A 144,179-nucleotide genomic window follows, 5' to 3' on the forward strand; every position below is an offset into this window, starting at 1 on the left:
TGTGATTCCTTCTGGTGCAAGTAAAGTGGACTTCGCTCGGAGCCCGTTATTACTCCCAGATTCCCACACCAGGCTCCTCTCTTGGCTCGGACACTTTGTTTTACACCGCGCAGCATCACGACAGGGTGGACTCGGCAAGAAAACAGGCTCAAGGATGCCCCCGTGTGGAGAACACGCGAACTGAGATGCTGCAACTTAAAAACCTGGATCTCTTTTCTTGTTTGCTGCTTATTCGTCTTCACGCGTACTGCTCGTTGCAAAGGTCACATCCTGCGAATATGACCGACAACTATTAATCCCTGTCGTTTGAGTGTCAGGAACACACACTGCCACGTGTTTAATCACCTGCACGGACTCTGTCTAAACAGGTCGTTTTGGCCAATGAAGATCAGATCCTTCAGTGTGTGTGTGTGTGTGTTTGTGTGCATCATTGATTTGATCTGTATTTTAATTGTCCGAGGAGACAACAACAGAGGACCGATGTGAGCAAATGTCTCGCTTCCCTGCAAAAAAAAAAGAAAAAAAGAGGGAACTGCTTGTAAATGAGTCAATTGGAGGGATCGATTGGATTATCATTTCGTTTCCACCTCATATCCACGCTTGAGCACAGCCGCGACCGGAGCCTATTGATCAGGCTGGATGTAAGAGGAGGCTGCCAAAGATGAGAGCCGATAATGAAGGGCTTATTTGTTTAGTTTAAATTCTTAATCAGTCCGAGTTGTGCAGCAGTGTATCAATAGATGAACTCCGCATGCAGCTCGTGTCATAAATCATTTAGCCTGCACACGCCAAAGCCAAATCCTCCTATCATGCAATTTTTCTTTTTTTAATTTGCAAGGATCATTTTAAGCATATTTGTGCACAAGTTAAAAAGAAAATGTAGAATCGTGAAATCAAACACTGTCAATAAACATTTTACAAAGAATAATAACAGTGTTGTGAAGCATCCAGGCAACTTTACAGAAACAGCAGAATGACATATGACGATCAAGTATTTGTATTATTAGTAATATTGTTCAAATTAATATTAGTCCTTTATTATTATAATTTTACGCACCTAAATTATTTTGAGCCAAACCTACAATTTGATGATTTTTTAAAGCCTTAAGTCTATTTAGTTTTTTACTCACTCATTTCTCTTCTCCAGCGTCATTGTGTCTGGATGTTATCTCCCTAAACTCACACACTCTAATATAAATTCATTTATTTAATTTTTTTTAGCCCACAACCAGAAAAGTGTAGGAAATGTTCAAGTTACACACTCGTCCTTTTTTATTTCCCTGAACCTGCAGGCGAGCTTCTCACTTCTCGTGCTCCAACTTCAAAAAAGCGCCCCGGGCGAGTCGTGCCGTGCCGTGCCGCGTCGTGCCGAGACGAGCTGCTCTAAAACCTCTTCCCAGCGAAGCCGACCCGGCGGCAGCCCCATTAGGTCGTAATGCTCTCTAATATAGCCCGAGTCCACCGTCTAATAGATCCAGGCAGGCCTGCCGGCGGCTCTCCCCCTTCGGTAATAACGGGCTGTAATGGAGAGACGAGATGTAAAAAAGCGTCCATGTCAGCAGCATATCGGTGGTTAATGATCTATTAAGTGATCCGTGTGCTTATGGACAGCGAAAAAAAGTGTTGATGCTTGCTTATTCGCCCCCTAATGAGAGTCCCATCCTACGGATTTTAGGAATGAATAACAGAAATAAAATCACCTTTAAAATGTTACATTTAACAGTTGACGCATGGAGGCTGCGGAGGCTGCGGAGCTTCCCCACAGCTCCCATCTCACACCTGCAACAGGCCCGCTGGTTTCACACTGGAGGCCCACGGAGGGTCCACGGGAAGAGGCGCGACTCGCCTCACAAATGGGCAATGGATTTCTACCCTGCTCCTGGACTTATCCATGCGTGCGCACCGGCTGCCCTGAGGCCGGGGTCGCTCTGCCCAGGACCCCCTCGGATCTGTGCGAGCCCCAACTCCGTCTGCAGGATGCACTGGATGTAAGGAATACTTTTTTTTTTTTCTTTCAGAGTCAGAGTCAGAGGTTTTGTCTCACTCTGGGGGGAAACTATGTGGTTTTATTTCGTGGTCTTTTGGCGTGCGTAATGATAACGCTTTATGGTCTCCCTCCTCGACCGTTCCTGGAAACGCTGCAGAGTAAAAAAGCCGAGGTGGAAGGCCCGTGAGAGGGAGTGAGGGATGGAGAAGGAGAGACGGTGCTGCTTTTTTAAAAGTCTTTCACGCTGGAGGGAGAAGAGAGACGCGCAGGTTCTCGTGCAGCCTTCATCCTCCGAAAAAGTTTTAAACGAGACCGCTTCCATTACGCAGTAAATACCAGTTTCAAAGCGTATTATAATAAACTTTTCATTTGGAGAACTAATACGTTTAAAGAGTGAAATGTGTCACTACAACATAAATCTGCCATTTGGTTTAGGATTGAACTGAATGGAACAAAAGTGACAAAGAATTATTCGTTGTTAATTGACCATTATTCACATTTGATCTTGTGTCATTAATTAGTTGATTATCGTTCAGTTATGTAACAAAATGCATTTTTTTTCACTTTAACTGATCTCTACCCTGAATGACTGTTTCCAGTATCTGACCTTCACTGACTTAGAATAATATAAATTCTACATGTTTGTCCCCCCCACCCCCTCCCCTTTTCCCTCTAACATCTTCCGTTTACAGCAGTGCAGCTACTCGGGCATCCTTGTTTACTCCAGACTGATCGATTGTCTCTTGTGAAAACATGTATTATTAAGACTCGTCGCCGGTGTAAACAGGCAGAGGCCAGTCTCCGCGCACAGCAACATCCTTATCGCGGGTAATTGACTGAGGAGTCTTTCGGGAGAACAGCGAGAGGTGAGATAAGTGCAAATTCTTACAATCTCATTAATATGAAAACGCATCGATTTAACAGTGAAAACCAAATGTTTATCTACCTCCTCCCCAAAAAAGAAAATATTCCACTCTGCATGTTGTGTTCTTCGTGCACACGCCTGCTTCAGACAGTCATAACTCTCTGCCGGTGTTATCACAGCAGTCCCACTCACCATTTACCCGCTGAGGAGGTGCAGTTGTGTGTGCAGGGGAAAATTAGGGCTTATTTCTTGTGACAGGGCGCCTCTGGTGGCGCATTTACTCACTGCTAATGGTTTGATGTGTATCATCAGTGACATGCGGTGGTTATTTATTTATTTATTCTGCCTCATGCAGACAGCTCCAACTCCGCCGCTGAAGTCATTCACTCTCTTTTTTTTAAATGACAGGGAGGCAGGCGGAAGACATTGAAATATGATAGTGAGGCCAAGGCATAATTGTAGGCCCTCTCTGAGATTAGATGTCTCTGATTGACGTGCTGTAAATATAACAACAAATAAATGTCAGAATGCACTGTACTGGCTTAATCCCAGAAGAAAGAGAGCAGTAAATCTGCCGTTTGCTGCGGTCATTTCATTAATGTAAATTGCGATGCTATGTACAATTGTTTGGCTCCCTTCCAGTTGGCTCTTTGCTGAGGCTTCTGCATAACACTGTTTTTTTTTTTCTTCTTCTACCATAAACCAGGGCTGTGTGTGTGACCACAGAGTGTAGGCGACGCCACAAGAACCAAATATCAGAGAGCAGGCATAACATAATTAAAGCCTGATATTCTCTGGTCAGAACCACAGTTTACATCTGTATTATAAATAACTGGCTACTGTAATTCTATATGCATGTAACTGAATTCTTTGTGGAATTATAATATCTGAGGCATGAGTGGCACCTCTTTCCTTTAAAAATAACTAAAGTTTTTCTGTTAAACTGATAATTATCGTCTTATTCTTTGCTTTAGCTCAGCTTCCCTCTGGCATTAACATGTCAGAGTGGAGGATCATCCTCTGCTGTCCCTGGTCTCCTCTAATCGCTCGCACATGGAGCTGTCAGTACATATCTCTGGCTTGTATTAAATTTCCACTTCATATTATATTCTGGAAAATGTACGTCATCTGCAGTATAGGGTATATACAGCGCCAGTGTGTTATTATGCTAAGAGCAAAGAAAGGCTTTTAATAATCCCCAAAAGGCTCTGTGTAATATCTGAGGAGACGTTTTATTTTCCCGTCAAGTGTGTAAAGTATAAATCTTTAAGATCCGTACTTAGTTTGTTCTCAGTGTTCACTTAGGAAGACGAGGGAAAAAAGATGTGAGCAGACCCCAGGTCAGTTTAATCCAGAGTGAGAGTGTGTGGGCATGACTGATCTGGTGGATCCACTCCCCTCCTCCTCTCTCCTCCTCTCCTCCTCTCCTCCTCTCCCTTTCTCTCCTCTCCTCCTCTCCTCCTCTCCTCCTCTCCCTTTCTCTCCTCTCCTCCTCTCCTCCTCTCTCCCCTCCTCCTCTCTCCTCTCCTCCTCTCCTCCTCTCCTCCTCTCCCCTTCTTTCCCCGCGCGTCATAATCTCTGGACTCGTCGTTCACGGAGTAAATCTGAAGATGATACTTTTATTAAACATATTTACTCCCCACTCCTCCGCATCCCCCTCTTTCCCTCCCCTCACCTCCTCCTCTGTCCATCCTCCCTTGCTGAGTGACCTCCTTGCCTCTCGGCTCTCTCACCCCTCTCCTCTAGCCCTGGCCCTGGCCCTGCCCACCCTGGGTCATTTATCATGGACCAGGAGGGGAGCCCCCGGGCCTGCAGGCCCCTGTCAGCCCCTGCAATCGCCTCTTTGTGGCTCCCAGCAAACAAGTGTCGGATCAGCAAAAGTCTATTAAAGCCTGGTGGGCCTTTCTCAGCCTATTGGGCTCGGGTCACTGAGCTGCTCTCCTTGCTGCTCCTAGAGCTCTTTGTGTCGCCGCCGCTCGCTGACACAGATCCCCACAAGATTAATGATTTTTAGCAGCCATTTGGGTCTCATTCGCAGGGTCTTTCTCTCTTTCTATCTGTTTGCCCTTTTTCTTATTTTCTCCACTCATTCTGTCCTCTTTCTCTCCTTTAACCTATTTCGTCTACCACTCTCTCTGTACCCTCTGATTTCTCGCTTTTGCTCCTCTCCTCCTCCCATTCACTGCAAATCCAATCAATGTTGGCTATTGGTGTAAGGTCATTATCCACACAAGTGGGATTGCCATTAATGGCTGTTCCATAGAACCATTTTCTCTCTTTTACAGATTTTATGATGCAAAGGACTTAAATTGCAGTTGGAAAAATGTGTTTTCAGTTGTTTGTTGTTTGAGTGACGGACTCCTGTCTGATAAATCCAACTCAGGCTTCCACTTTAGGGTTCTGGATTTCCCGCAGTCTGCCTCAAGAGGCTCAGAGCAATTTGAAATCTTCGAGCCACTTCCACGACTTCCATGTTACCATGTTCTCAGTGTTGTTTCCAGTAATTACTGCAGGTTAAGTGCACGTCCCGGAGCCCGGTGGAGGCAGCTCTATCCCTCACATGGGACATGACTCAGCACAGTTCAGGTCATCCGGCCATTTCCCTGACCACTGGACCACACCCCAACCTACTCTAAACCCACAGGACAAGCTGTATTTATGAAGGAGTCCTGTTCACTTACATCACCTAATGTAATGGCTTTGTTGTTTGTTTGTTTGTCTTTGTTTTCGCAGAGACAAAAAACAAGCTTATAATGACACACATGTACAATTGTAAAAATGCTTTTATTTTCTTTCTTTATTCTTATTCTTTAAGAACACATCCTCTATCCCTTCTCACATAAACCCTTTCCACTTATTTTGTGCTTGTAATTATTATTTCTATTATTTTACTTGCATGTTCACATTTTCAAGTTTGTCTTACAGCCTATATGTGCATTTAAAGAGTAAAAAACAATGTGATTTCTATGTCAGCCCTAATTCTGGGCAAAAATGCACTCCACGCTTAATTTTGTATTAAAGAGATAATATCTGTTTGATATCAGTTTTTAAACCTCGATTACAGGATTTAAACATACGAATGTCCATTTTATTCAAGCCCATGCCAAGCAAATTCACAAAATGCAGACTAAGCCCTTCAGCAGCAGGTAAATCTGGTGTCCGTGGTGACATTCCTGCACTCGCACTGGTCGTGGTTGATGTTTACTTCAACCAGCAAGTTTCCCAGAGCTGAAGAGGGGAGCAGTTTACGTGACGGAGACTGAGTATATGTTACAGCGACATGAAAAGTCTCTGATGCTCCAGATAAAAACAGAAACTTGTCATTAAGAGGAAGTATTACAGTGTAAAAAAGGAAAGTTCTTGATGACGAGGACACACTTTTACTGTGGGTGTGGCTTTTTTTATATTGGAGGCTGTTGAAAGAAGAGAAGAGCCTGAGGGCAGATATGAATTACCGCTCTGGTTGGCATTTGTAGGCTATATAAAGTTTGCATTATGCTACAAATAGAGTCAAAAGGTGAACACTGCAGGTTCAACGCCTAAGTTTAGTTTTCGATAAACTTTAGAGGATATTTCCCTTAAAAAGAGGTGTTTGGATTTTGTCCCCCATCACAGGCCCCATCAGATGGATGTCATCACACCTAACAGCCATAAAGGTAAGAGGAATGACTTCACCGACCAATAACACTCTCACTGGATATGTGGGCGTGTGAGTAATGAAAAGAGATGTTAGTATGATGCTGTTTAAGCTCTTCATATAATAAAAATCTACATGTTTAGAATCGGCCTGGACCATAAACCGATAATAGCCTGACATGTCATCATATTTAAAGTTGATTTGTCCGACTTGTTAAAAAAAACAAACAGCTGCTCCTTTAAATATCCCACAGTTACAGAGCAACATTAATATTCATCGTTTATTTGTATTTGGTCTGTATTATGCTCAATGTGTGTGTCACATGTGTGTGTCCACTGTAGTGTGTTCAACTGGCTGCAGCAGGATATGACGAGCTCAGAGCGGCGGGGGGGGGGGGACCGAAACAGTGAAGTTTTGGGGCTGACAGTTAAACAAACTCATAAATCAGAGGGGAGCATCGGATTCAGGTAATAACTCATCGTACGTTGGTCACCACAAGCCCATTTATTATGAAAATATCAATTATAGCTTTGAAATGCATCAACATTTAATTTGTATTAAAACCCACATTTATTTATATATATATATTTATTGTAGATATTTCCCAGGTAACTCTTTTATTAAAATCATTGTTACTCATGTACAGGGTCCGTTTCATTTTTGTAATATTCTTATAAGGGGAAACATCAGCAGCAGAGGAAACTGTATGTGTACGTGTGTGTGTGTGTGTGTGTGTGTGTGTGTGTGTGTGTGTGTGTGTGTGTGTGTGTGTGTGTGTGCGTGTGTGTAGATATGAGAATATAATATACTTCCTCTGTGTTAGTGAAGCTGTCACTGAAGCTGCTGGTGGGTCAGCGTCTGCTCTCACCTAAAACTCTCCCTGTGTGTTTACAGCATATCTGTTTCAGGACTGAATGGATGAACCCAGTCTGCCGCCGTGTCCATCCACCTGCCCTGTTCCCTGTCTGATTAATCTTCTCTGTGTGTGTCTGAGCGTGTGTGTGTGTGTGTGTGTGTGTGTGTTTGTTTGTATGTGTGGTTGTGTGTAAATGGTTATAGATGGGGCGACACCACCACACTGGCAGTCTGAATCATTACTCACACAGATAGGGAGAGACCCAGGGCCGAGGAACCCCTAACATCCTCCTCCTTCCTACACATGCACGCACGCACGCACACACACACACACACACACACACACACACACACACACACACACACACACACACACACACACACACACACACACACACATCCCCAGGTTATTCATTTCTAAACAGAGTGCCTGGCATTTCACTACAACCACCCCCCCTTTTATTAAGAGTCTGGTGGAGAGGTGGAGTCAGGGACGGGGATTCGATTGGGCCTTCTACTCTTTGTTTGCATCCTTCCTCTTCGCCTGTTCTCTCATCATTTCTCTTAATCTTTCATTTCCATCTCTCTCTCCCTCTCTTTCAGTCTCTCTCCTTTTCTCTCTTTCTCTATTGGGAAACTGTCCACCCTCTGACAGCTACTTGCTTTGCGAGACCAAAGGGAAGGATGGAACAAAATGCCTCTGCTTGCTTACAGTACATGTCTGCACCTTTGCCTTTAGTCTCTTAACATTGAGTATCAGCAGCCACTTAAGTCTCGACTTGTATAGAGGTTGACATCACTGATGTACAGTTTGTACAGCTACTGATGGAGATGGCATTCCGCAGGCACATCTTACTGCCACATCAAAATCTAGGCTGCCATTCTCACTTTGTTCAATAAGATAAGTTTAGAGAGGGAAAACCATTCAGAGAAAGTAGCTGATATTATGAATGTACAATTTGGTAATAGATTGGAAGTTGGCGGCACAGTTTTCTTGGCACATTTATAATAATCATTTGGTGTTCAGAGAAAATCGTAGCCGCTTGAACCCTTATTTGGTCCCTTATTTTGTTTCCTTCCAGGCCGATGACGAGTCCTTGTTTTGTGGAATATATGAGAGCAATTACAGCCTCATCATGAAGACACCGCGGACCTGGTGGTAAAATGGCAATATTGTTTAATATCCTCATTGGAAAATCACAGAGTGCACCGCAGCACAGAGATAAAAAATGTCTCTGTATATTTGTACATAGGTGTGTCGTGTGTGTTCATACATTTGATTTCATATTAGGTGTGTTTGTGGTCCTCGGTGCTCGAGCACGTCTGCTGTTAATAGCACATATGCACGAGTATATGTGTCTGTAGCGATGTGTATGCATGTGTTAGAGGCGGGTGCATGTACAGGAAGAGAGCCTGTAAATAAATCTGTTTGGGGATTGGGGGTGTGGGGATGAAATATGGTCCCAGGGATGTAGAGCAATGTGAAAAACTCGGCAACGCCAGGGAATAACAAATCTCCTGATGTCGCCTCGCCGCAAAATAAATACACTCCCCTGTACAAGTCATCCATCTGGACTATGAGTCGCGAGAAAGACGCCCCCAATACATCCCCAAGCACACACACACACACACACACACGCACGCACGCACACACACACACACACACACACACACACACACACACACACACACACACACACACACACGTGCACCCAACACCCATCCCACACAGCAGCCATATTTATTTACACATTTATTTATTTCTTTGTTTGTTTGTTGAATTAAATGGAAACTGCTGGTGGGGGGTTGGAATTTATTGTTTTTTGTATTTTGTGAATGAAACACAATCCACTCCCCCCCCCCCCCCCCCCTTTTCTTTAAAATGCTGTCTGTGTCTTAATGGGTGGTGTGGGCTGCTGGTGATGGAGGGTGGGGTGCAGGGTTTGTGGAACGGGCATTTTAACTAATGATCGATCACGGGGGATTAAATAATTAAATTTCAGCCGTGACAATTTAAAAGTCTCCACACACAAAGTCGACTGGATGTGGGAAAGGGGGGAAAGATGAAAGATTCCGCCTGCAGCAAGACGGATTCGGCTTTTAATACATTACAGGGAGAAAGAGAGTGTGTGTGTGTGTGTGTGTTAGCGTAGAGATGTAGTGGTTTTAGCTTATGTATCGTCACACACACACACTGGCACATAGGCTACAGTAAGCACAAACCATGTAGGTCCACTAGATTCATCTTCCCTCTCCTTATCGAGGCCACTTCTTTGAGACGCCACATTACTACAACCACTGCAGCACTAAAGGCTCACATGTGGGGCATTGTGCATCTGTGTTTACAAAAAAAAACAATGAATAACAACACGGCCACGACATTAAGGCATTCACCTCTACAATAAGGGATGAGCTGTTTGTCATTTTGTTGTGTTCTTTAGAATTCAGTTTCCTTTTTCCAATTAAGGTCTATTCTCTTGGCTTAATTAGGTCATGGCGAGGTGTGTGTGTGTGTGTGTGTGTGTGTGTGTGTGTGTGTGTGTGTGTGTGTTGGGGTCACTCTGTGCCTTCTAGGCATAAATATTAGCCCTGGTTGTTTGCAAATAGGTGATGTATGGCGGCCATATCTCTCGGTGATGAATGTTTTTTTTTAGAAATTTCCTCTCCTTTATCAATTGACTAACAAACCCATGTATCACTGCCACTCCCCTCCACTCCCCACATAAATTAAATAAGCAGCTCTTTTCTACTTCTCACTTTCTCTCTCTCTCTCTAATCTGTACCTCCGTGTTCCCCAATTCCCTTTTCATTACTCCTTTAAGCTGTATTCAATTCCTTATACTTTGTTCGCTTTACATCCGTTGCCTCGTTTCACACACACACATCAAACCTACAGCAGTCAGCAAAGATTTTGTGCGAGTAACAATAACACAGTTGCTGCATACATCTCAATCACAGTTTCCCCTGTAATGCGATAGAGACAATAAAGGTACTTCTCACTGATTACCACTTTGCCTCCAGCATATTATTGGATGTACTCATCGTTGGGCGGCACTTGCAGAGAGATCATGATAAGAAAAACTATGTTGACTTGTTCCTGTTTATCACTGCGATGCTCTCTGAAATCTGCTGTCTCCCGAATGGACGGCGGGCAAAGAGCTACAGGCTGGAGCTGGGCGGGTTCCTCCCTCGTCACAAGATGATGACGGGAGGCTCGATTATGCCAGAGTGCCATATTGTAAACTACTCATCATTAGCTGGCCCATCCTGGCTAACGACCGCGCCGGAGATAAACGGGCGATGTGGAGAGCTATCTTAATCAGGGGGGCTGTTTAACAGTGGGGCTTCGACATTAGGCACAGCTGCATCGCACCAGGATATGGGAGACGTTGAGCTGTAAAGCTGCAGTGTGGAGCCGGCTCGGATCCCAGCCTCGAGCTTCGCGGGGGTTTCAGCCTCGTTCCCATCGCCCCGTTAAAGCACCGCATTATCAAGAATAGAAAGATAAGTGTCTAAAACATGCAGCCAAATGAAGTTATTACCCACCACTGAAGGTCTGAGTCACAGCCTCCCAGGGACGCTCCCAAACTTGATGATGGGGGTTGAGACGAGTTGACTCTGTAGTTGATGTGACTGCCACTCCCTCACTCCTTCTGTCTCCTCCGCTCTGTTTATACACAACACTCCCCTCTCTCCTCGTCTCCCTCTCCGCAATCGTCAGGGGCTTCAGAGAGAAAACAAATCGAAAGTCCAGGCATGAGAATGATACTCCTCTGTAACACACCGACACAAGAACTAACAACTTAAAGGAGGATTTGCTTTTCTTTCCAGGTTAATGAGCTTTCTTTTTTAGGGAGGGGGTGGACGAGAAAAGAATATGGAGTGAAACTGAGTTCAATGAATATGATTTATTAAATGAAAATAAGTTTGCTGATGTTATTGTTCTGACCTTCATTCCACTAAAATTCAACTTGGATCCTCTTTTATTAGTTCATTGTTAATCAGTGTTTTCCCTGAACACATTTCCAGCGATCACACTACTCTGCAGAGCTCTTTTAATTTGAAATGACGGATACAGGAAATAGATTCATGCAGCGACACAGGGCTGAGGCTAGAGGGATAGAGAGAGAATGGAAGAAGAGAAAAAGAAAGAGTAGAGTGAGGAAAAGGTAGATTAAACTATTGCTTACATTAAATACGATTTTTATTTCAGACCACTGACATTAGGCTCTGGCCTCTAGGCACCTGGTCCGCCGCCACATTGGTGGGGCCGTGGACCATCAAATTATCCATGAAATTTTTAGTCTCTGTCAGTCTCTTTCCTGGCCCTCTCTGTGCCTGTTACTTGGGGGTGGGGTGGGCATTAGAGCGTGTTGCGGGCAGGACTGGCCTCACTCCGACAACCCAAGCACCCACCAATGTCCACACACACCCAAATTAGGGGAGGGGGTCATGAACGTTTTTTTCTTGGCTTCTTAAGGAGAGCGTTCCAAACAAGTGTGAGAACTACTGGTTTCGTGTGTGTTGAGATAAGTCTTCATGTTGAAAGAATCCGTTCAATCATCATAAAAATACTGCAGTCTCATCAACTTTAAGTTACGTTTATAACCAATTTTGAAAATGTAAATACACATTGTTACGTATCCCAAATGAGTTTTAATTTTAAATTTTTAGCTCCAAGTTTGCTCTCCTTAGTTCTTTCTTTCCCTAAAGTCAGAGACAAAACTGACAATTACGGCAAATTCTCATATTTAGAAGCTGCATGACCCAGCCACCATTATTCAAATGTTTATAATGGACAAATGACCAAGGGATGATCCATTATGAAGTATAAAACAATAGCTTTCCCATGTCCCTGCAATTCATGACATCCACTGATGTTTTCAAATTGCTTGTTTTGTCCCATCGATGATATTTAGTGGTAAAAAGCAGTAAATGCTGCCATTTTAAAAACTGTAACAATGTGAATGTGTGTTTTGTTTGATAAATGACAAGCAAAAACTGCTGATTAATTTTCTTTCAATTAACCAATCAACTGTTTTTCTTAATCTATATAGCCCCTCTTTCCCATTTTCACTTTCACAAACTCAGATTTCCCCCCTCTTCCTGTTTAGTCCTTTATCTCAATCCTTCTTCTCCTGTGTTATTGTCATTCAGTGTATCCGATGTCTCTCTCATCATGGCTCCCAATAACCCGCTCTCATGTCCCTCAGACGGACAGGCCTGAGTTGTCTGGACAGGCCGTAGCTCTCCCCACAAATGCTTGAACAATTGGAGGTAAATACGCTGGAGACAGCCCATTTGTTTTGGGCCGGCGGTGATGCATGCTTTTGCAGCGAGCAGCACATTTTTACCACGCAGCCCAAAGCAGCTGTGAGTAATGGACTGCTCCGGCCTGTCCACTCATACTGCTATTTTTATTATTGTATCCCTTATAGTTTTCATTTTTCATATCAGGGAGAGAGGGGGAGAAAGAGAGAGAGAGAGAGAGAGAGAGAGAGAGAGTGTACAGCATTCCCTTCAAGTATGTTCTTTCCCTAAAAGAGGCGGGAAGCAAGGGCCCCACATCCCCTCCTTCCCCTCACTTCATCATCTTCCATCAGCCGTCCCTCGCCTTTTTTTTTAGTCCGACTGAGAGATTTTGTTGGATGTCAGGAAGAGAAAAATAAGGGATTATCAACAGACAGAACAATAATTCAAAGGCCGGACAGCTTCATAATAATTTTTCATCCATCCATCACCGCGTTTCTGTCCCGTGTTGTCTGTGTCAGTCTCTGGAGATGCTGGGGATCTTGGGGGGGGGGGGGAGACCTGGGGGTCTGATGTAAGAAGGGAAGTTCAACTCAAAAAGCACAAATAAAGGTGCAGAGCGGAGCGCGCTACAACAATGTGTCCTTACCGCTGAGGCTGTAACCACAGAGCGGAAAAGGCTCAGCTCCGGCTTTGAAGATGATTCACTAAGTAGCTAAAATTATCTGCCGCTGCCGGCCCCAGGGAGAAGACTGGTATTTTGCATTGAGGCACTTGTATGGGCACCTATAATGGGTGGCTCTTAATTCCACTGACAGCTTTACAGGACCTGAGTTATGGAGCCACAGCCATGCTGCTCGTTAGGCCCTCGCCAGGATTCACAGTGGGTTACACTAATACACCTCCTCCCCCCCATCCCTGCCCTTTCCCCCTGCACACACGGGCATAAAATCTGCCATACACACACTCACATTTATGAGACGGGCACACAAACACTCACACACTCACACACAAACAGAAGATAGTGGCCCACACAATTCCTTCACACACCTTTCTTGTATAATGGAGGTTATTTGTTCAAGTTGTTCAGGAGATGCTGATGTCCGATTTATTTTGCCTCTTCTGCCCTTCATCCTGTGCTCCTCTCTTCCTCTTAGGTTTTCTTCTCCCCTCATCCTCTCTCTCTCTCTCTCTCTCTCTCTCTCTCTCTCTCTCTCTCTCTCTCATGGTGCCCACCAGGCCCACACCTTCTCCCTCTCCTCCCCTCTCCCCGCCTGACAGTAGCCGGGTCCTGCCGGGTGATCCATCTTTGTCAGCCCGCTAAAATGATAATGCCAATTAAAGCCGAGGAGTAATTGCCCTCCGCTGCCTCTGATCCCCTGCAGACCCTCAACAGGAGCCCTGGCCCCAAATACGAATGAGACCCGGGCCCCCAGAGGCCCCTCGCCTGGGTGAGTGTAAGGACAGGTGGGGAGGAGAGAGGAGGGGAGGGAGGAGGTGGATTGGAGGGCAGAGTGGGGGAGGAGGGGTGATTTGTAACTTTTAACCTCCACTGATCACCGATGGCCTTGACAAGGAAGGAGTGGAGGGGAGAGGAAGAGATTTCACCCACACACAGACACACACACACACACACACACACACACACACACACACACACACACACACACACACACACACACACACACACACACACACACACACACACACACACACACACACACACACACACACACACACACACACACACACACACACACACACACACACAGAGGCAGAGATGCTTGTTGTGGTTGCACATGAATAAACACACACACACACATATGTTCAAGGTCGCTGTCAAAGGACTTATGGCCCTTGCCACTGCACAGACTCTCAGCTTGAGGACCCTAATAGGAAGTGAAAGGACTACCTGGCAGTGGACTGTAACACCACTGATCAGAGGTGACATGGCTGCGCGCTCAGGTCAGCCAGGCGGCCATTATTACCACATTCTCTATCACAAATTCACTTTAAGGGTTATTGTCTATCTTCTGATAAAGTGCACGTTTGGTATCATCTGAAGAACGATGACTGCGACTCTGTGTGTGTCCTCTGTTCTTCAGAGAAAAAGAGGAGAGTATAGTTTTTCTATAAAAATGTTTCTACCACACTTGCACGTTGGTTTTCCTAATCTTACTTTTGTTCATCAATTTTTGGGGTTGATCATCATCTCTACTGCATATTTATTAAGGTGTAATAACCTTGTTGGGCTACAGCAAAGAATTATATTATTGTTGTGAATTTTTCAAACATTTTCATTCATGAAAAGACAAATCAAATAAAATCATAGTTGTCCAGACCTTAAGAATAGTCTCACAGCTTCTGTCTTTAAAAACATAGTTGAAAGATGTTTTGCTTGCTGGAATCATTCCTCCTGCTCATACTGGCGATAAAGTAAATCAGTTATTAATGTGCTTTCAATGTAAGTGATGAGGGAGAAAGTCTAAAGTCCTCAGTGTAGATTCCCTCTTATATTTCACTCTGTGTTTCTCTGAGCTGCAGATTTTGTTTCGGTAACGATAAAGGAATTTTATTTTACAAAAAACTACAACATACACACTTTGTCCGTCTAGTTATCAAAGCCTTTTATCAGCTCTATAAGATAATTACATGGAGGGAGTCTGTGGATTTTGTCCGCTATCCATTACATTGGAAACACATTAAGTTAATAAGTAAAGAAAAACCTGTTTCAACATTATTATTAGCAACTGGTTATTTCAAGACAGGAAATGATGATCATATCCTTCAGTTATGTGAACAATAGTAAAAACATTTTTACATTGGAGAAGCTGTAACCAGTGAATATTTACATTTTATATCATTGATTATGAAAATATTCATTTTTTTTATCAATGAACCGACTAATCTTCTCAGCCCTGCTCTGCAACGATCAAAAGTAAAGACCCGTCAAAAGTGACGCCCCGTCATCATGACTTAACAAGCACAGGCCTTCTGCCTCAACTTTACCACCAACCAGGCAGCCATGACAGCCCATGCATCACAGCGTACTTATGGCAGCTCTTGTGTTGAGCGTGTGTGTTTGAGTATATCATTACTGCTTAGTTCCAGGAGTGTGTGGGTGCGAGGCGAGATGCCGGGCGAACTGTGTAGGCGGCTGTTAACACAGGCTCCGACAGCCGTCACGACTGGGTGGTGACCTGTGGCACAGACCAGCAGTGGAACGTGACACGAGGCCCGGGAATGAAAACGCCTTCCCCGGATATTTTCCAGGCGCTTTGTAGTTTAAAAAAGATGAACACGATGCAATAAGCGAATGGAGCCGCAACTGTGTTTAAGCTCAGGTTCATCTGTTCAGTCTGTGGATCATGGGACACATGAGAGATACAAGCGTGTTGCCCTGATGGGGGACAGGAGGGAGCCACTGCCGCCTGAACATCAGGAGAGCAGCTGACGAGCTCCACTACAGAGACCCGACGAGCTCCATCACAAGAGTAATGATCACCAGAGCCTCAATGTGACAATAATCTCCTCTAACTTCATCAACACAATTTACGCCAGCAGGCAACCAAATGCTTTCAATATGCTCTGCATTATGATTGTCCTCTCAGCTAAAATCATAGTTACTGTAACAATAATAAAACATGGAGGCTCCCATTGATTCTGCAGGGTGGCTCCGCGCTCTGTGTCGTAACGCCTTAGCGCCACGTCGCCGGGCTCGATGCTAACATTGACTTATTACAAGGGAGCGTGCCGCCAAATCCATAATTAGACTCCTTTTGTTGCCCCCGTTGTTGTTGAAAATGTAATTATGAAAGATGAAACACAGCCGTCAATGAGATGGCTGTAAAATAGCATAATTAATATGGGCTTTTGCGAGAACAATCCTCGCTTTACAGGAGCCCCGTGTTGGCCGTGAAATTAATTAAGTGTGCCAGGATTTATGGCCTGTGCTCGGAAATGAAGAGAATTAATCGCAGGCCGAAGATGGATGGTTGCAGGAAAATGATGATGCCCGGGACCATGTGGGGGGAGGCGTCTAACTGCTTTAGGGGGGCGCTCCTGGAGGCGAATGGAAGGTTTTGACACAATTACACACCCCTAGACAACAGCTGGGCCAGCAGTGGGATGGAGTACTTTTTGGGCCAGCTTGGAGTTATGAGATTTTTTTTTTTTTAACATCTTCAACCCACCTGCACCTCCCCCCCCCCCCCACCCCGCACACTCACACACGCACGGCCCCAAGGTGGAATTAAGCTTTGGCAAAGTGTTGATTTCTTGGAGAGTGGAGCAGAGTTGTGCGTTTGCGTTGTTTCTGGCGTTTTTTGTCGCAGGCAACTTATGACTCGTTCTTGGCGTCCTCCTCTATCTGCTCTGCTTTCAGAAACACACAATAACCATGAGGACACAGTCATGACAATTACAGCATAAACACAATCATTGTCACAACCAATCCAGAGCTAACAGTACATGTGACATGCAGTAATTTGAAAATGTGCACAGTTGATTTCCTGACGTGATGAAAAAGACATGCGTTATCCATTTTGGAATGATTTTCTCCTGAATTTGATATGAAAACCAGATTTGAGGAAAGAGAGTTCCACACAGTATGAGATAGTCAGTTTGTGATGACACAAACCATGCGTCTCATAGTAAATGCAATGCAGTTGTTGCAATTGGGAGAAGAAACAGAAGAAACTGGAATTAAGTGAGTGTACAGTGATATATATTGTCCAGTTATAAGATTAAACTTGAAAACAAAAGCTGTAAAAACGAAGTATGCATGTGAGTTCTCAAAAGTAGTCAGTGTGACAGTTTTCAGGAGATAAAAAAATAATCTGAATAATTTCACTCTTTCCACTGACCCAGCTGTTGTCTGTTAAACAAAAATGGAAATATAATGACATGTTGTGTTAAATAACAACTAACATTTCTAATATTAAAATCCTAATACCTGCTTACTGACCTGCTGCAGTGTCCTTAGACCCCAAACAACTACTGACACAACCGCCCGGCCCTCTGACTGCCCCTCCACTGACCGCTAGATGTGTGTGTGTGTGTGTGTGTGTGTGTGTGTGTGTGTGCCAGTGTGTGTGTGTGTGTGTGTGCCAGTGTGTGTTGTAATAATGGAAGGCTAATTACCCACCTCCCATGTCCCTGGACAGCGCCACAATGTCTGGGTTAGGTCTGTGTGTGGGATGGTTCATGGTGGTAATTAGCTTGATACACACACACACACACACTCACACACATGCACACACACTCACAGACAAGATAAATGAAGGCCGGGTGGGTGTCTGTTGTTGGACAGTTGATTGGGCAGGTACTAGGGGAGTGTCTGGGGTCTCCAGAGCATGTCCGCTCTGATAATTATGTGTGTCGGCGTGTGTGTGTGTGTGTGTGTGTGTGTGTGTGTGTGTGTGTGTGTGTGTGTGTGTGTGTGTGTGTGTGTGTGTGTGTGTGTGAGTGTGTGTGTGTGTGCACTCCTCCACTGAGAAGAAGCTCTCAGCCCAAATTGCTGTCTCTTGTCTCATTGTCAGAGTGATTATGAAATATTGTTTAATTTACTGGGTGGTAGAGTCCTGTGTGATTTTGATGAATCGGACCTTTTATTTCTTCATTCCCTTTATTGTCTAGTGGTTAGTGCGCTCGAGTGGGTTGAGCGCCCTCTTGGTACCCATGTGAGAAGAAGTACAACGTATAACAGTGTTGCAAACTGATAGAAGTGTGGGTGTGTGTGTGTGTGTGTTTGTGTGTAAATATTAGTGCACTGTAAATGATGCCTTGCTCAAGGGAGCAGGGCTGAAGACAAATATAGTACACTGTAAAATGTATATAGGAATTTTGTGAAATCCATAAATTCTTGTCATTAACTATAAACATTTTTGTTAATTTGAAGTTAAAATTCCTGGATTGTATTTCCAGACCTTTGGACTTGAAGGAATGTGGAGTTGAATCAATGAACCCCCACATGTTGAGTTGCTGCTGTGTGTGTGTGTGTGGAGTGGGTAGGAAGTCATAGGACAGAACGGAAATAGATAGTATGGAGTTTTTATAAACCCAGCTCGTGTAAGTGAGTGTCAGAGACAGAGAGGGAGAGAGAGAGGGAGGTCTAGTCGGCCCACTCTAACTGATTATACTGCTATCGACAGGGACCCAGAAAAACAGGCACTCACTTTCCTCTTGATTGAATTAAACACCTTTTATGGGGCAAATCGATGGGAGGGGTGGCAGATGACGGGGATAAAGGGAGAGGAGAGCCGAGTGTTATGATATGTGGAGGCGAGATCTGTCTTTACTCTCTCCCCTCGCACACATTCACACTCACCGAACGCACACACTCACACACACAGCGACCCACAGACAGGTGAGAGGTCTGATGCCACGTTGTAATTCAGGCAAATCAATGCTTTTAAAGCATTTAGCCGTGCCTGGTGATGAAGTACAGTCAGAATAGACCCTCCAAAGCAATATATGTCCCAAACCCAAATCAATCATCGCATGCGGAGGCCGGGACGGTGCACTGAGTGGACAGAGGGGTGACAGGACTCCACTCCTCCATTCATTCATTTTATAGTTTGATCAAAGATGAATAGTAAAAAGAGGATTGCATATTAGACGCTCACTGAGGAGAAATACAGATGGTCGTAGGCCTTTCTCCACCGCAGACATTTTAACTTGTCATAGTTGGAGTTCAATTGTAATTGATTCCATCATTTACAGTTTTGCTTTTCCTCCAGGGACGTGTCAAAGTGTCAGATAAGAAGTTGATAATCTACACGAGCCTTGTTCTATATGTGCGGCTCTGTTTAATGTGGTTTCACGACTTTATAACGTTTTGAGGAAAATATTTCTTTCACATACGTGTTTACCGGATCTTTGCCATGATGGATATACAGATCTTCAACAGCCACAGAAACTAGCATGACTTCACCAATTAAATACATTTAATTAAATTAAAAACAATAAAAAAAAAAGATTCATGCCGGTGAGTGATCTGCAAAACCTGGTTTAACAGTAACCGGAATGCCGTGAGAAGTAAAACAAACTCACCCACAATGAGACAATTTTATTGGTCAATTTCAAACCTGGCATTCTATTGGTTGGGGGAACGTTGACAGGGCTACTTCACAAAAACTGAAAGAGTAAGAGTATGAAATCTGAGAGAAGTGAGAAGAACACAGGAGATTTGTGCAGAAACTGTAAATCTGGGCGCAGACAAACAGCTTTGAGTAAATTTGCATGTGAGCAGTTGTTATCTGGGAGAGAGAGAACTGGGTTTGGAGGGAGAGGACTAAAAATCTGAATATGAAATGAAGAAATAATGTCGTCAAAATAAAAGACCATTGAAAAAAGATAGGAAATCAAAATCAACACATCTGTTTACTTTTAGTTTGAGTCAGAAACAAATATTAAAGTTGATTTCTATTAAATTACGTCTTGAAGGGTTCATGCTGGAGAATATACGTTTCCTGGCCAGAATAACAAGTGCTAGACTGTTCCTTTAAAAGTGCTCCACCAGTTTAGCATTGCAACTCTTCTAACCTACATTACCCACAGTATAACTCAACCAGGTTTGGTCAGAGATTCATGTATGTTGTGCTAATTAAGGCTCATTGGTCTCGAGCTGCTACCCTCAAGGGGCAGGCAACAGAGTCTCTTCTGTCTCACTCCACACCCACAGTTTTTTTTGGTTTTGTTTTAAAACTCCAGCTCCAACCAACACTGACTCACTTGGTGCAACTTATCAGAGTTCGTTCAGTTCAGTCTGGAGCCACAAATGGTTTCATACAACTTTGTCCTTTCTCAAACACCCATAAACATAGGTTTCTCTTTACTATTGCAGATTGCACTGATGTCAGAAAGCACCAACACCACACTCCTCCGATCACTGATATCAGCCATGACAACAGAGACAGGCAGAGTGACATCATCGCCACAAAACTGGCATAATCAATACGAACCAGGAGGCGGATCATTTAGAAACTCCTCTAATTAGTACAAACTCAACCATGGCTCCGGGCCTTGATTTTCACAGACCCCACTAGTTAGGAACAGGAGACAATGACCTCATGGTGCCACAGGGAGACCCCCCCCCCCCTGCCTGCTGCCCCGTCCTAATCAGCTCCTCACCCTGCACGCACTGTCCACTACGACCACATTAGTAACCAACAGCACCCTAACACTGACCCCCACAAACCACCACGCTAACTCCACGCTCTGGCTCGGCCAATCAACACTGCTGTCAACACTGGGCAAACCAATTAAAGTGTCTAATGAGCGTCTTGTATAACACTGACACGGCCATTAAAGAGCATTTAAAGAGAGTACAGGGGTATCAGGTGGAGGGCTGCGGGTGATGGTGTCATGGCTTATTAGTATTCAAGCAGCGTTTGGTTTCCATTAAGGCGGCGCTCACGCGCGCCTCAGGTGTCTCGATGGAACCGACGGCGGCGGCGGGATGATTCACGCACCCAGGACTTTATAAACAGCTTTTACACCGATGAGAACAATCTCTCCTCATAAAGAGCACTTTTGATTTCATTTGCTCATACAGATATATGCAAGAGAGAATAAATAAATAAAGTGTACGTGGAATGTGTTGGAGAAAACAGTGACTTGACAGTATTACACAGGCACTCAGTTTAATACCCAGCCATAATATTGCTGAGGGAACAGGCCCAAGGCGCTACTCTCTTTTATTAGTCATTCACTGGGATTACGGACACATTGCTTCCATTACCTAAGAGAGAGGAGCACAAGCCCTGTTCCCCTGGGGATGGCCAAATAATTCTTTCACACAAACACACACACATACACACACACATTAACATACACTCTATGGCCTAAATAGATTTCAGTGTCAGTGCGCAGACGTACACAGACGCACACAAACACACTCAATCATTAAGATGAACACAGGCTTCTATGAACCCCTTTTACCAGCAGGATAATAGAATCAATACTGCATGTAAATAAATGGCAACTAAATAGATCCATAATAAAGTTGCTGAAAGACATTAGATCACAATGACTTAGTGAATAACATTTCTCCCTGTGCTGCTGTTTTGTCTGTTTGTTTCACTGTCTGTGGTTGTTTGTGTTCAGGTGTTGCTCTATGTGTGTTTCCATCGTGCCCTTTACATGCAGTCTCTGAGTATGCAGAGACGAGTGGAGGTTACATAGGATCAGGTCAAATTTGCACACATTAAATCCACGTGTGCACTTGCACGAACGTGCAGACACACAAACACACACACTTCGGTCTTTCTGTATGAGGAAACACAATCCTTAGCCCCTTACTCTAACCTTCACCATCAAAACTAAATGCCGAACCCACCATTTATCCCAACCTGAACCTAGTTCTAAACCCTTAACCTTCAAAAAGCACTTTGAAGTTGTGAGTTTCGGCCAAAACATCCTCACACTTGTCCTCACAACCACTGAGAGACACGCACACACGCACACGTACGTTCGGTTTTGTCAGCGGCGATGCAATGAGCCTGATGGATGGCAACAGAGAGAGAAAGGATGGACAGATGAATTTGATTTGTCTTAATGCAGACAAACCGCGAGGTGGCGGGGCCCTACATCACCGCATTACGAGCACAGCCGTGAATGCATGTATCAAGGTAAATCAATTACCAATCGATACCATTCTTCAATTTGCATAAATCAGAGTGTTTTGAGCAGCATAAAGCTCCCCCTCCTCCCCCTCCTCCCCCTGGTTGCTCCTGTTTCAAACGGAGTGAGGATGCTCTTCACCTTCACTCTTTCAGTCCATCATCCCTCCATCTCACCACGCACGCTGCCCGACTTTGATGTGACATTGCTTACAAAATAATATAATGTTCTCATGGGGACGGAGAGCAGCATCAGCCTATTACGCTGTTCTATTTTCAGTTCGGATGAACACGCCTCTTGACCTTAAGAAAATACTCTTTTCCAGACGGATTTACAGTCGGAACAAAAGTTTGATAGCTTGAATTTCACTGTAAAAAGAAAATTGTTGTTGAACCAACTTGAAATGACTGCAATTGGTCAATTAATTAAGTTTTTTCCAAATTAAAGTTAGCAATATAACTTGTTAACTTTAAGTTAAGTCAACTAAATTTATTTTTGTGTCTCCAATTTTTAAGTTGGTAAACTATTCTCTTTTTATCTGTGTACTATACTTAATTAACAAATAGTTCATTGTCAATATTCCCATGACTGTAAAGCAGTTGATGCTAAACTGGGGGTATGGCTCCACACGCTATCAGGTGATTCTGAGTGAGACAATGTTCATTGGTTATAAGAAAGAAGATGAGGCAAAACAAAACAATGTATTTCCCCCTTGTTTTTTCTCTATTTTTCTTTGTGACATTGAAATATTGAATATGTCTAAAATGGTAAGAAGAAGGGAACAGCACTCTGGTTAAACTGCTCACTACACGTACACTCTGTGACGAGGGATCGCGAGTTGACGTCACAACTCAAATGAGAAACTCTGATTGATTATGAGGGAGAGAAGTGCAGAAAGGAAAGAAGAGGAGAACAGACTGTACATAAAACTCAGCACAGAGAGTGAGATGAGAGCAGCAGCTTTTAAGACGTGCACCTGTACGGTTTGAAAATAGCCACAAACCATCTACGCTGGTTCTATGTTCGTCTATTGTGACGAGGAATTGTGTGCAGCTGCATGAGCTGGATCAAGATATCCATCTGCAGTTTACATTTTCAAACCCTCAGTTCCTCACATTTGTTTCCTACACAGAAAACAAACCACCAAAACACAGAATGTTCATCATGAGCTGAAATTCATGTTCAAACATGTGTCATTGAATCGAGTCAGGATGAATGAGCAGGAAAACACGAGCGGGGAAAAGGAGCTGCCTGTTGACATCAGTTCGCAGAATTAATGTGTCCCAACAAATCTTGTTTTTTTATATCCGCCAGTGCCATTATGCGCTTTACTCATTAGGGCTGATACTTAATGATTGACACCCAGTTAAAGTGCACACTACAGTGCATCGCTTATCATGACCTGCTCTCGGGCACCACATGCACACATGCCTGCATGCACACACACACATATTAATATTTACTCTCCTAAACACACAAACATACACACACAACACACTCTCCAAACCCCCAACGTGGGCATAAATTTTTCCAGCTGTGACTTAAAAGACAAATAGCCAATAAAAGTGCCAGGGGTGTTCACACATGCATTTCTGGCACAATCAAATCAATTTCCTCTAAGTAGCCATAAACATGTTCTCTTTTAAAAGGTGTGAGAGGGGTCCCATTATCCCTCGGCCCCCTGGCCTGCTCCTCCACCCCTGAGGTCTCTCCGCAGGGGTCGGCATCAAGGCCTAATCTGTCTCAGTCCGCTAGGCCCATGAGCAGCTCTCTCAGACAGAGAGCGCAGGAACTCGGCCACATCTGAGCCTTCTGATCACAAGACTACGTCCATTAATCAGTAGCAGGCAGCACAGTGACAAAGAGATTGCCTGGCAGGGGGTTAGAGTCCAGGGAGTTGCCGGAGTCCTGCTGGAGGGTCCAGGCTGTTCCTCAGGCCTGCGGAGGTCTTCATGAGGGACCAGACAAGGGGCTCTGTTGTGGTCAGTGTAATTAATCAACAACTGGGACTGAGCTGTGATTTTACAGATTTATCAGACTTCTAAAATCTCTAAGATCTATGATCATGCCACTTTTTTGTCTGTCCCTCTTGCACCAGTGGTTGCCCCCATTGTAATGCAGTTACTGTAGCAGCTTGCAGGGGGGGGGGGGCACTGAGACTACAATTACCCTGGTTGTCCTTCCCGTGGTGAATTATTGTAATTGTAATTGACTATAACCACTTTTTGCATATAAAGCCCATGTAAAACACTCCACCCCCACTTTGGAACGGCTCCCCGTGCCCCCTCTTGCCTCCATCTTCACTGTCTGCTAAACCTTGGGCCTCCAGCTTACACTCATGGGAGTTGACACTCAGTTCCTACAAATCCAGTTAATATTCAATGGCTCATTAAAGATTGATTGTGAGCTGTAAAGGGGGAAATCACACACATATGAGAGCACAAAATCCTTCCTTTAGCTTGTAATTATACTTTATGGAAGAGGTCGTGCCGATCCCCTGGTCCTTGTTAGTGAAGGTTAGGGATGTGTAAACCTGCATGGTGGGGACCATGGCCTGGACCAGGTCGACCCGGACCTACCCAGGCTATAAACGTCAGGCCGGGGCAATCAGGCACAGGATTGCCCCCCTGAGAGAGCAGTTCATTTCTACTGCTGAAATATTTAGGAGTCTGAGCTTGCCCTAAGAGACTAGAAGTAGCAAATCTAACACACAGCGCTGCGTATGTGCTTGAAGGAGTAATCCCTGCACATCCTGGCCCAGGTGAGCTTTGTTAATGCTAAAGTAAATTACTGCCAAATGTATGTTTGCCAAGCATCGTCACATACTGGCTGTATTTCAATAATAAGCATTTTCATTATTATTCCATCCAGTTTACTAATTTCAAGGTTATTTATGTTCAATTTAAGTGTTCAAATGAGTCTGTCGTTTATTCTGTCTCGGTTTCTTTCCTTTCCTCTCGCCCGCTCTCTCTCCATCCGCACTCTTTCCGTCTTTCCCCCAGACCCCCGTGACCCCGCCAGTTTCCCAGGAGTCCCTGGCCTAGGCAAACGCCACAAACACAATTTCCGTAATGTCATTTGCAGCATGGATGAAGGAGAGAAAGTCCTGGCTGTCAAAACCACCTCAGCGTTGCGGCGAAGAAAACACGACCCGACACATGACAGATTCTTAGCTTTGTACAAATGGACAGCTCCCCGACTCCCCTCCCTCTCACCTCCTCGCTCCTCCACCCAGCAGCACCTTATTCCTCTCTGCCCCTGCAACCCACTCCCCCACACACCCACCTCGCCCTCACCCTTTCCCCTTAGAGTGTCACTCCCTCACTCTCGCCATGTCAAATGGGAAGAAATTACTGCATTATTAAGTGTGTGTGGAGACTCGAGTCATCTCATCAAATCTAATTAAATCAGGCTGTCACATGACTCCACTCCCATGGACATAATTGACAAATATGGAGAATTAGGTAAACCTTTCCAGTCTACTAGTTTTATATAATCATCTGACTTATACATATAATAAATTGATTGTGAATGTGTGTTATATTTGTAAGAAAATCCACATTGCTTAGTTTTTTGTCTTCTCTATTTGCCATTTTCGTTTATGGTCCATCTCCAGGAAACTCCAGCCTTTACCTCGTCCTGCTGGCATCATAAAGAAAAGGTGGGAGCCTCTCAATCATCGGCGCAATCAATGAAGATGATTGGACCAGTGAACAGGAACACATTGGGTTAACACCTCCAACCTGCTTCTGCACCTGATGTGACCCACAGCCACCCAGAGCGTGCTCACATCCCATTTGTCACTGCAGTTTTCCCTGGGACAGGGGGATAAGATTGAATGGGCCGCCATGGAAATATGATTTTCCGTACGCATTGTTAACTCACCGGGGAGAGGCTTTTGCCAAATTCTATCAAAGTGTGCAACTGTGTATTAAATGACTATCAAAAGGCCAGCCATCATTTTTCATGCCGTAACCATGGTGTGGCCGAGGAATAACCCCTCTATGATCACAAAGAGGACTATTGCTATTGATGCGCTGTTAAAATGTGTTGACAGCCAATATGACAGCGCCTCAGACAAATAGAGGCGAAACAGTGCCGTCATGGTGAGTATATCAGGCCTGTGTGGCACGTGCAGAGGGCTGGGTTAATATAGCCACTTGCTCTGCACGCAGATGGAGGGGAGACCTCAGAGTTATTTTCTTCCCACGCTACAGCCAAATGTTTGGGGCTCCGCTGTTGTGATCCATATGGAAGCAGGTGGGCGCGGGGCCATGAGTGGGCGAGAGGGGGTCCCCAGTGGGCGGCGGGTCATGGATCTCGGGGTTGATGAAACATCAGAATCTCCCCCAGCAGAGAATGGAGGCTGAATGTGGTCTTCAGTGTGTAGGAAGAGGGCTGGTTAAAGTTTAACCAGCCCCATCCTGTTCCCCACAACTCTCCGTCAGCCAGCCAGAGCCAGGCCCCAGCCCCACAGCCTCCACCCCCCTGACCCCCACCCTGTTAGGGACAGAAGTGATGGATAGCCCCTGTCATTGTGCCCTGTGAGGGGAGCACTGCAAAGAGGGACCCGCACTCCTTGTTAATCTGACCCTCTGAGCCAGAGTGGACAACGCAACACATTATGACAACCCCCCATCCAAAATGCAAAAAGAGAACACATGGCATGAAACTCCACTCACACGCCTACATATGAGCCGCGGCACTCTCCCCTTTTCCTTTTTACTCAGCCTGTTTTCACCCCCGGCTCCATAAACCACGACAGGAATGCCTTTAGAATCTGGGTGCGTTTGGCGAGGGAGTATAAAAAGAACCGAGAAAGTTGGGCAGGGAGAGAAAAATGAGCGGTGGAGGAGAGGGATGGCGAGCAGCTGTGTGGAGTGACAGGACGCAGTGAGGATGACTAATGGTGCTGGATGAACTCCTGATATTGACGAGTGATCAGTCATCTGCTGATGCCATCTCTGCCCCGAACCCAGTGTTCCAAAGCTGCAGGGTGATGTAATGTTGCCGCTGGTTTTTCCGTCTCATTTAAATAAAATACTTAAGCTTAAACTTCGCTTACAAAGAACTAAATAAAACATTTCAACTTAACACGGCAAAGTTCTGTGGGTTATATACACGTATGCAGTCAATTACACCACTCATGATCTAATGTTTGGATTTTTAAAGTATGTTTTCAGGGTCTGATGAGGCCCCCAATGCAGAAGAGATTTTTTCATTTGTAAGTATTTTTGGTTTTAATTCATTTTCATCTTTTACAAATGAGAAAAACATCAATTAAAATGGCGAGAATTCTCCATCTAAACTCAGATATTCTCTCAAACTGATGGAAACACGGTTTTAGTTTTTAAGCAAAATTGAAAAACCAGACACTGGCTCTAATATCCAATTAAAGTCTGCTCAGATGATGACAAAAGAAATAAAACCACGCTAATTTGTAATGGCCCTCCCCTTGATTATTACACGTTTCCCTTGGGGTGAGCTGGCAAAGTTAATTTTACCGGTTTGTTAGGGGAACAGGATGTCAAGCTCTCACAAGGAAATATAATGATGCGAAGGACATGGGTCAAGTTGAACATTTGCAGGGGGGGAAAAAAATCTTGAATCTGTTTCCCTTCGTTTTGTGACAGTGGGGTCAGAGCCCCACCCATCTGGGTCTAAACTGGAGACTTGGGGTGTTGGAGGGGACGGAGAGGGGCTCCACACTGCCCGAGTTGGGGGACCTGATCACGGATGGACATGTGTGTGTACGCATGTGTGTGGGTGGAGGGGTCGACACACACACACACACACACACGCTCCACCTCTCTCAGCTGACTCTGAGAATATGTTTGCGTGGGACAAGTCCACCAAGACCCATCCATCAACCGGGTCCAAATACGCCCTGCGCCACTGTTGACACGGGGTTAACAACTTGACACTGACAGAGGTGGGCGAGGCCCGCGGCAGAATGGAGAGTGAGACAGAGAGAGAGATGGATTGGACTGTGATCGACATTCAATTTGAATTATTGCAAACATTTCCATTTAGCAGGAAACGGAGTAGATTGTGATGTACACAAGCTGCTGGACACGTGAGAGTGATTTTCATAGAAACTGTTTGATCAAAACTGTTTGCACACAAAATTGCATCAATTTCCAGCGACTGTGCCCGATGCTGCAGAAGTGAAAACAAGTGGTGATGTATCTCCCGGTGACCTTGTCTTTACTTCAGAGTTTTGCTTCTGGACTGAATGGAACAGCTTGTCAACCTGGCCGCCAGAGATGAGTTATGTTGGAATTGTTCATGAAGACATTAAACTTCCTTCCTCTCAGTAATCACCATGCATTATTACACATTAAACATGCACTAATGTACAAGTGATCAATTTTGTGGTAAGACAACAACCAGAAAGTGATTAAAAACTTTTAGGGGGCATTGATTTAAAAACTACTTTGCGGGCTCTGTGGAAAAAAAAAAACACACGAGCCGTACATAAAGTAAATCAGGGCCGATGAACTGGTCAGGATGCCGGGAAAGTTCCCGTCCAGTGCAGGCGAGAATGTAAAGTAAATCTCTGAGTAGCTGTGGCAGGGATGCAGGTGGAGGAAAACGCAAGGGAAATGTAGCGTAATCTCAGCCTCAGCCACGTTATCGGCTGGGCTTTTTAACACAGGGGCCAATTTAATTGCACTTAAAGCAGAATGGCAGAACATCAATCTTGATGAGTGGATCTGCATCACAGTTCTCCCAGGCCAATCTATCACTATCTATGCCTCTGGGTAGCCTCCCCCCCCCAACACTAACACACTCATACATGCTCACACTCCCTTGCCGTCCCATCTGCACGTTCCCATCATCATCTCCCTCTCTCTCTTTTCGTTTAGATTTTTCCATAAAGCCATAGGTCTTTATATCTATTGTTTGAATGATGGAGCACATTTTTAAAGAAAAGTTCATCATCAGGGCAAGACGGCTAAAATCTATACTTTTCTCATTATAAACAAATCCCATGAAAAGGCTCCTGTTAGTCCGTCCCTCAATACTTTCTGACCTGCCACTCAGTGTCAAATCAATTTATTTACTGAAGACATTAATATTTACAAACACATCACACATATTTACTTTCAATAAAAGAAACGAGATGATTCCCTGAATTAACTGTAGTTTTTCGCCAATGTTGCTCAAACAGGAGTAATTAGTGAATTTGTTAGGGATTATTTTTTAGTGGATTTAGTGAGCAAATATTTACAGCAGCAATAGGACAGTGTTTGTTGGAACAACTAAAAAAACAACAGAGCTCTCTGGCACAGGGGAATAAGCTGTATCAGGCTTTGGAAACACACTAAATACTTTTATTGGATCGGTTTATTGTTGGTTTTGGCATTTTCATGGGATTGACACTAAGAACTAGAATGGCACTCTGTAGAGCGCATACCTCTGCCAAGGCCCGAAGGTTCCCTCCAATTCAGTCAAGCTGCACCAAATTTCACACACTCATAGATATCATCTTAATGTGTCTGTTGTAAGATATGTGAACTGTTCTGTGGGAAATTGGTGACAATGTAAGATAAATGTTGAAGAAAGTGAAAAAAACAATCCTGGATATGTCCCTTTGTCCAGATCCGCACCAACATGTAACGGGGTCTCTCTTGGCCGATGTTTGTTTGACCAAGTTTCGTGGAAATCTGCTCAGTAGTTTTTGCGTAATCCCGCTGACAAACAAACAAACAAACAAACACATTGTAAAACCTGTCAATTGAATGTACATTCTGACCCGTACAGCTCTGAACAATATGAGTTACAAAGCCGCACATCTCCACATCTACCAGTGAAGAAAACTTAAAGGAAATAGACACAGGCATTAGGGCTTGAGCCAGGAGTTCTGTGGTCAGACAACTGTAACTACCTCCTGTGCCATAAGCATCTTGAACTCTTAGTGGCTATGGAACACTTAAATACATCAAGGCCATAAAGCATAAAGAGGACTTGAAAGCGAGGGACAGAGCCTGTAGACGAGTAATGATCCCTTAATGTGGTGGCCTCTCTCTCTCAACCTCTCACTCTCGTTCTGTCCCCCCACCCCCCCCTCCTCCTCCTGCCACTCCCAACTGCTACATTAGCAGGGATAATAAATGAGACTCCGGCATCACAAGCATAAACTTTTTATGACCCACCCACCCAGCCTTATCAAATGTGGATGTGATTCCTTCGCCAGGTGACAGATGGAGAGATGGATGGACAGTCTCTGGAGAAAGTGATGGACTGCAAAGAGGGGGAGGGGGGGAAATAAAGATGCTTTTCAGGTGGAAATAAATAATTATTTAATAACATGTGCGTGAAGGAGTGATGAGTGGAAAAGTAGGTGGAGGACGTGTTAAATGAAAGGGTGAGGAATAAAAAATGAGAGGAGGATGAGGCAGATGAGGAGTGGGAGGATGGTGTCCTGAGTGTTGCTGTGTGGAGCTGCTCTGAATGGGCTGGTAAGATGGAGTGGACAGGCTCTATGGGCCCAGTGAAAGGCGCCTTTCTCTTCTACATGATAACTTTGATCCCTCCTGTTTCCACACACCAGTCAGCAATATTGTTAGGCAGCAGTGGGGTAATACTTTAACCAAGTCCTGGTATGTAGAGACGAGGGGAGGGGGAACACCCAGCCCCCCCGTCCCCCCTCTGCTCTTTTGACATGAGAAGATCCTAATCTGTTGTCATTATCTCTGTCAACGCTTTTTTACAGTTACAAAGAGAAGAGATATAAAGAACCGAATACATCCATTACAAAATAAAAAAGTAAATACATGTACAAGTACCAGAAATCTCCTCATGTACAGTATAATAGGAAATTTGTAATATGAATAATTAACATTTTACATTTTATTTGGCTTCCATTACCATTCAAAAGACTGAAAGATTGTGACAGGTCAAGTCAACGTTTATTTATAAAAGCACATTTAAAACAACTACAGGTTATCCAAGTGTTAAACAGGCTTACAATACAAAAATAAAATAATACAAATATATATATATATATAGAGAGAGAGAAAGAAAGAGAGAGAAACAGAGAGAATAAAGAAAGAAGGGGAATAAAGAAAGAAAGTGCAAAAAGCAATGTAATACAACATAAATATTTGAGAATCAAAGTATTGCATGATATGAAATCCAGGTCTCAATTTCCTTCTTTAAACTCTTAACTCTTTTAATTCAACTCTTCTTCTTTTACTTTTGCAATTTGTATACATAATAATAATTATAATAATAAAAACAAGAACAACAACAATGATAATAATAAGAGAATATTTGTACTTTTAATCTAATAACAGAATCTTAAGACACATTTCTGCAAATCTCACAGTTTTGGATTCATAGAACAAAGATATGTGTGTTGTGCACTGATGGATTCATGTGCATTTAAATCCATTGTTTTTCTAATTACTCATCAAGTCACAGTATTTTTAAAGTTTTCTGCTAAGATGCAGAACTCACATGTAAGTTGCTGTAACCATTGTGCCATGTTTAGCTGTATGACTGATGGCGTGGATCCCTGCTGAACATGTGTGACATGTGGTTTTTGTTCTGCCTCATTAACGAACGGCCCGAGTATGAAGAGATCAGATTAAAGGTAATTAAAATGACAAAAACACACCATCATTCCTAATGCAGCTGTAATGAGGGCCTTAGTGTAGCTGAATTCTAGCCCTCTCCACTTCTTCTTCTCCTCCTGGTTCCTCCCTCTGCTCATCCCTCTCTCCCCAGCTCAGCTCTGGCTACAGAATCATTAACCTGGCTCTGTGAGTAGGATGTGCTGACAGAACACTCTGCCATTGTGCTTCCTGTCATCTTCAGGAAATCAGGGCTTCCCCCTGCTGTCGAGGTAAAGCACCACCGGGTGATGAGTGATGCCAATCTCTCATATTGTTCTTCTGTTTCTGTGTCGAGCTCATTCTCTTTAATTCTCTTTACTCCTTCCTCGAAAACTGATGATACAAAATACTGTGTTTAAGTAAAGTATCGTGTCCAGAAGAATCCAAGATTCTGTGCGGCAACTGAACCACATATTTAACACTTGATTTTAATTTAATTTTAACTCACCAATTTTCAAAAATATATTCCACAGAGAGTCCTTAATATATTATACAGTCCAGCATGAGCAATTAACAAAAGATCTAATATTCTCAACTAAAACTGATAATTAGAAACAATTAGTGTTTATAGCAGGACTTCTGAATTGCATGGTAATGTCAGGTGTTCCTATTATTTTGTCCACCCCCCTCTGTGTGTGCATGTGTGCGTCTGTGTGAACGCCCCGCTGTAAGTGATGGAGTGGGTATGCTCTGTCACGGGCAGCGCAGAGTTGACGCTTCCTTTACATGGCAGCTGCAAGGCTCCAGTGATGTATCAGAGTCAGCAGAAGCATTGATCAGAACTAAGGTTAATCATTGCTCCGGGAATCCAGAGGAGACAGAGGCTGCCTGGGGAGAAGTAAGCCAAGAGAGTGGGCGGCTGCACCACAGGGGGCCTGTGGCGCTACAGTAAAGGAATGCTGGCACGGAGACATAAACACTTGTCTGTTTATCTCACTGTCCGATTATCAGCTGATCATAATAAAAAAAAAAAGGTCCTGAGCTGGTTTGAAGACCTGGGTCTCTGTGTGTGAGTGTGCATGAGGCAGGGGCTGCAGGGGCCAGCAACTCTACCCCTTTAAATGGACGGACTTCCGAAAAGCGGGCAACGTGATGCCGGATCTGTGCTGCGTCTACTCAGCAGTACCCATTCACTCCCCTGAGCTGGGGAGTTAATAATTCAAAAGAGAGAGGGGGAGAGAGACCATAGGCCTGAGTGACAACAGGGAGAGAGAGAGAGAGAGACAGAGACCAGTGAAAGTGTGGAAAAAGAGACCACAGTGGGAAGGAGGGATGCAGCGGAGGGAAATAAAGAAATATTCCAAGTATATAACTTAGGAGAAAGCTGAAAACATTCAAACTGACCCACAGACTATACTGGCATAGGCCTTTCCCTCTCTCCAGCCCCCCCCCCCCCCCCCCCCCCCCCCTCTCCATCCTCTTCTCCTCTCACTACCCGTCCCTCTGGGACGACTCTTCCCTGTGACCTGCACCGTCACCACCATCACCGTTGCCAACATCAAAGTCCAGGATGCTCTCCCCAAGAAACGCACACGAGGATACGAAGGAAGCACGCGCCAAACCCACAAATAAGCAGCAGCGCAAACACACTCGCACATTGCACAGATACTTGAAGGAATGCCAGCAATGCCAGTAGGAAGGATGAGGGGCAGTGGGAATACAAAGAGGTCCAGCTCCTCTGAGGCGAGGGAAAAACAGGGCAATAAAACCGTCACGCCGAGCCAAGAATCTGCTGATGGCACACATACATATACGCAAGTTCAGAGAGACAAAGGGGAATCTGTCAAGCAGATAAAGCCATCACTTCTCCTTTTTCATCCCTGGTTTTGTCCAGAGGCGTCCCCCTTTCACCTCCCCTCTTCCCCGCCAACACTTGTCAGGCAAGAGAGTCATTAATGTTTAGCTGGGCAGTGATGGCAGCGCTGACAGCACTCATCTGTCTAAGAAGACAAGATGAGCGCGGGACAGCCCATCACTTAGAGGGAGAAATGAGGGGGAAGAAGGGGAATTTGAGGCCGTGGCTGGACAGATGGGAAAGGTACACATCCTATTTTGGGGTTGAAAATTTTAAGGTTACGTCACCAAGGTGCAGGGTATAAAATTATGCCATTGTCATCTTTACCCCCCCCCCACCCCACCACCCTTCCTTTTCTGTCTTTCCATCCATCCACCTACACAGCCCCCGCCTCCCCACCCACCCACTCCCCCTCCACATGCTTGTCAGCAGTTTGATTCAGTACCTGCAGGTTAGTTACTCATTGAGCTGAGAAGGGACCAGAGCCAGTGGAGGTGTATGGACGGCTGTCTACGGGCAATCACTGCTGGTTGGGGGAGCGGCTGGCGTTTTGACTGACAGATCTGCCTGTGTCATCCATTCCCATCCTATAAAGACACAGGGCACAAAGCACAGGAAGTGGAGGGAGGTAAATGGCCGTGAATATGAATGGTACACTACAGGGGCGGTTAATAATTGGGAAGTGTTGGACTATTAATCCGGGAGACAAGGCAACGTTGGGTTTGGAGTTTTTTTTGCGCCGTCATGGCTCTGACACTACAGACTCTACTCCTGGATACAAAGTTGATCTTAGGATGACGCCATTCAAAGTCCTATTCCTTGGTCCAGATTCCACTCCAAAGTTAAATAGGTTCTTTCTTGGGTTATGCTCCGACCCTCATGGAAATCAGTTCACTGGTGTTTGCGTAACTTTTCACCAAGCGGCACTTTAAACACAACCTCCTTTGGGGAGGTAATAACAACTTACAGTACTTAAATAATGCCCATTATACTATTATACTTTATATGCTGTTATACTTACTGGTATACTTTCTAAAGCTCTGATCAAACACCACACATCAGAACAAACTTTCTCAGATTACTAATCAGTTCCGTTTTAACATTTTTGTGCTGCATTTTTTCATGTGAATCAACAATTCATCAGGATTTAATTCTTCAGTTTTTATGGCCAACTAATGACTTACAGGTATGATCACTATTTTGTGCAAGAACTAAAGATCTTCAGCAATACAAGTTTTTATATTAGTGCCTGAGTGAAATGCAGCACGTGAGTGTTTCCCTCCATCTTTGCAGATACGTCAGAGGTTAATAGAGAAGGTGCTTTGACTGCCGTGACAAGTTAAGTAGAGGGAGCGGGACCATTGTCTTCCAAATCAGCTGTCAGTGTGTTTCTGCTGTCAGCAGTTTGACTCAGTACCTGTCTGGTTAATCATCAACCTGCTCTGAGCCGCGAGCTGCTGGAGGTGTACGGCCCACCACCACGCCCCCCCACCCCCCACCCCTTATCATTGCCACAACAGGACAACATGTGATTGACAGATTAGCAAGCACTGGCGCTTTTTCAAAGAAAGACGGCGTGGAGAGTCGTGATTGGAATTGAAGGAGGCTGGAAAGGGAAGCGTGAGGTAGAGGAGGCGTGTGTTTGCGTGGGTAGGCCGGGGGGAGGAGTGAAGGTCAACAGGTCTTATCTAATGCTGAGGAATATAAAGATGTGAGGGTATTTGTGTGAAGTGAAAGTTTGTAGCAGTGGAAGTGGAACAGACAGAGCGAGAACATTCACAGGACTGTGCTGGTGCGAGTGTACGGTTCATGTACCTGATGAACACATAATTATCTCAAACTAATCAAAGCTGAAAATGTATGACTCTGTCCTCAACTATTTTCATAACTGTGCAGCCTTCAAACCAAAAATTCCAATAGTGTCTTAACAGCGTGTTTCCTCTCAGGGCCTTCTGGACGAGGATGACGACTCAGGGATTTGCAGAAACAGAGGCTTCCTTTGAAAGTGAAATTGCCTCCCCTATTGGACAATAACGCTAATACAACCAACATTTTAAATCCCCCCCCCACCATGATAGGTTAAGCCCACTGTGGTCCTCTCCCCCCCCCTCCTCTGATTCCCTCATGCACCCCCACCGAGGTTTGATTTCAAATGGAAAAATTAATGGGAGAATAATAGCCTTGGGCCTCGCTCTCTTCCACACACACATCTTAGTTGGTCTACAGGGGGACACACACACAGAGAGAGAGAGAGAGAGGGTGGGGGATAATATTTAGATCCATTCGCCTCACTTGGCCCAGCTATTCCACTGTGACACAAGCGCACACACCAGTGCATGAGCGCACACACACGCACACACATCCACATACACCAGGGACTTTTCGCTTACACCTTAGAGGGCTTAACTTTCAAATATTAGTACAGTGCAGATTTCAAATAGATAAATAAATAAATGAGGATGCAATGATTAGCAATTCTCCTGATAGTTATCAATGTGTTTCATATTCATTTTCACTTCCAGGAGAACATTTCTGCAGAAACAGGGATTTTGAGAACTTTCCAAGCTTTCAGAAAGGCCACGAAAAAACTGGTGCAAAGAGTTTCACCTCCACGTTATTTGCAGCCACTAAAGTAAAGCTTCTGGATCATTTGGTTGAATTTCAACAAAACAGATCTAATAATGATTCTTCTCCCCCAACATATTGCAATTTATTAATAGTAAAGTACACAGAGTATAGTGTTAAAGACAAGTGTAAATATAAACTTATCCCTGCAGTTCTGAGTACCTCTGGCATAATACTGTGGTATTTGAGAGGGCAGACACACACACAATGTGCAAGTTTCACTTCAGCTGATACAGGGCCATGTTGGTTGCAGGCATTATAAAATCAAAGTTAAGACTCGTCGCTCTTAGGCTATAGCAACACAAGAAGTGTGTGTGTGTGTGTGTGTGTGTGTGTGTGTGTGTGTGTGTGGCTGGGGTGGGCGGGGGGGGGTTGGTTGTTAAGAGTTTAAAAGCGGAAGAAGAGTTGGTGTAGAACCAGGATTGATGTCAGGGAAGCCCACTGGCGCTTTCTGTTCAAACATTAGAGAGGACTGGCCTGCCGAGCTGCAGCGGCGCCGGGGCGGCAGGATTCCCGCTCTTCCTGTTTCTCCTTACTTTGAGGAATTTTGTACCGTGAGCAAACTCCCAGTGCTCTTCCCACACGCCCCACACCTCATCACAGATACCTGCCTCAGCAAAAACTAGAGGGATCGACCGAAAAGAGAGAGAGAGAACTTTCCAGGCATTTCAGGAGTTCCCGTCCTTTGTCACCCTTTCCATGTTTCACACAAGACTACATTTCACTCTTTTTCTGTTAGATATCCTTGCACTGAAAGCACCAGGTGATGGATATTCCAAAAGGTTATTCTTGGGTGACTCATTGCAGAATGTACTCTGTGATACGTGTGATACCAGGAGGAAGAACATCTCTCTGGACCTGGTTCAAACGGAAAGGTCCGAGGACTGCTGGCAAAAACAAGCAGACAGACAGAGAGGAGTCTGAGTGTGCACGGGGCCGCCGGGGCCTCCAGAATTGTGCAATTTCAACAATATAAGAAAAATATTGACGGAGCTTATGATAGTTTCATGTGTTCAAATGTCTTGCCAATAATCAGTTGAGACAGCTGGAGGCCCCGAACTCACAAGTTCAGGGATGCATGGATTTCACTCACAGCGCCTTGAATCGGGTGGAAGGAGGAGGTTTAAACACATAAGAAAACAAAAGGCTGGGTGAAGGGGTGTCTAAGGTGGAGTGATGCTGCGACACACTTCTAAAACCAGCCACCGTCCCCACGCCTCTCGCACTGCGCCTTTGGGTACATGTAGCATTAATTGCTGCCTCCACAGAGCCTGCAGACTGCGCACACCATCTATTGCTCGCATCAAAGAAACCACATGCTGAACTTTATGAAATTTTTATTCAATGTGTTCACTTGTCTTCCCCTTTTCCCTCTTTCTTCCTATTCCTATTCCCCACCTTGGCCCCCCCTCTCCCCTGCTTTTTTTTTTTTTTTTTTCTTTCTTTTTTAGCTCCGCCACCAAACAGACAAGAAAGACTTCTCTCTCTCTGCCATATTTTTCAGCTCGACTTCCTTCCTGCCCAGAAGCACTCAAGTATCTCGTTAGTTCTCTCACAGCTAACATCTCTCCTCTCTCTGCCAGGAGCAAAAACCTGATTGGGGAGGGGGGGGGGGGGGGGGGGGGGATAAAGAGAAGAATGGGTGGGGGACTACATCAAGAAGTTTGGTGGGTGAGATTCTCCGTAGAGCTAAAGGTGAGAGACTGTAATATCATTTAACTACAGTAATTACAGAAACAAGAGGCGCACAAAGGAAACGAATGGAGATGAGAGGGTTTTCTCTCCCTGTGGACAATGTACACCGAAGGGCCTGAGTTTCATCATTAACTTAGCACAGATTCCAGTACGTGCAAAAAACACATTGCAAAGATCATCGTAGGTGTGACAAGAGCGTCGTCCTGATTTCTAATGCATCGACAAAAGTTTGTGTATTGCTTGTGTCATTTAATAGATTCCACAATTTGTTCTTTTCACTAGCACACACCTTTTTCCCTTTTCCCCCGTTTATGACAGTGGAGCAAATCAAGAGATTCAACTGATGACATTACATTCCCTTTAACCGCCCTCTCTCTTTCACACACACACACACATTGGTCATCCATCAAAGCAGCGAGTGTTGTTTCTTCCCCCCACAAGTCTCATACACACAGGTATAAATCACTGTGCCTGATTTCTGGGGCCAGGGTTTAAATAATTAAAGAGGTTTAATTTATCAGGATTTAGCACCCCCTGACAGTAGGGCTGACAAGAGAATGAGAGATATATTAAGAAAGAAAGAAAAAAAAAAAAGGTCATCATACATGAGAAACACATACAGAAATTATTACACATTTTACTGGAGAGAATAACGGACATTGAGGCCTAAGTGGCACCAAAGACTAAAGTGAGAAGGCATTAAGTTTCTGCTCTACAGCTACTTGATCTGGGTGAATGCAGTTTTTATTTACCTGTTGGTCGAAGACAAATGCAATGCATCCGTGTGTGAAGACTTGTGCTACTGTATATGGGCAATTACAAGTTATTGGAAAACAACACTGATGTAAAACAAGAGACATTTTTTCTCATTTTAAAAATTAAAATACACACATCTAGCTCAAATAAAAAGCAAAGTCAGACAAATTTCTCGTTACATCACATGCCGCCAGTATTTGGAAGGACACAAATAATAAAACTGTCAATTCTTTTTTTTCTTCACAGCCGTTGGCAGTGATGTTCAGAAGGATGATTTTGTATTTCTTTTGTTTTTTTTGGAAAGAAGGATCCGAGACAATCGAAATGAAAATAAAAAACACACAACAGTAGGTACAGTAAAAGTCATATCACGTCATCAACTGTTTAAAAAGGTGAAGTAATGGTTATTCTGCTAAAACTATAACATGTAACTCCACCAAATCCTCAGTTTCAAAAGACCAGTGACAGTTTTGTATAATGCATTTGAAAAAAAACCCAAAAAGTAGAACAACTCATTTGAGCCGAGGACATTGTTTTTAGAATGAAATCTGTGTTGAGTTATGTCTTGCAACCGAGCCGGGAGGCGCTGTCATCCACCGACCTGCCAGAGAACGGTGGAACTCTACTGCCCTCCTATGGCCACAAGCATGCAGAGAAACTCTCACCAAATAAAACGGAGAGAATCACAGGCGCTGACCTTACGAGACACTGAAGGTTCTACTTGTATCGGTTGGTTCACTGGATGAAGTATTAGCCCTATGCGTTTTGGAAGTCAGAAACAAGATCTACCAGCAGGCACAAAGACATGTGGGAGAAACATTACAATAAAGCAAACAGCCATCTCAGGCTTTGTTCGACCCTTGTATTATTTATTCTTTCCAGTAGATCTCTGAAAACAGAGAGAACACATACTCTCTCACACACACGTCACCCAGACACAACATAAAAAAAACACAGAGCTTCCATCTGCTAATAAACCAAAAATAAAAAAACCCTCTTCTCTTTTGAGAGTAAACATGCATCGTCACTCTTGAGTATTTTATTATATATTACCGTTAACATCACTTGACCGATGACTTCACTGAGTGAAGCTCGTTGTTTGCTGGCAATAGTTAGCCACGTAGTGGTCAAACCCTTTCATAACATCAAGTATTGATTTTAATCACAACTTTGGAAGTTTTTGGCTATATGACACCAACATGTCATCGATGAACAGCTTCAATAAACATAGTTTAATAGATATTCAACAAACTATCAAATCTACAGACTCAACTCATGGGGGAAGATAAAAGATTATCACACCAGAAACACTGTATCCTAAATCAAACAGTACAATATGCTTCTTTAACCATATTGCTTGATTTATTATCTGAATAATAAACCTAATAGATTCATAGTTACAATACCAATTCCCTGTGAAACTGATTACCCATAGTAATACAGTACCAACAACCTTATGATCGACGAATGATGATTTAAGTGTGTTGCTTGGTCTTCTCAAGACTTCACAATCTACCCTTCACGTCACTGGATCCCTGCTCTGATGGGTTGGTCCTCACGCTCTAGTTGTCCAAGAGGGAGCGCTGTAGAGCCTCCTGGATCATTGTGTGCTCATCTGTAGAGTAGTCCTGCAAATACAAGATAATAAAAAAAAAAGTTAACTGATGAATGACATAAAAACAGAAACTCAATATAGTGTTTAGGGGCTTAACCTACGACAAAGGTATCATAGGAGAAGGTGTGTCTGATCTTCAGGTGCTGGAAAAAGTCAGCACTCCTGTAGTTCGGGTCCCCCCAGGGCATTGAGGCACAGATGGGGCAAACCTGAACAGACACAAAGTGAGAGTGACATCAACATAAACATTTCCGGTTGTAAACTGAGAACAACTGGTTGAATCACAATGCAATGTTGATTTCTTACTACTTGGCGTGTATCTCGAGAATGCTGGGAAGTGCAGTGTTCGACCAGGCCGTCCTGATCGAGGTTCTGGCAGTTGCAGTACGGGCATGTGAAGGTGTAGCGATTTGGCACTGGACTAGAAAGACATTTAGATGGAAAGAGAAAGTATTAATGATACAAAATGCTACAGATTCTGCATCTGAATTTTTTTTTAGAATGTGGCACTTTGGTTGTAATGAAATGAATCATAATACTGGTTAACACAAATGTAAGATTTATGTCATTATATAAGAGGCTAAAGTAGGGGTGGGCGATATTGCAAAAATATCATATCACATATTTTTCAGGCAGGATCAAAATACAGCCCCACAAGGTAACAAATAACAGGCCGGTAAGGCCAAACAGATTTTAGTAAAGTAGTTTTCAATTACAAGACTTTTGTAAATCAGCTTATTTAAGACAGATCCTCAGAAGAACCAGTCTCTTCACATTCTGTGTTTTTGAGGTAGCAGTATAGAGAGTTTAAACCTAATATATTCTGTAGGTTTGCATTGATGGTCTGACAGAGGCCTGATTATATGCGATATGGGAATGGACTTCCATCTTTATTTAATTAGGTTTTTTTTCTCTCTCTGATATTATGAATGGGGAAGTGACGTCCCTCAGGGAGCGCGCATGCACGTGATGGGCCATTGGTCGGGGCGGATCCTGATGAAAGCACAACAAAGGATTACTTCCAGAACTGGAACTATTACCTATAACTTGTACCTTGGAGAACTTTTGGGAATTACTTTGAGACCAGGACTAATCTTCTTGGCGGCTGGTGGTGGGGAGATTACATAGAATATTCTTGTGTTTCTGTCTGCCACGTTTCACCACGCACACCTGCATAAAACCTCTGTTTTGATACTTTTACATTATGGGACTAAGTTATTAGACTATATAAGTTATTGAACTGGGGACATTATAAGAACTTTGGGATTTGGGGGAATAATTGTTTTTATTTGTATTGTTTGGTCTTACATTTGAAACAGGTAAACTGGCAGCATTTGTACACAGCGTGTCAGATACGCTCGTTCCCTTAAAAATAGCATGTGTGGTTTTTATGTAAGGTGAAAGAATTACAGTCTCTTGGGCATATATTTGCATATATGTATAGACCAGAAACCTCACGATGCAGCTCCACTGCAGGCGTGCAGGCCCGGACGCAAGTGTAATTTGTTACCATATTATCACCAGTAAAGGTGGGGTGGAATGTTCATGCGGGTGTGTGTCTCTAAATCGGACAAAATAATTCCTTTGGGTGTGTGATGGGTGGATGAGTCAAGCATACGTGTGGTTTAAGATGAGGTCAGAGCCGATCTAACGATCTCCCTGTAACAGCAGATCGTAGAGACATTTTAATCGTTTACAATCTAATGTCATTTCGCACATCCATTGGCTAAATTCTATTTTACAGCAAAGCGAGGTTATTTTCTGAATGAATCCAACTAACTGGGTGAAACAACTATAAAAGGTCACAAGGGTGGTGAGAAAAACATTATACAGATTCTAAACTATGCCAGTAAGACTTATTTAGTATCATATTAGGGATTTTGTGAAATTAATAAAACGTAGAAATGGGTCACCTGGGTGACTACACAGTTTTCTGAGTGTTTAAATCCTGTGTAAAATCTACAGTATTCCCTATACACAGTATATAGTGGCCTCAGAACCACCTCTACTTTGTGCCTCCCAAAAACATCCCACAATGCATTGCTTTATCTTCGAAACATATGTTCACAGGGAGGCTGACATCACTTGTGTTGAAGTAGAAGTGTTGTTTCAGAGATCAGTGAGACATGAAACACAAGAGATGAAACAGGAGTCCAGTCTGAGCAAGAGATCTAAGAGTTCAAAAGGCTCACCAGATGCTAAAAAAATGATGTATAATATATTTTCGTGTATCAGCGGTTGCTCACACATTCAGCAAAAAGTAAAAATACCCTCTGATTTGTAAAGCACTAGTTATAAATACTTTAGTCTGTCTGTGCAGTTACAAAGTGAATGTGTCTGCTCCAAGCAGCGGCAGAGTCAAATCAGAGCAGTCATTTCTCAAGAGGAGAGCGGAGGTGACCAACAAAGTGGAGGATTTGTTAGAGAGCGAGCGAATTAAATGTGTGTGCAGTGTTTCCTGTTAATTACAGAGACGCTGATGGCCCACCGTAGTCTAATTTGTTCCGAAAAGCTGTTATACTTCTCATAATAATATAAAAGATCTGTAACCTAGACTTTCGTACGATTGCCTCACTGTAGAGCGGCGTGCGGCGCTGCTAGAGGGATTCATGCCGACATCTCTACAGATACTGAGTCAGCACATCAAGTGTAGATCAGTAACGTTGTTGTCATGATAGCGTAGTGTGTAGTGTGTAGTGTCAAGCAACTGAGAGTCGTGTTTTCTCTATCACCTGATGATGGCAGGCTGGCTCTGGGCAGTGGTCCTCACCCCCTCCTCAATGTAATCCTGGTATTTTGAACAGGCAGCTGTGTGGCTTCTCATCTGAGAAAGGCCAATCTGAAGAGTGAGAGAACACATATCAGTAACTACCACTGTATGACCAACATCATGCCACATGTCTCACGTAGGTGATTTGAACTGAATATAAAGACGGCAGTCCAGGATCAGTGTCATGTTATGATGTCAATGGTTGCCGTGTGAGCGGCGCGTGTGCAATGCGGAACGTCTTGCTTTTTCATTTCGGCATCCATTAGGGCGTCTGTGGCTGAGGGTGTAGAGCGGTCGTCCTCTAACCAGAAGGCGGCTCGATCCCAGTCGTCCCCATCTGCATGCCGAAGTGTCCTTAGGCCAGATACTGAACCCCAAATTGCCCCTCATAGAAAAAAAGTGCTGCCCATAGATGCACTGTATGAATGTGTGTGTGAGTGGCAAAAAAAAAAAAACTGTACTCTAAAGCGCTTTGAGGTCATTAAGACTAGAAAATCTCTATATAAATACAGACCATTTACCATTTATCAGGTTAGAGCGTCCGTGAGAGCCGTGCTGCTCTTCTAGAGTCGGGGTCTCGCCTATTTTCTCTGTGTACCGCGCACGGTTCACATCAAAACAGACAGTGAAAATGATCTTTCACCACAGCGTCAATGTTTATCTGTTGAATGTCAAAAACATAAATATTTGCAACACTTCCTGCGCCTGTTTCAAAGTAAAAGCACTCTCCCGTTTCTGTTCACTGTATCCATTCATTTCTCTGAACAAGGTTTGAATTGTTCTTGCAGGACCGGAAGATGCACGGCTTCATACCTTGTGACAGCTTTTGCAAAGGTCATACCTGAGCTCCGCATCCCTTGCAAGCTGCCACAGACGATTGGATGAGGGCCTCTAGGTCAGCAGCTTTAGTCCATTGGCCCAGCGTGGCCCTACATACAGCACAAACGGGCTTCTGTGGTCGCAAACACTCCTGCAGACAACTCTGGCAAAACCTGATAGAAGATGAGAGAAATGGTGCGATGATCAATAAAGCGACTGTGTTTGCATCATGTGCCCTAGTGTCGGAGCTTTACACTGGTTTCGTTCTCAGGATACGACGTTAACATGGAACGTGAGAAAGCAGGTTATCCAGGTTTCTGATCATCTGTGTGCGGTTGTGTCTTGTTTTATCACAATCCCACAAACAATAATGTTCAGAAACCAGGATCGGATGTTTGAAAGGCTAAGCTAGTCTGGTTTGTGGGAAGGGGCCTATCCCAAGTTTCTTAACATTAAAAGCAATGTTACTATGAGCAACACGGACGTGAGACACTCATCATGGGAACCTGGACACTTGATCATGTGTGATCGGCTTTAACTTGATCTGTTGTGACTGTTTCTGTGCTGCCATGAACAAAACACTGTCTGACATGGGGAACTGGATACTGACATTAGCTCTGGATGATCCCTGCACAGCTCAAGACCAGAGCTTCCTGTAAATCAGATGGGAAGTCCCCACCTCAAGAGGGCGCAGGGACTTGTAGTCCTCTCGAACGACTCAACGAGTTCCAGCAGCGGAGGTCTGAACTACAACTCCCAGGTGAGGCCTCCTCGTCGGTGTAAACAAAACTGAAACTGATTGAGCGAACTGCCAATGGTTTTATCCAACATTAAAACGAGTAGGAGAGAATCGGAGGGTTGTGATAGAGGCAGACAGACGCGGGGAGGGTGTGATGTGAGTGTGGCTGCACGACATGTTGGTAAACAAGCTTTGTGTCGCTTTATTCTCTGCTCGTACGACTGCATCGCTGCTGGTGGACGTCGGTTCAGGGGAGGGGGGGGGGGGTGCCAATCGGAGATAAAGGCAGAGATACTCACGTATGTCCGCATTGTGTTTTGACGGGACTGTCGAAGATCTCCAGGCAGACCGGACACACGAACTCTGACACGTCGCCGCCGCCGTCCGACACGTTCTTCTTGTGCTGAGCTGCGCTGAAGCCTCCGAGCATCGCCATTTCTTTTCTTCACTGGATCAGTCGCCCACCGCTCGTCCCCGTGACGTCACCGGCGGCTGGCTCTGTTGTTTTAAAGCGCGAGGGCGGGGTACGGAGAGCGCAACGGTTCAAACGCACGTGCATTATTTTTTTCCACGCGCAAACTCACAACACATTGACCGCCCTTCGTCAGAATCCGCTTTGTTTGCCATGTGTGTGTACACATACTAGGAATTTGACTCTGGTGTAGTTGCGCTCAGTGTACTTACACAAATAGACTTACAATTAACTACCAGAAACTATCAAAATAAACGTGATCACCATGGGCAACAGAAATAAACTGTACAAGACAGCAGAGCAACGGTAAACAAAATGTGCAAGAGTGGACAAGAAACATTTAACTCCTAATTATAACCAGAAGACAATAGTGCAGAGTGCAAATATCAAAATAATATGGGTCGATAACATACAGGTTATTTATATGGGGCAGTTGTTTACACGTTGTTTACGTGTCGATTTTTCAATGCCTCAACAACACATTGATCGCATGTCATCACCCTGTTTTCTCAACGTGTCCACAACGTGTTAATGACATGTGATCTCAGACTTCACTTTCATGTGTATTTGAGCCTTTGAGCCATTTTCTGAGAAGAAAATGTAAGGCACATGTAACAGAGAGGAATAATCTTCCCCCAGAGTTTTTGGTCTCTTTTTTTGGCCAAGCCGTGAGTCTCGAACAGTTGATCAACTCACTGGTTATCTCTTGTTTTTTATACCTGAGAAATATTATCTAAAAACCAGGAGTGGGTTTCAGAGCTGGGTAAAGTGGTGGCTTTTAACTAAATCTCATATAGCCTGATAAACGATGTAGAATGATACAGTGATAAGTGGGTTATGTTTCTGCAGTTTCACTCAATGCTTTCACTCATTGTGTTTTGCATGTGGTAACAAGGCTTTGAGGTAGGCAGAGATAACAGATTAGGGTCAGGTTGGGGCCAGGTTATGCATCATAGGACAAAACCTGTTCAGGGTAGCGATAAGGTTAGATTGAGGTAAAGATAAAGGCCAACACATACCAACAAGGAAACAGGCTCCACTACCTGCACAATTCCTGACCTAGGAGTTAAATGCTTTTACCTTTTATTATTATTATTATTACTACTAGTAGTAGTAGTTATAGTAGTAGTATTATTATCTATTATTATCAGTTAATTGTTAACTTAAGATATTGTATTGAGTTGAACCATAACAGTGAAGTGAAGAAAATAATAGTTCTCTTAAAAGTACTCCCTTCATGGACATTGTTATTGTTGGAGTGCTGTGCAGCTATTCTAAATATTTGAGATGTATAGATTCTTACCCATCATGCAGTACTATTGGGGAGGCATCTGGTCCGTGCCATATTCATTCTGCAGTATGACAACACTGTCATGCAGAACTATCTTCATGCATAAGAACAAGGAGTCTTGTGACCTGAAAAGAATCCTGATCTCAGCATCACAGAGTCGGTCTGGGATTTCAGGAAGACACATAAGACACTGAGACAGCATGAACCCACATAAGAACTGGGGTTAGATCTCCAAGATAATTTGTGCTGATAAAAGAAACATCATCGACTGCACAATGATGCAGCCAATGGCTCTGGATCAAGATGCTAGGGACGTGCACCCAAGTCTGATCAACCTGTGGTGGGCCTGCCTTAGAAGAGGGTGTCTTGTGATTAAAAGGCCGAAACACCTGATGACGCTTAGGTACACAAGTGAAGGGGTATATTCTCCATCCTGTCCTATGTTCTAAAATGGGAATGTGTTCAGTTTAAAAAGGCATCGAGGTAATGATGTCTGATCTACTGATCGGGCCACATGGCTTTCATAGTACTACCATACAAACCAGTAGCGAGTCAGATTTACCTTTTGCCTCAGCGTACCCTCAAGTTCAGCCTGTATCGTTGATTACAAGGCCAAAGGACGTGATGACAACTGAAGCTATGTCCCTAACATCCACTGGTGGCCGCTAACAAGATCTACTGGTAGTTGGTGGTTTAATTTGTGCAGAAGACCTTCAAACGTACAAGGGATATTCAACATATTGTCCTATATTCAAAAATAAAACAACCTACCAGGCATGTTAAAAACAAGTAGAAATAGTGCTGTTTCAAAGGCAAAGCTTGTTCACATCAAATATAGATTTTAGGTTTTTCTTTTATGTACTTTGTATGACGTTAATTGGTAAATAAAACCTATTCATTTTGCTTCAAAAACGTTTGCACAGCAGTAAAGTTAAATATTTTCTATGTGCACTTTTTTTTTTACAGTAGAATCTATTAAATCATCAACAGTAAAACCTCGCACTTGAACATTGTGCTGGTGATACTGCAGCTCGTGGGCTCCGCATCCTCTCCTCCTCAGCACGTGGGCCCCTGATGCCGCTGAACTGTCACAACTCTGCGCATGCGCGGTATCGACGAGGGGGCATTTCCAACAGTGGAGGAGGCGTAGTTAGCCGCGGCTAGCAGGTGCTAAAGGTAAGATGTGCGGGGGTTGTGGCTGTTTCAGCGGACAAAACGGCGGCATCTCTCAGTCGAGGCAGCGTTAGACCTGGGGCCGCAGTCACGGCGAATGTCCGGACGGTTGCCTGTGAGAACCGTCGCATATTCCCATCTAGCTACACACCGCCCATGCTAGCTACAGCAATTGTTAGCTAGACAGCTGCGCAGAAATGGGCGTTCACTGCTCAGCTTGTGCTCAGCTGGGGGCCCACGCCAGCCACAGCATCAGCTTTGGGTCGGGGTTGAGAGTCACTGAGGAGAAACACTCTCTCTCTCTCTCCTATTGTTGGCGTGGGTCGCGGTGTAGTGGCTCCGTGTAATGCGCAGTAGTAAGACATGCTGTTGTTAGCTCAGACAGGCTAACTCGCTAAACGGACGCTCGCTAGGGTTGGTAACCGGAATAGCCGGTCAGCTCGCTGGGGAACGGGAAGCACGACCCCCCCCCCTGCTGTGGTTCAAGGCTTCTATCAGAGTTTAGGCTCACACACACACACATACGTCTCCTATTGCGATGTAAATTTAAGCTAACCGATGCTAATTGCAGGGTGCCATGGGTTACACGCCTGCAACGTAGCTCACACATTCACTGGCGCAAACAGGAGCGTGAGACCAGTCCGTAAGTCTCCATCCTGGTTATGAGCCCTGTAATTCAGATGGTGTGTCGAGGTTGCGTGTATCATGATAATAATCTCAGTTCAACCCAGTGGCTGTTAAATAAACCACACGATGCACCCTCACATAATCCCCCCCCCACACACACACACACACAGCACATGCACTGCTTCTCAAAATAGTGGTGCCCTTACACACCCCCTCTTATCTGAACCATTAGATTTTTATATTCCCCTTTAAACAATGATTGTTACGACTGTATTTCTTGTGGATTGGATTAGCACTGTCTGAATCAGAATGAAATGCTGCCCAATTTCCCTCCTGCCCTATTTTCTTACTGCTCTCCTTGTTTCATTGCAGCTTGAAGACGCCTCGAAAAAAAGAAAATCACTCCACCATGTACGTGTCTTCATGATGAGCGACCTTCGACTCTGCACGCGCTCAAACCAAGGAACGGAATAAGTTCAACTGCAGACACAGACAATCGGCCTGTTTGACTGGAAAGGAGTCAGACTATGAGCCGGTACCAGAGATGCCCGTAAGAAGGCATCCCTACAGGCTGCAGCCTAGCTACGCCACCTGAACCCTGTTTAGAGGATGTGCTGCTGATCGGACGTGTCGTTCCTCTTCCACCTCTTCAAAACGTTAATAACGTTGAGTGTGAGCCTGTGTGTGGGGGGTGAATAATGGTGGCAAAAAATGGTGCCTGAGCATCGCGTCCTGGTGCAGTGTGTGCCAAAAGGGGTGAGGTTATCTCAGAAAAGTACAACAGCTGACTGATAGTCTGCTGCCGATAATGGATGCCAAGTTAAAAGAGGACCTGTTTCGGAGGTATGTGACGGCACTGGAGAGGCGCCTGGAGGAGGGAGGGGAATACAGAGGGATTGGAGCTGCACCAGAGGGGGACAAAAGCAGACACAAGGACAGTGAGGCCCTGCTCTCCACAGCCACAGCTCTGCTAGGGGCCTACCAGCCAGATCCGCCACAACGTTTCCGCATGGTGCGTTTCTATGAGGTGGTGGAGAACTCTCTCCGCTGCCAGAGAGGGGGGAACCTCAGGAGCCTGGAGAGAGCCTTCCACACCCTGGAAACCATCTGCACCAACCTCTTACTCTTCCCCTGGAAGAAGGAGTTCAGATGTATAAAGGTGAGTTTAGTAGACTCACATCATTTTGTGTTATCATTTATTCTTATTTACAATTGTGTTTAAAGCTGATTTCAACCAATATTTGACCATTAAAACACCATTAGCTTTCAATATTATTTTCCTCAGGAGTGTGTATTAATCATAATTTGATAAATTACCCAACCTCTGTTTGTATAATTCAAAATTATGAAATGCAGACCTGAAAAATTAAACCACTGACTTATAAAAAAATAATACATTAGCTTATGTCTAAAAATTGAGTATCCAATAAGTCCTATAAAGCATCATGACTTGAGGCTTCCCAAGATAAGCACCTGACGTATTAACAACATTTTCATCCTAGAATATAATTAACATCTGCATATCCTCCAATAACTCTTGTTCAGTTTTGGGAGTATTTATTTTCTAAGAACACCATACAGTGTGTTAAATGTAAAACCCAACAACAGGCAACATCTATATCCGAGTAAATATTTTGTAATGCTGTTTATACTTTTACATCTCTAATGTTTTTAAAGTCAAAGAAATCAAACCTGTTACTTTATATTATATGTTATCAGAGGAATAACATGTGAGGTCTATCTTTAGGCTCAGTGTTAGTTTTATCATGTCAAGCTGTTTTAAATGACTGACACTAATGCTGATGAACTCATTTTTCTTTTAGACCTTCACTGGCCCGTACGTGTACCATCTGCAGTCAGCCATTTCGGAAGCTGAACTGCGATCTGTAATGCGCACCATTGGCTACGCGTGTGACCATGATTCGCAGTTCCATTTGCAGGAGCACCCAGGAGGAGCAAATCATCTGCGCCAGTTGGCGTTTGAGCTTTTCCTGGCCCAGGCAGAGTGTCGTCTTCTGGGAGAGGTAGTGGCCCTGGCCCGCGGTTCAGCCTCAGAGCTGGAGGCCCTGGAACTCCGCAGGGGTTGCAGAGATGACGCAGCTGGCTGTGCCGAGGCGCTCCGCAGACGTGACAGCCTTGGGGCAGATATGGCTCGTCTGTCTGTGCGGCCGCTGGATATAGAGAGGCCTCATGCCCACCACCTGAGGCGAGGGAGCCGACCATCTAAGTCTGTGGATGTTACGGATGGGGCTGGTCACTGGCATCCAGCACTTAGCAAGCCTGTCTTAAAGGCCTCATTGAGTCTGAGGAAGGAGCCCCTGTTTGTGGATGCAGAGGAAGATATGAAGGATGAGATCATCAGGCCCAACACCTCAACATCCCTCTTCTCTGTGGTAGCCCCACCTTCCTATAGCCCTGTTGCAGATTTCTTCCCAATTCAGTCGCCTCCCCCGGCTGACGTTTACACATCCTACCACCTGTCCTCTTTGGATGAGATTGACTTGTACACTGAGAGAGGCGGTGCTGGGACAGGAGGAAGGCAGACTCCCTCTCGACCTCCGTCCAGAGAGCCTCGGGATGCAAGGGACGGGTGGCTGCTCAAAGCTCATGGTAGTGTGAAGTGTCAGGGTTGTGGGCTGGGCTGCTCAACTATGGCTTCCTGCCAGAGGTGTGACATGATCCTCTGTCCTGCCTGTCATGATGTTGACCCCTCCCCTTGCTGTGGCCTCCAGGACTACCACCCCAAATCCCCACGACCCCTTGATGGATACATCCCTGTCAAGGAAAAGCTCTCTGTCTACTCGAATACCCACTCCCACGCCCACCTCCACCCGCACCCCCTCACACTGACTCACTCGCACTCCCACCCCCACCCTCACCCCCAGATGGTGGAAAAAACCCTCATGTCCACGAAGCTGTTTGCAAGCAAGTCTGTTGCCTTGACAACACCAAAGGGAGGCAGCAGTGAGCGAATAAGCTTGGGGGGATCGCGCTGCGGGTTCTGCAACAAGCCAGGTGCATCGCACACCTGTGTGAACTGCTCTAAGGTGTCATGTGACTCATGCATGGGCTTGTATGCAAAGGATATTTGCACACGAAAGAATCCGCAGCACAGCTTTGTTCCCAACCATCAGCTCAACTTCAAATCTGGCACTATATCTCACCTGGTGTACCGATGAATCAGGCGGACTGAATATGTTCTCTCCCCTCTCGTACCTCCCTTACCCCTCGGTGTAATCTTGCACTACTGCTTTAGCTCTGTTACCACTTAAACAACTCACTCTCTTGCCCTTTATCTGATGATCTTTTTCCGCTCTCTCTAACATTCTCTTGAACTTTGTACATTTTTCTCTTGCTATCAGTCGGACCCTGGAATGCACACGCCACAGAGAGCCAGATCGTGTGCCCTTCTCTCTGCCTTGTACAAGTTCAGGCCTTTTTAATCTATTACTTCTTCTTCCTTTTCCTTGCTACCTGCTCTTGAGTAGTCATGTGATGTTGTAGCGCTTCCCAAATTCCTCAAATTTTGTCCTCCTCTAAAGGGAAACTAGAGAAAAGAAAGTTCAATTCCTTCTCATCTTGAATGAATTCCGTCCAAATGAACATATTTACTTTGCCTAACTTCTCAGCTAAGAATTCCTCTAATATATAAATATATATATATATAAATATATACTGTATATGTGTGTGTGTGGGTGTGCGTGTGTGTGTGTGCGTGTGTGTGTGTGTGTGTGTGTGTGTGTGTGTGTGTGTAGAAAAGACCTCTGAGCTTGCATTGTGACAAAGGAGATCTTTTTAAACTTGAAAATAAGTAAGGAAAACAGAAAAAATACACTGGACGTCAATAAGTCAATAGTATATATTTTTAATCTATTCTGTAGAACAATGTGAGACTGTTATATGGGCATGAGGTGTGGCGTTGGGAGTTCGGGGTATAAACGTGTGTCTCTGGGGCGTGGGGTGGGAGATATCTCAAAGGGACATATTGAGATGATGGTCAGATGCCATATATTCTATTTAAAAGATTATGCCTTGTAAATGAACCCTCAATTGTTAATGGTTATATGACTGAGGTTGAAATGCTGCTGTTGACTTGAGACATTGAAGATGTTTGGTGTTGACTTCTTACTGGTAAATGGCCTGTTGAGTTGTGTCATTTCCAAGCCCCCGATCCCCCTCCCTTTCATTACACCTCCATGGACCATGATGTTGTAGTTCCCTCTGACCAGATCAGTGGTTCCCTGTCAGTCTCATGTGGGGTCAAAGATAACTCGCGCTGGACCACAAATCAAGCGATTGCAGTTGTTTTGATAGTGTTTGAGCCGATTGGTCTTAGACAGTATGTGAGTGTAATCTCTGACGCGGTTTCTGTCTACCTCAAATGGCTACAGCGAACACACCCAGTTTGACATTGTGGTTTCAAACTAACGCAAAAAGGTGAAGAAATACTGAGTCTATTACATTATTCTACTCTGATTTGCACTTTGTTTTTTGATTGACTAGAAAATATCTCTTGCAATCAACAGATATACCCACTTTTAAAGGTTCAGTGTGTATAATTTAGTGACATCTAGTGGTGAAGTTGCATGTTGCAGCTGAATACCCCTCACCCTACCCTTCCAAACATGAAAGAGAACCTGTGGTAGCCTTCAGTTGTTTATTTTGTCCAGTTTGGACTACTGTAAAAAACATGGCGGCCTCCGTGGAGAGGATCCGCTCCAGATGTAAATATAAAGTATTTAAATATAAAGGTTCCATTCTCGGGTAAAGAAATGAACCATTTGTACAATTTAGATGAAAAACAATAGTGAAACCATAACTAGGATTATTTTATATTCAATTTCTGCCAATAGATCTCTTATACCTAAATCCTACACACTGGACCTTTAAATGTTAACAGGTTATTTATTCTGTGACATAATCAGTTTCTGTATATACAGGGGGTTGACACAAAAACATGAACTGAAATTATAATTACGTGCCTTAGTTCAATAGCGCACCAACAAACACTTCAATCGTGAAGGGACTTTCTCAAAAGCGCTGAAGATTTATCCTGATTTCTGAGTTTATATGTTGTGTTTCTGCAAAGTTGATTACACAGCACTGTAATTTGTAAATCTCATGCAGTGTAATACAAGAGACTATTCACTCACAACATTAACACCTTGTTTAAAAAATTAAATCTTTTTAGCCTCCTGGAGAAAATTCTTAAATTGAATTAAATGGCTATTGCACTATATTTTACAGGGATTCATGTTGTTGCGCCTTCCCACCTTTACAACATAGTGATTTCAAGTGTGCAGTCATTTAAGCTTTGTGGTTTACAACGTGTTATTTTGCATATTTAATTTTGTATTTACCCAGAAAGCCCCATACTAAGGCCTTTAATCTGCTGCATCTTTGGTTAGCATGAGTTGTCCTCATCCAATCAAGGCCATTTGCTGCAGAAACATAATTTAACTAATTTATTAGTATAAGTCAAAGGCTTGGGGCTCACAGCTAAAACAACAATTATCATTTAAAACTGTCACCAATTAAAAGGGAAGATTTTGTGATCAGATTAGGTGATTAATGCATTCGTTAGCCAACAAGGGTTAATTTTAAATCATTATATTTCATAAAAAAAAACAAAAAAACTCAGGGTTGTTTTGACGGACTGTTTAGGCGTCGGTGGACTTTACGTTCCGTCAGGGAAACCCTCTTAATGCCTTAAGCTCATTCAGCTGTCGTGTCCTGAAGTAGTTTAGGTTTTTGGAGTTGTCATTTACATCACTCCAGTTTACCAGCCTGTAAACAATAACATGGTTTTGCCAAGCTACATGAATTAAAGCCTGTTTTATAACAAGAAGCACAGGAAAGAATTAAACAATACATAAGCTAATAAAACATCTGTGTTAGTATAGATTAAACACCAAGCAGGGTTTCTAAAACCGAGCATGTTGAACCATGAATATTGTCACAATTATGTATAAAATCCCACTTTAGAGACCAGTTTTCATAGGATAGTCTTACAGGGGTGAAAATCTGTAATAGTAATCATGTTTTGCTGATTCAAATTTGATAAATATTTTCTTTTTCTTACAAATATGATCAAACACCTTTGGTTTGAGGGACTAATGTCTGATCTCATACTTCTGTCCATTCCATCCCCTTAAAATCATGCTGTCTTCATTCTTATAAAACGACATAAAGAAGGGATGTTGCGATACCATTTGGATTTAGCTTAAAAATCCTTTGAAAGATGTTCTCGGGTCAACATTAGCTAACGTGTGCACCACAAAGATCTCGAGCGACCTCGGGAGGTTTGTTTTCATCTAATGAAGCCTCTGAATTGTTTCAATATTTATCACAGATGTATTTCAGTTGCTCGACTCTGTTCACCGCAAATCATACCAGCAACAAAGACAACTTTTCATGTATTGAGCCATGTTGCAAGAGTGATCATATTGCCAAATGAAGAACAAATCTCTTATCGGAGTAGGAAACAGAATGGTGTGGCTTTGCCGGATGTACAGTTGATATAAGAGAAATCTGTGATTTTGCTAAAGTTTGGCCTCGTGTCTGTAGATGTTGGCCTAAAAGGAGAATAATCAACACAGATGCCTACCTGCACATCCTGGGACGTGGCTTTGACTTGGATTAGCGGAATGATAATTTGTAGAGGTCTCTACAAAGGGCTACACAGTCTTCAGGGCTGCTGCTAAGTTTAAATCTTGAGGTGAACAACTGACTTGTCGTAGGTAAATAACTGATGTGGAGCTTACTTTTTGTTTGTCTGTGGAGATGAAGAACTGATGTTGGAAGAGCATCAAGAGCTATTTTATTTTGTGTCTTGGAATACATTGAGCCATTTGAACACGATTGGTTTAACCCACACTCAAGTCATCGTGGAAGTCAATGCTCCCTTTACCTCTTTGTGTGGTTCTTACTGATATTGATAGTGGTGGTGTAGTTAGGCAGCCCCCCTTTACCATTCCCTGTTTCCCCCCAAAACCTTTTTCTCAGCATGCTCTGTAAAAGGCCCAACCCCCCCCACCCACCTCCTCTCCCTCACCCCTACATGTACCCTCACCCACCTCTCCTCCCCCTTCCACCTTGGCACTGAGGACCATTGCACAATGTCTATGTGAAGGGGTACGGACCTTGATATCAATTTGTGGGCATACATGGGGGTGGAAAGGGAAAATAGCCAAAATTGTTAATTGGTGAATATATATAAATATATATATAGAGAAATGTAAATGAGATTTTTTTAAATAATTTAAAGAATAAAATTCTAGAAAAAAAAAAACACTGCTTTCTGTCTTGGAGGTGTGGATGTTTGAATTTATGTATGTTTGTAGACTTAATTTTTGAATGAGTACAACTATATTTTAGCTTTTTTAAATGACTGCAGAATTTTTATTTAGAAAAGTTGCCTGTTAGAATGACAAACTTAAATATGTAACATGACAATCTAGCACGGTTCTTCCTCTAACATCACTGAAGCCTCACAACTTTCCTGCCACTGACAATAACATCATTTGTTCCCCTTCTGTCAATTCAGTATTTAAATGATTACAAACCTACTTCCCAAACTTTGTTTCTACTTCCTAACTCACAAACTCAGGACACGTAGGAGCTTTGGAGTTTGCTGGCTGCCCTGATCTGCATGGTTTGGCTTTTCCCTATATGACCAATAGATGGCGATAAATACCCATATATACATTGACTGAAGCTGCTTAAAATACACCAGTCCTGAAAAAAAACGTGTTAACCTAATATATCTGTCTCAAAGTGAGATTTTATTGCATTTGCTCCTTGGGTTGGTCCACATTAGTAATTCAAATCAATATCAATTACTATGGTGAGCAGATATATGGGTAAGGTGGTAAACAGTTGGAATACTGAATGTATGGCTATGTTTTTGCCTGATTAGAGAAAGTCAACCACAGAGAAGAGGCAGCCCCATTTTCTCTGCATATTTTGCTCCACTGTTTTTCTGAAAACGTCTGTAGCTTCGATGAGGCAAGAGGAGACAGAGTTGAGTATAGAAAAGATCAAATGCTAAAATGTACTGGCACATAATTGACAATGAGGATTCGCCAAAAAACATGTTTTCCTTTACTTTGTTAAAGATAAGGAGAAGATGTTGATATCACATATACCAAGTTCATGAACAAATGGAATGACGTTTGCCTGCACCAAAGCCCAACCGTTTCCTTATCAAACCAAATTTAAATTCACTAGATCCTCATTTATATTTGTTCCCTAAACGTGCCTAGTTTTCTTCACTGAGATCCATGAGTTACTCTCTGAGGAAAAAAAAACAAAAGTGCAAATGCTCCTAAAGTTAAATAAAGTGAAAACAATTCCTGGATGCACCCCGTGATCCGGATCCACATGGAAATATAATGATTTCTTTCCCGGCCCATACCACGTCCTTGAGTGAGCTTGAGTGACAGGAAACAATGTCTGAGAGAAATGTCTGAAGAGGTGAGTGCAGAGCAATGAACGAGATTTCACATAAGCAGGATTTATTTACCACCCCACAAACAGTCCGTGGGAAACGTCCTATAGATGATACAAAGCGAGAGTTAGGATTATGTTCAAGCCTTTTCTTTAATTTGTGACTTGCAGGCAGCACAGTTCCCACATATAAGACGGGATCCCTAATTTGAACCAACAGAAGCTCAGGGTGGAATTTCCTTTTTATATTAACAAACTTCATTTAGCCAGAACCTCAGATCCACGTGGTTTGTTTCACCACCTGAAGATCATTTAGGAATTCCTGCTTGGGGTAAACTTGCAGACGTGTATTTTGGCTCACAGTCCTTTTAACAAACGAAAACTGGAGCTTGCCGGCCATCGCTTGTCCAAATAATCTTCCATATTGCTTATAATAATTGGATCAGCGCCTTCTTCCAACGAAGCCATGTTAGATGAGGGACAGCAGTAGCTGAGATTACCCAGCACAGAGAGGAGACAGCCAGAGATGGACATCAGCAGAACCTCCGCAGTGACTGAAATGCAGAGTGAGTGCCCGTCCTTGCACCCGGCATCATCCTCTCCTCCGGGACATGTCAGCTCTGTGCTGACTTACAGCCTTTACCAGCCCTGAGGGAACCGAAGACATAATGAGTAATGAACATCGCCGTTCAGCAGGAGAGAAAGATAATGACTGATGGAAAACTGCTTAGCCTTTGAATAAATCCACCACCAGCAGCAGTAATAGGTCGTCTTAGTTAATGGTTAATTTAGATAACACCGTACAAAATTCATTAAGAGATGCATACGTATGTCTATACTGTATTCTTTAAAGCTTATCACCAGGACAACTTCTACTTCCCTGTATTTCCCTCCATGTATTCAACCATCTCCATAGTGACATTTAAGGGTTGAAGAAAATGGGCCAATTCCAAGAAATGATCATTGTGAGATTCCAGCGGCAGAGATCTCAGCAGTTGGCGGCTCACAGCAGCTGATTATTAGCTGGGGAAGGTGAGCACAGTTTCCAATGGACTACATTTAGAATCTGAAATCGTGTCACTACTAATCAGGGCAATAACTGACACACTGCACTGCACTGTGTGTTGTGTATTTTTGTGTTTTCCGCTCGCACATACAATGTTACTCTTACCTAACGCTGCATCTATTCCAGGGACAATTCATGCACCAATGCACAGACACCTGTACATTCACACATGCACATGCACTTGTGACAGGAATGAAATGAGCTGTGTAGGAGCAAGAATTGAGGGTGTTAGAAATGAGATTTAAACCTCTGTAAGTCTTTCCTCGCTGGTTAATTACATGTCAGAGGAGGATTGTGTCCTTCTTGTCTCCTTATGTCACTTCACAGGCTCTCTCTCTCTCTCTCTCTCTCTCTCTCTCTCTCTCTCTCTTCTCGATATTTAGTTGTATTTTCTATATTTGATCGCGGTGCCTGTATTTGCAACACATTTCAGTAGTTGATGCTAATTCCTGTATTTTCTGTACCTTTCAATAATTAGTTGTGTTTTACAGCATTTTTTCAGATTGGTGAAGATATTCTCCTCTTTTGATTTGATATGTCTCCGTCTTTTCTTTAGTTGCAGTGCATCAAGCTCTCAGACCCACAGATGATGATGCATGTTGCGATATGGTTAATGATGAATTAATTCTTCAAACGTTTTTATTTTTTTCATATTCTGTCAATGCATTGCAAGGTTATACATTTCTGGCAAATCGTTCCCTCTGGATTATTTCTCATCCAAATTTTTTTTCATCATCCTCGTAATCATCATGTTGACTTTAAACAATGACTTTCTTTGTTAATCTCCTGCATGTGAAGAATTGTTGTCGGTACAGTTATTGAGTCCTGTAATATACAGTAGATACTCAAGCTGCACCTCACATCCGAAATGATTCGGTTCAGTTTCCCTCTGTATTTTTATTGAATTATCTCATACTAACCGTGTTATTGGGCCAATCAAGTTTCTTTGAATAATGTAAAACACTTTGCCTTTGGTTAATTACTTGTGGTGAGGAGTCTGCGTGCATATGAATATTTTCTCCTCTGTCAGCACTCGCCTTTTTCTTTCCATTACATTGGCCTTCACTGAAGTCCTAAGAAAATCGCAGTGATGTTTCTACTGTGGCAGCCACTCACCCGTGGCACTCCAGCTTCTCGTCTCTGTCATAGCCGAAATGATAAAACAGCCTTGGGTCATTGTTACTGCAGAACAAGGTGTAGCACATCATTTTTTCCATAGTGCTGAAGCAATTTTCCAGCAGAAACATGGTCTTGCTGTGACGTGGTCAGTGGCAATGAGTTGTGAAGAGTGGGATGTATAGTGCTGTGCCCATAAATTGCATGAATACACTTTTCACTGCTGCTTTTCACCCATACCCAACACAAATATACATTTTAATATAAATCACAATCATTTACTAGAGTGGCACTCACATACAGTACTTCCTCCAAGGTCAAGTGATGTAACACGTCTTTACAGCTCTTATTATAGAAACATCGTCTGATAATCTGCATCAAAAGCAGCATGCGATATACAATATTAATATATTTTGTGGTAGCAAATTAAAAACAAATTTAACTTACAATTGGGTGTACTACACACATTTATATATGTATATTTCAATCAATCAAATCAATCAAATTGTATTTGTATAGCCTCACAAATCACAATTTGTCTCATAGGGCTTTAACAAGGTGTGACGTCCTCTGCCTTTAACCCTCAACAAGAGTAAGGAAAAACATGGATATTACATGATTTACAGGATTAAAACCAAAATCAGTAATTAAGACGCATTTAAAATGAATGTTCAGTACTCATGCACTTGATAATACTGTTAATAACACAAGACAACATCGTAAAATATGACTTTGCTAATGTTCAATACTTGTAATACTTCTAATGACAATGGACACAGTGCTCAGTGTACCCTTTGTTACCGATGTGTTCCACTTGCAGGCATGTACTCTGGATCTTTATTTAATAATTTGTATGTGGAGTGATGGATTTACAGGAAATGTATAGAACCACACAGGAGGCAGTGCCCCTGCTGTGTTTGCCTTCATCTCACATCTAGTTCTCAAGCTGCTAAATGACAGACTCAATAGGTGCGTGATTTTGTGTGTCTCTGTGTGCGTGCTTGCGTGCGTGCGTGTGTGTGTGTCTTTTCATATATCGAGTGGTCCATTGTTTCTTAGAATGAAAGAGGAAAGAGAGCTTATCTGTGACTATGAGAAGAAATTGGTCATCAGGGTATTTTTGGCTTCCAAACTCAGAAAGTAATGATTCAAATGGTAAAGCTTTTACAAAAGAAATATAAAATGAATCTACTGTTCTTGAATTTCTGCACACTGTACACTTCTTATTGTGTGTAGTTCAATAGAACTTGAAATGTTTGAACTTGAGATGAATCACTCAACACCCACATCACATCCTCACATTTATCCTTCAGGTTTGCACCTATTAACGTTGCTCGTATATAATGCTTATCAGGAATTAACCTTCAAGTTCACTTTAACACAGCATCTGTTTCCTGGCTGTGGTCCCAAACCCTTATTTCACATTCTGTGACTACATGCTTTATGACTTAATGTACTAGTACACCTCAGTTTTTTTTCCATGTCATAATTGCCGTCCTGGGATATAAGAAAAGTAGAATAGTTAAAAAAGTGTCCACGAGGGGATTGTTAAGTGAACCGAAGTGGATACAGCAGCCCACAGAATTGAACTTGATATACTCTTCCCACTTGATTCCAGTCGGGTTCAGTACAAGTCAAAAAAGTATAGTTGTATGAAGGCTAAAGTCAAACTTGTGTCCGTGCACTCCCTAAAAAACACAGCATGTCAATGTTATACCGCTATTTAACACGAGAGAGTTTAATACACTGTCAGACTCCAACATACTGACCCATGAACTTGAGAAGCAGACTGAGAAAATAATCCTCCTGGGACGTCAAACCTGGTCGGCCTAATTTCTGATTTACCTTGACACTGCTTACCCCACCAGCCTAGCAATAAAAAGTGGATTTGTGAATTTCCTGGAGAAATATTTTTGAAATTATTCAGAGAGACGAGATAATTTACTCTATGCTGGTGTAGAATATCTATGAAACATTTCACCTAACAGCAACCGCTACCACACCCAAAGCTACTTATGATAAGATACAGTGGTAGATTGAAATCTGCGGGAGCAAGGTCTTTACACGCTGCGGTTTTCTGAGCGTCAGTGAAACAAAGCAGCGACTGTTGAAATGACCTGAAACATTTTGACTAATGCGTGATGTTTTACACTTGACTCTGGTGTCCTTGTTTTTAAAATAAACCTCTCCGATGTTTTTCCGTTATTTTGGTTAAATCTAATTATTTGCATATTATTCACATCATTCACGGTCCACTTTGTGTTTCCCACAGACGTGGACTGTGTGTGAAACAACTATGGGAAGGAACATGTTCATTTATCATAGAAACTACCCAGTCCTGGTCTGTGCGATTCAGGTACTGATAACTCCATAACCTACCAAAGTGAACATGTCCGTTGTTAGACATGTGACATAAATCATATGTGCTGGACTACTGTAAAAAACATGGCAGTAACAATTCAAACAATATAGATGGTTACACCCTAGTGAAAAAATCATTATTTAATATTGAGTCTCTGCCACTAGATCCATTTCACCTAAATCTTACACACTGAAGCTTTAAGCCAAACACACACACACACACACACACACACACACACACACACACACACAGCTACCACAACCTTATTCCTAACCTTAATTAGGACCTCAGAGAAGATGTTTTCCCCATGGGGTATACTGTGTTTATGTTTATGTTGGAAAAGAGCAACAAAAAACTAGTACACACACACACACACACACACAAGAGCGTGATGTGTAATTGTGTTTCTTTATTTCCCGTATATGGGTTTTCAGTCTTTTCTTGCAGTGCAGATTTGCTTTGCTCCCGCTCAGAACTGCTTGTTGTACTGTTGCGGTACAAACCTGAACCAAAGCACTGAACTGCAGAAAGAGAGACAACAATAAGCCCTGCATTAAAGTACAGCCGCTGATTTTTAGATGGTGTTGCAATGATTAAACCTTTTTCTTTGGCAAAGTGTCCCCTCGTGTGAGAGAGTCAGAATTTTTTTATCTCTACAAATCATTGTCCTTTCAACCTTGTCCTTTACCTAGTTAAGAGAATTTGCATTTATGTGTCATACATGGTGAAGAAGTCGAGGAGAATACATAGCAGGCTGAGCCATGTGGGCTTTCGTTTAGTTATAACTGGGCACAAACACACATATACCCATTCAACTGCGCTTCCTCTTAATTTTGCTCATTAGCATATGGCAATTATAATGATGGATACAAAAAGTAAAAAAAAAAAAAAAAAAAGTGTTTTGTAATTGGTTGTATAAGATGTGCATTATGTAAGTGCTGGGACGGAGCATGCAGGCTATATGGTAGTCCTCCCCTCAGAGGAGACGCCAGAATGGAAAGCCTCAAAGAGTTTAAGGATCACTGTGCGTGGACACGAGAGTGAGAGTGTGTTGTGTGTTGTGTTTCTGTTTGGTTGATGGGTGACGAGCCAGTGGGAGACACATGCTGATAAAAATGAAGTGATGAGAAATGATGTGACGGCTAAAGTGTGGTGATGCAACAGAGTGGAAAAGGAATTCGAGGAATATGCTGGAAAATGAAAAGGAACTGAGGGACGGGGGAACAGGGTAAGAGATGAAGATCAATGGGAGCAGTCAGCAGGAGAGCTGCTGAGCGATCCACAGAAATGGAGTGAGCCCGGGACAGATGTGTCGACGGAGAGAGCGACATGAGGACTGACAGCAGAGGAGGCCGAGACAGTGAGAGGAGCAGATTGGGGACTGAGTGAGAGAAAGAAGGAAAGCAGGAAGTGAGGGAGGGTGGACGAGAGGCCGACCTGCTGGCAGAGACTCCGCTCAGGTTTGCAGCCAAGTCCTGGAGCGTGAAAACAGATAAGCTGTGGTCTGGATCTTTCCACACTCCAATTAATTTCACCCCATGACACTGGGAGGGATTGTCCTCATAGGTTGTCAGTGGATGGAGCTTAACATTGTTAGGTCACAGTAATAACAGGAGCAGAGCAGGATGTTAGGTGTCATTGAATATAGAGAAACTTAGTTTGTGTTTACGGTGAAAGGAGGACATTTCTTTTTTTTAAAGGCAAACCATAATATTTGTTGTTAGGGTCGTTGTAGCTACAGCCGGTATTCTCATGTGCTTTGTTAAATGCAGTTAAAGAACGGTGTCCTTGGCATTCAAGTGGTAAAGTGACAACACCGCTGCTCAGCAACATATTGTATAAAGGCGGAGAGAAACGAAGAGGCAGTTGGGAATGTCAACATTTTTTAAATGAAGTAACAATGACAAAACTATTATATATTAACTCATGACCCAACAAAAATTTCCTCTATTGGCCTCTGCCACTTCTGAAAACGTCAGCATACATATCACACTTCTTTGAGCTTTCAGAAAATTCCGAAGTTCGTAGCTGTGAACACCACAAGAGGGCGCCATTCAAGTTGACTCTTCTTGTGAACATGGTCAACACTACACCATTTGAACAGCAGTGTTGTTCGCATCCGAGGACGGGGACAAACGACTGTGATGACCCCTGTATGTTAGCTCACCCGTCTGTAGACCTTTCTGAAACTGAAACTTAACAACTTTCAAACAACAAAAGATAATGAACTTCTTGTGATAGAGTGGATGATCATTTACACTTTGATAAAACCTTCATCAAAACAGCTCTGCAATTTGTTCTTGTTTGCAGGCGTCTTGATGAACTTAACTAAGACAGAAAACAGATGGTCCTCAAACTGAAGGACTCAAATCTTGCTTTGTTTGTTTTTCATCATTCTACTGCTCCCTTATTGGTTGAGGCAGTTTTATATCCAACTGGTTCTGTGTTTTATTGAACAATGCTTTATTAAACAACAATCTTGTGCAAAGTTAAAACTGAATTTAGAAGCGTACATCCAGAAACATAGTGTTTCATTGCTATTCAAAATGCGTGCAGAAGCAGATCATAATGAATAAATCAGCCCTGGCGGTTCTGGTTTTTGTCCAGGAAATAAAAACTATAATACAGTCTGGACACAACTTCAGTCAAGAGCAGCACTACAGCCATGGACTCTGGCTCTGACAGGTCTAAAGCCACAGGGACACAGTGAAATGTGTTTTCAAGTCATTTATTATTATTACAGTTTTACTACTCTATATGAAAAGGTCTGTTAAAAGTATGCAGCTTTGGTTCCAGTCACATTTATTCCAGGTGATTCAGGTCCTCTGCAAAAACTGCCAAACAACTGTCCTTCCTAGGAACAGACAGGGTAAACAACATCTACTCTTGTACATCTTCAAATTTAGATTTCATTTAATAAAAGATTATTTTAATCTTTTAATCAGCCCTGATTTCTGTGCACAGGATTTAGTGGAGTAAAGGGATAGAGTTAAGTGAAACAGTCCCAGTGGAGCTGCTCTCATTGACTTCAGTGGCTTGATGCCTTGTGGCTGTGAGTGAGCAGCTGTGGTTCAGTGGAAAGTTAGAGAGCCTCACCTCAGCATCATTACTGGTCCTTCGATATAGAAGCAGCACAACTTCTGTTCATGCTCAGCAACACCACTGCAGGTGAATCTGGTCTAATGAGGAGCACAGTTTACTACGAAGCAGCAAAAGCTTAGGCCACCCAGTACGGAAATGTAATATATAACGTGAGCCCCTTTATCAAGAGTAATGTTGTCACCTTATAAGTTACCAACAGGGTGATATATAATATATATCCTCTAGATATATGAAGATATACGTTTTTAACATATATGAAATGCGCATAGTAGTGTACATATATTTTTTTATATAGTATTTGTACATGTTATGACCATACATGTTAATGATATATATTAAATGTACATGCAAGTTTACAATAACAAAATATATACAAAATATATATGTATGTTTTTCTTCCAAATCTAAACATAAATATCTATCTTTTATATTTAAACATGTAAAATTAAGAAATATTATAAATTGATTGGTATTTGGGAGGGATATAGATGTAACTATGCCTAAAATATAAGCATATATTATATATGTACATATACATAAAAACATACACAAACATTAAATAAAAATTGTCACACTGTAATTTGTTTTACATGTTTACAGTAGTATTTCCTACAAAACTGTAAAGTTACAGATAAGATCCGTGATTTTTTTATTACTGTATTTATACAGTATTTTTCTGATCTGAAAAAATTATTACTGACTCATATAATTCCACTTAAAGATTACACCTTAAACATAATTTTGTTTTAAATATACACCTCTGATTTTCCCACCTTGACATGTCAAAATGTCTTCCATGGATAAAGTCTATTACAGGTCTCAATACAACATGAATGTCTTTAGCTGTCATCATGTCATGTACTGTATAAACAGTACAATAACATGATACAGTCTCATTTAATAAACTGTCTTTTCAAATACCAAAGTGCTGAAATAAGACTGTTCTTATGTTAAAGGTTACGTTTACATTCGATGTTACTCACCCAAAGGCATTGTACAGTATACATATCTAAAATGATGTAATGTTTGTTTGGTTGCAGTACTATGTTTTTGTTGGCACGTTGCCACTCCTCTTTGCGTATTCCCACCTCTTGCTCCATGGCACCACAAATGGTCAAACACCACTTTGGCCATGATTGATTTTGTGTAAGCTGCTTAATATGACCCATACACTTGTTTCTTTGTTAAGCTACATTGGGCAGTCATGTGAGACATCATCAGTCAGGATGCTGAGGCTGTGGCTTAGGGAAGGTCTAGTAAGCGGAAGATTGGTGGTTTGATGCCTGGGTCCTTTTGAAGTGGGCCAGACACTGGGGCTGTCTTCAGAGAACTTGGGAATCGAACCTGTGCCGTCATTGGGCTCAGTTAGTTTTCTCTCAGGCTTGGACGGGCTTGGACAGAAAATCATTAAGAAGTCGTTAAGAATAGAAAAGCGCGACATAAATGCAGTCAGCAAATGCTCCACAATGACATTTAAGTGGCACAGCCTTTCTTGTGATTGCGTTGATAGCAAAGCAGGAAGTCTGTAGACGTTATATTGCAACAAAGTCCACTCAGTGACGAGGTTGGGATGGATGAAAGGTTCAACAAAACATTGTTGACTTTGACATGGGAGGCAGCTGTTTGTTTAACCTTTCAAACCAATGGTCAAGGTTATTTCTTTCAACCGATGACGATCATTGTATTACTTTAACCAAGTGTTCTTTTATTGTAAGCATAATGATCAAGGTCCTCCAACCTCAAGGGACGACCTTGGGGTTGGAGGACAAGAACACAGCTTGAGAAACAACATACAGCTGTCAGATGCATAATGTAATCAACGTGCACATTTTCTAGTCACAAAGATGAAAAGATTATTAGCTATTGAATGTTAATTGTTAATGTTAATTATTCCATTATAACCCTTGCTCCTGAAGTTTCTCTTCACCATGCCCTTTCTTTTCCATTCCCCGTGCGGCGGAGGAGCTCAGATGAACGCGAGGAGCTTCGGAGGGAGGCGTCCCGTGAAAAATAAGGAAATGTCAAAATAAACCTTGGGTGGATGAGAGAAACGAGAGATTAGGACCAGCAATTGCCCCCCCATGAGGCTGACTATTTGGCAATCTGGGGTAGAAATCCCTAAAGGGGAGATAAGCTGTAGTCTGTAAAACAGCTGGAAGCCTTATCAGTTCGCTCTTGCATTATAATGAGGGGATAGTTCCTTCAGGACTGTGAAAAGCAAGGCAGATGGTGAGCTTTGTGTTTTGGAGACACATCTGTCTTTCTGTCTTATCTTGAAGACCAGTGTTTTTTCTTCACACCAATTTACCTGATTTGGCAATGGACTGTTTGATGTACAGTCCCTCGGCACATCGGGATGAGGATAAAAAAAGGAAGTGGTGGTGAATGGAGATCAGGATATCACAAAACATAAAGACTTGAATAGCTATTATAGAGATAGATATGTATAGGTAGATATGCGCGTTCTTCCAGATTACTTTGCTGCTTCATTTGAGTTCTCATTTATATATGCTGAATAGACAAGGTGTTGGTACATAAAGACTAACATATAGTGCTCATTGGTGCAATTTCACTGAATAGCACAATGTCATCAACGTTTTGCAAAATGTCCATAGAATATTTCTCTCTTTGTGTCACCTTAGTGAATAGCATTCAAAAAAATATAAGGCTCCTGCTTTCAGTGAATGTATGCGATGAGATTTCCCCGAGGAAAGCATCTTGTTATGATGAGATTTTTGGAACATGTGTGTTTGGACATATAAACGTCTAATTCAAATTTCGAATCCTTTATTTGTTTATCTTTTAATCCCAAATGAAGAACCCCATAAAATTGAAGCTGGTGGCGTGTATATCTTGTCAGCTTGAAAACTCAGTTGCTTTTTTCATTAACTTCTTTTTCAATGAAAATAGAATATCCACAATGAAAACTCAATGCTTTAGTGCACGCCTCTAATGAAAAACCCATATATGCTAACCGCATAACTTTTAGAGCAAAAGCAGACATTATTTTTCAAAAACATTCAAAGCGCAAAAGGTGTGTTGCTTGGAATGCTCAACTAAGCCCATGATGCTCTTGGGGATTCAGGTTTGTTTTTTGCTGCGGTGACACCTGCCACTGGTGCAAAACCATCACACTGAGAGTTTGTCACAACATTTGAAAACTGTTTGTTCTTCCTGGCTTCAGCTACTGGTGAAACCTAGCCTGCATTGATGTAATGCTACTTTACAGATTGCCTCTTTCCTGTTTCACACGTTCACACACGGCAGTGATGGCAGCCAGCCACCAGGCAAGGTGTTGGTCTAACCGTCAGGAGCAACCAGGCTTCAGTGAAGGATCAAATGTGCAGTGTTCATCCATCGATCATGTTGAAATCATTTACACAAATAACCAGTTATGTTCCATTAAGGTGTAGACATCATATCCCAGATATGATCACAAACAGGATGTGAATAAGAAGAGGGATGCATGCGAACATCCGCAGTGAAAGCAGGTTATTTAGAAACTCAGTTGTACAAAGGATTATGAGTCATTATGGACGAAGTTAATGTGGGGTGGAATCAAATGGGGAGTAAAAGAGAGGGAGAGAGGAAGAGACATATGGTGCTGTCACGGTAACAGACGGGATGTGGAAGTGCTGTAACATGGGGAATCAAGGGAAGATGCGTGGTCAGCACACACAAACACACACACACACACACACACACACACACACAAACACACACACACACACACACACACACACACACACACACACACACACACACACACACACACACACACACACACACACACACAATTATGTAAAGTTGATACATTCACAGAGTATAAAATATGCTCCCCCTGACTGGGATTATCTCACTTATAGGCAGGATGCTTGTTGTCTTGTTGGATGTAATGCCCATTCAAGCATTTAGACGACGTGCTGCATTAATGTCAAAGCTTCTTATAGATGATGTACATGTGGCGATGATAAATGTCGACAGGGAGATTAAATTAATTACATGCAACAAAGATTTTATACCAATATTCATGAGCATATGTTGAGCTCATCTAATCATTAGGGCTGCTGCACACTAGAGGGTTTTCAACTCTTGACCGATTTAAAAAACGTGTGAGACCACAGACATAATGACATATTTAACCAGTTTTTAATCTTTACCATCTGTAAGGAACGATTTGACAGTGGCCAGCGACTTAAAATCTCACCGAAATTTACGAGATTCGTCTTCTTCTTCAGTTTTTATATGGCAGTTGGCAAAAAACGTTTAGGCACATTACTGCCACCTTCCAGACTTTGGAGTGCGATTGGACGTGACTTCAGTTGGAAAACAAACATGGGGGAAGACCAACGTCATGTGTTCTGATTTGCAGCGGAAAAAAAGAAGAAAAATAACTATGGATCAAATCATTGCTGAGAAGGCGCATACATTTTGCAACGCGAGCTGGAGGTGGGTGGGAAAGTTATTGTTGTTTTTAGTCTTTAAGATTCCAGGTCAGCTCGATCTCTTGCTCTCTCTCGCTATTGTGGGTTTCTGTCTGAGCCATGTTTGATATTCGAGATCAGGGGGCTCCAAATTAATCAGTAGCATTAAGATTATTTTGTTAACCCCTCACAATTCAAATCTGGTCTAAAATTGGCCCAATTATCCTCTAGTGTGCAGCAGCCTTTAGAAAGTTACAAAAAACACCAAGAAAATAGAAAGACGCAGCAATATGTGCATGTCTGAGTGGACACTTTTATTTTGAACTTGATGGTTTAATTATTTAGTTTAAAAAAGCCCTGGTCTACTTAGGAACTTCTACTTGAGGCCTTTTTGTTTTCTTTGGACTCTTTAACCCTGTCAGAGTTGAGAATGCGGGGCTGTGCTTTGCAAAGTACAGTGAGATAAGAGGGGAAGAGAGGCCAGTATAATATACGCTGAAAATGACAGATGGAATAAACAAAAGTTTGAGCAGATTGAGGCATATTTTGTGCGGGATGAGGATCCAACAGGGATATAAAACAACAAACTCAAAGTATAACATCAATAATCTCAGTAAGTTGTTGAAGTATTCCGTCGAGTTAGATGTGGCCCCTGTAAATGGACTAATTGGAGTGTATTTATAAAGAACTTATCGACCACTCAAGTTCTTTATTAAAGTGCAAATCACAGTCACTCATTCACACAACATGCCATTAGGGGACCTTCTGGACCTTCTGGTTAGTGAACGACCCTCCTTCCCTTTTGAGCAACAGCCCCCCTCTAAATGGTTCAATCATAGCAAATTACATCATCATACATTCATACCCCCACCCCTCCATTAAAAACTCCAAGTACATTATTATAATTACCTGCCATTTACTATGTGTAATCATACGCATAATTAAATCACTGTTACTTGAAAAAAATAGTCGAGGGATGGAGAGAATACTAGACTATTTTTCAGTTGAATCAAAGAAATATTTGTCATTGTTGTCTTTACATCCATTGGTACAATGCAAAAAGAAAATATTAATACCTAATCCATCTGTCTTATAATGTGACCTTTTACTGAAATGTAACAAATTTAGGCTAAAACATAATGATAATAAAATTGGGGCCCACATTTAACTCACTATCCCCATAGCATTATTAACATTATACTTCCCGTTTAGAAATGTCATCGTCCTTTTTCCAAATGGAGCCGAAGGAGGTTGTTGTTGTTTCGACTTTCTGGAGCACATTTGACCCAAACTGACCCAAGAGAAGCCTCATGACCTGTCACACCGGATAACATTCAAGTGCTGTTCTTGCAAAAAATGAGGATGAAAACAGGTTGAAGATGCACAGAAGAGAGATTTGATTTTATTGTCTCAAGGTGTCTTTGTATTTTTTTCAACTGTGTGTCAGAAGTACCCCAAGGATGTCAAAATCTCCACTTCAATGTTAACGCAGTCTTATTTCATTTTGACAAGCTGCAGAGATGCTGGAGCATCTGCACTGGATATGTAGCCTCAGCTAATGTCTGTGCACTAATGTCTCTACCGGGTAGTAAGTCATGCCAAATTATGTCAAAAAGACGAGCTGTCCCTTTAAATTTAGGGGATTTCTAATACACTCATGCTACAGGTACATCATGAGTTTGCCCTTTTCTCAAAAAAGCAGTAGCATGATCTGGAACGTGTACACAGAGAAATCTTTGTCCAAACAGTTTGGTTGACAAAGACAAACAAAGAAGTCCCCTCACTAATGACAAGCTTGAAGATCAACAACCAGGCATAAGGTCAGGTCAGCCAGGAAGAAGTAAGTGAGTTGTTGGATCAGCTGACACTGCTCGTGAGAAGCCTAATGTGCAAGAGTGTCACAAAACAGCAGGAGGCATCACAGCCAGCCCTTTCGCTTCAGGCATGACATGTCCGACAGTTTCCAGGCACCTCTTTCATTTTATAATACAACTGTTGCACAAGATTGCACACTCTGGAGACAGGATACATTTTACCTATGAAATCCTTCCCATAGAGATCTGAAACACTGTCAAACCTTCGCCTGAAATATTCCAATCTGAGCACCTCTTTCCCAGATGCAATGGGGATCTGCATGCTGCGGTGCACACGACAGAAAAGAGTCTGAGTCAATTTCCTTCCTGTGACTAACAAGATTTTTTTTTTGGGGGGGGGGGGGAGTCCTAACTGGCTGCAAGCCCAGGTGAAGTTCTGAGCACGAGCTGCTGGAAATCAAATATCCTCTTTTAAGAAGCTGCCATGTGTACCTGGAAGACATCTTCTGTAGCAATCTGTTTAATGTGAAGATGATGTCCCTGGTGGCTGGGATATCGCAAATTGATTTTCTGAAGGAAAAAAAAGAGTTTGAGCCTCTTGGACAAACCATCACAAAGCTGTATCTTGTGCTGTATCCTACGCACAAAATCGGAGCTAAATTCCAACAGCACTTACACAACAAAAGCAGTGACTGACAGCTGATGGCTATCTGAAAACCTTGAAACATACAGTAAGTGGAGAAATTCTTCGCTGTAACCACAAGTCTGAATTTTCCTCTTATGCTCATAAACCAAAGCTGTTTTCAGACATGCACTGAACTTTGGGTAATCTCCTGAATTTAACTTTAACTGTATGATGAACAGTAGGTGCTATGTAGTGTTATTCAGTGCAGACAACATCAAGAGTGGGGATCTCCCAGCTTCCAGGCCATAGAGAACCTTTGATCTTGCCTGCGAGACGATTCATAAATAATAAAAACCTCCTATGACAGCAAATAATAAGCCTGTCTGGGTCACGGCCTGGGTGAATGAAACACAAGTATCTGTTACGTGTCATCACTGACAAGCCTCTCGATATGGAATGTCATGCTTTCCAAGAGAGATCTACAATTGATTATCGTTTGTGCCGCCAAGCCAGTATGCCTAGTTTGCAGGGACATGGTTGCAGTGATGGGAAAAGGCCAGCTCTCACAACACTGCATTCTAACAGAAACTGTTTTGCAAACACATTTGATGGTGAGTGAGCTGAGAGCTAAGAAGATGAAATCTCCTTGAGAAGGAACATTTCTCTCGGAGCCCTGTTGCCGCTGCCAAGCTGCTCGTCACGGACAGTGCAAAGTTGTTCCAAAGCAAAATTGCCAGTTTGTATTAAACAACTGTAGCAGAACAGATCACTGAATGGTACTTGTGTCTGTCTGTGGTGATTGTACTGGAATGAATGTGAGGACAAATTTCCCTAAGGGCACAATAAAGTCTAAAAGACCAAATGTAACACACACATATCTGTCCTCTATTTCCATCTATTTCCATTTAGGCCCATTGGCTTTTTCCTGGTAAAATGGTGACAATGTTGAAAAAAAATCCCACAATATGAAAGGCAGAGAAAAGAAAATCCTGGATCTGCCCCCTGATTCAAATCCACAGATTTTATGGTTTCTTTCCTGACCCGTACCGCATCTTTCAATCAAGGTTTGTGGAAATCTGTTTATCTATCTTTGTGTAACCTTCCTTACAAATAAATAAACTCACATACAAACCAACAAACAAACAGCTGGGTGAAAACATAACCTGTGTGCCATCACTGTCTTCATCATCATCATCATCACTACCATCTGACATCAGACACCTCGCCAAAGAGAAGCAGTTCCAACCATCACAGCAGAGAGTTTAGTTTAATATATAACAAATGATTTAAAACAGCCCTCTTAAGATATTATACGTAAATGAATGTATCACCATTTGTGATCTGAATTGAGCAAAACGATTGGACAACAACCGTCCAGAAGAATGTTCCCTATTAGCTTTGTTATGACGCAAACAAACACTTCCTCTTCAGACCTCTCGCTAACCCTTTTTTCTGTCCACATGTTTTCCTCTAACAACCCATTTTACCCCTTTCTAATGTAATTCACTTCCGTGAACCAAATGATAACTTTCTTTTTACTCACAGATAATGAAAAGTACACAGTCTTTTCATGGCCCAGGTTTGACTTAATGATGCATGCAAACGAGAACAAAGGAGAGTCTTTTACTGGTCATGTGGTCAGACTCACCACAATGTTTTTCCCTGAAGCAAGGAAATCACATGGCGTCATCATCCTCCAGTTCTCTCTATGATGCAAAGAATATATCTCCTCTTCATCGGCAGTCTCATTTAGACAAAGTCAGACTGCTGTCACTGTGTCTTATTTAAGTTTTCACTGTTTATCATGATCTGTTGGGAGTTTTCCTTTCTTTTTCTAGCCCATCCAAGTTTGCACAAGCATTCACACAGATCATGACACCTCACCTGAAGTTAAACAATTCCAATACAACACGGTTAGATCAGAAAATAATCCGTATTACACACTAAAATATAACAAAATAGGAATGTGGGGTGGCGTCTGGGCGGAGCATGCAGGAGGCAGGAGATGGTGTATGAATGCAAATGCAGAAATCTCATTTTCTTTCATAGTTGACATCGTTTTTGGCAATCAAGCCTGGAAACCAAAACTATCTGTGAGCTCATGTTTATTTGCTCTTGCAGATGGGTCAGCCCCTCTTCTTGGCCAATTTCCTGCTATCCTGAAACTGGTCAAGTTAATCTCAACCTTTTTGTCTAAAATTAGCTACAGAGCCCAATGGAGGATGGAAATGGCTACTGCTGTTGAGGAGAATCTGCTATAGAGAAAGCATTAACTCTCAGACAGTAAATCAGCCTTAGATACTGTTCATTGTACAATTTTTACTTCACTGCCCTAAGCACTGGGTTGTTATCATAGCTGTAGCTCTGGATTGCTCTACTTATCTGCAGGACACTATCGCATTCTGCAATTTGAAGGACCGTGCTGGTGGGTTCGAAAATTTTCGCCCATTTGGTGCTTCATAAACTGCACATATTTTACATTACTCCTGTCATCCTGTAGTTTTGGAATTATTTGAAAACTTGATAGATACCAGTAATTATTTATTATTAGTCGTCATCATATACTTATATTTGGTTCTGTCTTGGATAGAGCAAGTGAAGGAAGTGGTTTCAGGAGTTAATCCCCAATTTTATTATTCAGTATTAGTTGCCTTTATTTTTATTTCAAAGGCTAATGTGTAATGTACTTAGTCTATTTTTACCACGTTTTGTTAGCACATAACAAAAAGTAAATGCATTTTCATTAGAGCTTCAACAGTCACAGACTTTCACTTGTGTTTGAACATTGTGACCATTGTTTTGTGTTGAGATAAAGTGTCTAATCTAATTCAATACTCTGCCAGACAGAGAATTGAATTAGTCTAATATCCTGTGTTATTGGATGGCACATTCGTGTAGGGGAGATTGGATTTTAATGTTCAAAAATAAAATTACTGTATTTATTCTGGCAATGTTGTGCAATTTGGTTCAGTGTTCCACACAGACTGTGGGAACGAAGACGGGGACACTCGCTGTAAATGAATTGTTTGTTTTCAGGGAATCTGCCCATGGGCATCGAATGCCTGGCTTCGGGCCAGACAGAAATATTTTCACATAACATGAAGTGGAATTAGAAGCAGAAAAGTGATGCAGGGGACATAAGAAACAAGTAAGATGAAATATTTAACTGAGTGAAGGAAGAAAATGAAGAAAAATCCAGGACACTGGAAAAAAATCATTGATTAATTCATGAAAATCCAACACATACATGTAACTGTTCACTCTAATACATTTTTACAGGATTTTATCCGACTGTGTACACCAGAGAATCTGTTTATCACATGTACATATGCACAGCTGTGTTTACACAACAAGGTCAGGACACTTTCACTGTGAACACAAAAAATACTAATCAAACATGCTGACAGTGTCGGCACTGAACCATAGGATTGTCCCTCTTGCAGATCTGGCATTGATGTGCTGTGCTTATTAAAACCATCTGCTTACAGAACAAATTCTACCTTTGAGTTGTTATTCATAATGCCAGTGAGTGGGGACAGGAAATTAGGATATAATACAATTTATTTTCAAGTGTCCCAAAACACGTTATACAAATGACAAAGCCCTCCTGATGGAAGTATAGTGTGATGTTATAGAGCAGTAGGGAGGAAGTTCGGGAGGATGGGTCGACAACGTCGTTCCTTCTTACTGACATTCAACTTTGGTTTAATTTATCCGTGACCAACATTGGTTAGTGGTTATTATGTTAAAGTCCCACTCCAGTAGCTTAGTACACCCCCTAAAAAGCTTATTTTTTCATGAAAATTACATATTCAAAAGGTTTGTCATGAAAAAAAAATGACTCATGGCCATACAACGTCTTTAATGTCCTTCATCTACTGCTTATTTGGCATAAAATATGTCTTTTATCATATAAAAGTCACAAGGGGACATGTTAACATGTTTAAAATCTTAATTTTCACCAAAGGGAAATTTTAACTATCAAGAAGATCTCTTCTCACCAAAGCTTTGAATATTCTGTAGGTTACTTAAACACGACCTAAACTTAAATAGTAACACCTGTTTCTATGACAACTTTTTAGAGCGATGACGCTCTAGACAATGAGGTATTAAATGTTAAGGTATTAACATTAATTTATTCTTGTTCAATATTCTTCTTCACTCATGATATTAGGAGTAGAGAGAAGTTAAAGTTAATGGTCTTGTTTTTGATAAGATAGAAGGAGATGAGTAACATATCCATCCATCTATTACCTATACCTCTAAACTTTGAAGGTCGTGGGGGTGCTGGAGCCAATCCCAGCTGACATTGATTCGAGAGGTTACCAGCGTATCTCAGGGCCAACATGTAGAGACAAACAACCAATCACACTCACCTTCACTCCTACGAGTCTCCAATCAACATAAGCTGCATGTCCTCTGCATTTCTTCTGCAGGAACTCAGCTGTCAGGTTTGAACTCAGAACCTTCTGGATACAATATCTTACCTGTCATTTTCTTCTTGAGTTGTCACAATAACTTTAAACATACTTTAAATGTTTCAACTAATAAACCACATTCTGGGTTTCGAAATGCAAGTTTTCACAGCTGTTGCAGTTTATTTTCCTGTTGACCGACATTACTCTCTGTTGAGATCCCTCGTGCAACATCCATCAGCTGAAACAGCAGCAGAGCTTACATGTCAACCATTAGAACTCACGATTGACTTGAACTTAAATGCTTTGCCGCTGAAGTCCAGTTCACATTCACACTTTCCTCCCCGTCCTGAAATCCTGCTCTAATGCGGACCTGGCAGACTGGGCTGTCCTGACAGATGGTGGCTCAGCAGGGGCATCTTGTCAAAGTGCAGCAGCCAGATCATGTCCATCTGTTTGCGTACAACACAAATGCTCTGCACTACGCCTCAATCTGTGGAGGTGAATGCAACAGCCAGGTGTGCAAGGACAAAGCGAGAGGACAAAGGTGCAGAGCAGGAACCGAAGCTGCCGCAGCAGCAGAAGATACTTATTGTCAATATCAACGAATGAAGTGGAGGTTTCTCTCCTAACTTTGTTCAAGGTCAGAGATGTTGCTGAAATGGTGATTGAAGATTAAGATTAAAACCGTGCACATCTTTTAAGGTCACATTGAACTAAAGCCTGTTATGTAATACAAATGTTTAAGCTTCTCACGAGAGATTATTGATTCCACGACTCAGTCAGAATATTAATAAAATTGGGGGAAGTTTCTTTCATTCGTTCACATGTTTCTAATTTGTTAACTTGTTTCCACTCAACATGCTCACACATACATGAACATGAGGTGAAGTATGGTCAGTCGGACTCAGAGAAAACAACTCAATCAGAAGTCTTTGATTTGGAGACGCAGAACGCTGTGATGAAACCAATTAGAGCTCAAAATCCATGTCGGGCCGCTGAGAGATCCAACAAATATTCCACACACACTATATGTGAGTCAGTGTGTGTGTGTGTGTGTGTGTGTTTTTACACAGTCCGTGCATTATGTGGAAAGATACACAGAGTGGAAGTTGGTTTGGTGACACAGGAAAAAACAGAACACAACAGCTGACTATGATATCAGCTCATCTCTCCTCGGGGCGTAACATCTCCTCAGTGGGGAAAATACCCCAAAATCACTACAGGACACAATGAGCATTTGTGAAAATTGAACACTGTGACACAAACATGCTGGGAAAAAAAATATTTAGACTTTGTTGACAACTTGACCTTCTCATGTACCGAGTGTAGATAACTGTAGCTCAGAGAAGAGCTTTACAATCCCTGGTGGTGTTTCTGTATTTTGATCAACACTGTGGTTTCCACATTCTTCAGTCTTGTTGATTATGGACAGCAGAGTCTCTTGCTGTCTGACATTATTTATTGTTGTTTCTTTTAGCGTGAACGTACAAGTGCAGAGCCTGTTCTAAACCTGCCTGTAATGTTTGTTCGGCCCGTGGTGATGCTGGTCGCAGCTTTCCCCCTGAAACTGTGAAAGTGAAGCTGCTCCACCGCTGCTGCACAAAGAGCTGTTCTCCTCTTTATTCAAAAGTCAGTTCAGGGTGACTCAGTACGCAGAACCCTGACCTGGAGAATCAGCTGTTGATGCCGTTGTCGTGAGCAGGATGTTGTCGTTATTCAACGTTATTCAACGTCACAAGCGTGAGTCCTGTTTATTCAAAGTTTATTCATGTTAAAGGCATCACATGTCAATATATGTGTGCCACGTACAGACAGATATTTATAGGATTATTAGATCAGTCAGTCGAGTGGTGGACCACTTGTCACCACTAGGGATGCACCGATATGGAAATTCTTGGCCGATACCGATACTTAAAACAACAATCTAGCCGATAGCCGATACCGATACCGATATTTGTTTATTATAGCCAGTGCATCTTGCCGCTTCTTATCAGCTTTCAGGAAATCATTGTATTCATCAATGTGTCTGCTTTTCAAATGAGCCTTCAGATTTGTGGTGTTGAAATCCTTGGTGGTATTACCCCCTCTTGAAATGTCGGCTGAACATGTCTTGCAAATTGCTAAACGGCGATCTTTCTCTGAGACAGTGAAGAAATCCCACACAGCCGACGCTGCCGACATTGTCTCTGCTGTTTGTATGTAGTACCTGTTGCGCATGTGCATACCGGACCCGCATTTCTCCGCGCCGGTCAGCCCGTGATTCTCCGCTTGTTGTTGTATGTAACCCGTTCAATGTCGGGTGTCGGGGGTAAATGACGTATTCTCCAAGCAAGCCTTTAGCGAGGCGAATATCGGCCGCTACCGATATACGGCCGATACATCGGTGCACCACTAGTCACCACCTCTCAACATTTATATGGATTAAAATGACATTTTGAACATTATGGCTCCAAGAAGAGGACAAAGCTGGAATTGATGATCATCTAACTTTTCCTCTTCTGCTTCCATGAGGTCGACTTGCTGCTGGATTCATAGTTGTGTGTGTTTCACAATAACTCATGTGTGCCTCCTCAATGGGGGATACGGCTCCAGATGGAGATAACAAATGAGTGACTGCAATAGTCTGTGTGTGTTATCTCCTAATGTAGATTGTTCAGGGAGAAGACAACACAAAGACTCACAAGTCATCTTCTTTTCTGCAACACAACTCTACTGCTCTGATCTCTGCTCTCGATCAGAGTGAATGAAAGAATATTAAAGACACAACTACAGAAGTTACCTGATTGTAACTCTGGTTCTATGTTATAGTTGACAAGCGAATGAAGATTGTAAAGACACTGTTCATCCAGGTTGTGTTGTGAAGCCGCTAACTTGTGAAATCCAACCCTAACCGTCTGCTATAAATTAAGTTATAAATTAGTTATAAATTAAAACCTAAGCCGCACAGGTACAGCTGTTACCTGTGAACTTCTTATATTGACTATAATCCATTTTAACCTTGGTGACACTCGATCAAAATTCAGTTTAGTATATCAATGTTTATCTAATAGTTTTTTTATGTTTTACAACCTCACAGAGCAACGAGCATGAGACTCCAGCTGAACCAGTTCATGTTACATCTTCATGCTCTACCGACTGAAGAAAGGGAGCATGCATAAAGGTAGTGATCTCGTCATTCATGGAATCCTGAATTATATTTATTCAAAATTAAATTTACCCCCCAAAACAAATGATATGCCCTTGAATAGATGTATTTAACACTTTTCATACAATCCTCAATATTTTTCAAAACCAAAGAAAAACTGTAAACATTTTTTCACAGTGCATCAGAAACTTCACTGACAAGGATAATAATTTTAATAATGAAAATGTAAATATATTTTCAAACCTATATATATATATATAGATAGACAGACTTTTTTTCCCCCCCAATATGCAAACATACAAAGATTTACAACACAATACATTCAGCCTTATCTGTGTCTTAGAAACTCCGGGGGGACGGGCTGCAAAACTTCTGACGTGTGTGTACTTGTAATCCACATATGCCAGCGTCTAAATTTGCATCTCCTGAGGACGGAGTGTTTGTTTCTCCAAAGACAAAAGGAAAAATCGGGATTCACATAAAGACTTTTATTTTCCCGGCGGCAGTCAGAAGATTCAGATTCTAGTTGCATCCTCCTGATCGCATTTAGCTTTATTTACAGTGGATTAGCACAGACGTATAGAGAGCAGTGCGTATGTAGGATTTATCACATCCTTCAGACCCAGTGTAGGCTTATAGAGTTCAGTGAGTGCATTATAAACCATTATAAATGCTGCATAAAGAAGTTCTGCTGATTCAGAGTCTCGCATCTCGAACGGGATTAACAGGGTTTTTGTCATGTTTCCCAGGATGCATCTCGACAGGTGAGATTCACAAAGAAAAAGGAGCGTCCCGATTAGCACGTCTGACTCAAGTGTTGACACGAGGCCTTACATTGTGCCGGCGACAACACAGGATCGTTTGATGCGAGGGCAAACGATAATTGCATCCAGCTCGAGACGCTTCATGTGCACTTCTGACACATCAGCGCTTTGATTTTCTCTTAATAATCGAGATGGCTCGCTCATCCAAGCAGCTGTAATCACATCAAACGGCGCTCCTTGGATTCCTTAATATCAAATGCTGTGTATCTCCAATTCAAATTACGCAAAAACAAGAGCCACAAATACATTCCATGATCAACTGGGAGGTAGAAACGGTCACCTTCATAGAAGCTGCATATACAATAACCTCATAATAGATTAAATTTCCCACTTGGATTGTTGTGTCTCCGCGAAACCCAACAAGACCATGGAGGGAAATAAAGTTTCAGTAATAATGGTCAAAAGTAATGGCCATCATTTTGCGGCTGTGTAATATTACTGATCTTGGCATGAGGAGACAAGTCCAGGTAAGTCTGTACGTCTCCGACACAGCTATTAAAGGGCTGAAAGAAAATAGATTCCAGCTGCAGCGAGCGAAGCCACAAACCTGGAAGCTGTTTTGCACTAAATAAGAAAAACATGGAAACACTTTTCTACGCCACCAGTCAGAAGCTGAAATAACAAAAATATAATCCATCTCCCCATTTCAAGACACTGCGAGGGGTTTTCTCCATCCCCTACTCATACACTTAGGCTGATATCCATGGTAATATATGAATTAAATTAGGCATCTGCACATACACACAATATCTATATACATGCAATGTTTACATAAAATCCCTGACATCTGATATATATGTACATTGTTTGAATGAGTAAAGCCAGTAGAGAAGACCCGAGGTGGGAATGGCTAGAGATAGAGAATATACAACTTGGTTACTTGCAGTATTTGTTCCTTGAGTAGAACCGAATAGAAAACAAAAAGAGTCATCGGAATCTGGTTTTCACAGTTGTGTTTCCTGGTTTGTGTGTCCATCCTTGCCCAGGAACAAAGGCTGTCCAGCACAGGACTGGAAGCCGTGGTATATTGATATGTAAGTTCTCTTCATGGTATTGGTAGAAAAATACAAGTGTCCAAAACAACATTTTGGCTTTGACAGTGAGCGTAAAGGTGACTGCAACCTTTGGTTCCAGCATGATGAGCAAAAAATAAAAAAAATCCTCTTGCATTTCACCGATCCTTCGGCTCTTTCACCTCTTTTCTTTTTACAGCCAACGTGATAACCAGCTTTTTCTTGACATACCAGAGTTGTAAATACAATTGTTCAACTTTTCTATTTTCCAGAAATACACATTTACCATATGCAGTTAGTCGGCTACTTATCACACTTCAGTTCTCCCTGGACGATAGAGAGCAATACAGAAGTGAGCTGCTACCCTGTGCACCCATGTAGTTGTATATAATCACTGTCAGATACTTAGATAAAAGAAATATATTAATCTGAAGGAATCATTGACTCAGTTGAAAGTTCGCTTGTCTTTGCCAAACAGCGTTAAGTTTTACAGCTGCTCACATGTAGATGGATCCTCAACATTACCTCACAACATAGCTCTGAACATCACATCCCTGTCTGTTGTTAGTTTTATCACAACACACCAAGCATATGACTTGTTAGGACAAGTGCATTTTTTATCCTCCGTCTCAACATTTGGAGGTAAACAGGAGAAATGACTCATTCACGTTCCCAGCAACATGCACCTACACATGCAGTGGGGTCTGCAGACCACGTGAATGGGAAAGTGGTCTCTAACGATGGTTTTTTTTTTTGCAGGACCCGTCTGCGTCACTGTAGTGGCGACACTGAAGTTAATTTAGGGGCAATTTTTTTTTTTCATGCTGTGCTAATATTAGTCTGAACACAGCTTAAGCCCACAGCTAACAGATCAGTAAGCATTGAACTAACAAGGGTCTAACTCCAAGGCAGAGGTTCCGTGAAAAGCCGACTCAGATTGTTGGTTCAGGTGGAAATGGTGGTTTGGTATCAATTTCATCAAGAGGGGGTCGCTACCAAAGTCAGAGCAGTCATTGGAGGAGTGTAGCCGAGCAGCAGCTAACGCGACATGTGCTGAGAAGGTTGTTTTGCATGACTTAAAGCGAATTATTTCTATGACTTGGAATGGGAACCGCTTTTATAGTTTGATACTGTGGAAACTGCAAAGAGCTGCAACCCGTCCTCTCACCTTTGTAAAGAAAGGAATCATGACATGCCATGAAAGTCATGTCAGTCAAACACAACATGCGCCCGCGCAGATCTAATTAACTTGTCCATGGCAGGTCTTTGTGCACTTGATGACCTATGCAGCAACGGGAAAAGTACAAAAGTGCTAGTCGGACAAATATTGTGGTTAAGCTCAACTATGCTCACTGTGCATTTTTTTTACAGGGATAATTTGGGCAGCCCACTGTCTCTCGTGTTACAAATCTTTTTATTGAAAAACAGGCCCACTCTTTTCAAAGAGGCAAGAGGAGCTCTAAACGCAAGTGGCTCATAACCATGCATAGACATGAAGCTCAGCTTAAGTTTGATCAGGAAGATTTTCAATCACAATTCTCTCACCTTCTCTCTGCTTATTAATCAGCTGATTGTGGGCATTTTATTAATGTGGCCAATTAGATTCTGCCACAATCTCTTCCAGCCGGTAATGCCGGTTGCTTTAAACAAACTTTAATAGATAACTTTGATTTACATCTGATAAACACTGTTTGCATTATTAATACAAAAATAAATAATTATGCTTACATTCAAATATGTGTTTCAATACTTCAAATGTTTTGTACGTTTAAAAATTTGGAGCTTATTTCACAGTGGATTTCAGAAAGTGTATATTTTGGGTTAATTCCTTTCCTGTTGCTGTCTTGATGATTTTTATCATAAGGTCTCCAAATAAATCTGAGTGAACAGATTCTTCTGCTTCTTAATTTCAGTCACGTATTTTGTGCTGGACACAACTAATTAGGAAAGATTGGCATCAGCAGCTCCTCTCTGCAGAGGAATCAATGCAACCACCCTGGGGTAAAATGTCCATGTCCATTTTTACACATGTAACTAAGGGCTCACTAAGCCAAAAAACATTAAAAGGCCTATTTATGAAGATGAATGCAGAAGCCGACACACTGTAGCTAAAGTAATGGCTCTTAATTCAAATCTCGTACCGTTAATCTTCAGCAATCAGGGTGCATGACTAATTCTCTATTCGATAACATCAGCAGCCCTGTGGTTCTTCATGCATGAATAAATACTTCTAACAACAAATACAGTACTTTTAATAAACACATAAAAGCTAGTTGAGCAAGCACAAAGTTTCAGTATCGGCTCCTCCCTCTAAATCCAGCTTGAATTGATTTGCATTGTGACTCTGGATTCTCTTAGTGCTGATCAGTAAAGGTGATCAGGCTAATTTGACCTGATGAAATATTGATGCACACATCTGTTGTTGCATGCTGGCTGTTTGACTCACTTATCCTTCTGTGTTGGCTTCTAACTCTGTAACCATGTTTATTTTGGCAGTATCACATATTTGAGGCATGAAGAAAGTTCCCCTTCCCTTCTTTTCAGTCAATCTTTATCGTTTCATCTTTAATTATATTTTCATTGTTTCCCCTCACTTGCAGTTAGTGTCTTCAACCTTCATATTTGCTGTCTTTTCCTGATTTTTCACCTTCTCACTGTGTGGGTGCGTTTGTTCCTCTAGAGGAAGTCGCTCTGCATCTCGTTGGAGAGCTGACTGATAGCCACCTCGTTGTGCAGCGATCCTTTAAGTATCCTTGCAGTCTTCTGTGGGCTGTTGTCTGTAAGGTTTTCTCTGTCACCAAGGACTGTTTCAGGGCAAGGACAGTGTCTGCAGGTCCTGTGGTTCTCTGGTAGCCCGTTGGACAACCTTGTTGAGTTGCACTCTTCTTTGTGATGAGGCTGTCCGCAAGTTCCCTTTTGTGCAGAGCTGTGCTGACACGGACTTCCACAGAGTGTCCTCCTGCACTGGGCCACATCGCGGCACAGGGACTTGCGGAAGTTGGGCTTGAAGACCAGGTAGACAATAGGGTTGTAGAGGGTGGAGGACTTGGCAAAGATGGCTGCCAGGGCAAAAGCCATGGGTGGTACAGATGCTGGGTCACCAAACCCTGCCCACATGGACACAACAGCATATGGACTCCATGCTGTCAAGAAACCAATACAAACTGCGACAGAAAGCTGAAAAGAGACAACAACACACACCAAATGTATATTTATCATGTAAAGAACATGTGTACTTGTGAATAAATTGGATAGTGAAACTATACAGCGTGCAGTTACCTTAATGATAAGTGCATGTGCATTGGTGATCTTGTTCTGTGGGGACATGTGCTGCTGCACAGCCTGACGGGAGCCCCGCACGGTCAGCAGGATGAATGTGTAGGACAGGAAGATGACGGTGCACGGAACGATGTAGCAGAAGAAGAAGAGGCAGATGATGTAGGTCATAGCTGCAGTGCTTACGCTGGGTGCATGCCAGCTGATGCAGCATGCCGTCCCATAAGGCTCGGGCCCGTACTCTCCCCAGCCAGACAGGGGCCCCACAGCAAAGACGCCAGCATAGCACCAGACCCCAGCAACCAGGAGGCCGGCGTGGCAATACGAAAACTTGTTACCTGAGAAATGTAACCGGGCAGAGGCAGAGGAGGGTGAGTTGAGTGGAGCCATTGCTGACAAATAAAGACATAGGGGAAGGATAAGAAACAAGAGTATAGCAACAATATACCACTAAAGCACATTGGGTCTGGTTACGATGTGTGAGGAGGAGAGGGAGGAAGACAGAAGGAGGAAGAATCTGACAGATATTGTGCAATGAGTGATGAAGAACGTTTCCCTAAGAAGGGCATGTAGACGTGACAAAGAAAAGAGAATGATAATTCTCTTTTGTCCTGACCAGTGCTTATTTTTGAACTCTGACTCATTTGGAGAAGAGGTCACATGGCCCACAGGAATGTACATGTGAAGTGAGTAATCTTCATAATGCCACGGACCCATACGTCAACATTATTCTGTGTGCAAGGAGAGAGAGGGAGCTGCATGGCATGTTTACTTAGAGGTTACAAGTATGTGAGAAAAACCCTTTGAAAATCTATACTAACTATTTTTCCTGTTCTCGCCACAATCTCAACCCTCTGCACACAGGACCTCGTATAAGGAAACACAGTCACTACTACTTTTGCTCTAAGCAATCATGGATCTGGATCTATATTCAAATAATGGAATCTACCATAGTTGCATTCAGTTTCTTCCGTTATATTTTTTAAAACTTTCGCTGAAAACATAATATTTTTCCAGCTCATGTTATATATTTCCACCAGGATTGAACTTGAGGTGTGCGAGCCCCTGTGCCGCAGCATCGTAATTGTGATTCCCCAAACTAGCCGTTATTGCCATATATGGTGTGGGAGATCGCACAATGCCTTTTAACTGGAGTGCCTCACGAGCTCATTTGCTTTACTCCAGAACTAAAAAGACGATGGACTTTAAACAAATAGAAAAAAGTTTAATCACCAGAACGTTGGCAGTTAAAGTTCCTTATTCCTGTTATCGTTCTCCATTCACCACCATGATGACATAATACACTAAACATAAAGGACTAGTTTTCTTTGTATTATGGATATTGCTGCAATAACACATTTTTGTAGTTGCATAGCTTAATTCTTGTATTTTATTCATGTCCAGAGCTATTAAACGTACATAATGTAACTTCGAGCACCAGGAGTCTCCCAAATAATTAAACTCGTATCTTTTTTTTTAATTGTGGAATTCTCGAGGTGTGAACATTATTGTAAACATTTTGGATAATGTTAAAATATACAACAAGTGGAGCTGACATTTTAATGAAGATCACTCCATATCGAATGTGCATGGATTGCAATCGTTTGTTGTGTGTTTCTGTTGGTTGTTTTTATACTTGTGAATGAGTTAATCCTTGGGGGGGGGGGGGGGAGTAAAAAGCCAATAAGGGTTTAGTGTGATTGATTTAGACAACAAGGGCTTCTTCAGGAAGGAGAACACAGGGAGCTTTATCTAAGGTACCACACAGCCTCTTGAGCTGGATGTCAACCCCTCTCACAGTTCATGCTGATGGTGGGTGGTGGTGTTGATAAAGCCCTGTGGTGCTTGGGAAGGGGGCTGTTAGATATTCCAGGCGGCTTTGAGCTGTTGTGACGCATCCCTTCACCGATCACACTCTCCAGCCCTCTGATTGGCACGTGAAGGATTCAACCTGAGCTCTTTTTATTCAGGGGGCCCGAACTCAATTTCCAACAAAAGCCCTTCAAACATGCTCTGACATTTTAAACTGGGATGCAGCAAACAATTTTTTCCTCTGATTCAGATACCTCAGCTCTGCCAATATCGACTTCCAATCGTATTCCAGCTCTCTGAATGCCATGAATAATTGTCTCTTCAATAAAGTATTGTTTTTCGGGCATTTTGCCTTTATTTGGACAGTCAGTGCAGAGAGCAACAGGAAATTGTGGAGGCTGTGCTTATGCGTTATGCTCCTAGTTATCTATACTGGTAATCCTCGTGGGGGAAGCTGGAGTCAGTCTCAGCTCAGAGGCGGGGTTCACCCTGGACAGGTCGCCGGTGTATCCATGTATCAAACATCTTTTCACACTCACATTCACACCTTTGGTCAATTTAGATTCTCCAATTGACCTAACCCCTAACCTCGTACTGTGGGAGGAAGTCAGAGTACCCGGAGAAAACCCATGCAAACATGGCGAGAACACGCAAACTCCGACTGACCAAAACGGGATTCGAACCGGGAACCTTCCTAAGATTGCACAGTAGAGCTGCAAGGGGACACACATACCCCGTCCTCTCCCAATCGGCCACATTATCGGGCTATTGCTCTGTAAACCTGCGCTTTTTAACGCTTTCACTTTGTATTTGTTTGACAGTAGGAGTACCAGTTTACTTTCATCACGTTTCCTGTTTTTGGTTAACTCTGAGGTTTAGTATTGTAATTTGATACATGAATGTTCGGATAGATTATTGCAACATTTGAATTCAAGATAGTCATGTTTGTTCGTTGTTTTGGTGTAAAAAAATCAAATAGATATCCCATCCAACCCGATCCCAAAACCAAATATCAAACATTTTGTCCGAACAAGAAGAGGATACCAAACAGCAGAAACTATCAGCGACTAGCTGGTGGACATAGTAGCGTAATTAGCAGTTAAAGGGTCAGATATTTCCTTTAGGAGTTAATTTTGGATTTGAGTATCCAGCAATAAATCTGGTTCCTGTGTCGCACAGAGTCAAGAGTCAGTCCATAGATTTGCACTAAGTGGAAATCCTGATACCAGCTTTTGCCATTTGTCTAACGTGTTCACAATAATACACTATTAGGCTTCGAGTGTAATTGAGATCTGCACAACCTCAATTGTACCTAAAAGGGCTCAATTGACACTGCCAATAGCACTAATCGGGAGGGCAAATTGATTCTGTTGTCAGTTAAAAGTGAATCAATCCTCTTTAACTGTAAGGCAATCCCCCAGCCACCCGCTTCATTCTCTGTTATTCCTGCCCCACCTAACGCTTGTCAGATCCTTTAATTTATTGAACCGCACCGGGGCAGGATGAGCGCTTCGATCCAGCAGTAACAGGCTCATCAGCACTCATGCCGATCGTGGAGGATCCTGATAGTGGTGGCAGCTGATCGTTGACTATGATTACAACAAGACTGCTTGACATACAATATGCCTTCTCACATATTCTACCATTACTTACAATAACTCCTCAATTCATCTGTCATTGCTGCTCCCTTTATCTTTATCATATATTTATCTTTATATATTTTCTGATGAATAAATAATTCAAACATTGACACACTTTTCCGTTATGTCACAAACTATTTTTTCTAATCAATGATGTAAATACTGTTATTTTGGTTGATGCGTTCAGTTTCACGCAATTCTGTCCATGCTGGGAGAGGATCCCTCACGTGTGGCTCTCGCTGAGGTTCTTATGTTTTTCTTGTTGAGGGTTAAGGACAGACAATTTTGCACCTTGTTAAAATTGTAAAAATAAAATTTGATTGATGGATTGATTGACTCATGGACGGCTACAAATGAACCCTTACAGGATGCACTAGACCCATGTGCTGTTTTTAAATCAACAAGTGCAGGGAAATTTGTCAGCAGGGGTCTATTAAGAACAGCAATATCCACGTGAGGTGGAAAACGAAGAACTAATGAAAGAGAGACAGGAAGAGGCACTGTCTAATAAGCTCACCCATCTCCTTAATGCTGCCACTCTTCTGCTACCTTAGGTCTCATCAGCTGCTCCTGTTTATCAGCCAGGAAATCGTTCTGGCGGATTTAAAGTCTCTGCGGCTCTTATTTTTCTCCTCTGTAGTATTGATATTCACACTCAATTGCACAGACCAATCCTGGGAGGAATGTTTAATCGATGCAGAAATATTTTGCTGACCAGTTCTATGAAGAAATTTGTCAAGACCGTATGCTCCAGATAATAATCCCAGTCGGAAATATCTTTTTACGGAGTTCCACACATTTTCCTCTTTTCACAGCGGTGTAGAAGCTGTTTCATATTTATAAAGTGACTGTAGTTTCTTCTTGTGGGGCAACTGTTTGGTAATCGCCTGGCTTCTTATTTACATTAAAATGAGATTCATTTACCAAAAAAAATCAAGCCGTAGCAGCAGTAGCAATTTGGCATTTGGCTGTGAGTCATTTTGATGTTCGCCTCTACAAGCAGAGAAACTAACAACTTCAGTTTTAACATGTTTGGTGCCTGCAGACAGTGAATCTTTGCTTTTTTGCTTTATTTTTTGTTTAAGTTTTACATTTTAACACATAACATTCAGCTTGTGGCTAAAAAATTAAATTACATATATATATATATATGTAATTTTGTGTCTGTTTCATAGTTTGAGGCCTCTTCAGAGAAGTGGTCTAAATTGTCTAAAGAAATGGTCTGGAGTAAACTACGTAAATGATAAATGAGCTGCATAATGAGAAAGAGTTCAGTAAAGCTACTTTAAACTGCCAATGGTGTTTAAGAGACGAAGATGCCGACGCACTGAAGTGATGCTCCCATTACGACGACTGTAAACAACGTTAAAAGGATGTGACCTCAGCAGGTTCTTTTCAGTTTGCGCCCAAAAGGGATGAAGAGTCCAAACAACAACTTTCATTTGAGACTGTTTGCGCCTTTTTACCTACACACCTATGTTGTGCACACATTTCCTGAAAGTGTTTAGTTTGGCCTTTTTGTCCCACATCCCCTTATCAGTTTTCCCAAACTAGTGCCAGATAACAAAGGAGTCATTTTGAGTTTTGACGCTAGTTTTTTTAATTTTTGTATTGTTGATGTCTGACAGCATGACTTTAATCTCTTCAGTGTAAAAATGTATTCTTGTCTGAAAACAAAAACAACTTCAAGGGCGCTGATGGTGCTAATGATCAAATCTCACAAACACGCACATCTGCATGAACAGGTGGTGCACAATAAGAGAGAACTTCAGTCTGACAACTCAGCTTTGAAATAGTTTTTACAGCAGCAGAACATAATTAGACTTTGATGTCTATTGGCTCCAACTTCATCACTTCTACAGATATGATTACATGGCTATAACAGAGAGATAAAACGGGAAGTGATGAGCAAATGTCTTTTACCCCTACAGGAGCCTACAGGTGGATGCTGAGGTGGTGGAAAGGCTCAATCGACCGGTGGCAATACTGACGGAGGCCAGCAGGGGTATTGACAAGCCAAGGGAGAGATGGGAAATCTTTGCAGTTTAAACAGAACTCCAGATGGGAGGGTGTGTGTGATGGTCTTTCATGCCTCGTCGTTGCTTTGTTCTCAGCCTTCCAACATCCCCCCCTCACAACATATGCTTCACTCATGCATACTCACTCCCTCACTACTGATTCCACTGATGAACACACCTCATTACATGCTTAGTTTGAGTTATGTTCGTTGTCAGACAGTTTTATTTAAATAGATTACTCATCCTTTGGCTTTCAACCTGCGTCTCCCTCTCTCTTTGTTACGGCTTCTAGAGCCGGGGCGTGACAGTTACTCAGGTGTTATGAGTTATGTTGTGCAGCCTGTGCAGACCAATGGGTTTATCACCTCCACCAAGGAGGTTATGCTTTCGTCTGCGGATGTTTGTCTTGTTCTGTTTGTTTTATAGTTAACAGGATTACGCAAAACAGGACTTATCAGGGTGTAGATCCGGGAATTATTTTTTTTCCACTTTCTTTAATAGTGCAAGATAGAATTAGTTTTTTGTTTAGGGGACAGATATTTGTGAGACTGTGAAATTTGGTGCAGATCCAAGTAAAAATATGGATCTGGTGAATTTAAATGCAGTTTCAGAAGGGGACTGGGGCCGGAATAGAAATACAAAGGGTCTGTGCGTGAGGTGGATAACTGAAGCTCGTGGATGAAACTCTTTCCTGTAGACGAGCCGTAATATCGTGCTGATGTGAAACTGCTGCTGTGGCAGGGCTGCAATTATTTTCTGGGATTTTAGGTCATTTTCTGTTTTTATCCGTGTTTCACCATGGGAACCTACTGTTATCGTACACAAACTGCTTAAGAAAAAAAGAGTACAGTGTGTCTGTAAGTGGCACACATTCATACAAGGTTTCTTACAGAGAAATCTCATGAAAGCATCATTATTTGTGCTCATTACCATTTCAAACACTTATTTGTGAGGCTTGTGGCCTCTGGGGTTTTAAACTGTGCGTTACAGACTATTCCTCCAGAAACCAGACAAGACAAGCCTTTTTATAAACACAGCCCTGATATTAAATATCGTGTGCCTGGCAGGAGCAATCGCTGATCTTATAGACAGGGATAGATTTTCTATTTTATTCAGAAGTTCCGACAAGTCAGATGCTTCCATCTTATCGCTCCCTGCAGTTTTACCTCCCAGCTGGGGCCTGCAGGGGAGGAGAGGGCTGTGCAGGACAGCAGTGGTTTTAACAGGTAGAGGGGGAAATTCTTGCATCTCAAAAAGAACCCACTAATTTTTCAAAGCCCTGCGAAGTTTGGATATAAACCAACTTCATGAAGATGGATATGAACTCTGACTCATCCAGGCTGCACCACATGTTCTATTCCTTCTGCTTCATGCTGCTGTGTTATGCTAATTTATTCCTTCACCAAATCTGCTTTATTCTCTTTTCGTCTTCTACACTTTGTTGGATATTTTTCTACTTGTGTACTTTGCCTTGTGTCAAATCGGCTCTGCTCTGCGTACCGCTGTGGTGCTGTTTATATGGGTGAGAGTGCAAAGAACCTGTTTTGCAGAGTACAACCGACTGTGCATCCATTCATAGAATATGGAGGTGAGGGGAGCTGATTGCGAGAGGTTTTCAGAGTGAATATTATTATTATTATAGTTATATGCAGTGTCTGTCAAGTGCTACCACTTCACGCATTTGCATATTAGCTGTTCAGATTAATTATGATGATTATGAATTATGGCTAATTGGTGCAATAATAATAATTGTTATTCACAGAGAAAGACCCCAACAAATTTAATGAGAGTTTAATGAGCAAATTAAGAGAGAGTGACGATCCTTGAAAAAATACTGAAAATGAATTAATCAAGTGCAAATATAATACACTTATTTGCGACTTCTAAACGAAATCCAGAGTTAAATATATTCATTCTAACAAACAAACAGGACAATATGGATCCCACTTCAACTGTCTGAGCTGCTCAGAGAGATTTGGATTAAACCCGGTCGTGTGAATTAATCCTCAGTGGCTTAATTGGCAAAAACATTAATGATGCTCATTAGCAATTTGCTGGTTGAGCAGTTTGCAATCAAACCAACGTGCAGAAAAAGGAGAGTTAATGTTAAGTGAAGCTGCTTGAAAACTGAGGAGTCACAGACTTCCACTACAGCTAGAATGTGGTCACACGCATGAGTTTGTGCCCTTGAGCAAAACACAAATCCTCTGCCTGTCTAATCAATATGAAGGCACGCATAAATGGTAACGACGTGCACCGCACAAACAACATATTTTATTATCGTTGAATTCATTCGTTGGATTGATTTATATTATGTATTTTTATGAATCTATTGGATTTATTCATTTTTATTAAAACATTTTATTCACCTCTTTATCTATTTACTCTTTTGAGAAATGTGTCTAACATTTCTCTGCAATTTAAAGCTGCATTTTGGAGCTACGCAGCATTTGCAGGACTTCACTCCTTCTAAATGTCTCCGATCCGAGAATTGACACATCACATAAAGGAGAGAGAGAGAGAGAGCGAGAGAGAGAGGGAGAGAGGGAGAGAGAGAGAGAGTATCTCCATACGAAAGAGGGCATTACATAAGTATTTAATCTGAGACAGAAAGCAATCCTAACTCAATAATTATCTGACAGCAATTATGCCCTGGAACAACATCAGAACTCATTTGCATGATAACGTTGAAATCTTTAATGGATGTGACAGTTTATCATCACAAAGTCGACAAAAAAACATGAATATCTACAGGGTAGGTGGATGTTTTTGGACAAGATAATGTAATTCATGACGGCTTGTATCACTTTGTGACCTCTTTCCCTCTTTCTTTGGACTTAAAATCCCCCAAAACATTATTTATGATTTTGTTTCAACTATTCCCCTCGATAATTTTACATCACAAATTTGCTTGCTGGGCACATTTGATTGGCTGTGTCAGTTTTCTTGTCTTGCATCATCACAGTGTTTATTTCAAGATCACCACATGCTGTAAATAATCAACATTCCACCAATAACCTCTGAAGAAAGGGGATTTGATAATTTGATAAATTCAATTTTTTGTATTTGACCTCTCAGGATGTTTTTTATCAAAGTCAGCTAACTTGCAGATCTTTGGATTGTGGGAGAACTTCAGAGCAACAGAAGGACAAGGAAACGTGACGCAGACTTGGGTTCAAACTCAGGTCTTTTCTGCTGCAAGGCAACAACACTGACTACTGACTAACCTTGCGGCATATACGAGTGCAGACTTACGTAACACACCATTCGGTACGTTTATTCTAAGCATTAAAAGTCATTGTTGAATCTTGGAGAAAGAAAGTTTGGTAAAACAATGTCAACTCAATGTCCACTTATTAGCTTTTCCCCAGGTCTCCAAGCTGCATTACATGGTTTTCATCAGTCGATTGAGTTTGCTTAGTTGTCATGAAAATGTATCTGTTGACAGGCTCAGAATCTGCAATGATTCGTCCATACAGTGTCACTTATTTGACTTAAGCTGCTCTCAGACATGCACAGAACTCCAAGGATCCTCCACAGTTTCTCTGGAGAAGGTGTATGTGTGAATGCAAATGTCTGAGTGAGAGCCTCCCGAGTTTCTGCGGACTTTTTCCGCCTGGTATAAAGTTTGCGGAAAGTCCGGAGAATCTGATGTGAGAACACAGCAGGGGATCCTCCGGGTGGACTCACCATGAGTGAGTGGAGGGTGGTTGATGAAGCTTGTAACCCGGCGACAGATGCAGAAATGAAAAAAATGAAAAGAAAACAAATATCTGAGGATGTCACACACGTAGAAGACACAGACAAAGATGTCAAGAGTTTGCGGTGATAAGAGCTGACGCCAGTGTCTACGTGCTGTCAACAAGAACGCAGCTAAATCAATACTTTACGTCCTGCTTCTGCCTGCTGCTCCACCCCTCACCTGTATCCTGCACAGAATTTGTGACCGTTGTGAACCCGTCTGAGTAAAGAAACCCCCGCCGGGTTGTGCATGTGTGAAAGGAAAACGGCTGAGAAAGTCTTTCTTTGAAGATGCACTGAAATGGCTTTGTTCCGAATCAAGCGTGATCACTTTGGCCTGAAATGCCCCCACCCCTGTCCAACATACTGCATTTGTTTAGAGTTCAGTTTCATTGCCATCTTCACAGACACACACACATTAAGTCTTTCTGTTAAGGTACAAACATGGTGCGCGTAAAATCGATCCTTTTCGGGGCTATAGTGTCTAATTATATTATTAAAATCCTAACAAACTGCAGATAAATTAGCTGTCATTCTCCCTACATTACTACAGCGACAGTAACAGCGCCCAATGATTTCAGCTCAGTCGTACAAAAGGCACATTGAGCTGTCGCAGCATTTATCTGAGCCCTTATCAGATCCAGTCTCCGATGATCTGTGCGGTGGAGAAGGTTGTGTGAATGAGAGAAGGGAAAAAAACAATTTGTCAGTTTAGCTGTTAATTTGATAGGTGTAGTGAGGTGGATGTTACTAAACTGCTTGAGTACATAAGTCATTCTTCTTCTGGTGTTTGTTTTTGAGTCACAGCTTCAGCTGCTTTACCAACACCGTCTGGACTTGAGTGGGTCGGACCCTGATTTGCATGTAGCCCAAGAAAACCAAGACAATAGTGCAGTTACACTTGTGATCCGACCAACAAAGAGGTTTATATGTAAGTGTCAGTGTGTAAATCTAATCTGGGTTTTCTCTTATTTGTGCTGTGTTGAATCTGATCCTTCAGCCAGTTCACACAATCTTCTATTTTTCACCCTCGCCTTAACCATCACAACCAAATGCTTTATCCACACTCAAACCCAAACCTACAGCTAAGTTTAACCGTAAACCCCAAACCTCAAGTCTTAACCCTCTAACAGCCCTGTGAAAAAGTGAGGACCGGACAAAATGTGCTCACTTTCCAAAAATGTCCTCACACAGATATAAATACAAGTACACTGTAGCACACTGTGCGCAGAGGTTCCTTTGTGAGTTATTGTATGTATTTCTACAGGCATTTCATTTCTTGCGTGTGCTGCCTGTGTCATGCAACATGGAAGTTATTCCATCATCTGTGCCGACCACTTGTCCTGCTTCCTTGGGCCCTATTTTAACAAATTGGAACATGGTGGTGGTCCCTCTCCTCGTGGTGTTGAGTATTAATTGAAACTTTTTGACCGTTTTAGTACATCCTCCAGGTACTTATACTTCATTTACACATTGTCATACATTTACACGTTGTCATACTCGTCAGTGTGAATGCGCGTATGCACTTAAAATAGCAAGCGTGAATATGGAAGCACACAACATTAAAATGACAAGTGTAAATGGGTTCAGAGACATCCTTGACATGTGGTATATTTATCTCGCGGTGTTTTCTTCTCCTGAGCTCTGAGGTTGGATTTGTTAACTAAACACAGTTTACCTTAACATCCACTGGATGAGAATGACAACATCTCTCTCTCACCTTGACATCACTCTAAACAGCTGCCACACGACGAAAGCTGTTAACCATGTAATTATCTCTGCTTGTGGGGAATTTGTTTTGATTGAACATAATACAAACTATTTTATGTTGAAAGCATCATAATGGCTGCTTCGTGTCTGTCAGCACTGAATGGGAGTGCAAATACTTAAAGCCACATTCACTTAAACAACAATGCCATGGACGGGTTGTAAGTAACACGCACCAGTTTAAGATATCTGCATAACAAATAATTTAAACCAAAAAAATTACCTAAATGTTATTAACTAATCAACCACACTGTAAGTCCCCCTATACTCAGCATTCATTAGCAGTATTTAAATATTGAATAAAGGGGTTAATGACCCACTATAAATTTGTTGTGTGAAGATATATTTTTTACTTATTTGTCAGATACTATAATTCCTCCTGAGGTCACTCAAACAGCGAAATACAGTTGTAATAAAATAAAACATCTTGATTTGAGAGTTTATAATTGTTGATGAATACTGTACATTGATAAACACTTGAAATACCTTTAAAACCACATCGTGCTGTAAGGCAGTAGTTGTCAAATGGCGGCACGCAGGCCATCATTTTGATAACTTGATTTTTCTATTTTTAATTCGCGGTGGCAGCGGCATTCAATCACTTTCCCTCAAGCAATTTGTTTACGAAGTAAAAGCACATTGTCATTATTTTGCAGCAATACTTTGTTTCAAGTTGAATTACTGAGCTTTTAATCTGAAAGGTTACAGACTTTGGTTTGTAGAGTGTGTTGCTTGCTCAACAGACCCCTGAAAAACTGACTTGCAATGAGTGGTGCGGAAAAATAAGACCAGTTATATATATCATTCAAATTATATACACACATGAGCAGTAACAAAGCAAATTCAGTTTCATTTTATAAAAAAGCTTTGAGTCAGAGGGTATGTTTGAATACTACTTATATATGCATTATATTTGCTCTGAAAGTAAATGTTACCAAGCTATGATTAGTAGAGAAACACAGACTCACTAAAAAACTGATTGTTTTATGTGTTCGATTTTCTTTCAGTCTGGTTTTTAGTAAAATAAACACAAGTTTAAATGAATCAGTAATTACTTACAGTGGATTTAGAACATTCACAGTCATTCGTTCAAGTCCAATTATTGGATGGTTTGTGACCTTTTCAAATTAAGCAGATGCAGGGAAAGACATTACAAACGTCGAGAGAACAGCAAAAGGCCCTTGAAAACATTTCCTTTTTGCATATCATGTAGTTAAAAGGGGTTCAAATGTTGCCTTGAACATCAACATGACTGCAGCATGGGCAGTTTGTCTTTGAAACAAGCTCTTGAATCTCTGGCCTTGCTGCTTTATTATTCATCTCTTCAGATTCAAGGTTTTTGGCTCAGAGGGCAAGAATGAAAAAGCGTGGTGATCAATATGTGTAAAGAAGCCTTCCAGCTAATCAGTATCAATAATGAATCACACTGTGTGAGCTCTTTAAGTGAACTCTTCCGCTTGAAATAATGAGTTGTAATACTGTGATGATGGTTGTTTTATATGCAATGCTGGAGGAAAGCATTAAAATGTAAAATGTCCTCGTCTTACCGTAGTTTGGGCAGCAGACCTTGAGCCAGCAGACGCAGGAGAGCACTGTGAGGTTGGTCAGACTGCACAGGCCGAACAAAACGCCACAGAAGGCGTAGATCATACAGACCGTTTCATTAAACAGCCACCTGATCGGAGAGAGAAACACAAGGGGACATTTGTTATTGACCGTTTTCTTGATATTCTCCAAGATTTCTCTGCAATTTCCCTCTAGTGAATCACACAATTCATACCCAGCAGATCATGGGTGGGGAACACATTTCCTTTTGGGGTCATCTCTAGTTTGTTTTTTGACCTCTTGCATGAGTTTGCTTCTCTTTGGCAAAGCGTCCGATGTCAAATGGTTGTGCTGATCGCAGATGGTTTTGGCCCAACTGTTGTGTTCACATGAATCACATGAATAGTGCCATGTATTTATTGAATTCAGCTGTAATCCCATGTTTGAAAATTTCAAATTCTCCCCCTGAACGAGCTTCTTAGCCATTAGCTAACTCACAAGAAAACCTGCCTGCGTAAAAATTGGCTCTTGTCAGACATGGTATTAACATCTGCTCTGATTGATACATGTGCCTGTTCACACCTGGATCTAAAAGGCTTCCTCAATATGTCTCTTGTGGCCACTATATATAACATGTACATGATTTATATTTGCAGAGACGACAAGATGTTTTAATCCAGTTTTAGTTTATAGATGTGTCCATTGCCAGTGGGTTTATGTTTGTTTTGGGGTCAGGAGGGGCTGAATGAATCAATGATTAGCTGTCGAGGATTTTACCAGTTTAAAGAAAGTATCAATCCTTATGTGGTGGTCAGTGTTGATATTCATATTGTTGATGTACAAACCAATGTATGGACTCTAAAAAAAGCAATCAAATCTTTGGTTCATTACAAAACTGTAGTGGGTCAGGGGACGTCGGCTGAGGAAGTGTGGCCCAGGACGGATTTGCATTTACACAGCGAAAAGAATGTGTTCGGGTGTCACGACGCATCGAGGATTCATTATTTAGGTGCATTCACACTTATACTTCGAGTTGATCACCGAACGGGATCAAAGTCTCTGTCAAACTTGTGAAAGCTGTAAACTTCATCAAAGAATATTCATTGTATTCTACTACATTTGTCCTTACAACTCGTCCATTTAGTTTCATGCTACTATCAGTAAGGCCACTTGAGATTGGCATTTTAAATCTCTGTGACTGTGTCTCTGCAAACTAGGTTCACTGGCTTGTCTTTATGTTTTGGAAAGTGTGACATTCTGCATGGACCGTTCCTTCTCAACAGTCGCCGTGATGCTTGTCAGCGATGACACGTAACAGCTATGTGTGTGACAGTCACACAGCCAGAAGGGACCACCCTGAAGGTCAAGTTCGTCGACTATGTTTGATACTATCTTAAAACACGTAAAAGATAATTGCCATAATAAGTCACTATAATGAGATTTTTTTTTCCGAATCATTTTTTTTCCGTCTTGGTCAATTGTCTCGCGGGTTGGATTAAATTGTCTTGTAGGCAGTGTACAGTCCAGAGGCCGGCGGTTCCCAACCCCTGCAGTAGATGAAACAGGCAATACATTTTCTTGGCTTCTCTTGGGTCATTGCTCACTGCAGTGAGCAGTGATGCATTTTGATGCAATCATGGCACATATGACAGCTATTGGCCGCACATGCTCTGGGGATCAGAGGAGCAAGCAAATGGAGCCGGGGAACGCAGCAGGAGACATGTGAGAGAGTGCCATGAATTCCAACCTTCCATTAATCTTTTTTTAATTGTTTTTTTTTCCTGCATTTTACCATGAAAGGTTTGTAACATTTTCAGATTAAAAGAAAAAAATCATTCATTCATCAAGGGTGTTGTAATAAGATTCATGTCATGTTAGCAAATTACAAATTAGGATTGTTTATTGTGCTTGTAATAATAATGGTAGTATAATAAAAAATTAAAAACTATAGCAGCATTACAGTCCTGAGGAGAGATTTTACCACAGACTTTGACTGAGGTTCAGTCACTAGTGTCTCTTGGGTTCATATTAACTGTAACATTATTGCTGTAACAGAGGATGTGGAGACATCTTCTTCAGGCTTGAGAGGACGGCTGCAGTTGGCCTCATTAAACTTTATCTACAAGGTAGGACAGGCTTCATGAAGCGACTATTTGAAGGCCAAAAAAAAAACACCCTCGGTAGAAAGTTCACAAATCACTGGCTGCTGCTTGTGAAGCTTAAATCAGCTAAAACTGACATCTCCCTGAAAACAATGTATCTGTAGCTTCAGCTTTAAAAAGATTTGACTGTTTAATGGTTCATTCTCACCACTCTCGGCCATAGCAGGCAACCATTCAGGATGTATTAACTGAGAGGAGCAAGTCGTCCTATTATCCCCTGCAGAAAGTACATTGTTCCTTCTTTCCTTGTGAATTTATTGATTGGGAAGATGACATAGTGACATAGTAGATAGATAAATAGAGAGAGAGAGAGAGAGAGAGAGAGAGAGAGAGAGAGAGAGAGAGAGAGGCGGAGCACTAAATGGTCACTCACATGTGAGCATAGGCCGAGGGGATCGCCAGCGGAAACAGGCTCACGGTCATGCCCAAGTCGCTGATGGCCAAGTTAACCACAAAGAACTCAGCAGGCTTCAGGGTGGATTTTTTTCTATAGGCCACAAACAGCAGGATCCCATTTCCTATTACCGACAGCACACCTGGGGACACAGTGACAGGGTATATTAGGGTGTGAGCACATTCATACAGTTGCAAACCGAGGGAAGAAAAACAACTCACTCACCAAAGATGATGTAGATCGTCCCCATGAGGAAGTCATTGTCTTTTGATATCTTGGACACGAGCAGAAATGTTTCTGAGGCATTTCCCATCTAGAGACGAAATGGATAAAAACAGAGAAAAAGACAAGGTGTAAGAGAAGGTGAGACAAATCTTTAAACTTGTGTTTTCACCTTCAGGCAATTTATTAAAAAAAACAAAACAAGGGGAAAAACAACTTCCTTATACATTCACGTCCTCATACCTTACACCTTAGCACAAAATGACTTGTGGGTCAGCTGCTGTTAAAATGCCCTGAAACCAGACTCCAATAATAAAAAGTTTAGCTCCACTTCCCCACTTTAATATTGTTTTGAAGACGAGGCCAAACAGGATTCATTCAGTCTCGTAAAGCTTTTAATGGCTCATATTATTTGTACCGCATCTATGATTTCACACAAATCTCTCACTGCCGCTTCAAAATAAAAAAAGACACATAAAACAGAGACAAGTTTTTTTTTCTCCCTATTTGTCGGCTCTTTTCCCAAATTTTCTGTAAGTGGTGCTGTAACAAACCATGAAGGACATTTACTACATCTCTTCTTCCTCCTCCTCCTCCTCCTCCTCCTCCTCCTCCTCCTCCTCCTCCTCCTCCTCCTCCTCTGTGTACAAATCCAATACCGACCTTCAAAATAAAATCAATCTCCACTTGGAAGCCTTGCAGTTTAGCAGCATATCATGCATTCACGCTGCGTATTGTTCACATGCTGTGTGTTTGTGTACAGTATTAAAACGTAAACATGGCAAATTATTCAAACCGGTAAGTGGTCTATCGGTGTATAACACCACTGTGGCCAGGGCATGTTTCTGTCGCAAAGATTAGCATGGAAATTTATTCATAGCCTTTCTATTTACTCAACGACTTCAACTGTACTGACAAATTTAAGGGTATCAAGTACAAAAAAAGGAAGGAGTCGAGTTACATCACCTGGGGTTAAGAGTGGAGCTGCTCATACTTAAATCCCTGGAAATCCCCATTCACTCAGGAGACTATCTTCAAACACAACCAGAGGTAAGGAAATGATTTAAAGGTTATTCTATGAGGCCTTTCTATTACAATTTGAATGTGGCCCTGCAGCACATGATGTATGCAAATTCAAGTTTGCACAATTTAATTGCCTGTATTTGCATTTACTGTATGTATATATAAGCAGTGGGTTTATGGCTTGGGAGTGGGTTCATGCAGTATATGTGCATACAATACACAGCAGAATCATTGACAGGCATCTCAATTCTTTTATCATCATTGTTTTGTTATTATATTAATCACCTACTAATTTCAATCCAATTTTATCAAACAGCTATTCACTGTTCATTTGACATATAACTGAATTGTTTTTCAGTTGATTAACCCAGTGAGTTATCTCTACAATTTACTGAGTCATAACTTGTGCTTGGTGCAAGTCTCCATTTGTCTTCCGGTGTCCCGGAACATGTCTCGTCTTGGGATGTCACAGACCGTTTCCCCCCATTCCCCTTTCACAAATGTTCCAATACATTTTCATAGTGGTTGAGGTCTGGTGACTGTGGAAAGAACGGATGGGATGTAACGATGCTTTATTGAGCCCTGAGGGGAGGTTTCGGATGTCACACCAGCAGACGAGAACACAATTAAGTTCCACAGACGGATGAAAGATACGGTTGTTTCTATGCAAAGAACACAAAGTGCACACAAGTATAAGTAGTAATGAAAGTGTCAATATTATGAGGAAAGCAGACATAACACCATTAAATCAACTGGTCAACAAGTGAATGGTTTTATGAGTTATTTAGATAAAATGCATAAAGTATGGAGGCAGTAAATAGAGATATGTATGAGCACAATAACCCCATTTTATATAACATGCATGTGTGTGTGTATGCGTGTGTGTGTGTGTGTGTGTGCGTGTGTGTGCGTATGTGTGGGCTCAAACTGGGAAAGTGACTTGAGCAGATTCTAGGAAAAGCATCAGAGATCTCTGTTCAGAAGAGCACAGTCATATAGGAACAGATCGAATACTGTGCAGAACCATCAGGCTCCCAGGCCTCTGATAGAGACATGTTCCCCATTGACATTTTTTTTTAAAGTGACAGATGTTTCGATTCCTCGCCAAACACAAGGGATTTGAGAGGAGGATTTGGATCTGGATTCAGATTGGATAAAATGCTATTGAACCCTATCCCTGATCCACAGTTAATCTTCGCAGGATGAAAGCCTCCTGTCTTTGCCTCTTATTGCCCTTGTGACCACAGACCAGCAGGGTAATGAAAACAAAGACCATCTGCACCCGCCTCGTAAATATAAACAGACTTTAAAACTAAAACTGTAAACTCCCTTCAAATTTCTGAACAATCATTTGGGAGATCCAGGCTTTTCAAGTGACCGTGACATCACTGTATTCTAGTGATCTTACGTAAACTTAGGGGAACATCTGTCAGAAACAAATTGACCTGCCTGTCTGATTACATTACCGCCCACTCCCCTATCTACTGTCTGCTCTCCTCTCAGCAGTGTCAGGAGAACAAGGGGCAAGAGTGGAATATCTCTCTGAGAGGATGAAGTCAAGAGAGAGAGACTCAAAAATGAGAGAGGCAGAGGAGGGAGTGGGAGGCAGGGTGAGAGGGAAGAATCCCTGCTCACCCCCATCGCTTTGAGAGGGGGAGAAAGTGCGACAAAGAGTGAGCGAAAGTCATAAGGTGACTGACAGGCTGTAGCTGAATGGTGGAATCAGGGCTAATGATTGTAGACGATGCCTGTGACAACTTAAGCCTTAGTGTCATACAAGCACTGAAATTGGTCCACAGACAAACATACTGTACAAACAGAGAGAGAGAGAAAGGTGGAGGAGGCAGTCGTAATAGAACGTGCAGGATGAGAGAAATCCCATAACTGGAACTGTCAGAAGTTCAGGACTGAAAGCTGAATAGGGGAGATTAGCTGTAACACAAATGGGACCGTGGACCAATATTAGAATTCAGTGATACTGCAAACACCACTGTGCACACACATCCTTTAAAACCCTTGTTATATGTAAAGCTGGTTCCAAATGATGTAAAAAATAATGTCTTTCAAGCCTTTAGTTCCTTTCATTGATGCTTTTATGTTTTTTTTCCCGAGGCTACATCCAAACTTATATGTTTTCGTTAAAATCTCCATCCACACAAGCCTTTTCACTCCACATCAGTAATAATCTCCATCCATAATAACACACCTGAATATGCACATCACGGGACCATTCACAAACACTGAGCAGACGAGGCAGATGTTGGTAAATGGTCTGTACTTAAATAACACTTTTATAGTCTTAATGGCCATTAAAAGTTCTTTACAGCACAGTTCTGCCATCCACCCATACGCATCCACACCGAGCATCTGTGTGCAGCACTTTCTCTATCACAGAATGCGGAATGGGGAACAACCCGCTCTACCTCCTGAGCCGCAGCCTCCCCAGTTAGCTGCTTACTAACAGAAAATACTGAGAACTAAAAAGTAAGACAAGAGATTTCCTGTCTTGGACCAACGAGGAGGTGGAGCTGTGGCTGAAAGTAAATGTTGCATTTACCGCTGGTTGTCTAGTCGTAGTTCAAGCAGGAAGTGAATGTGGGATACTGCTTCGTCATTTCCGTCTCTACCTTCCAGACTTTAACTCAGCCACAGAAACTAAATGGTACTAGAATGGATGTGGAGAGGAATAAACTGTACAAACTGTGGCAGCGTTTCCCAGAGTCTTTACTTGCTCACAGGTGAATAAAATCCCTCTGTTTTAACTTAACTCCTTATTTAACTGGAGTTCCTGCAGTAGGTTGCGTGGGGAATAGAGGCTTATCTGTGGGCACTAAGAAAACGTAAATGAAAGAACCTGAATGAAAACAAATGCTGTACAAACGTTCTCTCATTTCATTCATGCTACAGCTGCCCCTCAGGCTACAGCCTGCGTTCACACTCAGGATGATAAACCACTGCATTGATGCTGAAGATCGATGTAGTCCTACTTGTTCCTCCACGCAGTGCAGTGCAGTTCAATTCAGTTCAGTCGGCTGATAGAGTTTGTAGATATGTTTCAAATATAACTTTGCTCTTTGTGTCTATGACAACCATCTACTGCCACAACCAGTCACCAGGTAACCAGGTATACAGTTATTTGCTGCTACGTTTGTCGTTTTCACCCTATATTTCTATATATTTTTACACCACATAGTTATATCTTTGAGATAGAAGCCTCTACAATTTCATTGTACCTGAGTATGATGACCTCTTGAATCTTGAGTTCAGGACACAGCCTGGTTCAAAACCACAGAGATCAGAGAGCTGGAGTTTCATTATACTGACATGAGTCTGATAAAGAATCTCATTTAGAGATTTTCTCCCTCATCCACCGCTATTCTTCGGTGTTGTATGCCAAGACAGTGCAAGTAATTAAATGTTGTAATGTCCCTTGATCATCGAATTCATTTCCAAAGGGCATCACTTATTAGCCTGACACATACAGGCATTCATCATTCTAATAATGGCATATGTCTCGCTCCTTTCATACACCAGGGATATCATTAACTAAGTCGGACCTGTCAGTTATATACACATCGACAGGAGAGAAAAGAATTGAGGTAATTTCTTTTTTCAGTGAGCTGGAAAGATAAATAAGCAAAAAAGAGCAAAGGCACATCATTGTGGGAGCATCTTAATGAGCTGTGCAGAGATACAGTGGGAGCTGATCATAATAAATAAGCAGTGTTACCTTGTTGCCAAAAACCACAGCAAATATCAATTCATGTGGAAATCAATAATCATTTTCATTTGGTATCCTCAGTTCAGAAACATGAGTCATGGCTGAGAAACTATCCATCTGATGCCAAGTACAACTGCCAGAGTCTTTTTGAATTACTGAGCGAGAGCTAACCCGGGAGCATGATTCTTACGTGGCTAATGGGCAGATTGTAAATCTTTTTTCTCAGAGACTCCAGAGCCAAGCAAAAATCCAGATGGGGAGGAGGTGAAAGGTCCCAGTGAGAGAGAAGAAGGGCTGGTGGGGTGGGTGGGCTGGAGTAAAGTTAGCTTCAGCATAAAAAAGAAAAACATTGAAGATCTGGATTCTTCCTCCATTCAGTTGAAGGAAAAGGCTCCATGATTCCTTACTCAGATGTTCCCCTCCGGGCATTTAACAACTCTAGATCTACTTTCTGATGTAGAAAGTTCACTTCTCTTGAAACAACAATAAACTACACATGGTTTGTGTGTCTTTATTTTGGCATTTAGTTTCCTGTGTTGCTTCGTAATCACATCAAAATCAAAATTTATATTTTCACATAACTGCAACTGCAGCAGCATATAATACAAAACATGTAAAATAGCTTTCTATGGTGAAGAAAAAACAAAAGTCCCTTAGGTTCCTCCGTTGTGGAGGTTATGTTTTTGTCTATGTTTGTTTATCTTCTGGTGATTTGGCGGAAGGATGCGGTCATGGAATGTTTTGGTGCAGATCTAAATCAGGGGGATGATGCAGGAATTCTTTGTTTACTTTCTTTAACACTAAGAAAAAGGGTGTTTTCAAGCATTTCTTTTGATTTGTCTAAGAATCATTCATGGATTTTGATGAGACAAATCACATGTTCAGGGAACTGATATCCATGAGTGTTTCAATTCAATTTTTCATGAGAGCTCTCTGAGGGCCATTCTGGTTTTAAACAATGGCAGAATGAAGCAGCATTTTACAGGGTCGGTGTAATACAAATTTGGATTTTCTACATTAAAGAGGATTGTCCATCCATGTGGAAACGTATCAACACTTTGATGAAATCACTGAAAAACTCGGTTGAGTCCTGGAAGATGAGCTGACAATCACTGCTTCCCTCGGACATTTAACAATCCCTATGATTGACACACGCTCTGTAAGAGAAATGGGGAGGCAATGCTCAACGCGTTGAACAGACAAGACAAATGGGTAAATTATTGAAGACATGAGCAGGGTGTCACAGCGGCTCCCTCTCAGTCGACATAAAGAGAGATGATAGGGATTTTACAACGGTTTGAAAGGTTGACATTAAAATGCTAATTTGAAAATAAAACATTTCCATCTCTTTTATTTGGTGGCATGAGCAGAAGCCTCTCCTGCCATGTAAAGTGACGATTCCTGCCCAAAGGTGCATGTTGTGCACGGCATGCCAACAAGCATACATTTTGCACCAGAGTAATGCTCGACACTGTTTCTGACTGCATGTGACTTCCTGCCAACCAGATGGAAGGTCATGTTCTCTCTTCCCCTCTAGCTTTCTTTTATTCATCCCTCCTTCATACACTTTTCATCCATCCATTTATCCATCATCTCTTCTTTCAATCCAAGCCCTGACTCAAGTGCATGCAAATTGCATGTGTTGCAGTCGTCTCTTGTATTCCCCACACGCCCTGTCCCTCCATCATTCATACATCCATTTGTCCACTTCTTTGCCTCTGACAAATTCCTCCCAGACAGCACACCCATCAAACATTTATATTCTCTCTCGGTGCACTTAGTTTTTGTTCAATATCACAAGCAACTCAAATCACTCATCTCTCCCTCTTCTATCTGTTCACCTCAAGTCCAGCAGCCAATCGCTACTCAAGCTGCAAATGCTTCCATATCTCAGAAGGGGATTTGTCTTTGTGATGAACAGACACATGACATGTAGATATATGTGTTTGAAAACAATCAGGTTATACTTCAGCCTCATTCCTCAAAAGAATAAGAAAAAAGTCTGACTTTCACTTTGAGAAGTTTAAAGAAAATCTGAAGCATCATTCATTTTGTTGTGTTTAGGACGACAAACATTCTGCCTATTCATTGCTATTGTGTCTGCTTTATTCTCCTCAATTCCTATTCAACTCATACTTTAATGGTAGGAGCATTTATATCGTACATAGATTTTTGCATTTAACTAGAATTTCACTAGAAAACCAGTGCAGTCTCAATGTACAAACATTTTTCTTTCCAGACTCATACTCACGACTTCTCACAAGACGAGTTGACTGTTGCCGCTGTTTACCCCTGAAACACCAAAAGGGTTGAGTTGACTCAAACACTCTTCCCTCCCCTCCATAAGCATAGTGGTGAGTAGATAATGAGTGATTTTTCATTTTTGGGTGAACTATCCCTTTAATGTTTGAGTTCAAGTGATGGTCAAACTGTGGCCTAAACGCAGACTGAAGAGTTCAAGAGGCAACAAAAATGTTATGAGAAGCCTCCTTGACTTTTGACCACCCAAACCCAATCAATTATTCCATGAGTCTAAGTGAACATTTGTGCCAACTTTGAAACAAGTCTCTAGAAGCATTTTTACGCAAGAAATGGTTTTGTGAGATAACAATGACCTTGTGCCAAAATCTAATCAGTTCATCTTCATGTCCAAGTGAACATATTCACCAAATGTTTTAAAACGTCAAGGCGTTCCTGAGATGTTGAGTTCACAAGACGAAAAAACAAGGTTTCAGGTCACAGTGACCTTTGACCGCCAACATCTAATCAGTTCATCTTTGAGTCACATCGAACATTTGTACCAAATTTTAAGAAATTGCCTGAAGCCGTTTTTTAAGATATTGTGTTCACAAGTATCCTATGGGACGGATGGACAACCTGAGAACATAATGCCTCAGGCCAATGGATATCACCGGCGCAGAGGTATACAAATGTTATTTTGAACAAGGTAATTTATTGGCATGCTGAGGAGGGAAACTATTTCCTTTTGATGGGCAATTCTCCAGGCAACCACCTAAGCAGCATGTGTCAAAAACATCAAGCAGGTGTTTGACAGATAGCAAACCTCAAACCTCAATCTTATTACATGCTGAATAAACTCACACAGAGATGCACAGATGATAAACAGATCAATCCGTCACAGAGCAAGATACGAATCTCACAATAAAAGAAATTTGTGTGTTTATGTTTACGAACTATGTCGAGTTTACAAATCATATTCTACAGTTTATCACAGACATCGTCATGATCATCACCATGGATGAATTCAGACAACTCTCTGTTCTAAATACAAATCTGAAACAATCATTTGTAAGAAGCTCATTATCTTCACTTACTCCAGTCTGGGAATAAGGGACTTCCCTCATTGTACCAGACATCATTTAAAAAGCCGTGATTTAGAGTAATAGCTCTCCTCTCAAAGCAATGTGTCAGTTATTTTTTGTACCCAATTACAGTGCGTTAGTTGTCATGGTTGTTGCTGCTCCTCAAAGCTGAGCCTGAGCCTCTGGGCTTGTTGCTTTCAACTCTGGAATGTTGTAAACCTTAATGAGTGTCTGTGGTTTATCTAATTAAGTGCTGGAGATAAACATTGAAGTCAGTATCACGCAGATTGTTAAAATCCCCTCAACAACAGTAAACACGGTGCCAAATAGGCTGCTGGAAGATGGAGTGTTGCGAGAACCTTTACGAGTGATTGAGGAGCAATGTCTTGCTCTCGTCTCTCGTTAGACATATTCTTCAACTCTGCTCACGCATTTGTTGTTTACAGCCTGCTGTGTTGTCATAGAGTCCTGGAGCCCACCTGATAATCACCACAGGGTGACGGGTAGGTAAACCAAAGGATTCCCTCATGTACTCACTGTTATAACGCACGTTATGTTTTATCCAAAACTGCTTTCAGATTCATAACTTCCTCCAATAAGGCTAATTTATGTCTACAACCTTTGGAGATGTGTTTAGCTTAATGCAGCTTTTCACATAGCGATGAGTTGACAAGTCTATTTGACAAATTACATTGCATTACAGCATTGATACACTGTAAAAACATTATTGCTATGGTCTCAATCACTAGTTTCAAACCTTCTTCAATACAGCAAGATTTTCACTTTGTCAACGATGGGCCTATCTGGAGTAAAATGCATTGTTTGCATTGGGGCATGGTTACTGTTTGATTGATAGCTAGGACCATCCAGTGGGTCCAGCTGACAGGTGTAGGTGGCCTCGAAATATGGTGACTTCCTGTTTCAAAAAACCAAAATGGAACTGTCCAAAATGCCGAAGTCAAGGCTTTAAAACAGCAGTTCCCAAATGAACCACAGTTGGTTGTTACTACTTTGCTTTAACTGTGCGAGAGCCTGAAGTTGGCCAACCAACATGTCAGGAAATCATACAATCATCTGACGGCCGGTCTGGAGCATCTGATCGCTCCTCCCTACTCCCTGCTGCACAAAACACTATACTCAGTTTGAGATATTACTGCAACATCATATACATATGCGCATAGTCTCTAGTGGGAATGTCTCTGTGTCAGTGGCAAATTACAACCATTTATCAAACTCAGTAGCAATGTGATGAAAATGGCTGTAGTAGAACATTTCCCCCGTTTAGACATTTCACAAAAGGTGACTAATGGTAAGTGCTGACCCCACGCAGGTCCATCTGACTCCTCCATGCCCCGTCTGAGAGCGCCCACGCTATCAGAGAGCTCAGGGTGGACAACAGTGAGATCCACTCGTTAACCCAGACCTCTGCAGTCTCCACAGGACCTGCCGGCTGCAGACTGCAGGATACCTGGCAGAGACAGATGGAGGCACTGATACGTGTTGACACCAAAGCAGCCCAAAGATACTGTGTGTGTATGTGCTCTATCACTATAGGTTGTTATGACAGCACTGCATAATTTACTCCTCATTGTTGATGTGCAGTACAATTGTCATCCAGTCTAACATGAATGTTATAGTCTGCCTCCACTCACAAACTATGCATTTTGCCTGCTGTTCTTTGTTTGACCTTAGTTTTGCAGAACTGAAAGAACTGATTGTTTTCACATTTGTTCAATGGACGGGAAAATCTGAGAATGATTTGTGCCATTGCCACTTGTTTGGAAACCACTTGTTTTCCAATACTGAAGCCGGCAGGGCACAAGTGGACTTCTCTCGAAATAGGAGGCGTCTTGTGTCCAAATGCTCCAACTAAAAACAAACAATATTTACATGCTCATACGTTCAGTTTTTTCTTCAAATGAGGGGGAAGAAGTAAATGTCCTTTTCTGAATTTGAATTTGTTGGAAAAACAATATCAAACTCACAGTATTTTTTCAAAGCAGATCATCCTTAGATAAGTTAAACCTATATGACAGGAAGGTCTGTTAAATCATTTATGGAATGAACAAGGAGAATGTCTCGAAATAAAACTGCTGTTTCGTTTCCCTCAAGTAAAGACTAAGTTTTACATATTGCTTTAAAATACAGAGACAGTTTTTTTCTCAGAGGCCTTTCCACCCCATGATGTCCTCTGACTATACACCCTTGATCAAGAGAGGAGAGATCTCTCTTCCCAGATGGACAGCAGTAATAGTATAGATCAATAATTAAAATTTGCTGCTCTGTCCCAGTGATTCCACCTTCAAATCCTTCTCGTCTCCCTGCCTCGTCTCACGGCCACGTGTCCCCCTGCCAGAAGGGCGATCATGTATCAGAATGTACTTCAAAGCTTTTTATATCACACAAATTCCCTCGGTGTTCATCCTCTTGACAAATACCATGTTTTTTATAGAAACTGCAGTTGAGGCAAAAGGAGCAGAGCAGCAAAGTGGAGCCTCAGCCGTTTCATTGAAACTGTCCGTTCTCCCTTCCTGATGTAGTTTCTGGCATCAGATGAGTTTTACCTTTCTTACAGCTGAAACACAGTCACACGATCTCAGGTGGACTTTTTAGGGTGCATCACTGGAGCGGCCGTCGAGCCAGACACCAGCTGCTGTGGCACAAAGCCCAACCTGAGTGTTTGTTTGGGCTTCATCCTCACTAATCTCTCACTTATCACCGTCGCATTACATTAGCAAACGGCCAAAACATACATGTCCATGTGTCTGCAGGAGCCAGCAAGGAGCAGCAGTGCAAGCAGTGATACTAACCCTAACCCTAACCAATAATAAGCTGTTGTAGAGAATGAGGCACGTCTGCAGCTCACGTGAAAACTACGACTGAGGTTAGTATTGGTGATTTTATCAGTCCCATATTAGTCCTGCTCAGAACTGACTTTAACACTGTTCTCCAGTGATCAGATCACAAGTGGACAGCTCTGAGGACGCCACTTCACACCTGGCATTAGGATGCATCTCCACATGTGTCTCAACTTGGGAACGGATCTCACTTCCCTGCTCTATATGTGTGTGTGTGTGTGTGTGTGTGTGTGTGTGTGTGTGTGTGTGTGACAATGGGAGAGAGACAGAGTGAGGGGGACCAGGGCGAGGAGAGGCTGAGCGAATCAATGAGCTTAAAATTAAATAAGGTTTTAGTCATTTTAAATAGTAAAAAAGAAAGAAAATCAATCTGTGGTCAGAGTCAATGTTGATTTTTCAGCCACATATAAATCAGTGTATGGGATAAGGTGACTGTAAAAAACAGTTTGGGAGAGTGGTAGGTCAGAGAACGTCCGCTGATCCTTTTATTGTGGCCCAGGATGCTTTTGTGTTCACGCAGTCAAAACATTTTTGGCACATGTGTCCTACAGATCCTGTTCAGACCTGTTATTAACATCCACCCTGATCCTAACCGCAATACATGTGTTCACATCTGGCATCAAAATGCATCCTGAATGTGTCTCCTGTGACCACTTGTGATCAGATGTCACGTCCCTGCTCTATATGCAAACACTCAAGTACGTCATTTGCCTTCATGACGACCAGGTTATGTTTACCCAGTCTGAGTTTACAGACGATGTGTGTTTGTTTGCATGAGAGAGAGAGAGAGAGAGAGAGAGAGAGAGAGAGAGAGAGAGAGAGAGAGAGAGAGAGAGAGAGAGAGGCGGAATGAATGGAGGTGCATCTCACCGCCCTACTATGAAGGTTTTACCTTTTTGAAGAAAAGAAAAAAATAGAAATCATCAGTGTTGTTACGGTGACCACAAACAAATCAAGAAATGGACACTATGAAGCGTAACAGAATGTGGTCTTAGTGATCAGACATGTCTTGGGTGTTCACACCTGAATTTAGAGCTGTCCACTTGTGATCGGATTACACGAGACGGTTGTTAATGTCGGGTGTGAACAGAGCCATCGAGATGATAAGAGGGACAGAGGGAGACAGCAAGAAAGACAAGAAGGTTAAGACAGCTTGTCTGCTCCTGTTTGCGGCATGTGGCCAATGGTTGCTCCATCTAGGACTTTTATTAGTTTAGCTGAGATCTGAGAAGTGGAAACTGACCTTTGTGGCAGTGGCTCCCATCCTGACTGTAGGTAAACAACAGTCACGCAGCAGGATGAGCTTGGTGAGTTCAGTACTTGGAGTGTGAGCCAAGAAAGGGTGCAGGGTCACATAGGGACTCACACACACATGCATGCTGTGGAATGGGAGAGGCCCATTTAAAATATTGTAAAAAAATTGAGTCGCCTCTCTTCCACTCCTTAGTTTTTTTTTTTCATCCTCTCTTTGGAATTTAAGGTTCATAAAAAGAACGACTTGTTATTATCAAAAGCATGTGTCATAATAATCTGCTATGTGAAGATAAGTTCTCATCACTTGATGATTTAACTCGCTGGGGGATCTGAGTGGATTTTGTTCATCATGTTTTCTTGTCATGTGCTTTTTACTGCTCGGTGTGGAATTAAAAATGGCTTCTCCTTGAATTCTCAAAAATGTCGTCAGGCTCTTTTGACCCCACCATATGTTGGAGGTAAATTAGCTGCACACTACACTAACATGATTAGATTTCATGCCATACATTAACATGGATGGATGACTACTGTAATAGATATTGAACGTTTTTATTAAATGTCTCATAAATCTTCTTAAAGTTAAGACCCGGATCCTCGTGGGACCAGGAGAGAGTGACATCCTCATCAGAGTGGGATTAATAGCTTGTCTCAAATAATCCAGCTCCATCGCTCACATAATAGGGCAACTGTGACGCTTGCAGGTATAGTCCAAACTAATGAATTGCAGCAAGGTGTCTCTTGCTCTTTATTAAATATTAATACAAAGACCAGCGGGAGGATATTGATCAATTTAATACAGAGTAAGAGCATAAATGTCACTGACACTGCTGCGAACCAATGTTGTGTCCTACACCTCCATTCCCACACATGCACATGCAGTATTCAAGCCTGGGGATCTTATATCATAGCACAGACTGCAGGCAACTTGGATTTGTTTCTTAAATTAGATCTTTTGGATCAGACTCTCTGTTCTGTTATTTGCCAGTGATCAGATGTAAGTGTACAGACATCACCTGCATATCTGCACGGGTTGCTATAGTTACATGGTAGGCGTCCGTAACTATGTAGCTACAGTTACTCTGGATTTGGTGTTGCTGTTGTGAATGACTCCGAATGCATCATTACTCAAGACATTTGAGCAGAAAGAGCGCCTGGACTGATCTGTAGAGATCAGACAGGAATCACATTTCAAACCACCTCCCTATGTGGTTTGGATCCAATTTACAAAAATTTGATTTCATGTGTGTGTGTATGTGTACATGTGGATACAATCTGAATATGTCAAAAAAATTGTCCAATATATTTTCAGTGCTTAGCATCACTTTGAGGTAGATGCCAAAAAATAGAACAAGCGTCTCGAGTGTGATGTAACGTGGCTCCTTGGTGAGTGTCAGTCGAAACGAATGATGTGGTGATAATTCATCATTTTGTTCCGCAGTCTAGTCAGGGGGGAGATTTTTCTAGACTAATCGATTTATTCTTTGGTCCATGTTCATTTTGGGAAGTGGCCATGATATTACTGGAGCACTAAAACACACAAACACAGGCACACAGGTACACACACCCACACACAGAGATACAGACGCATTGATTAACCAGGCAGTGAACCTGTGTTGCGCCTAATGAGAGCGAGGATGAAATAGGAGGAATACATCAGGGTGGAACAAGAGACATAACTGTCATGCCATTCAAAACAAGTGCCTCATTTGTGAGAGCTGTTTATCTTGACAATCCCTCTAGAGACCTGACTGATCTTCACAACTGTAAAAAACACTGGTCAGTCACTCTGCTGACATGGTAACAGAAGGGTATGAAACACTCTGATGTGCAAAACATGCTAAGACCGATCCACTGCTCTGAATTTCTCCATTACTTTGTGTCTCTCATACACATACATTAACATTTAAATACATACAAACTACTACATAACATTAGATTTATCCTTTTGTTTAATTCTAACATCAAGGCAGAAATCAAGTGATAGGAATCATAAAGGGAAGGGCACATGACATTTTTTCTAAGTAAGAAAAAATATTGAGAAATCGTCCCAGCTTGTTTTTTTCGTGGGTGGAAATTTATTCAATTAGTTGTACTAATTTATTTTGATGCTCAATTTGGAGAACAAGCTTTGAAACTGTTTAAAATCTAATTAACAAAAAAAAAAGAAGTGAAGCAGGAGAGATACATCCGATAACACTAAACTCAGACGTCGACTTTAATTTGATTGTGTAACTCATAACAGACCGTTTTTCAACAACAGGGTTTTGTGCCTCCGGCCATTCTTTCTCATACTACGCCCACTGTTAGCACTATGTTCACTTTACATCCATTCCCACATTATGCTCCTCACCCCACGTGCACAATCTTTTACACCCTATTAAGCACTGTCATACAAAGTAAAAGGGTTTTTGCTGAGGAATACCCACTGAATTAATTGAACTGAGCTCAATGATAATTTAAACAACTCATCCAAGAAATACAAAATGTGGTTCAATATTTCCATGTAAGCAAAATAGATCATAGAAAGATTTATAGTAATAATAAAGGACAGATTTACTTTTAACATTTTCTGTCATGCTTGTGACTTGGTTCCAGACATGACACCTGCATCTGTGTTTCTAGACGTAGAAATGTCCGTCCATTGGTCAGTCCTCAGCAATGACTTGATGGTTTGTCATGATATTTGAGACTGAGTCATGGCAGCATTGTAGCAATATAATAAAATATGCATTGTGCATCATCTCAGCACACACATTCATTAAAATATGACTCACAATACACAAGTGTAAAAGCTGCCCTGAGCTGCAGAGGTGTGTGTTAATACATCTCTTACCTCATAATTAAAACTATATATATGATTATACCACTGGCAGTGCATATGTGTTGGTTTCTCTTTCTCTGTTATGTTATTTCGTGTGTGCCTGTTGATGTTCTTAGCCTTTCTCTTGTTATTTGTGGTTTTTTACTGATGAAGTGAATTGATTTATTTACTGATGCATTCCTTGTGTTGTGGGCGTCAGGGCGTCCTTGCAACATAGAGCTTGCCCTCAATGGCCTTTCCCTGGATTAATGAAATAAAAAACCCTTTTTCATATTACTTTGAGTTATGTGATTATTCATCTACATTGCCCAATGCAGGTTAAAGACAATATCTCCAGCAATGCAGTGAGTGCCCCCTGCCACCCTCCCGCTCCACAGCTCACAGTTTGCTGGGTCACTGAGATGCTGCAGCGCCACAGGGGAGCCCCTCAGCCTCAGCACTTCATCAAGCCTGTCAGCTTTAATTTATGAAGGGTAACTTACGTTACCGCACATAAATGTGTCAGTTTATACTGATTCTTTTAAATTCATGACTCTGCTTGCACACAAAGATGCTTGATCATGTGCACTGCATGTGTGCATCTGTGTGTTGTACAGTTCATGCCTGCCAGTGACAAGGGGGAGATATTTGGTTATTTCTGAAATGTTCTGTAAACAGGTAAAGATCTGTCTTATGTTGTATATTTCATTGTATAACATTTAATTTCCGTACCTCCTCTTACGTTTTTTGTTCCCCTTTGAGTGCCACAAAGGGCACAAACAGAACAAAGAAAAACATGTCTCTGTATCTTGATTCTCCTGCTTTGATAATGCTGGCACGTTGATGTTTTTAGCACACAATCAAAAAGATGGACGATGCGTCTCCACTTTCTCCCAGTAACCAGAAATTGGGCTAAAATATTTGATCAGATGATGGAGCCACTCAACGAGGTCCCACTGGTACACATGCTCCACCAATTGAAACTCAGTCTCAGCTGTCAATCATGACTTTTGAACCCAAAAAACGAATCAAAGTCAAACCCTTTTTTAAATCAGAACTATCTAAAATGGCAGAAACGTGTCTGTCTGTCAGCCTGCCAGTCATCTAGACAGTGTTAAGATTTATTTATGTCTTTGAACATGCGTTCGCATTTGTCTGCGTTTCTGCTTCCCAGATTTTTTTTGTTGTCGGTGTTTGGGGATTTAGGCTTTCAGATTCCTGCCATGAAGCTGTTGCATAAAAGGAAAACAAGTGGTGGCATTTCGAGACTGAGAGAGGAGCGAGTCTGAGGTGATGTTTTATTCAGAGCCGTGGAACCCAGCATGAGGAGGGGAAAACAGCTCTGCACAAAAATGGGGTTTGACAGAGGAGTTCAAGTGTGATTCTAACCATAAGTGATGGTTTTTCTGGGCTGAGTGATGTTTCTGTGTCTGTCACCTGCTGCCACCACACAGAATAGACCAAAGCCGTTTTCTTCGGAGGAATTAGGTCTGGACTTTCTCCCGAGGTTTCCTTTCTCACATGGACAACGCAGCGGGAGATTCTCCGCTCAGGTGCGTTCGCAACAGGAAGAAATTCTCCCCAGGATTCAGGTGAGGGGTGGAGCAGCAGACAGGAGGTAACAGATTCATTCTGCTGCGGAGATCACATGTTTTCATTTACAGCACATCGCCGGTGTTTCAGCTCTTATCACCAAAAACTCTTCGCCATCTTCGCCTTTTCATCCTGAGATATTTGTTTTCCTTTTGTAGTTTTTTTCAGTTTTTGTGTCTGTTGTGTGTTAGATACCTCAACAGACACTCTGGAGTTCAGAGCACGTCTAAAAGCAGCCTATGTCGGCTTCTCCCTGGTTCCCTTCACATCCTAAATCGATTGTGGATGATTCCAAGGAATGTTCAGCAAAATACCTACAAAATACCTACATTTGTGAGAATCATAGAGTGGATTGAAGATTTTTCATTTTAACCAACTCCTGCTGGTTATACAACATAACAGGTTCCTGAACCAGCTCAACTGTAGGTTAAAGTATTCCATTCTGGCTAAGGTGAAAAGTTTGGCTGTTTTCTGGTTAATGTTCCGTTTGCTGCTGGTGTCTCCAAATTCAGCCAAAGAATGTTTATGAGTGAAAAGACATATGACACTGTAACACCAGTGCATGACCAGTGGACTGTGTCTTTTTATAGTTTAGCAGGGACCAAAACAATAGCTTTTGTCTTTAAGAATTGGAAGGTCTGTCATATAGTCATTATTATCTATTATTATATTATTCAATAAGGGATTCAAAAAGGATGCAGTTCCTGAAAAGAGCAGAATAAAAAGATGTCACTCAGTAGAGCACATTCCTCTATCAAGGTCCAACAGGCCATTTAGGAAACCACATTTAAATTCACTAGATCCAGAAAAAAAAAGAAAAAAAAAAAGCTCATAGTTACCTAAAATGCCAGATTTTTTTTCATCAATTGAGAAGATGATTTATTATTTGAGACATCAACATAAATGTTGAAAAAAAATCTCACAATCTTAAAGGAAGTGAACATTTCTGGATCCACCCGCTGATCTAGATCCACACCAAAGTTTAATGGGTTCTACTCTGACTCACACTCACATCCTTCCAGCAAGTTTCGTAGAAATACGATCAGTTGTCGTTTTTTTGTCTTTTGTAAATACAAACACACGTGTGAAAACAAAACCTTCTTGGCGGTGGTAATTAAAAACTGCATAGGTGTAGCACCTATGCAGTTTTTTGGATCAAAAAGTTTAGATTCAGGCTGCAGCCGCTGAGGAGCATGTGAGAAGAAAATGTATCAAGCATATCTGACTTTCATCTGCGTTTCTATACTACCTATCTCATAGAAACATCTTTCTACGGAAAGATAAAAACACTTCAATCACCAAATAAGTACACCCCAGATAAGGAAAATAAAGAGCATGTCAACCACATCCTTTTCAATCATGTAAAATGAGTCTATACAAACTAACCCTTATAATACAATCAGCTGTCAATCACTCTGTTTCACCCTCTGGCAATAAAGAGGATATGATTCCCAGGAGACTATTATTAACTGTTTGCTCATTCTTCTCTTACGATCACACTAAGCTGGTTATTGTCTTCATATGTCACCATAAGTCAAGCACCTAGACCCAGTGGTGGGGAATGTCCAGCCTGCCGACTGAATTCAACTTGATCGGCGGACAAGTCAAAGGAGCAAGAAATAATGATAAAATCATCACAGCAATTAATTTATCTGTGACGAAGCAAATAACCTAGAACATAGAGTAACATTTCACGTGCCATGAAGCCTGAGGAGAAAGACAGGAATCATCTTCTTATTATCTTTATCTATTATCTTAAACTGTATAATATCAGGGCTCAATTACATTTCTCTTTTATGAGGGTTTGAGAACAAGATATCAAGAATCGTTGACAACTTATATCTTGATACTGATTTATGGGCAAATATATTAATATCGGAAACTCCTTAATATTGGTATCGACATCGGGCCCCAAATATCAATCCAGTTGTTTGGGGATTCTTAATTGAAAAGATAATATTTTAAAATGCAAAAAAGAGTCTCTCTCACAAACGTACAAACTCTCCCTTGCTCTCTAACTTTCTGACACACAGACAAAACCCTATTTAACATCTGGTAGATGTGGAATAGTCACAGACAAGTGGTTTCCCAATATAGAAACCATGTCACCTTCACTCTGAGGATCACTTTTCAATTTGACTTGTGAAACAACAGAAATAAAACCAGCCACACTAGTGCGGGTTGCACTCAAAGCCTTTCTCGGTGAACAGTTACAAGGCAAGACAGAATCAAACTGTCCAGTATGGAGCTCAAAAGGCATTATAAACCAAATGTACTCTGCAGAAATCCCCTTGTTATGCCCCGGTGTGTAGATAGTATAGTATCCAGCTGGATCACTTTTACAGATACATCCATCCAGCTCTGCCACTGCCACCACTAAACCGGCATATAGGAACAATAATGCCCCATGCACTTGGTGGTGAGGGGAAAAAAGGTGCAACATGCCCGCCTCGAGCAAGCAGTGCAAATAAATCAAATTTAGGATAGTATACACCACTGTTAGGTCATATTACATTAAAATGGGTTTTCTCACTGTGGCTGACTCTATTGATCTATATTTTAAATGAATACAAAGAATAAGGAGAAGCCAACATAAAACATGTATCTGTCAAAGAACACAAACACTGTTGCTGTTACGTCAGGGGAGAGGGGCCGGGGCTCACGCTGTCTGGTTAGATGGTAGAAATCGAACAATTAGGATCAATTGATTCTTCTAACCCCATGGACTGCACAAGGAATGAAGCATTCGGTCTTCCGCTCTGCACAAGGACGTCCTTGAGAGTGAATAAACACAACGCACACAGTGGAGCCTCTGTTTCTCTTTCAACTGTGAACACATAAGAACTGTTACAAAGGACACACGGCGTTGTGTTAGACGTGTTACCATAAAGAATAAAGTACTTCACACACACAGTCACACCATTAATAGAATAGGATTTTGGAGTAGTAAAACGGGCACTAAATCCTGTGTTAATAAATCTTTAAACAGTAACATTTGAAACTTCAGACTACAGTATGAGTCATTGAGGAAAAGAGGTGAAGACAGGCCTTATAATGATATTAGGCACAATGCCAACGTCCGACTGAAAAATAGCACTGAACTAATTTACTCTTCATTAATAAACTGTATGAATCACAGTGGAAGATTCAACAAATCTCCTTATACTGACTTTCATTTATTGTACGATTAACTACATCTTCTTCACAATATCCAGAAATGAAGCTAAAATATACCAAATACGAACACAGCCATCAGGCACATTTGGAGCCTGAGTCTGCACAGGAGCCCCAGCAGAGCGAGGTCCCATTGATACACGCTCTCAACCAATCGTGATTGAGTCTCACTCAAATTTAATAGCATCAACTAAGCAATTAAAACCAAACTTAACAGAAAAAATTTAATAAATAATGACCTAAAATGTCAGAAATGATCTCTGAGGAAGAAAAAAAATTTGATGGGTACTTTTACTTTTTAGCTTTGCATCTATCCCATCCACTAACATGGATGAGGTGGGATTTATAACCAATAATGTTGTTTTACCAAATTTCATAAATCTAGGTGAAATGCACCATGAGAGCTACTTGTTTAAGATTGTAGGGGCCACAAGCAAGACATTTTGTCTGTCCCAAATTTCTGAACAACCCCATCACATTACACATTTGAGGCCTTCTGAGATGTGGGTAAAAGCTCAAAAACAGCTTCCTGTTACATGTTTAATGTGCTGCCATGGCAACAACGTTTCTTAACAAAATCGAAAGCTTCACCCGGGAGAATCATCAAGGTCTTGGGACTGCGCTGCCCAGCTGAACAACACATCTGTTGAACCGGATACGAGAATATGTCATACTGAGGAATTGACATGTCAGCCTGGATTGGCTCCAGCCCCACAATGCAGCCCTCTGGGGATTAAGATGTTGGATAGTGGCTGTTTAAATGATTTAATTAGGTTAGAGGTTTACAGTAAAGTAAGTTTATTCCCTGTAATAATTTTGTCATAAAAATGTAATGGGAGCACTCAGTTGTAATTAGAAAGCAACGTTTTTCATTTTTAGTTTTCAAGACAGCGCTCTTCAGATTTCTGTCCTTGATGCAGGCCATCACTGTGAAAGCCCTGACTTTATACGGGAAATGGGTAATTGAACTGCTTGAGCTTCCCTTGGTTCTCATTCATTTAAGACACACTCTTTGCTTTGAGTGAGCTAATGAGCTCTATAGTGCTCATTTTCTGGATCAGAATAACAAGCTAATTCTCATTCATCTCAAACAGAAACAGAGCAGAATAGTGTTTATGTGGGCTGACTGTTTGAATGGATGTCACATGTGGTGAAGGACTGTGTTGTTACTGAACTATTAATTACTCGGAGCAGACCCCAGTGGCTTCTCATAGCGTAGCTAATTTCAGGTCTGTAGTAATGAGCCGGTCAAACTGTATCATGTCACATGGTGTGAACTTTAAACTTTCCCGAAATCATTAATTCTGCAACGTCAGTGTCTCAAATGGTTTAGTGGAAGAAAGCAAGGGTCCATATAGTGGATTTGGCTAAATATTAAAGAGTGAACAGCCATGCTCGCATGTTAAGTACAACATAAAGTACATTTTCTGCTAGAACCATAGATTGGATGCCGGAAGCCCGATATTGGTCTCATTCATAGACTGTATATAAAGATGTATCCATCCTAACGACGTACTGTATGCACTAATTTAATTCTTCAGATCAATATCAGGCCTGATGCTGATTCTTACTGAAGAGACTAAATCTTATATGAGTCAATCATGTTTATGTTGAGTGGGATCAGAGACAAAGGATTACACTGTGCGCCTGATTGTTTTTTTTTTATTCATTTCCCCAAGGGGCTACACCTTATTCCTTTACAATGCCTGTTGGATGAGCTACAGAGACGGATTGAGAGCATCAGGTTTGATGTGGATCTTTTTAAATGGACTGTGAACAGCTTGTTAGGACCAACCCTCATTTATATACAGTCTCTTTGTCAACAGCGTCACTGTTAAATTCAGTCTTTAAACTTGAAATGTATTACCCGGATGTCACCTTCCCAAAGAATCCCATAGTTTGAATCACCAATGGGATCCTGTTCCCTTACATCTGATTTGTTTGCTTAAATTAACTGCACCTGATCCACAAGGCAGCTGCTAAAGTATATGGATACGGGCTGGATAGATGATCTGAAAAACACTGGTCGTGAACATTAAAAGACTCTAGTCCCTAAACGTAATCTCTGTGTTTGCAGAATCATCACAATCGACGCTGTGATGGTTGAGTGACCCATTTCACAGCGTTTCAGATCCTTCTTTTGCCGGCGTAATTCCAGTGAGGGTGAGTGTGGAGTAAAATGAAATGGGACAGCCACATCCTTCTTATGCTGCAAAGTAGAACAATTGTTTGCGATGTTATTCAGTAACCAAATGTTCTCTGGGGAAAGCGTCCTCTGAGGAGACTAAATCTAATGTTGGTTAATCAGATGTTTATGGTGAGAGGGATAAAGGACAATGGATTACATTGTACGCTTGATTGTTTATTTTGTTTTTTTCATTTCCTCAAGGGGCTACACCTCATTTGTTTGCAATGCCGATGGGCTACAGTGATGATTGTGAGCAGAAAAACGTGTGCATGCTAAAAGCCTCCAGGAGAGATTCCACAAAGCAATGGCAAGACGTCGACTCTCTAATGATGCTGGCCCACTAATTGAATTTACATCCAATTATAATGAAGGTCAAACAACTCTGACAACAATGCTCCATCGATTTTTTTCACTCCTAATCTCCAGCCATTGATTGTCTTCTGTTTCTCAGCACGTGTTAGGTGTGTGTAGCTGCAGGCTGGTCCAGATGACATGTGAAGGCTTTTACTCAACTGTGTTGCTCGGCAATTCAGGCTGCACTCAGGATGTCAGCTTGAGAGTCAAATGGACACTTAGCCCAGCTTTCTCACAACCTGACCGTGCAGTGTTGGTCCAGCCTTGAGGAATAAGCACACTCGGACCCAGTTATCCCGTTCAGCGAACAACTGCCTCACGCAGGCAGCCCACGTATCAGCCTGCAGATACTGGATCTCAGCAGATAGATAAGACGCCCCTGCAACATCAGTGTTGGACAGAAATCACATTAAGTTGATTTGTTCCCCCTGTTGGGAGTTTGTGTGCGTGCTGTCAGGGTGCTGCATTAAATGAAGTTATTTCTGATCGAGGAAGAGTTTCAAAGTGCTTCCATGTACGAGGAGCGTGGGAAGGGATTTTCCTGTCTACTATCGCCAAACACCTTCAACCAAGCGCTGCCCTGACACTCCAGTATCTACGCTTTGATAGTTCAGTGACTGGAGTGCACCCCCACCCCGGGCTGCCATTGCTAGTGTGCAATCGTGACTCTCTGACAACTGTTTGACGGTCTGCCAGCGGTAGTTGTAACAGGAGGGGTCTTTAGGGTGTCAACAGAATGTCCAAGAAACCGTCATCTCACCAGTCCTCTATCCATCAAAAGGTGGAAAGGATTATTTCTTTCATACCACACATCCATACCATCCTTCAGGTTTAGTGCAGCGTGAAACCGAAGCTGGTTTTACTAAAAGTATATTCAACAATATGCATTCATGAATTCAAAAAATATATACTTGACTCAGCTCTGGCCATTCCAAATGTTTGCTTTCTAGACTAAGTCCACAGTTCATCATTTTACTGGGAAAATGCAAGAGTACTATAATATAATACCTTCCCATATAGAATGACATATCAGCAGAGAGCAGACCTGCTGCTGAAATGCTGTGGCAGGGCTCAGTGCTTCGGTATACTAATCAGTCAGACTCAGGAAAGTTTCCTTCGCCAAACAAAAATGACTGATGATGTCTTCCCTGCTGTTGATTTCCATTGGGAAACTTTCTCATCACTCCCTCCATATTGTTAGATAAACACTAACTATATGTGCAATATTCCTTTTTTCCATTCATCATGTCACTGGTCAATGATTGTTACCGTGACAGCACAGGATTTAGTTTCCAAGTTAGTCCGGGCATATCTGCTCAGTATTTTAGAATTGTCTGCTGCATTCTAGTTTACCTGCAGTTCCTTCACTGTTTTTAATGTCTGTCCATTACTGAAAACGTCTCAGGGGAAGAGTCTATTCTTCAGCTGGCACTTTTTTAATTTACTGTAATTCTGAGTTGTTTAACTATTATTTATGTGTTTTACAGCAAACTCAATACACATTTTCGGGGGGTGGTTTAAATGCCTTGTAGCCGTACTTGAGTATGACAACCCTTTGTGCCTCCAATTTTCTCTCATCACTCATTTCAAATCTTAATGTCACTGTCTAATAGTTATAATAAAATGTATATTTTTGCCGTGCACCACCGTGGTTATTACTCCTGACCCTAGTAGCCAATAAATGAGACATGATCATATTTCCCACTAAACCTGACATCTACCAATATAAATGCAAATATTTGTGATATCTGAATGAGAACAACTGTAATGAGAAATTGGTTGCATTGAAATACAGTGGGATCACACGGAACAATATTGTTTTCTTCCTTCTGTCCTGTGTTATTATTCTCTCTGTCTAATAACAAAAAAGACAATTTTTTTCTTAAGACAAAGTACCTAATAAGATGGAATTGAGCAATGACAATATTAAGAAATAGTTGACCTGAGTGCATCACATCATTTTTGCAGTTTTTGATTAAAGGTTCACTGTGTAGAATTTAGTGACATCTAGTGGTGAAATTGCATGTTGCAGCTGAATACCCCTGAAAGAGAACCAGCCGTCAGTTGTCAAAAAACTCAAAAAGGTGTTTGGCTTGTCCAGTTTGGGCTACCGTAAAAAACATTACTGTAGAGAGGATTCACTCCAGATGTAAATATAAAGTATTTCAATATAAAGGGCCAATTCTTAGGTAAAGAGAACAACAATTCGTACAATTTAGATGAAAAACACCAGTGAAAACATCACTAAGATTCTTTTATATTCAATTCCTGCCAATAGATCCCTTTCACCTGAATCCTACACTACTTAACCTTTAATGTTGCAATTTTCCTGTTCAGCCACTTCCTTAAAGTGTTCTATTAGATTCAGACCTGGCCACTGAAGTTCAATTAACTCATGAAACCAGTTTGAAATGACCTTTGCTTTGTGACATGGTGCATTATCATGCTGGAGGTAGCCCCTGAAAGACAGTCAATTGAAACAGGATGTATATAGTCAGCAACAATACTCATATAGGGTGTTGAATTGAAACCATGATTTATTGGTATCAAGGGGCCTAAAGGGGTCGAATGGAAACATTCACTACACCATTACACCACCAGTACAAGCCGGGACTGGCAGCTTAGGTCTTTGCAGGCTAAATTCTAACACTACACTTTACACGTCTCAGCAGAAATCCAGATACATCAAACCAGGCTATGTTTTTTTCCCAGTCTGAGCCTGTGCCCACTGCAGCCTCAGATTTCTGCCTGAGTTTTGCTCTCTGAGATGCTTTCTGCTCATCACAGCTGTAAAAATGAATTATCGTAGCCTTTCTGTCAGCTCAAACCAGTCCAGCCATTCTCCTCTGACCTCTCTCAGGCGTTTCCATCCACAGAACTGCTAGATGCTTTTTTTTTTGGTCTTTGGCAGCATTCTGAGTACAAAAACTCTAGAGACTGACGAATGTGAAATTCCCAGGAGATTAACAGTAACAGAAATACTGAAACCAGCTGTTTGGTACCAACCATCACACAGTGGTCAAAGTCACTGAGACTTTATAATTCCCTGTTCTGATGATTGATGTGAACATTAACTGAAGCTCCTGACCTGTATCTGCATGATTTGTATGCATTGCACTTCTGCCACATGACTGGATGATTGGATAAATGCAATGATACGGGAGCTGGTCTGGCAAAAATAAACCAAGCGTGTAAACACAGCGGAGTAAGAAAGCGGCCGTGGACAGTATGAGACACACGACTCCTGGACGCTGTGGACATGCACACGGCAGAACACAAACCGAACATGTAGACACATGGACATTTCACTGCCCCCTGGAGTTACACGTTTTCCACAAGATACACGTGTGTGAGACACAACTTTAAATTGATTTCCCCTCCTCCAATTATTAATGAGCAACATTCCCATTCAGAGAAAGAAATCCAATTAATCCATTTCCTATATGAACACCCACTTCCTACTCCACATAATCACACGACACCGCTTTAAGTACAACTCGTACTTCGATCTGTTGGTTTTGCAATTATGTTTAGTAAATGAAACTGTTTGCAATTTTCATCTGTGCCGTTTCAATCGGCCGTCAGTCACCCAGTGAAGATGTGACACTTCACTCATCAGGCAATTTGCTGAAGGGCACTATATCCCCTTGTCTCTGTATGGCTCATTGTCCTTTTAAGCCTCTCTTCAGTTCTTCATCCATTCATCCGCATCCAATCAAAAATGATGCCCTCAGTGTTTACTCTGGCTAATAATAATAATTTAGAATTCTATTGTGATATTTGTTTTAACTTTGAGGTGGGCAAAAAAAAATGACTTTTATCGCTTTGTAAAAATTGTTGTCGTTGTTCATTTATTTATACAACTAGAATGGCATTAAAAGAGCGTGTTCCACAGCCAGGGCCCAACTGTTTCCTTATGAAACCACATTTAAATCCACTAGATTTTAATTTAGATCTGCACGGAATAACACACATTCACAAATATTAGTCCCCTACACATGACTGATTATTTTCCATCAAAGTCCATGAATTATTCCCTGAGAAATCGATGAAAATGGAAAAAAAATAATGACCTGGCATGGCAAAAATTCCCTATCCCATGATCTTATTTTTTCAACTTCTCCTCCATGCTAGATTTAACTGTCGTCCACTGTCCCATTTTCCATGTGATTGTGGTGTTAAAGAGCGGAAATGAAAGAGGCCCAGACTGCTCGATAGTCGGTTTTTCATAAACAAACAGCTAATTCAGAGCAGCAGACTAGTACTCAGATAATCATCCATCCACAGAGATCTTCATTAATAATCAGAGCCGAGTCAAAGGTGAAGAGGCTGCCTAAACAACCTCTTTGCCCCCAATACTATTGTGTTTATTTTAGCATGTTTCTTTCCTGTCCTCACTTCCCTGTGCGGCTTTGAGTGTTTGTTTCCATAAACGTCTGCAGTTTGTAGTTACATTAAGATAAGCCTCATATCCAGATGCTATCTCGGTATATATAGGTATCATAATTTGTTTATGCTGCTCACATAACTGACCTGTTACAGAAGAGTGAATGCTCTCATATATAATTGAAGAGGATTAATTTAAAGCCTGTGTGGCACAGGGGTAAGTGCTACTGGCATCATTTTACTGTACCTTTTACTGTACCTCTGCGATGACTTGCTTTCTCGTCAGACGTCAAAATTGTAGGTGTGGGGGGGGGGGGGGTACTTAAGCTTAAGATCTGTGTCACACGGACATGTGAGGCAGAGGGCCCGAGGGAGAGTAACACAGAGAGGGAGGCTGTGATGTAATATTCTCAGCTGACAACCAAAGTCATGCAAGAGATGAGGAGCAGAGAGAGCAAGAGATGTGGCGTTCGCCTCGGACTTCAAACCAAAATCCACTGAGATGTTTATATGAGTCATTTCAAAGTTAATGAGATCCGAAGGGCTCGTGTGCATAATTCACGTTGTGGGAGTTTGCAGGCTGTGGCAGTGATTATTTAAAATGTGTGTGAATGTGTGAAGGTTTTCTTGAGTGTGTATATTTGATCTTACACCTGTTGCACTAAAGGTAGTTTATCTGTGAGTGTGTCAGTGGAGGTTGTGCACAGGTCCTCTGTGATGTTTGAATGTACATTTGGAGGCTTGTGCAGGAGAACCGATGGTAAATATGCAGCTTTGCGCCATGGGTGCAACTTGGGAGCAAATCTGTCATCTTTCATGATTGTAAATTGATACTAATTAGATTTAATGTAACTTGATGAAGGCAAAGCATCTGGTGTTATACTGACAAGGGAAACATATTGCAACTATCACAAAGAACAAAGCAGGAGAACAGAAACATGCAAAATAAAAAAAATCCATATGCAAAAATCCCTTTGAACAATAGTCCAATTTCATTACAATGGATTTACAAATGTTTTATCTATTGAGAGGCAGTGGAACAAGCTGACAATAATAATATTAATAATAATATTAACGTAATTTATATGGCACTCATCTAAACAAGGTAACAAAGTGCTTCACACAATGAATGGCAATAAAAAACTGATGAATAAAAGATAAAAGGTACACAGATGTTAAGGACATTTTCAATAATCTCATTATTTTCCTCTCATTCTCTACCTCTATCGACTTTTTAAAATTTGTTTTGTTTTTTTATCTCCACCAAGAGGAGTGGATATATTCCTCAATTCCAAGATGTATCAGGATTCTCTCTTGACAGATTATCTCTTGAAGTAGAAAATACTATGATCAGAAATGTAAAACTCAGCTGTGGTCATTGGAAAAACCGAAAACAATGCAACTGGGAGTGTAGATTTCAGGGTTCTACCTCCCGTTATTGTACTTAGGCCCAGTGCCTGAGTGTGTTTGAGCGGGGGCAGGGCTTCCAACATTACACACACATGCACACACACGTGTACATGATGTACATGTAATGAAATATAGAAATCAAGTTATGAAGTATAGACAAAGTATCGGCAAGCAGTACTTTGGTTCACATGTTCTAATTAAATTACTCATTGCTGGTTGTGTGGTTTAACGTTTGTATTGAAGCCATCTAAGCAGTTGTGGGAATGACCTGCCATACGTGTGGGGACTGTAAACCCATTTTATGTTAATGTGGAATCCCACTAACAGCAACATGACACTTTTTCTAATACATGTTTACAATAAGATGCCATGGTAGTTTGTAAAGCCTAAACATGGCCGGTTCTGTGCTGAGGTAAAGAAGCCATTATTCAAAGAGAAAGCAAGGTAGACATTTGTGAACACAGCCTAATAATTTGGAAGCCATACCCTTACCGATGCAATTTAGTATGTGCATGAATGTGTGTGTGTATTTATGCATACACTAGTTTGTGTGGTGGATGCGTGTAAGAGCGTGTTCTTCTTGTTCTTACAGTCTAAGCTGGGGAGTGACAGCCTCATACATAATGCATGCAGTACATGAGGATAAGGACGGCTGACATTTGGTTGCTTGTCATTCAGGATATATCTACCCCGGGGGAATGACCATGCTGCAGATAATCACACACGGACATTATACACAGTGCACACAGACATACACACATACTGTACAAAGGCCAAGGCGTGTTTCTCTTTAGGGTACTGTAAATGGCAGATGTCCCCGTCAGAGTCAAAGGCTCCATTCAGCTTTAAGGCAAATCACTGTGGATCATAATTAGTCAATTGTTCAGCTTCTCCTTATTTAACATATAACAGAATTCACAGTATGCAGGATGGATTTAAGAGAAATTTCACCGCTTAATATCATGCCGATTAAAATATTACATTAAGACTCATGATAACAGGAACATTTGTAATAGCACGGTTAAATATCGCAATGATGATATGACAATATGACTTAAGATAAATAACTATTGAAGTTTATACATACAGTCATTTTGTCTTGCTAATCAATTTTGCTGGATAATCTCATCGTCTAGCTGCGGCTTCGTCTGATTGGTCAAATGGTGTGAATGCATGACCCATACATCCTGGGCTCCATGTGATGTTCGCAGTCAAATGTTTGAGTGTGTGCATTTTCAAGTTTCTCGAGGGCTACTGTCGAGGTCGCAGCAGTGAGGCAGATGTATGGTCATATGATATCTTATCCATACAGGTTTTGATTAAGCTTACAGTGCTACAACTGTACTGTACTGGACTTTCTTTTTTCTAATTCATGGCGCTTCAGGCAGTGATTAGAAATGTGTTTACTGCACATGCTCATATTGCAATGGCAACGGAATCTGTCTGTCAGCACTAATTCACAGTCAAATACAATCATGATTGGTCGGAGAATATTCAAATGAGACAAGCATCGATGTTGGAAGATAAATGGTAGAAGTGTATCGACTAAAATTACACAGAAAATTGGGTAGCATGACAACACTACATTGCTCACATTAGACAGAGATAATACAGAGAAATTAGACCCCCCCACAAACACACACACACCCCACACACACACACAAAAAAATATATATATATATTTATTTATAATACTAACACAGAGTCATGGCTGAAGCAGCTGCTCAGCCAGGGCTTACCGTTGGAATCGCACTTATTTTTAAATTGGCTGTTTTGTTCCACTTAAGCGAGAGGGGACCATGATGACATATTATGCGAACTCATGTGTCACACAAGAGAATAGCACTCGGTAGATTCCATACCTCCACCAAGGCAGGTCCACTTACATTTAATCAAGTCGCATCCAATTTTACACACTTAGAAGCTAACTTCCCCAAATGTGCCTGTTTTTCTTTTATCAAGATCCATGAATATTCCCTGATAAAATGGGGAAAATCTCGCAATGTGAAAGAACCTGATAACAAGTTCCAGGATCAGCCCCCTGATCTGGAAACACAGCGACATTTAGAAGGTTTTTCTCTGACCCATAACACTTCCTTTCACCAAGTCTTTTTTAAATCCATTCAGGGTTTTTTTAATTAAGGAATCTTTTTTACAAACTAACCAACAAATAGACTGGGGTGAAAACTTAAAATTAAATGGTTTGCTTGAAAGTGCAGATCCATTTTTTTTACAACTTTCTCTAACATTGCACGATTTTTGGGATATTTTTGTTAGCGCCTCAGGAAATGATGCTGAAAAAAATCGGACATATTGAGGATTGTTTGGCTTTGGCGGAGGTTGACCCGGTGCCATTCTAGTCTTGATTTTGCAACAACACTGAACATGAGGGCTCGTATATATTTGTTTTGAGAGTCGTTGAAGGATGTGGAGGGTGTGTGCTGGCAAAGAGGTTTAATTTGCCCCAAACCCGACTTCGAGAGCCTGGATTTAATGAACCTGAAAAAGAAAAAAATACTTGTGCCATGTTATACTAAACATTCAGTCTAATTCCACTGAGGCTCTTTATTAGGTAACTTATCCAGTCTAATGTAACAGCCCTGGAATAAATCCTCCTTCATTAAGGGCTATAAAGTTGAAACCTTTTCAGAGAGGTTTTCAACTGTTTGCTCATTTTACAAGCTGCAGTTTGTGGTGATGGTGAAATACATTGATATACTTTGATCATGTTCTGCGTATAATCTTACAGCTCACATAGTTGAATCAACATTTGTTTCAACTAAAAAATAGAACATTATTATATTAGACTGAATTTTCCTTAGATATATACCTAATAAAACCTAATACCTAATAAACTGTCAACTGGATGAATAACCACAGATTCCACACTGCAAAATGTATTACTCGTTACAAATATCTTACCACTGCTATCAATCTTACTAATGCTTCATACCTCAGACTAAAACACTTAATTTATATGACATCTGCTGTATTAATGTGCGTAACTATGACAACGTGATTATATGCTAAATCTAGTTGGGGCACTAGAGGCTGCAGGAGATTAAAGTAATTTACAAATGTCATAATAGGAATAAGTGCCCCTTGTCCCCAGTGTAACTTGTGCCTGTGGCCTTTTCACAATCCATATTGGACATGTGGGAAAATGGAAGAAACTTACTGCTCCAAATTACTGCCCTGACTTTCTGTAATGGAATGAATAGATAATAACTAAACTAGATCCCAAAGTAACTGCTGAGGGGGAAAAAAGCAGACTGTGAAATGAATATAATGTTCTTTTTTGTTTTCTTCCATTGAGCATTTAATATTGGCAACGGCTACGGTCACAGCTGTTAACAATGTGATCCCAGCTCTGTGTTTGCTGGCTGAGGATTAACCACACACCGACCACATCGCGGAGGCTTAGTGCAAGTTAAATGTTTTCATGTTTAAATATAATACACACAGGTTTTTCTGTTAAGAAGAATATCGATAAAGACGTTGTTTAAAGTAGATGTAGGCTTCTTTCCGAGGAGCTACGAGATGAGGACATTGTTATAATAAAATGTTCTGTCAGAATACCAAAAATGGTCTCTGAAATTTGGCCTCTTTTCTGAGGGCAAAAGATAAAAACTCCAACATGGATTCACAGCATTGCATTTCACTCCAGGGGTGAACAGTAAAGGAAAGGCAGCCCTGGTTCCCTGGGGTGGGCCCCAGCAGATAAGTACAAAGCCGCCAAAGATTATCCGGTGGGGACCGCGCGCTGCGTACCTCCAATGACAGGCACACAGAGAGGGCACAACAGGTATCAAAATTTGTCTTGTCCTAACTGTATCTTCAAAATGTCAAATATTTTATAACAGTGGACACGTGGTGATCCATGAAAACAAATCTCCGATGGTTGTCCTCATCTTCGAACTATCCTTTCACAAGAGTGAAACACAACAGAATAGAAGTGCGTGCGTGGCGTGCCTGAGGGTTAGGAATAACAAGGACTGTAAAATTGCATTTTTCCCTCTTCACGTTGAGGACGAAAACAAACTGAGTGCTGCTTTACCAAAGGCTCAAAGACTCTTTGTTGAAAGAATTGTATTGCATCAAACTCTTGTTCAGTGCATCTTCATACATAGTTCAAAGAAACATTGAAAGATTCTTGTATCCACTTCTAAATCGGCATTTCTACATATTTTAGGATGAAAAAGAGGTGCCATACGCACATATGTATAAGAGGCTAAAGAAGATGTCAACGTAAAAAGAAAGAAAATGACTCTCAAGGCAGTTTTTTTTTTTATCAGAAGAAGCTCGGATTTAATCGTTCGGATACAAGCCCCAAGAGCAAGAAATGCTTTTCTCACTGGAAAAATTGATGCTCTACACTCGTTAAATGGAAATTCTCCTCAGCAACTATTTTTAATTGCTGCCTTCATGTTGTATAGTTTTGTCAATGACACAGCTAACTTCTGTGTTGGTTTTACAGCAAGAACATGTTTGGGGAATTCCCTGCGAGCAGGTGGTTGTGTTGACGACGTTTTGAAGAAGTGACAGACACAAAACTGTAAAAAACAAAAAGGGCACAAACATTTCAGGATGAAAAACACATAAATGATGCAAATCAAGATGTCAACTTGGAAAGACATTTACATTTACAAGCTTTTGGCGATAAGCCCAAACACTGGTGTCGTTGTGCTGTAAACAAAATCACATGACCTCTGCAGTGGAACGTATATATATCTCACGTCCTGCCTCCTGAGCCACTACTCACATGAAAGCTCTGGAGATTCATGTGTTGCTATGCTGGTCTGTCATTTCTAAAAACAGCTTTAAAGTTTAGGCCTTTGTTAAATTATTGTTATTCGGGTCACTTAAATGTATAAAAGTTTTGCTCTTGTGCTCTCTTTAAAGCTACAAAGACTAAGAGTTGTAGATTTGCCAAAGCTCCATATAAGGTTCATTAACTTTAAGTAAACTGAGTAATTTACTCTGTATAAGAATAATAGTGACGACTACAGTGAGTCACATTGAGACATGTCACTTCATGAGCTGGTCAACATTTACAGCACAAACTACTAAAGCAATGGACAAACATGTACTGTATGCTCATATACTCATACAACTTAAAGCCAAATGTTTTTCTCAATATTTGAGAAAAAACTGCCAAGAAACAAAACTATTCTACCATTCGACACCAGTTATCACATTCAATTTGGCGTAATATCACAATATTATAGCTCAGTGTTTTGTGAAGGACAGGCAGAATAACTTGGCAGATGAGGTAGAGAGACAACAAGCCCCTATAGCCTGCTCCTCGAAATAAGGCCTCTCGCTGGTTTCCTCCCTAATTCAATGTTCTCTCTCACTTAAGAACAACACTGTGTTGTATTGTACTGAAATTACTGTGAAAACTAATTTCAATAAAGCAATAAAGTCGGATGTCTAAATACTCGTTTCTATCTCCAGAGTTTTATTGTATCCACTTAGGGCTGGAACGACGCATCAAAGTACTCAATTACCTGCATTATGTAAATATGTAGATGCATCAATGCATTGTACTGGTTACATTCATCCCCAATTATGGCAGCTCTCGCTACTGGGCACGCTGAAAATGAGACTTTGTCCCAAACAGCCCAAAATGAGATCATCAAAAGTGTGGTCTTGAGTTCAATGATCTCTATCTGTCTTTGACTGTCCATCCGTCCATCTGTACCGCTTGTCCTTTGATGTCTGTGGGGGTGGTGTGGGGGAGAGCCATTCCCTGCTGACAGGTGGGGTGCACCCTGGAAAGGTTGCCAGCGTATCTCAGGGCCAACATGCAGAGACGACCCACCATTCATGCACACACTGCCAATTCCACTTACTAAGGACAATGCATCTCCACTTCCTCCAACTGTACAAACATTAAGCCAAAATATCGCAGATTCAGGCGCTGCCATCCTGCACAGGTGAGCAATTGGAGTGAATCAGAGTAGAGTTGCAGTATTGAGGTATCGAGCAAGTACATCAGCCCGGGAGTCAGTCTCAGCTGTCAATCATGACACCTCACCCCCTTTTTAAAGTATTTAATTTATAAACAAAACCAAACTTAACTGAACACAGTATGTCAGTGTCAGAAAAAAATACCTAAAATGACTGAAACCATCTCTGGGAAAACATTATTTAGCGTTTACTTTACTGTATAGTTTGAGCCAAATGTCATCTGCTAACATGGAGGAGGCAGGGTTTATGACCTCTACTGCCATCAGCCACCAGGGGGCGATCAGGATAAAGCTGTTGTGTCGTCCATCTTTACATACCCTCAATTTGAGTGTCCACGTATGTTAACCCTAACCCTAACATCATATTTATTAAAAAAATTAAAACAGACTTATACAGTCACATGCGCGATATAAGGTCAGATAAGATTTGATTCATATTTTGATCGCATAAGTCCATTAGGCAAAGTGAACGCTACTCATGTGTGACATTTGTTAACTCATTAAAGCAGCGATATAATGATTTAATGAAATCATTGAATAATAATGATTCAATTATCTAATGTTCTGGGTCATGTAAAAACACACACATGAGAAGTGTCTGTGGGATAAATACAGGGGTGCTTGATTAGAGAGGTCCGCTTCAGTTCAGTGAAACTGTGTGCGTTTGTTTAATTGAGTTGTCTCCACCTGCCGCCTTATTACTTTGTTTGCGTCCCTGAGTGTTTGATTTATACAATAGCGAAAACCTGATAATCACCCTCTTAGAAACAGTAAATGATGATAAATGCCAGATCGCTCTTGCATTAAAGTGCCTCCCTCACCTCCTAAGTGGTTTTCTGGTCGGTAACAACATTCAAATGGCAAACTCATTCATTTACCAAATGACAGATGAGTGGATGCCTCCGCAAAATTCACAAGCATCAGCCTTTTTCAGCTTCTGCCGCAGAGAGAGGGGTGAGGTGGAGAAGAGGCAGCTCAGGCGGACATCAAGTCAGTGAATGAATCAGAGTAAACTGAACTAGATCCAGACTCTGTGGGTTTTTTGAGTTTCATAAGATATGACTGTCTCTGCGTGGTGTTATAGAATAAGTAGTGTACAGAGGGAACAAGTTTGTGTGCCCACACTGAAACTATAATAAATGTTCATTCATAAAAGTACTCCTTCACACTGTGCCAGTGACCTCTTCAATTCACGAGTAGGTACAAAGATGCGGTTGTGTGCTCATGAACACCTTCTCTCCTTCACCATGACCTCTGTCGTACCCTTGAAGCCATGTTAGCATATTTCATACTATATATGTAGATTTTATTAATCTTTTCTTCACCCAAGTACACATGACAACATATATTAGCCAGAAGCAGATAAAAGAGACAGGGTTATTATCTGGAACGACACGGCACAAACGATGTGATGTAACCACGAGACAGCAAGAACACATGCAACCAGTGGTCTTATAAAACACCCCCTTCCTCACTCCAAGCTGCCTGGGAGTTCTCCCTCATCTGCTCCATAAACCTGATTAATTGTGCACTCAGCCCTTCGCCCCTCCTGGCACATAACTGCTAAACACCTTCCCTCCCACAGCTCCATGGTGTCACACAGTGGGACGAACTGGGTTATGTCACCTACAGATAAAAGGTCAAATGGCACCTCAGGTAGACCAGGGCATGCGTCCATACAAGCAGAAGGACACATATGTGCACATTATGTAGGGACTTCAACCAATTATTATTTTTGTCAGAAAACAATGATATAAAACAGAGAAAAGCAAAAAATCTTCATATGAGAGGATGGGATCAGAGGATATTTGACATTTGTTTCAACGTTTGATTTGATTGAACTAATTTCTGATTAATTGACATTTGTCATATTGCTTATTTTGTCAAGTTAGTCTGTTTTACAACTAAAGAGAAAAGTCAACACATTTGAGGAGCTGAATTTAGAAAATGTCTGGAACCTTTATGTCACTATGAATATTGTCAAAATACAATTAACTTTCTCAGCTAATTGATTAGTTTGTGTTCTGTATTTAAGGTATGAGGGGATTGTATAAAACCACCGAGGAGGACTTTAACTTTGGGCAGTCAGCTTTCTCAGTTAGAGCAGCTCACACTTGGAACAATCTGCAAACATCCATCAGAGACTGTGGTACTTTTCCTTCATTTAAAATGAACTTAAAATGATGATTGAAAGAATCTAGTGTATGACCATACACTGTAGAATTAAGTAGCCTTTTATGTTTCATGTGTTATCTACTATTATCCAGTTTTTAAACATTGTGTGTTCTTATGAAGAGTTTGTATGTCTATGTATTTTATTTGTCCTACAGTTGAAAATTTGCCAAGATGGCTAAACTAGCTAATTTACAAAAATGTTTATTAAAGAAAATTGTCCCTGTAGTTTTAAACCGATTAAATAAATTAAAAAAACATATTAGTTTACTGACCAACAAGGGGAAACCCACTGTGAGAGAAAAAACATTCCCCCCCAAACATTTGGAGAACAATGCTGCAAATTGCCTCTGGTCTCAGTCTCTCCTGTGATATGTGCCTTGATTCATCCAGAGAGCAAGAGTTTCTACTTCCATGCCTCATAAGAAGTTCTGGATTCCACCATTGTGTCATTGCACCATTGTTGTCAGTGAATCTGGAGAGTGGAGCCTCTTAAGGAGCAGAGAAGGGAGGGTTGTGTTTGTTTTACTGTTCAAATATCAGCAGTTTCCCTCCAGAATCAGTTACTCAACCTTTCACATTTAAACCAGTGATTTGTGCACTGAGAACCAAGCTGTTGTGGCACGAAACAGCTCAAGTCACCAGCACTGGAACTGAGAAGAATCAATTAAATAAATCAAATCAACATTTTTTCACAGCTCTGGCAACAATTAAGTCAGTTAGAGAATCAATTGGAGAGTATTTATAAAACGCACTAATTCTTAAAGTGAGGGAAAGTGACACTCAGGTGCTCATATGCTGCTGAACACTTCAAATGTCATTTTGAAAAAGCACGCACTCAAGACAGCACGTGCACAACAAAAACACGTAAAGGCAGAACTAGTCAGAATACACACACACACACACACACACACACACACACACACACACACACACACACACACACACACACACACACACACACACAGTTGCTGTCTGAAGAGAGACGCAGCAGAGAGCGTTCCAAATAGTTTCAGCTCACATTTCAGAGGGAGACGTGTATATTTAGGGAAAGCCACCGAGGGAGATGGTTCATTATCCCTATTTGTATGTTGCGAGAGTCTCAATTACAAACACATCATTCATTGCAACCCCCACCCCCCCTTAGTGGAGGGTCACATGTGGCGCTGGAATCACGTGTTAATTAACATTTTGTAAAGTTGGGAAAACGCGCTCTACGATGACTCACCCCTGACACTTAATACATCTATGATCACTGTGGTATTAACCATACACGCAACGTGCTGTATAATGAACGTCAGTCAAATGTAACATGTTCAGTCCACTCTCCATAGGGCTGTTATGTCAGAACTAACACAATCCACATGACAGTTTCCAATCAACTTTCCTTAACTCCAAATGAACTTTCATTCAATTGAGTGCATGGTACAACACATAGAATCTGACGCTCGTGTCCTTTGCTTTACAAACACTGAGGTTTGCAGCCTCACAAGAACTCCTCATCATCCTCAGAATCTGTTTCCGTTGAAAATAACCAGCCAACTTCTTTTCAACTGCCGTGAGCTAATGACTGAGTAATGGCCTAATGTGCAATTATTTAGTGGAAACAAGAGCCGGGAAGAGATAACAAAACCAAGTGCACGAGGATGTTTGCACTCACAAAACAGGTCAGACCAGACACAACAAACAGGGACGCTAGAGCCTGGGACAAGCACAATGTGATCTACTGTGTTGTGCATTCCACTGCACGCTTGTTTCTTCTAAATAAACCATGCTTGCTTAATAAAACTCAAAATGTGCTCAAGAATTTCTATTATTTAATCATCTTCTTTACAAACAAAAGCTGTAAAATCCCCCAAAACACACAGAATAAGGTCAATACAATTGTTTCCCTCCTTACCTTAATGAGAGGAGATGCCAGATTTGGCTGGAGATCATCGGTGTTGAGTCAAGTCCAGATCGAAGAGAGTCAAACCTTCACCCATGTGTGGCAGTGCTACAACGGGAACAGCTGAACCCACACTTGTGCGTATTGCCACTGGGAAACTCTGGTGTGCGCTGTGCGAGATGAGCCACTCGCAGTGAGCAGCAGCAGCAGCAGCAGCAGCAGCCCGGCAGCTGTGCTCGAGAGGCAACAGATAGAGACAGACGTGCTGCCTCCTCGCTCCTCTGGTCTCTGCTCTCTCCTCCTCTCTGGCAGTGTGCAGCTCCCACTCTCTCCCCCTAAGTCCCCTCTCTGCTGCTCTGCTCTCCCTCTTAAAGCTCCTTCTTGTACACACATGCATTCTCCACACAGCAGCCCCCCCTCCCTCATTCCCTCTCTCTCTCTCTCTCTCACACACACACATGCACACACACACACACCTCTGTTAGTGTCAGCCTTTCATGTCTCACAGTTTTATCCCTAACCCAGCATGAAACCTCTGTAATTCCCATATGCAGAATGTCTTTCAAGGGGTTTTAATACCTCAATCTGTCATTCATTTTTTTTTATTGCCCATTACACAAATGTGAGTCTTTTAAAACTCACATTTTCCCTTTAGCCCCTTGACTCAGACTTTAAATATTGAACTAAATGCAATGCAACACACAGGGTGAAGACAGAGAAGTGCAATCCACAAGTTCTACTCGTGCCATAGTTTTTACAGTGCCCATTACGATGCTTATGATATGATGCTCTTATTATACTAAGTTTTAGCTTTCTTACTAGTATTTATTAATTAATTATGAATGTGGAAAGATGTGTGTGTAGGAATGTGTGTATGTATGTATTGTTCTTAGTGTTCTGCACAGGAAATTTCATTCTACTATTTAACACGAGGACAATAAAGCCTTCTAATTCTAGGGGAAAGACATGACATAAAGATAACAGAGCGAGTCAAAGAGATAACGAGCTGACACAAAACAGACATGTGAGTGTACAGAGTTCTTTAAGGTGGAGCACAAAAGTAGAAGTAAAATGTCAAGGTAAAGGTTTGCTACAGCGAGAGACGCTTGTTGCTACCAGCAGAGCAGCTCTGGCTTGCTCAACCTTGCTCCCCTGTCCATTACTCATAAAGAAAACAGAAACAAAAGACTTTGCACCTGCCTTTGTTCCTTTGTTGCGCACAAAAGCAAACGGATGAATGTGCAACCTTGACGAACGCAATTCATAAATGTTGTATCATGAAAGCGGTAGTACTATTGCATACATTCATGTAAACTGTGCCCTTGAATGGAGAAAAGCGCCTTCAATGGCCGCAGAGCTGTGTAAGTGGAATAAACGAGACGAGGATGGAACGCAGCAGCCGATTAGCTCTCATATAACCCTGGTTGTTAAAGGGATAGTTCACCCAAAAAGGAAACTTCACTCATAGTCTACTCACCACTAGGCCGATGGAAGGGTGGGTGCAACGCTGTTTACCCAATAAACTCCAGAAGTGAGTCGACTCAAACACTTCACCCACCCCTCCATCGGCTTAGTGGTGAGCTGATGATGAGTGAATTGTCATTTTTGGTTGAACTATCCCTTTAATATAATCCGGTTTGATCGTGACTTCGACAGGTGTAATATCAATACCATGAAAAGTATATTCATACAGATATTAGGTACAGAATGCAGTTTTATATGTTTTTTGATATAACTCCAAATAAATGAGTAACTCAACGTTGTCAACGACTGATAAAATGTACAAAAGAGAATATGTTTATGGAGGAATTTTGAAAAAGCTCAAAATCCATTGTGTCCATCCTATTCTCCGTCTGTTCCACCGCACCATCTGCTCTTTGGCAGGATACCTTGATGTTTTCCTCCATCAGCACTTAAAGAAACTCACCTCAGCTGCACAGCACCTGGCTCCAGCGTCTCCCGCTAAAGTACGGACAAGGAAAGAAAAATAGATCGTGATCAGAAAACAATGTGTCTTTGTTTCTCTGTCGTAAAGATGTAAAGATGTAGAGGCTGATTAGGTCACCTCTTGACAATATGGATTTTCGCTGCGTTAAGTAATCAGAGACAACCTGGCTATGACTGCCATGTAGTACAGAGTAAAGAAATAAATACAATTTTGTCTATATTAATGCCAACTCCAAATAAATACTCGTGTTTGTCAAATGTTGATGAAATATCTGAGACATTGAAATAACAGCTGTCGCACACTCACTTCTGCGCATGCATCTTTTTGACAGAACTGACTAACTCACATGCATGCACAGCTTACACACTAGAATACAAGCAAAGAGCTGCAGAGTAGAGGACGTCTGTCTTAAAGGACAACAGGCTGAGGCAGACAAAACAAACTATATTCAAGAAATGATGGGATGTCCACCAGCTTTATTTTGGAGGATATCATCTATAGAGTTGGAAAGGCGGGGGAGCAATTTTGGTTTCAGCAGTAAAGGCGCCTTTAATTTCTCCGATAGACAATGACTCAGGGTTGGGACACTTCTATGGCTTTAATCAACAGAAAACTCCCCCTCTAAAATAATACATACAGAAGCTTTAAAACTGTGTGAGAAAAATATCCGGTTCTTTCATTAAAACTTTGAACGTTTGTATAAATTCTTGGTCAATTTTAGGTGAATTCGCCAACTATGATTCTAGACTTGCACCTATGACTTCTGGGTATTGTAGTATTCAGGCACAACCTCCGGCAAAACAGGATTATTTACGAAAAACAAAGTTGAAGTAATTTACTATGAGTTTGTATGGTGTAAGATAACCACACAAATCAATTTGTGACTGGAAAAATTCAGAAGGTTTTGGTACACAAGTGGTTAAAGTCATTACTTATACACCAATAAACATAAATGTACAATTGGCTTTAAGCAGTAGCTTTTAATGTGAACTTGTCAAACTGCATGTTCATCTCCCACCAGCCACTTACACCAAACTGTTCAGCCAATACATACATTCTTATGATTAACATGCATATGGAATACATAAACCTGTCAACACCTGAGTCTTTGCTATCATGCACATATCGGAAAGAGGTGTCAAGGTGTTGCTTCAACACTCGAAACACAAAAGAAACATTACATTTCCTTTTTCCTTTAAGGATTTACTTAAAGAAACATTGATGAGGAAATACAGAACGGGGAAAAACACTTATCCTCCAGTTTGACCACTTTCTTAAGATAGCACTCCATTTGCCCCAATTACTATCTACAGTACTCGCAACACCTCTGTTATTTAAGATATTAATTTATTAGTTGCTCATTCAATGCACACACAAACATGTGGCAACCAGGGTGAGAAGAATAAATTCAAGTGCACCTAAATATACTCAAATCTATCCTCCACTACACTGTATTTACTTCACCCAACCGCCTGTGAAAGTGAAGGCAATGTGGCTGAAAACACTTCAAACATCCTGATGACGAGTCATGCTGCCTGTGCCTTGGTTTATTTGAATGTACTGCTTTAAGCAGCCACACTCGGATTTTCATCTTCTGTGAGGAGGAAGAGTTATTTAGTGATGACATTGTTGTTTGCCTTTTAGCGCAGTGAAGAGCTTAGACAGACCACCCTTCTCTAATCTCCCTCTGGCCAAATCTGACGTCTTGTGGCCCAGCGTGACCACTGAGGACACTAAATTGCAGTGTAAACGGTTCAGTTTGAAGTGACCAATTTAGCACATGGCAAGAAAGCACACACAGGCAGACACCATGTCTAAAAATAGATTATTCCTCAAGGCAAATCTTAAAATGTGACATGGGCAAACACCAATGTTGCCATTACATCTTTCTCCTCACAGTTTGCCTGTTTTCATATAACCTAACAGATGTCTGCAGATGTACATGTGTAGGAAGGAACGTAAATTGCGGAGCTGCGATCGAGGTGTATCTAATGTTTAGAGGAAGTCCGAGCCATCAGATCAACAGGTCGTCGTGCCCCAAGCAGAAGCACAAGTCATCAGACCGTAAAACAAGGAGATAGAGGAAATAACCAAAAAGAAGCCTGTGGGTGACCTCATGCAGCACAGCAAGCTATCATGGTCTAACTGTGTGGAATTGATTTTGTTGTTTGAGTTCATGGAAATCCATTTTCTCATGTTGCTTTCTGCATTTAGATTTAACTCACACCATTTCCAGTATTATCCAGTGTTTTTATTTTATCTGGCAACATTTTCATCTCTGTTGACCACTCACCAGCCTCCCAGTTTACATATTTTAGTCAAATTAATAGACAGCCATTACATTTGTGGCACTGCAGCAATAAGAGAGCAGTGCACGCTGTCACGTATGGCTTTGCTTCTTGTTTGTTATTTCCCAAGCATCTTCCTCATCACCATGCATCATCAAGGTCATCATCATGCATCATCAGGAGAAACCTCCCTCGAATACATATGCATACAGGGGAAAGGCACTTGCACCCTGATCCTCAAATGATAAACCACACTTCGAGGCCATTGTGGCTTTTTGATAAATAACACACACGTCTCTGGATGCAGAACACCCATATGAGAAAGGGGCAAATGATGATTAAGTGAATAGCTTTTACACACCGGACTCTGCGGTCCACAAAAAATACTGGATTCAATTCTGGAATTAATGGCAGCAACATAAACAAAATGCAAAAGGCTTTTTGTTGCTCATCCCTCTGTGCTGCCTAAAAGAAAGCAATACACCCAAAATGCAACTGACCAAACCTCATTTTATGACTATAACACACCCATGGGTCCAGGGATATTGTCCGTTTACCCAACTCGGGCAGTGGACATGAAAATGAATACTGGGTCGGGTTGAAATCAGCAAAGACACTTGCACCACAATAATTGTCACAGATGTTTTCTGCACTTTATATGCATTGATTTTATTGACTTTGTTGGGATTTGATAATTTTACACTGGGGATATCAATAAGTGACCAATATGGCAGCCAAGTGGCTTCATGCTGCCACATTATAAGATTTGTATAATTGTCTCAGCAGGAGCACAGCATAGCCTATAGGTCACCTTTGGCATTATCATCTTCATCATCTCATTACCAGTGTTCTTTTACGTTGTTACATAATGGGTTCAGCGTCACAGATGATTAGCTCAAAAAGACTGAAGTCTATAAAGCATTTCCCAACAGGGATACTAATTATGTAAAAGGAAATAAAATGTGACACTCAGAGGAGCATATACCTCCGCAAAGGCCCAACAGTCAGCATAAAATCAAGCCGCACCACATTGCGCACACATATAGATACAAATCCCCTAAATAAATCTGAAGTCATGCGTATGTCTCTGAGAAATCAATGATTATGTTGAAAAAATTCTCACATTGTTTAAAAGAAGTGAAAAATAGTTCCTGGAACCACCGCCTGATTTAGATCTGCACCAAATACGTTCTTCCCTGAACCCTAACCCACATCCTTTTGTGATAATACGATTTGTTCTTTTTGCGTAATCCTGCAAACTAACAAACTAATGCATAGAACCTCCTTGGCAGAGGTCACTTATTGAAACTTTCTATTTGGACTTGTTTTTGAATTTGTATGGGCTAGGAATTTACACCTCAGTTCTTAGGCCTTGTCATTTCCTTTGTTTGTTTTAGGACTTTTTTAGATTTGTTATTTCCTGTTTTCCTTTGATGATTCTTAACTTGATTACACAAAAGATTAAGATTCCACAAAACTGAACAGATTTCCACGAAACTTGGTGGAAGGATGTGGGTCAGGGAGCAACCCATTAAATTAGGTCTGGATTCGTATCAGGGGGCAGATGTCATTTTGTTTGATCACTAACAAAAATGTGAAGGTTCACCAGCACGTAGGGGTCACTTCCCGTCACATGGCATATTTACTATTATTGTCTTCCTGCTCATTTATAAGTGTTTTTTGATAAATATTCTATACTGGTGTGACCATTGATCCTGTCTCCTGGGGCTGGTGCTGCAGGACTCAATGGGTCACAAGCAGCAAAATCTATGAGTTTTTAACCCTAACCCTATATCTACAGTATTACTAAAGCAATTAGAGTTCAAAGCAAATTAATCAGCTAAAAAAAGAAAAACTGGAAGTGAAAGTGGATGAAATTAAACATTTAAAATTCCCAAAAGATACAAATGAATGAAGCTTCAGATTGTCCTGCATGTTATTCCAGGTTTCATGTGTCTATAAAAATTGGATTTCCCAAGTTCAGTGAAAACAGTCGACACCTGCAACGTGATCCAATCAGTTGAGTGTGGCTGGTGCTAGGCGACCGCAACAGAGTAATGAATGAGGCTAAAAAGAACAGTAAAGGACGTGTAGATGAATGAAACCTAGTGTCTACACCATGACATTCACTGAGGCAGGACCACCTCATCTTGACAGGTCAGAGTGACGAGCCTTATAATTATCACCAGTAATAAATCTTAGTGACGATAAACAGTATCCAAAGGGCTGCAGAGTCGTAGCGGAGCCATGCATTAATAAAATGTCAACATAATACACTACTGCCGGGAACATGATTTATTCCAACAGGACAAACCAATCTATTAGTTACCTTCTCATCCATCCAGTTTCCAGGACACTTATACTCTGACTCTTTTAAAGGGGACATAGCATGCAAATTCCACTTTGTTAGTGCTTCTACAGGTTAATGTGGGTATCTGGCATGTCTACCAACCCAAAAACTCTGGGGAAAAAACACTGGCGCGTTTTGTTATAGTTCCTCTAAGTCAGAAACGTCATGCTTGAGCGACTCGATTGCGCTTCCTGGGTATTGTTTCGTAACAAGGAACTGGAAGTCTCCCTACATGGTCTTGGCCCACCCCACCCACCGTCCCCCCACACTCGTTACTTCCGGGTTTACACCGGAGGCTGCGAGGCAGCGCAGCGCAGCGCCGTTC

General features: G+C 41.7%; 3 protein-coding genes and 3 long non-coding RNA genes across 8 annotated transcripts; 2 read left to right on the forward strand and 4 right to left on the reverse strand.

Annotated features, from left to right (window-relative positions):
* Positions 1–2,178: 2,178 nt before the first annotated feature.
* On the forward strand, positions 2,179–5,587 carry LOC117765352. The gene is made up of 3 exons (XR_004614559.1): positions 2,179–2,853; positions 3,827–3,917; positions 5,249–5,587. It is a non-coding gene; the product is annotated as an uncharacterized LOC117765352 (long non-coding RNA).
* An 8,010-nt stretch (positions 5,588–13,597) lies between these two features.
* Positions 13,598–39,179, reverse strand: LOC117765351. The gene is made up of 3 exons (XR_004614558.1): positions 38,339–39,179; positions 37,772–37,774; positions 13,598–13,794 (listed from the first exon to the last, which is right to left on the reverse strand). It is a non-coding gene; the product is annotated as an uncharacterized LOC117765351 (long non-coding RNA).
* Positions 39,180–39,554: 375 nt separating this feature from the next.
* Positions 39,555–45,148, reverse strand: rnf114 (ring finger protein 114). The gene is made up of 6 exons (XM_034591848.1): positions 44,955–45,148; positions 43,939–44,089; positions 43,060–43,166; positions 40,634–40,748; positions 40,429–40,536; positions 39,555–40,340 (listed from the first exon to the last, which is right to left on the reverse strand). The coding sequence occupies exons 1-6, from the start codon at positions 45,089–45,091 to the stop codon at positions 40,275–40,277; spliced, it is 684 nt and encodes a 227-aa protein (XP_034447739.1). The 5' UTR covers positions 45,092–45,148; the 3' UTR covers positions 39,555–40,274.
* LOC117765353 lies at positions 41,084–41,628 on the reverse strand. Its single transcript, XR_004614560.1, has 2 exons — positions 41,492–41,628; positions 41,084–41,416 (listed from the first exon to the last, which is right to left on the reverse strand). It is a non-coding gene; the product is annotated as an uncharacterized LOC117765353 (long non-coding RNA).
* spata2 (spermatogenesis associated 2) lies at positions 44,642–55,503 on the forward strand. 3 transcript variants are annotated; one of them, XM_034591845.1, is made up of 5 exons: positions 44,642–44,836; positions 47,385–47,594; positions 48,591–49,108; positions 49,151–49,377; positions 50,042–55,503. In XM_034591845.1, exons 3-5 carry the CDS (start codon positions 49,027–49,029, stop codon positions 51,395–51,397), a joined length of 1,665 nt encoding a protein of 554 aa, XP_034447736.1. In that variant the 5' UTR covers positions 44,642–44,836; positions 47,385–47,594; positions 48,591–49,026; the 3' UTR covers positions 51,398–55,503. The 3 variants fall into 3 exon arrangements, with proteins under 3 accessions (XP_034447736.1, XP_034447734.1, XP_034447735.1); XM_034591844.1 differs by lacking the exon at positions 44,642–44,836 and having other exon boundaries at positions 47,391–47,594; positions 48,591–49,105; positions 49,148–49,377; XM_034591843.1 differs by lacking the exon at positions 44,642–44,836 and having other exon boundaries at positions 47,221–47,594; positions 48,591–49,377.
* Positions 55,504–81,668: 26,165 nt separating this feature from the next.
* opn7b (opsin 7, group member b) lies at positions 81,669–137,443 on the reverse strand. The gene is made up of 6 exons (XM_034591846.1): positions 137,281–137,443; positions 99,156–99,243; positions 98,910–99,072; positions 96,377–96,504; positions 83,855–84,189; positions 81,669–83,752 (listed from the first exon to the last, which is right to left on the reverse strand). Exons 2-6 carry the CDS (start codon positions 99,241–99,243, stop codon positions 83,252–83,254), a joined length of 1,215 nt encoding a protein of 404 aa, XP_034447737.1. The 5' UTR covers positions 137,281–137,443; the 3' UTR covers positions 81,669–83,251.
* Positions 137,444–144,179: the final 6,736 nt, after the last annotated feature.

This window comes from Hippoglossus hippoglossus, chromosome 7 (assembly GCF_009819705.1).
Source record: "Hippoglossus hippoglossus isolate fHipHip1 chromosome 7, fHipHip1.pri, whole genome shotgun sequence".
In the NCBI taxonomy this organism is placed as follows: Eukaryota; Metazoa; Chordata; class Actinopteri; order Pleuronectiformes; family Pleuronectidae; genus Hippoglossus; species Hippoglossus hippoglossus.

What these genes read in the sequence shown, in the direction of transcription:
- rnf114 (XM_034591848.1), bottom strand. Translation starts at nt 45,091, where the DNA reads ATGGCGATGCTCGGAGGCTTCAGCGCAGCTCAGCACAAGAAGAACGTG. An exon ending in AAAACACAATGCGGACATAC is followed by an intron (nt 44,090 to 44,954) that starts GTGAGTATCTCT and finishes ATCTTCTATCAG; the next exon opens with GTTTTGCCAGAGTTGTCTGC. An exon ending in GCAAGGGATGCGGAGCTCAG is followed by an intron (nt 43,167 to 43,938) that starts GTATGACCTTTG and finishes CTCACTCTTCAG; the next exon opens with ATTGGCCTTTCTCAGATGAG.
- opn7b (XM_034591846.1), bottom strand. Translation starts at nt 99,243, where the DNA reads ATGGGAAATGCCTCAGAAACATTTCTGCTCGTGTCCAAGATATCAAAA. An exon ending in GGTCTGCTGCCCAAACTACG is followed by an intron (nt 84,190 to 96,376) that starts GTAAGACGAGGA and finishes TACATTTCTCAG; the next exon opens with GTAACAAGTTTTCGTATTGC. An exon ending in CACATGCACTTATCATTAAG is followed by an intron (nt 83,753 to 83,854) that starts GTAACTGCACGC and finishes GTCTCTTTTCAG; the next exon opens with CTTTCTGTCGCAGTTTGTAT.
- spata2 (XM_034591843.1), top strand. Translation starts at nt 49,027, where the DNA reads ATGGATGCCAAGTTAAAAGAGGACCTGTTTCGGAGGTATGTGACGGCA. An exon ending in AGGAGTTCAGATGTATAAAG is followed by an intron (nt 49,378 to 50,041) that starts GTGAGTTTAGTA and finishes TTTTTCTTTTAG; the next exon opens with ACCTTCACTGGCCCGTACGT.